This window comes from Serinus canaria, chromosome 9 (genome assembly GCF_022539315.1).
Source record: "Serinus canaria isolate serCan28SL12 chromosome 9, serCan2020, whole genome shotgun sequence".
Classification (NCBI taxonomy): Eukaryota; Metazoa; Chordata; class Aves; order Passeriformes; family Fringillidae; genus Serinus; species Serinus canaria.
This window is the reverse complement of record NC_066323.1, coordinates 266,601-373,178: the sequence shown is the minus strand read 5'-3', so window position 1 is coordinate 373,178 and position 106,578 is coordinate 266,601. Positions and strand designations below refer to the sequence as shown.

The following is a 106,578-nucleotide window of genomic DNA, read 5'->3' as shown; positions in this document are numbered from 1 at the left end:
GGACCCTTGGTGTGCCCGGGGCAGGGCCTGGTGCCACACGGCTCTGTGCCACCTGCCCCAGGGCTCCGTGTCCCTGACCCTGGCCTGCCCTGAACCTCTGCACCCTGTGATGCTCACCTGGGTCAGTCTGTCTGGGTCAGTCTGTCCGTCCTGGACTCGCTGGGGGTTCAGTCAGGTTTGTTTAGAGCAATACCTGACGGAGCTGGCAAAAGCAGCTGGCAGGAGCCCTGAGCAGGCTGTGCCCACTGCCAGCCCGGGTGCAGTGCAGCTGCACGGGCAGGAGATGGCAACGCCCCATCGGCCAGGGCCTGGCACACAGAACAGCTTCCCTTTTGATGCACACCAAAAAAAACCCCAACAAAATCCTTGACAAGAAAATCCTCAAAATGCAGCACTCAAATGACAAGATTAAGTCCTGCATGAGAACATCCTTCATAAAGCTTTCCACTGAAAGAGGTTTTCTTTTTTTTTTTTAACACTATTAGTTTAGGTTTAGACTTTGGTTTATGAATAATTAAGAAGCTGAAATGTAAGTATGATAACATTTGGATTAATGCAAGCATTATGAAACCACTTACACCATCAGGAGAGAACATTTCTGGAAAGGAAGACAGAATATTTTGGGTATTTATCCTACTTTAAATAAAAATACTTTAAATAGCTAAAATACCACAGATAAACCCTGTTTCCCAATCAGCTTTGTAGGAAACTGTTCACACACAGCAGACAAGTTCTGGGGCCAAATCTGCCTTCCTGCACCCTGAGCAGTCCCTGCACACACAAACCCAGACTGAGAGAGCCAGCTGGGGGCTGGGGTGCACAGCCCAAATCCTGGCGAGCAGCAGATGAAATGGAGGGATGTATTTAGGACTGGAAGATCAGCTCTGTGTGCAGGACTGACATTCCTCACCAAAGGCTGTCCTCTCAGCTCTTATATGGTTACAGCAAACCGAGGCTGAGTGCTTCTGGTCTCCCTTTCACAAGTGTGAATCACCAGGGCTCGTTAAATTGTGCCTGATAATTGCTGTGTTAAATTCACGATGGCCTTTCCGGGGGATGGTGGACTTCCCACAAAGCCCAAAGAGCCACCTCAGGGGCAATGTCCCTGCTGGTCCCGAGCCAGAGGGCACTAAAGGCAGGAGGGGGCAGCAGACCAAGGCCTGGGGTCGGCCCTGGCCCAGGGGGGAGCTGCGGGTGCAGTGCAGGGGGGGCTGCAAACACAACCAGAGGGGCACCTGCCCCCCAGTGTGCTGCGTGCCCTCTCGGCAGGATGCACACACACCTCCTTGCTCACCTCCCACGGGTCTGTCACAACTGCTGAGACACCCCTGCTGACCCCTCCTCAGAGCTTTCCACCAAAAATCTGCTACCCAGAGCAGCCACAGCCAGGTGATGGGATGGTGCCCTCAGAGCTCAGCATGAAGGTGCCCCCAGTGCAGGGAGCAAAGGGATGAAGCACTCAGCAGTTTCTGGGAAGGGTCCCAGAAGGGAAATCCATGTGAAATGTGGGAAGGGAATCCACAGCCACGCACCCCCAGCACACAGGGCAGGCAGGAGCAGCCCCAGCACTGCAGCCTGAGCCCCGCAGGCATGCAGCACTGCAGCCTGAGCCCTGCAGGCATGCAGCACTGCAGCCTGAGCCCCGCAGGCACGCAGCACTGTAGCCTGAGCATTGCAGGTATGCAGCACTGCAGCCTGAGCCCCGCAGGCATGCAGCACTGCAGACTGAGCCCCGCAGGCATGCAGCACTGCAGCCTGAGCCCCGCAGGCATGCAGCACTGCAGCCTGAGCCTTGCAGGCATGCAGCACTGCAGCCTGAGCCCTGCAGGCATGCAGCACTGCCCTGCAGCATCACCCCAGAGCAGCTGGCTCTCCTGGACAGGGTGTATCTGTGACAATCTGTCACTGCTTTGTGCACACTCACTTACATGACAGCTCTTTGAAGATGCTCTTTGTGAAGTATTTTCCCAGGGCTAAATATGAATTGTACACAATAAATCCCAATCCCCAAATACCAGATAACTATATTTAATTTATCCAGATCTGACACGGAATTTTGGTCTCTAAGAGTTCATCTTGAAAGAAAAAGCTACAAGGAAGTTGTATGGAAAGTCTCAGGCCCTGACCTGTGACTGCCCTTTCAGAGAGCCACATCAGGGCAGACAGGATATAAACCGTGGCTCTGCAGTCCCAGAGTCCCATTTTTAAGAGAAAACACCAGTTTTCTGGTGGAAGTACCACAGCAGATCTGACCCAAGAATGCAAGGAGCAATGCCTGAACAATTGAACAATTCTTTAACATTTGGGATTTTTTACATTCAGGAAGCTTTGCATTACATCTTATATATTCTGATTGGATAGCCAAGGCAGAACTCTCCATGCCAGGGCATCATTGTGGCAGAAATGTGATTTGAACCTGTACTCAGAGCCAGCTCCAGATCACTGCTGCTGCAGGACTTTTGTCATCACATTTATTTTGCGCTCTGCTTCTGTGGTTTTTCTACTAATGCCTTTTCCTGTGACTTTAGATCAGTGCAGCTTCACAAGAATCTTAAAAAAGGAAACTAAACCCACCCAAATTTCTCAAAATCTGTCTTTGCATTGCACCCACCACTCTCCAGGGGGATGAAGCAGTGGAAGGCAGAGTGGCCGTGACAGGTTCCCCCAGCTCAGTCAGGTCTGGAAGCAATGAGCAGTGAAGAAATGCAAAACTCAAGATGCCAAGGGGCCCGTGGTGCAGGCACCGAGCTGGAGGGAGGTCCCGTGGTCTGTGTTACCCAGAAATGCTCTGTGACCAAACCCACCCCCTGCCCACACACGGGTTCTGTCAAACGCACCCACAAACGGAAGGGCTGAGTGCCCACAGAGCCTCACACATCAGGGTTAGAAGGTATAAAAGTACCCCAGCTTTGCATCTAGCTGGGGGATGAGAATTCAGCACAAAACTGCAGGGACAGATGGGGGGGTTTGCCCTCCTCACCCTCCCCAGGAGAGACACGTTTGATAGCAGCTCTGCCCTGCTCCATGCCCAGTGCTGACCCAGATGTTAGGCTTGGGGTCAGGACACTTGTGACCAGATATTAACCCTGTGACCAGAAACAGTGGAAGGATGAGAAAAAGGCAGTAGAGAAAAAGGTAAAAAAAAAAAGGAAAGAAAAACGTGAAAATATAAAGGAGCTGTTTGTGCTGTTTTTGAGGAGAGTTTATCATGCACACAAAAGGAAATCAAAAGATCCCCAGTCCCTGAAAAGGCTACAGATGTAGAATGCATGATTCTGAAGTCAGAAAAGGAGGTTCCCTAAACACAATTGTCTTGGGAGAAATTACAAAAATTATGTCGACAGCCTTTGAAGTACAAATGTGTAACTATTGAAACTGCTGCCTGTGGCTGAAGGACAAGAGAACCATCTGCAGGAAAGCCTGCTTTGACTAAGTAAGGAAAATCACTCGATCAAATCCCACATGAAGGATTTTCTAGTTCAGCCCAGGAGAGTCCCCTCCCTCAGCACCCCTAAGGCCAAACATCAGCCTGGGAGCAGCAGTGGTGCCCCCTGAACGTGGGCATGATGGGGGAGCTCCAGATAAATCCTTGTAAGGGCTCAGAAGGCTGTTCCACGAGGATGCACAGGCACCCACCCATCACCCAAACAAAACTGAGCAGAAAACATTTGCTGGCAGATTTGACAGGGCAAAAACACAACTAGAAGTCCTGCAATACTTTTGTAATTAGCTGGCTTCTCGGGGGATTATCCTAGGAAAGTATTTGTTTTGTTCATCCTGCTTCTAGCAGTACCCAGAGTTGGCCGCTGGTGCCCCAGGGTCTGCATGGTTTTGTGCTCAGGAGGGCTGGAAGCAGTGGCAGCTCTGTCAGCAGGGCTGGAAGGGCACAGGGGAGACCCTGGTCACAGGTACCCCTCCACATGGCAAAGGCTTGGTGCTGTAAGGTGCTGCATTCAGAACTCCAGCCAGGAGCCATCAGCCCCACTCCAAGGACTGCAGAGCTGCCACCCCACCCTGCCCTGCTGGCACCAGCCAGGAGAACCAAACCAGCCCCAGTCCCTCTGTCACCAGACCTGCCGGGACACAAATCCATCAGCAGGATCAGGCAAAAGCATCCCCCTCTCAGGCCCTCAGCCCAGACAAAGTGTTAACAGCTGCTCTCAAAAAGACAACCAGCAGCTGGGAATTTTGGGGGAGGCAGCAGACTTGCATGGCTAAAGGTAAAATACATGATCAGTTTGTTCTTCAGTCGCCTAAAGGGCATGGCAAAGTGCAGGGCCTTCTAGTGACCATGCTCACTGCCTCCCTTCCAGCCCTTTACAAACAGCAGCCACATCCTGAGATCCTTAGACGCTGGGTTTGGCTGGCATGTTGGAAACCCCCGTGTTTGTACAACAGAGCAGCCCCAGGGCTGGCCCTGCTGGCCAGAGTCATTCCAACGGGGTGAAGCTGTGCACAGAGCTCAGGCACCCCACCCTCTCTGTAAGCCCTTAATCCTCTGCCCTGGACACTGCTTATTTCTCATTGCAAAAAATTATCTGTGCTGCAACATTTAATCCATCACAGGCTGGCATTTTACCCTGGAGAACACTGCAGTACCTCTCCTTTGGGGCTTCCTGTGCTCCTCTCCATCTCAGAGAGCCCACGGCTTCGAAACCAAAGCCTTACCTGATCCATCCCTCCCATCCCTGCTTCAACAAGCAACCACAGGGTGCACAGAAAGAGAGGAAAGCTTGGCTGCCTGGTGTCTTCTGGGGAGCACCTGAGAAGCCTCGTGCCCCATTTGTTCTGCCTGATCCATGGGCAAAGTACAAAATTGTCACTGAAGCCAAGGCCCAAACCCATCTCCCCAAAGCCTTGGGCTGACCACTACAGCTTTGGGCTGTGGGTCTCGGGATGGAGAGAGGGGCAAGAGTACTGGCAAGAATGTGCAGACAATTCTGCCTCTCAAGGTACCCCCTCATTGCACTGAGAGATGTTCAATGAAATTTGGGGCAAGGAAGGGACTGGAGCTTCAGGGTAGCTCACAGTGGCCTCATGTGAAGGATGTGGATACGGCAGCAACACGCAGGGAGAAGGTGCATGTGTTTTCCTGTGCCTTTGGCCCCCTCTTCTACAGAGATAAACCTTCACAGAAGCAAAGTCCATGAGGAATTGTGTATTTTCTGTAGGGTTTAGGTGACACACTGTCAAGCAGAGCTCAAGTCCTGCACTAAATGTTTAGTTGTTCTAAGGCACACAACGTACATATTTCACAGTTTTTAAATAAACATTTAAACCTCGATTTATCTCTCTCCCCAAACCTCAGCTCTTTCTCAGAATATACTCCTTTCCTACACCCACAGAGAAGCTATTAGCTCTTCTACTACCATACCTTTCCACTAATTCTGTGTTTGATTTCAAAGCCTCACAGAAAACTTTTGAGAGGAACAAGAAGGAAGGAAGCCAAGCAGGTGTTTAAAGTTACAAGAAAAGAAAAGCACAAAAAAGAAGAGAAAGGAAACAGCCGAACACCAGACCCATCCCGTATCCCCAGAGTCCATCACATCCCAGCCCGAGCCGGCACCACGCAAGCCCATGGCTCCCGTTCAAACCCTCCCAAGCACAGAGCCGCGGCTCTCGGGGCAGGATGCGTCACCGCAAAGGTCGCAGCCAGCCCTGGGAACAGTTTAGGAAAAGCAAACTCCAGCGCAGCAGTTCAGCCCTCTCGCTGCTGTGCCAGCTGCACTTGCGTCTGTCCCGAAAGCCGCTCAGCGCTGCTCCCCGGCGGGGCCAGCTGCAGGCTGAGAGCCGGGCCACCGCCGGGCACGGGCAGGGGAACAGCCGGGCACGGGCAGGGGCACAGCCGGGCACGGGCACAGCCGGGCAGGGGCACAGCCGGGCACAGGCACAGCCGGGCAGGGGCACGGGCACAGCCGGGCAGGGGCCACCGCCGGGCACGGGCACGGGCACAGCCGGGTAGGGGCACAGCCGGGCACGGGCAGGGGCACAGCCGGGCACAGCTGCAGCCGGGCACGGGCACAGCCGGGCAGGGGCACAGCCGGGCACGGGCACGGGCACAGCCGGGCAGAGGCACGGGCACAGCCGGGCACGGGCAGGGGCACCGCCGGGCAGGGGCAGGGGCACAGCCGGGCACAGCTGCAGCCGGGCACGGGCACAGCCGGGCAGGGGCACGGGCACAGCCGGGCACGGGCAGGGGCACAGCCGGGCAGGGGCACGGGCACAGCCGGGCACGGGCAGGGGCACAGCCGGGCACGGGCACAGCCGGGCAGGGTCACAGGCACGGGCACAGCCGGAGCCGGGCACGGGCACAGCCGGGTAGGGGCACGGCCCGGCTCGCCAGCCCTTCCCCTTTCTGCTCCGGAATCCTCGCAGGGCTGCGCTGGGGGCAGCGGCGGGGCGCGGGCACGGCGGGAGGGCAGGACCGGGACCGGCTCCCTGCGAGCGGCTCCCCGGCCGATTCCCCTGACCGATCCCTCTCGGAGCGGCTCCCCGGCCGATCCCCCGGCCGATCCCCCGCAGCCAGCCCCGGGCCCGAGCTCTCGGAGCGGCTCCCCGGCAGAAGAGGAACGGCGCACGCCATCCCGCACCGCTGCCCAGGTGAGACGCTGCCTCCATCGCTGCTCCTGTCCCCTGCAAACGCTCTCGAACACCCTCGGGTATTTTTAAGTAACTGCCAGCATAATCTTACTTCTTAAATTGGCAAATAAGGCGAGCATCCGCGCGTTCTGCAGACCACTAACAGCTAATAACACAAAGGAGCAGTTCTAACTAACTAACTAACTAACTAACTAACTAACTAACTAACTAACTAACTAACTAACTAACTAACTACAGAAACTACTGATTCAGCCATGGAGCAGGCTCCAGCTGTGCCAGCAGACAGAGAACTCACAGACAAGTATTCTTCTTGTCTGCCTGAAAAAGATATTTTTCTTAAGCAACTACTTTTGTTTAAATTTATGGCTGAGAAAATGTAACTATATGAAACTCATAGTTTAAAACATCAGAAAATAGAATTTAAAATAAAAAATTTGAATGACAAATACTACTGTTAAAATATAATATTAAAGGGAAAAATTTTCTTGAGCCACATTTTACTACTTTTAAAAACCCAGTTTTAGGACAATGCAACTAATAATCATTAAAATGTTTTATTGACCTAGGGCTCTGGTTTTAGCTGGGATAGAGTTAATTTTCTCCCAGTAACTGGTACAGAAATGTGTTTGGGTTTGGGAAGAGAACCATGGTTCTCTGATGAACCCTGATGGTTTAGCTGTTGATGAGTGGGGCTTGCACCAAGTCAGGTGCAGCTTCTCATGTCCTGCCAGTGCAGAAGGGCATGCCAGGAAAGCTGATCCACTTCTTTTTCTTGGGGTTTATCTCTCTCCTAGTTATTTTTCTTCATTACAATCTATTATTGTTATTGTTATTATTATTATTAACTTCTTAAGCTACTCTTACCTAACATTTCCTCTCACATCCACCACTCCCTAATTCCATTATGATAACTGATGTGAGATAGGAAGGGTTCAGTGGAGGAATTTTGAGACTTAATTTTAAAAACTGAGTATTTGAATTAGATCTGAAAATTATGCTGTGTGTGAAGAGCTCAAAGCATTGCCCAAGTTTCCATCTGAGTGTCAGGGTTTGTACAGATACGTCACAGTCTACAACCTTTTAAGGTTAAAAGCGTGCTCAGAATAACTCATACTCTTGTCTTAAAGTCAGAAATAAAATGAGTGAAAAATTTAGCTGATGAGGAAGACAAAGCTGCTAAATTTCAGATAAAAGAGCAGCAACTGCTGGACAGGAAGAAGAAATGAAACAGTTACTGGTGGTTTTTGCCAGACAGAAGTACAGTTCTGCCCTTGAGGTGTCCTGACACTGCAGCCAGAGGAGCCGTGGCTGTAATGGAAACACACAACCTTATCTGCTCTGCTCCCAGTCCCTGCTGGCTCCCTCCCCGTGCCCTCCAGCACCAGCAGCTCTGCAGGTGCCAGGAGAACACCCACGGCCCCTCCTCACCCCAGCATCCTGAGCTGGCCTTCTGGGGTCACAGGTGGGATGTCCCACCTGTCCTTCCCCTGTCTGCCTGCAGCGCAGACAGAGCACACCCAGTGTCACCAGGGGCCACACCACAGGACACACTCTGTTCCCAGCCACTGCCACAGGCAGCAGCTGAGGAGAGGCACGGCTCTCTGTGTCCCCTGTCCTTGCACAGCACCCCTGAGGGGTCCAGGCAGCAGGAGCTGGAGGGCACGGGCCAGACACAGCCGTGGTCACTGCTGCACTGAGCACTGCACTGCTGCTGCAGCCCTGCTGGAGGAGGGGCACTGCCCGACCCACGGCAGATCCTACTGCAGTGGAATGCCACAGGAATGCCACAGGAATGCCACCTATTCCTACTGCCATCCTAATTTAATATGCCATCTATTCCTTCTGCCATCCTAATTCACCCCATTCCCATCACAGCAGATCCTCCCTTACTGCCTGCTGCCACAGGAATGCCACCTCTTCCTTCTGCCATCCTAATTCATCCCACATTCACCACAGCACATCCTACTGCAGTGGAATGCCACCTATTCCTTCTGCCATCCTAATTCCAGCATTCCTCCACTACATTCTACACCAAACAAGAACAACTACCACCCAACATGCCATTTCCAGAGGCTAAAATATCCTATTATTTTGCATACTTTAATTCTCCTAAGTATTAAAGCCCAGACATTGCCCTATGACAAATGTCATAATAAGAACATTAAATAACAAAATTTCAGTCTCTTGGCAAACTCGCAGCAAGTCCAATGCCCCAAGACATCTCCAGAGTCACTGTGAGCAGAGCAGCCATTCCAGCTGGGACCCTGCGTGTCTCCACCTGGCACCCACCCTGGGCTCCTCTCTGGGGACCCGGGGGAGGGCCAGAGCAGCCCTGACCACACTCAGGATGAGCAGTGCCCGGTGTTTGGGGAGGGGGCTCCCCTCAGCCAGCCCCCCTGGCCCCTGGCAGTGCCCAGCCCAGCTCCCAGAGCCTCACCCCCTCCTGCCCCACAGGGACACCCACTGCAGCTTTCCCACTGCATTACACCAGCACGGGCAGCACTGCAAGTACCACCAGCACCAACATTCCTACCACATTAGAGAGAAAATCTTAAAATAAGGTTCTTCTTTTAGCACACTCAGCACAACTTGCAATGGCTGTGGTGTGTGTTGTGCTTCTTCCTTCTCCAGCTTCCTCCTAACATCAGAGGTACCATCCTGCAAGATTGCCTCCCCTGATTAACTCTGTTTTGCAGTTCAAAAAAGACTTCTGGCAACAGTGACCACTGCCACCAGTTCCTGACCCAGTAACTATTACACATTTATTAAACAGCTGCATTCGTTTCCATAAATAGCTAAAATGTGTACTTGGAACAGCACAACCTCTGGTAAAGTCAGGGTAAATAAATTTTAAAAACAACTTGTAAATATTATTCTTATGTTCAGTAAGGCAGGGTGAACTTTGAAACTTGACAGCCATGTCACAGAAGTCAAGAACTGCCTTAATGCTACTGTGTAAGAGCCACAGGGGACAGCACAGGACTGACCTCAGAAGGACAGAGCACTTCTGATGGTTTATGCAGCTTCCCTTTGGTGTGTCATGCCAAGACAAGATGATTTACACACTGAGAAAGTTCAGAACTTTTTTCATTTTACCCAATCAATCTTGGCCATCTGGTGAATCAAGTTTGCTGGTTCTGCACAACTTGCTGACAGCATTCACACAGAACCAATGGACTTTATGCTGGCCCAAGCATTCAAGCAAGAACAGCGGCTTGAGTATGAAAGGCTGTGTGCCCCCCTCCCAAAAGCTGGCACTGACACACCCCTCTGTGTGCCCCCCTCCCAAAAGCTGGCACTGACACACCCCCCTGTGTGCCACCCTCCCAAAAGCTGGCACTGACACACCCCTCTGTGTGCCCCCCTCCCAAATGGCACTGACACACCCCCTCGGCCACATCCCAAATGCTGGCACTAACTCCTAAATGCCAGCACATTCCCTCTGCCCCCCCAGCAGCCACTGACCGAGGGCACAGCCCAGGAAGGTGCCAGTGTTTGCTGTCAGTGCTGAACTAATGACAGCCTAGGACAAGACCCTCCAAAAGGGGCAGAGTGTGACCAGGTGGCACAAAGAACAGACAGAACTGGCCATGAGCACGGAGCTGTGATGCTCAGAGGGGACACAGGAGCCTCCAGCCCTGCCTGGGCAGTGACAGGCTTTAGCTGGAGCATGACTGCCCCATGTCTGTCCCCAGCCCCTCTGAGCTCTCCTGAGAGTCCTGCAGCCGTGTGTGGGCACTGCCCCGTGCTGTGGGAGCCCCTCAGCAGCACAGGTGTGCTCTGCCAGGACTCAGGGCTGTGTCTGTCCCTCCAAAGGGGTCCCAGCAAGGACAGAGCCCCGTGCCTGGGCATGGACAGCGCTCTAGATCCTGAGCAAAGTCCCACAGCAGGCAGCTGAGGGAAGGTAAGGACCTGCCAGTGGCAGGGAAATGTGGGCAGAGTCTGGCCTGGCCTGTGGCCCCCTCTCAGTGACAGACAGTTGGTCAATCTGCTGGTATCAGATGTAAAACTTGCCTGGGGTGTCCTCTGTGCTGCACAGACACAGCTGGCTTCACAAAGATTTGATGTCCACATCTGCAGCCACAGAGCTCTGAAATAATCCTTTGTTGGATGACGCCTCAGCACAAAACCTACTCCATGAACTTCTAGACCATTTAACACCTACCCCCAGTCCAAGCACAGAAAGACCCACCTGGGGCTCTTGGCTGGAGAAAACCCTGCAGAGAAGGAGCAAGTTCTTAACCCACCATGAGCAGAGAGAGGGTCCTGCTGAGGCAGCCTGGAGGGAGAAAGGGAACAGGGACACAGCAGGAGAGAACAGTTTCTAATACAGTGTGCTACTATTTAAATTAAAATGCCATTTGCTATTAGTGCCTTTCCAGAAGATTCTTCTGCTTTCAGCAGTATCACCCCAAGCTCTACCCTCAAATCCTCCCAGCTCTAACACACCTGCACATGTGGCAGTTTAATACCTACTCTCCAAACCATCTTTGCTTCTTAGAACCCCAGCCAAACAAAAACAAAAGCCTTGATGACAAAGGCAGGACAGCTGCTGCTGTGTCAGGATAATGAGCAGGATGAGGGCTTGTGCAGGCTTTGGGTGTGCTCAGGGTTACACCCAGCCCTGCTCCTCTCACCCATGCAGGCTCCAGAGCACCCCTAAGCTGATCAGCCTTCACACCATCTGCAAGAGCTACAGACAACTACACACCAAAGGAGACCTGTTTGAGAAAAAATGTCAATTTATAGCTATTGCAAGGTTGCATTCAGGCTCCAGCCCACTCCCCAGAGACATCAGCTACTGACTCAGAAAGGGAATAAAAGGAAATTCTTTACTTTTAAAAAGACAAGGTGGGCTTTTTCCCAGCTCCAAGGCACATATTTTCCAGTTGCCCAGGGTTTCACTTGCCAAATACAGCAGCGTTATATTTATATCTATATTTGTCCTGCCCTCCCCACAGAGGATAATCCACCCCCACAAACATTCTGGCAAAGAAAAGCAGACAGCAGATGTGATTTCTTCTTAGAGATTCTTTAAAATGTAAATCTGACTGACTTGAGAAGCCAGCTCAAGCTCCCACATTACAAGCTAAGGCAGACACACTGCTGTGTGCTGGGCTGCTGGAATTTTACAGTGAACTCTTCCAGCTGCACAGGCGAGTTCCTTGCAAGGGAACACTGGGATATATTGCCATACACTGGGTACCTCCACACTTGACTAACAGGAGTTCTTACAGAACATTTTGACCAGGAATATTCATATCCCTCATGTTTCACGGTTAATCGATATTAAAAATTCACATTTAACCTTTAAAAAGCACATCTCATTAACCCTGAGTCACCAGATCACCGTGGGTCAGTCCCAGCTCACAGCACGGGGGCTCATGCCTGCAGGAAAGGGGCAGCCCTGGGCTGGAAGGCAAGGGGTTAAAGTCAAACAGGGAAGCAAATGGATCCTCTGTTCAAAGCAACAACATGCCTTGGAACATCACCAGGAAGTGAGAGGGCACTGCTCAGAAAATCCCCTCCATTCCCTGCTGGGAATGCCGAGGTGTGGGACGCGGCTGTTTCTGAGAGGCACGCTGAGCTCGTTTGGAAGGGAGGGCAGAAAACTCAGAGCAGTTAGCAGAAAGCCCAGCACCGCCCCGTCCTACTCAGACACTCTTTTCTCTCTTCTAGGAATGAGGATACTGCAAGATGCTCAACTCTAGCAGCAGCTCCTGGGGCACCAACTGCAGCCACAGCACGGTGATCACCAGCACAGTCATCCCGCTGCTCTACTGCCTCATCTTCCTGGCAGGGCTCTCCCTCAACGCCCTGGCAGCCTGGGTCTTCCTCTACGTGTCCAGCACCAAGAGCTTTATTGTCTATCTCAAGAACATCGCTGTGGCTGACCTGCTGATGAGCCTGACGTTTCCTTTCAAGATCCTGGCTGACTCAGGACTCGGCCCTGCCGAGCTCAGCCTGTTCGTGTGCAGGTACTCGGCCGTGGTGTTCTACATGAACATGTACATCGGGATCACCTTCTTTGGCCTCATTGGCTTTGACAGGTACTACAAAATCGTAAAGCCTTTGTTCACCTCCTTTGTTCACACCGTCAACTACAGCAAGGTGGTCTCTGTAATCATATGGCTGTTACTAATGATTATGTCATTTCCAAATATGATTTTAACTAATGAAATCACTAAAGACAATTACTCCAAAAAATGTATAGGTCTTAAAAGCAAACTTGGCAGACAGTGGCACAAAGCAACAACTTATATTTGCACTGGGATTTTCTGGATTGTTTTTTTCCTGCTAATCGTATTTTACACTTCTATATCCAAAAAAATATACAGCTCTTACAAAAAATTCCAGAGGAGCTCAGACACGGCCAAGAGAAAAACCAGCCGGAACATATTCACCATCATGTTTGTGTTTGTCATTTGCTTTGTGCCCTACCACCTCTGCAGGACCCCATACACCTTGAGCCAGACCAGCTCCCAGTTCACCTGCCAGTCCCAAAAATCGCTGTTCTATGCCAAGGAGTTCACTCTGATGCTGTCTGCAGCAAACGTCTGCCTTGACCCCATTATTTATTTTTTCCTCTGCCTCCCCTTTAGAGAAAAGCTGTATCAAAAACTGCACCTCAAGCTGAAAGCTCCAAGTGAGGTTGAAATTTCTAAATCCAGAAGATCAAATACGCTTCGGGAAAGCACGAACATAGTGTAGGTTTGTGTTTCCACAATAATGCACATTTCAGGAAGTTATTCATTAACACAAATGTCCCAAAGAAACAGAGCACAGGACAACCAGCAACAAGCAGGAGAGGGGTTCAGCAAAACACCAGGTGCTACTTCTCTGCCTAAACCCAGTACTGCCAGTATATTCACTACGCGCCGTTCCAGCTGATGCCCTGACTGCAGTGGGGTGTGACACGGCCCCTCTGGACCTCAGAAACACAGAGGAGAACCTGGAACAGCACATTCTGGAGCTCCAGGCCATGGTCTCTGAAAGGACCATCCCACAGACCCAAAACCACCCAGTCTGCTTCTCTGGACTCGCATGAACAGAAACGGGTCCACACCAAACTGCAGCAGCTCCCTCACTGCTGGGGCAGCAAGAGGCACCACGGAGCTGTCTGGGAGCACACAAGTGCAGCTGTGTAAAAACTCTGGTACATTTAAATCTAGAAAGAATGGTTTGCTGGTTTTCCCTTTATTTTTATACAGCAGTAAAGCATTTTTGTCTGTAGCAAGGTAACAGCCAAAGGCGGCCGACATGCTCTATGCAAATATAATCTCTGTTATAACTTTATTTTTCAGAGCAGCTTTTTTAAATTGATTTTGTTATTGTACAGGAAAAACATACCAGGGCCTAAAGTATCCACTAAAGCTTTCAGAGAGTGGCTCTGGAGCTGAATGTCTTTATTTTACTTAATAATGAAGCTTTAGGAACATAAATACCTTTCTGCCACTGCTTTCTGTTTTAGTCCAAACAGATCTAAGGGTGAATTTTTTAAAAAAAATTTGGTGCTTTCCCAGCACATCAGGCTGGGCTCAGCCCAAGCCAGCTCCTCACACACGCAGGAACTACTCACCTTCCAAGACCTGCTCTCTTCCCATAACAGTTCTGCAGGAAGGGCAGACCATTACACAGCAGAGGTTCACCAAACCATCACTTTGTCCTTTTAGACCTGGAAAAGTTCCCTGGTCTGTAAACTGACTCGGCAGAAAAGGGGAGACTGACTGACAGAGACACACAGACAGAAACAGCTCCAGTGCTGCAGTTTGGGCTTTAAAAACCCCTACAAGCACAGGAAATCAGCTTTGCGTGAGCAGAGCACTACAAAATGAGTCGATGTTTGCTCACAACTGGACACGGGATCATTCCAGATTATTAAGCTTTGCAAACATTTTGACAAATATGGTCTGAACTTTCAGTTCATGACTAAACCTAGAACCAGACATTCTTCATCCGTTCCTCCACAAAGCTCTGGTGCAGGGTTTGTAAATTCCTGTCTATTCTCAATTACAACCCAGGGCCACCAGTTGGAGTTTCTGTATTGCTGTCAGTACCTCACCCCCAGCACGGGTCAGATCTTTTCTCATGGTTTCCCAAACCAACCAAACAAAAAATAAAGATTTCCCTGACTTCCCTAATGTATCATGTTATTTTTAATAGTCCTTGGAAAATATCCAAATATTTAGAATGTTCGTTGCAATCAGCAGAACCCCTAGGTGTCTTCAGATCTGCCAACTAAGGTGTAACTGTAAAACAAACACCATGAGATCCCCAGAGCCTGGAATTTCATGCAGGAGTATTAAAACAAATGAGGAACAGCTACATTGCAAAGTCCTGATTTCAGACGGATTTTAAATGTGAGATACACGCGGGGAAGGGGGGAAGCAGAGTTCCAGACTTACAAAATCAAAAGCAAAGGAACTGCTGCCACACAGTTACAGCCCCACACTCCTCTCCCCCAGAACAGGAAAGAGTGGGCTCTGGGCTGTCCCGCGGACACCTTTTTCTTTCTGTCACGGCTCTTCTGGGTAATTCCCACGTGATTCAGCTGTTTGAACGCCGGGTTTAACTGCGTCAATCAGCCCCTCTGGAAACCACAGCCGCGCTCGGCCGGCAGAGGCAGCCCGGACGGGAGGACACCCGCCAGCCCGGACAGGAGGACAGACACCCAGCCCGGACGGGAGGACACACACACACACACACCAGCCCGGACAGGAGGACACACACCCACCAGCCCGGACAGGAGGACACACACACCCACCAGCCCGGACAGGGAGGACACACACACACACACCAGCCCGGACAGGAGGACACACACACACACACCAGCCCGGACAGGAGGACACACACACCACACCAGCCCGGACAGGAGACACCCACACACCACCAGCCCGGACAGGAGGACACACACACACACACACCAGCCCGGACAGGAGGACACACACCCGCCAGCCCGGACGGGAGGACAGACACACACCAGCCCGGACAGGAGGACACACACCAGCCCGGACAGGAGGACACACACACACCAGCCCGGACAGGAGGACACACACCCGCCAGCCCGGACGGGAGGACACACACCCGCCAGCCCGGACAGGAGGACAGACACACACCAGCCCGGACAGGAGGACAGACACACACCAGCCCGGACAGGAGGACACACACACGCCAGCCCGGACGGGAGGACACACACCCGCCAGCCCGGACGGGAGGACACACACCCGCCAGCCCGGACAGGAGGACACACACCAGCCCGGACGGGACGACAGACACACACCAGCCCGGACGGGACGACAGACACACACCAGCCCGGACGGGAGGACAGACACACACCCGCCAGCCCGGACGGGAGGACAGACACACACCCGCCAGCCCGGACGGGAGGACACACACCCGCCAGCCCGGACAGGAGGACACACACCCTCCAGCCCGGACAGGAGGACAGACACACACCAGCCCGGACAGGAGGACAGACACACACCAGCCCGGACAGGAGGACAGACACACACCAGCCCGGACGGGAGGACACACACCCTCCAGCCCGGACGGGAGGACAGACACCCGCCAGCCCGGACAGGAGGACAGACACCCGCCAGCCCGGACAGGAGGACACACACCCGCCAGCCCGGACAGGAGGACACACACCCGCCAGCCCGGACAGGAGGACAGACACACACCAGCCCGGACAGGAGGACAGACACCCGCCAGCCCGGACAGGAGGACACACACCCGCCAGCCCGGACGGGAGGACACACACCCGCCAGCCCGGGAGAGCAGCCCCTCGGGGACATCAGACCTCTGCAGACAATGGTCAGGACAGCCCAGGCCACCAGGACAGGTAGGTGGCTTCAGTCCCTCTCTGAAGAGCCTTTTTGGGTCTCCATGAATGGACAGCCCAAAATCCAGCTGCCAGGGGCTCCAGAGGTCGGGCTCAGCTTTTGGCAGGGCCCTGGCTGTGGCAGCAGCCCCGGGGCTGGGTGTGCTGGGTACCCTGCCCACGAGGGACGGGGACAGGCTGGGCTGCCCTGTGCCCCAGCCCAGCAGCACTGCCTGCCCTCACCCAGACCACTTCAACCCCTTCTCAGCACAAGGGACACCTGCACAGAGCCAGCTGAGAGCACCAGACTGCTTTCTACAACATCTTCAACCACTGGGGTATCTGCAATCACTTTGCTTTACAAACTATGCAAATCTGGATACAATTTAACAGATTAAATTACACGTGCAGTAGTTCTCTTATGTTGTATAAAATATTCTGTACGATATATAGAAATAGAAGTGTTGCAGTCTGATGCTACTCAAGGCATAAATGTGTTGGTTCCAAGAAATTCAAAGGAACGGCCTTTCCCACAGCTGTTCTCCGCAGCAGGCTGACACAGTGTAGCAAACAAACAAAAACCCCTCAGTCTTTGAGTGGTTTTTAGTTAAATTAGGACCAAAATTTTCTACTTTCCTTTTCTACTGAAGCCTACAAAAGAAGTGAGCAAAATTATTTATCTGCTTCTTTCAAAAATGTGCTTTTCCTAAAGGCTTCATAAAAACATAAGTTCTCTGTTCAAGCTGGAATGGAGAGCAGTTTGCAAACCTAAGGGCTGATGAGGACCATCTGCTCACCCATCTGATATATCTGTATGTTGGTGGGCAGTGCATTCCCTCAGAACTCCCAACTCATCCTTACAGAAAGGCAATGCTACAAATACTACTTTTTCCAGGTGTAGCTTCAATCCTTCAAAGGTTATGATGTTTTAGTATGATCATTATTAACCAGATGCTTATACAGACTCAAATCTTTTTCTCTGGCGTTTGGGCTGGAGGAGGGTGTTGAACCAAACCCTGCCAGAATAGCTGCTGCGGTGGAAATGCTGATCAGAAGGCTCTGTGCTTTCAGAAACAAATCCTAATACATTCCTAATTCTTCCAGCATGACAACAAAGTTCTCCTGAATATTTGGGAAGCACCATGAAGGGAGAGATAATTATTTCTTCTTAACTGTATTTTTTTTTTTTAGAATCAATCAACATTCTAGGAGAATAACTACTGTTGCTGTGAAAAGGCTGATGGCATTGAGTCCTCCTGGTTCTTTAGTAGGTCTGTGATTCCTCCTGTCAGCAAAGCCAACTCACACAAGGAGTTCACAATGTCCAGCAACATTTCTGAATGTCATCTCTATGAAGAAATGGAACCTTTTACCTATTTTTACTACTTGATTTTTCTTATGGGAATGATTGGAAGCTGTTTTGCACTGTGGGCATTCACACAGAAGGACCAGAAACAGAAGTGCATGAGCATCTACCTAATCAACCTCCTCACTGCAGATTTCCTGCTGACTTTGACACTGCCAGTGAAGATTATTGTTGACCTAGGAATTGCGTCCTGGAGCCTGAGAATATTCCACTGCCAAGTCACAGCCTGCTTCATCTACCTGAACATGTACCTATCAATCATATTTCTGGGATTTGTGAGCGTGGATCGCTGCCTCCAGCTGACACACAGCTCCAGGATCTCCCGCATGCAGGAGCCCGGCTTTGCCAAGACCCTGTCGGCAGTGGTGTGGGCCATGGTTCTGCTGATAACCGTGCCCAACATGGCTATTCCCATACGGCACCTCGAGGAGCGACCGGGCCTCGGGTGCATCGACTTCAAAACAAAATTTGGGAGAGACTGGCACGTCTTCACCAACTTCGTCTGCACGGCAATTTTCCTGAACTCCTCGGCGGCGATTCTGATCTCCAACTGCCTCCTGGTGAGGCAGCTGTGCCGGCACGGGCGCGGGGAGCGCGGCGGGCGCGTGCGGAAGGCGCTGGCACACCTGCTGCTGGTGACGGCCGCCTACCTGCTGTGCTTCGTGCCCTACCACGCCGTGCGCATCCCCTACACGCTGAGCCAGGGCAGCCCCGGCGCCAGCTGCCCCCTCCGCCGGGCCCTCTTCAAGGCCAAGGAGGCCACCCTGCTCTTCGCCGTCTCAAACCTCTGCCTTGACCCCCTGCTCTACTACCACCTGTCCAAATCCTTCCGGCTGAAATTCACAGAGACCTTTGCAGCCCCAAGGAGACAAAGGCGCTCACGGCCGTGGAGACAGCGCAGCAGCCAAGGGCAGCCCTGCAGCCCAGCCCGTGACACAGCAGCACAGCCAAGGGGAGAGCTGCAGCCCTGCCTGTGACACAGCAGCACAGCCAAGGGCAGCCCTGCAGCCCTGCCTGTGACACAGCAGCACAGCCAAGGGCAGCCCTGCCTGTGACACAGCAGCACAGCCAAGGGCAGCCCTGCCTGTGACACAGCAGCACAGCCAAGGGCAGCCCTGCAGCCCTGCCTGTGACACAGCAGCACAGCCAAGGGGAGACCTGCAGCCCAGCCTGTGACACAGCAGCACAGCCAAGGGCAGCCCTGCAGCCCAGCCCGTGACACAGCAGCACAGCCAAGGGGAGAGCTGCAGCCCAGCCTGTGACACAGCAGCACAGCCAAGGGCAGCCCTGCAGCCCTGCCCGTGACACAGCAGCACAGCCAAGGGGAGACCTGCAGCCCTGCCTGTGACACAGCAGCACAGCCAAGGGGAGACCTGCAGCCCTGCCTGTGACACAGCAGCACAGCCAAGGGCAGCCCTGCAGCCCTGCCCGTGACACAGCAGCACATTGTGCCCACCTGCAGCACCAACAGCTCTGGGGACTGCAGCTGTGGCAGCACTGCTGACAGCACTCCTGATGAGCTGAGAGCCCAGGCAGGAGGAAAACACCACCAGGAACACCTCTGGCTGTGTGACCACTCACACTGTGCCCTGAGCACACACAACCTCCAGGGATGCCTCACCAACAGCCCAAAGAACACTGCTGACCCACCAGGCATCAGCAACGCGCCAGAATACACATTCAGACTCAAATACACCTTAGAATTATTTATGGCAGACACCTGGACTCCCCTTTAGTAAGTTAAATATTGTGCATTTACTATATTAAAAGACTTGGTGCTATTAAGTGAAAAACTTGGTAAACAGCAGTTCTTCAGCTGCAAATCTGATTTGACAAGATTAACCAAAAAGCATTTCAGAGGGCATTATTTACTCCAAAAAGGGATTTTAAATTGCACTGATTAAAAAATTATTGTATCTGCTTACACCACACCTGCAGGCTTCATAAATAAATTTCTTCTTGCCAAGTTCCACTGTCTCTCCCTGCTGCTGCCTCAATGAATACGAGAAAAGCTAACAGCATGTTATTGCAGAAATTCAAGTGAATTGTAAAAGGAAGATATAAAGTGTAAGCATACATCATTTCTTTCCATCCAGGACTTCAGATTCACCACATTTCTATACACAAATGCACACAATATCCCTAAGCATTTGCATCTGAGGCGACTTCACCTGTGACTCTCTTACCTCTGCATAAAGTCCAGACTCACTCTAGAGTGACAGGCCTTTCCTATTAACTAGCTTGGCGAGCTCTAAGGTGTTTTATTTAATCATTTTGGCTTCCTGATGGGAAAGCAATTTCCAGGACCACTGTGAATACAAAAGGAGAGTTCTCTTGTCTGTGTAAATTACAGATGGAACACAGCCATGGCCCTGTGCTTCCCAGAGCTCCTGCAGCTCACAGCCCACTCCCAGAGCAGCATCACCACGGCCTCATCGCCTGGGGCTCCCTGTGCAGGGCAGGACAGAGAAACCCCCTCACCCACACAGCCCACCAGTGATCTCTGACTCAACAGCCTGCAGCTCTGCAGGAGGAAAAGCCAAATGAGCTGTGGTTTGGGCTTCCAATGCACACGTTTGCTGTCACTTGCACACATTTGCTTTTTTACAGTGTTCCTCTATGAAATATAAGTTGAAAGCCAAAGAGAGAAAATTTTTATGTCCCCAGTTTTCATATTGCTGATACTCAAATCAAAATTTTACCTTATGATAAAGTTGCTTCACAAAGCCAGTGAAGGATGATGTGCTTTGTGAGCAAGAGGAGCGGGAGCAGTGCACCCACAAAGCCTCCAGCCCACTCACCACACAGCATTTACACACTCATTCTTCCAGCCCTCCTCCTGTTTCCAGGCTGTGACTTGCATCACACTGACACATTACAGCAAGCAAAACAAAACACCCCCAGCCTCTAAAGGTGTTATCTGTCAGATAGCCAAGGTTGAAAAACTCCCCAGAAGCTCCATTTTATTTCTGACATTTTAAAGAAACACCATGTGTCTTTAGAGCCCTGCCTTTACAGAGCAGTAGTGGGATGCATTGTGCTTATATCCTGTCCTTTTTCCTTGTGTGCTCTGCTGATCTCACTTGTACCTCCCAGGCTGGCCACCATCTCAGAAGACTTCCAAAATACCAACCTGCAAATTAAAGAGATGTGATTGTCCTTCTTTCCCCAAGATCAATGGAGGCTACACAGAGCAGTGACCATCACAAGGGCTGGAGCCAAGCACAGCACCCTCAGCAAGGGGACACTTCCCTCAGAGCAACTGGGAATTACAGATCCAAGGGCATGGAAGCTCCTGCTTCACAGGTGTCCCAGCTTCCCTCCTCAGAAAACAGAACACAAGTTTGTGCTGAACAAGGCTGCTGTGCACACACACACAGCTGGGACAGGGCGGGCGGAGGGGAAATGCTTTTCTCTCGCCCAAATAAAGCAAGATGATGGCATCACCACTGCTGTGGTGAGATGCAGGCAGCTACCAACAGAGCCAGGGATGCTACAGATTTCTGAAGACAATGCAGAACACCCAAAAGACTCTGCTCTCCACTGATGCAGACTTTTGTTGGACACGGCCAGAGCCATTCCCACTGGGTTCTTGGAACTCAGGGCCCTGGCAGCAGCTGGGACAAGAGAAGCTGAAGGGTCTGACCATCAAATACCTTATTTCACTTTTGACTGGAAATAACAAATGTGGAGCCACACAGCTTCCTGTCTCACAAAGGCTGCACCTCAGGGCTTCCTCCCTTCCAGCACCACATTTACTCACACACACTCAGAATGCATCAGCCTCTCAGAATAATCAGGCTCTGGATTTGTCTAATCTGGGGTCTTGCCCTGCAGCTGGTCTGGCCTGGACAAGCACAGACCCTGTGCCAGAGGGGCTCAAACTGTTGCCCCAGGGAGCAGCAGCAAGGTCACAAGGAAAAGCAGGCTTGAAGCTGTGTGCTCCTCTCAAGGTCACTGTCAGTTATTCTAGTCACAGAATAAATTTTTTCATTCCAGAGAGATTCTGTACTTTAACTCCTTTAGATGAGCAGGAACCTGGTGTTGGATTTGGTAAAACAGTTAAGGATGAAAACACCCAGACAGGTAACTAAGCAATTTGAGCAACCAAAGCAATGCTAACTGCGCTGTTAAAACTATTACAAGAGTGCTCAGAACATGCTCTACTTTCTCAGTGCTTGGGGAAACAGACTGATTCTGCAGATGTTATTTTGCTCATCTTGTCTCTCCTTCCTGTCAGGCAGCCCAACACACTCAGATTTGGGTCTCTCACAAATGTAGTTACAAATGTTAAATTGAAGCTCCGTGACTCCAAGACCCGTCAGAGCTCCTTTCCCACAGTGGGGTGGGGAGTTTTGTTTGTCTGTGTCATTTCCAGAAAAGTGATCTCAGAAAGACAAATATCAACTCTCTGCATTTGTCACAAGCCCCATTCCTGAGAACCACATTCAAAACAGGACTTTTTCACTCTGAAGTGAAAAACATCTCTTGGCATCATAAGAATTCAGATGGACTTCAAAGACAACATCAGAAACAAGACTAAATACAAGTGCAGAGCCCTAAGCCTTAGAAGCAAAGACTCAAATGCATAAGTATCCATGGAGTTCCAGGATTCTACATAGTGATTTCAAGAAATTCAACATCAATCCTTAAAAGCATCAATCACTCCCTTCTGTCACATCACATTCACTACTGCACACTGGCTAAAATCCTGCTACCAAGCTGCATTACCAGGTATCCCCCCTGCTGCTGAGGGGTATTTTAAGCTATACTTGACCAGGCTGTATTTTGCTACACAGGAGACTGACAAGTTCAAGAGTTCCACCAACCATTCTAAACATCTTAAAATGGATTAAAGAGGTGAAAAAGCCATTCATTCTCAGTTCCCTTCCATGGTGGTATCTGTGACAGACTATGACAGATAACAAAATACATATAGTTCAAATGTTAGGTGAAATTTGAGTGGGTTTAAGCCCTAGGAAAATTCCAGGTGAACTCACAGAGGAGTTGTTACAGACATGAGAAAGTCACTACTGTCTTCTCCAGATCGCCCCTCTGAGGACTCTGTTTCTGCCCAAATCAATTCCTGCCCTCACAGGGACTCCTTGCCCAGCTGGGGCTGCAGATGAGTCACACGTGTTCCAAGTCTGGAGTGGTATAATAAAATTTAGTCCAACTGAAAACTGTACAGTAGCAATACAGACTGTTTACTGATTTACACCTTGACAATAATCACCACTGTGAAAAACATTCTGGAGCTGTGTACAAGAGATTATTTGAGTCAAGGAAATGTCACATGGAAAATACTTGTGGCCAGCAATAAGGTCAGTAGTTTTCTCTGCAATCCCATCTAAAAAGAAAGTGAATTTACTGCTTTTTGACAAAGAATAGGTTTCTAAATTTTGAGTCCTTCTACTCAGGCAAATCTCCGGAGGAACCCACACAAGTCAAAGAGAACCAGGAGTGAGAGGTCCTTTCATGGCCCAGTGCACATGGCCACATTCTCCAGGCAGAGACCCTGCCCCTGTATTCACTGCGATGTTACATCTTTATGGGCCATCAGACCTTCCCCCCAAAGCGATTCAACAGCTGCTATCATTACTTGAAACTTCATGAACAAAGAGCTGAGCCTCTGTCAGCTGCACCGAGTGCTGGGTTTTGGGCTGCACGCAGCCTGCTGGGAGCCCCTAGCCAGTGTGGAAACCTGCCACACAAGAGCCAGCTGGCAGAGAATCACAGAATCATTCAGGTTGGAAAAGGCCTCTCAGAGCATCACGTCAAACCATTAGGACAGCACTGCCAAGCCCACCACCAAAACACGTGTGATCCACAGTAAAGGCTCAAACCAGGATACTAAAACTGGAAAAACAGACAGGAAATAGGTTCCAAACATGCTTCAGTTGGGCTTACATCAAACACAGGCAGCTGTCCTTCAAAGAACATTTTTAACAACATTAACAATGTCACTAGGCAGATGTCCTAGCTGTGGACATCCTATTTACAAAACAAAAATCCTTACAGGCTTACGTGAGCTGCCGGCTGAAAACAGTGTACACAACCTCGTGACTTACAGCCTCCTCTGCCAGCGAAAAGCAGAAGTTTGTGAAGGGGAAGGAAACGGGAGTCAAGAAGAAGACAAACAGCACCGCGCGTGGTGACATCCCCGCGGCTCCGGAGCGCGGGGAGCGCCCGACATCCAGCGGCCGTGGGGCGGCTGGGCGGCTCCGGCACCCCGCCCGGGGCCCCGGCACCCCGCCCGGGGCTCCGGCACCCCGCCCGGGGCTCCGGCACCCCGCCCGGGGCTCCGGCAATGCCCTCCCTTCATCCCCGGGGCCAGGGCAGGGCTGCCAGGTGCTCACCACAGCCCGCCCAGCAGGTGACACCTGAACCTGCACTGGTGAGGTGGATGTGTGGGTTCCCTGACCGTGGCAGGAGGATGGAGCTGGACGATATTTAAGGTCTCTTCCAACCTAAACCATATTCTGGGGCTTTGGAAGTTCAAATGTCAAAATGCACAGACACCATCCATCAAGCACTTTGCACCTCCTAGTCTAATTAACTAGACTCAGTCTTTAAGCCCAGATGATATCAAATTCTTGAACCACCTGCAGAGTGTGTGCATACAGTCAGTTGATCTGATTCAGAGAGAAGCCAAGCCCCGTGTTCGCTGAGGCACAGGCGGTGCTCCAGCGCTCGCCCTGGCCGCGCTCCAGGGGCCGCCGTGCGCGAGAGGAGGAAGGCAGGAGCAGCAGCCGGACAAGAGATGCAGGAGCCGTGAGTTCCTGGGCTCAGGGTGGGCTGGGTCTGCTGTCAAGTTGTAAGAGAAAACTTATTTGTGTATATTTGAAACCTGGACTGAACATTTTGCCTGAGCATCCTGCACTCTGCAGCATAAAGAACAGACACACTGCCCCTGCCAGAGAACACCCTGACACGGAAAGCAAGTGCAAGCAAGTGCCCAAATGCAACTGGATACTGAAATGGGGCCTCCCGGCTTGGTTTCTGTACAGTACCTAGGCATTACCTTAAAAAACACCAAAAAAAAAAAAAAAAATACACCCAGAGGGAAAAAAAGAAAAACCAAATCCCAAAACCAAGAAAACAAAACAACAACCAAAATACACAAAAGGGCAGCTCAGCATAACTGGCTTTAGAAGAAAACCTGCAAAAATAAACCCTCTGGAAACTTCCTCGATGGAGAGCAGATAACGAGATAGAGTAGCCAAGCTCGTCGTCTGAACCCCCAACTCATCCACTCCCCGGGGGCTGGGACGAGCAGAGCACTCATCAAATTACAGAGATCTGTCATCCTAAACCCTCGCTATCAAGTGACAGGGGATGCACTGAAACATCTGAAAGCTGTACAGAAGGGCACAGGGAAGAAGAGCCCTCGCAGCATCCTGCAGCCAGGGCTGGGGCTGGCCGGGCGCCGGGGCTCCCGGACGGGGCTGGCCGGGCGCCGGGGCTCCCGGACGGGGCTGGCCGGGCGCCGGGGCTCCCGGCATCCGCGCGGCTGCGGCGCTCGGGAGCTGGCAGCGCCGCACGGGCAGCCGCGTCGCGCAGCCCCAGCATGCCGGCGCAGCAGAAGAAGCTGCTGTTCTGCACAGCCGGGGTGCTGAGCCTGGCCTGCGCGCTGGGCACGGCGGCGGCCGTGGGCAGCCAGCTCTGGGTGAGGGGCTCCATCCTCTGCAGCACCGGAGCGCTGCTCGTCAACGCCAGCGGCCCGGAGCTGCACAAGTTCATCGGCGACATCCAGTACGGGCTCTTCTCCGGGCAGCGAGTGCGGCAGTGCGGGCTCGGGGGCAGACCCTTCCAGTTCTCATGTGAGTACCGGGGAAGTTCGAGCTGCCTACACCCCCCTGCTGCCGGCGGGACAGGGCTGCCCTCGCTCGGACACCGAGCCCCGCAGCCAAAGCAACGCTGCCCTTAGCTTGCGCTGATCTTCAGGGTCAATAACTTATTTTATGGTACTGATACAGCCTGCATAATGTCTTCAAGAATCTAGTAGATAGATTCTATCTATCTAGTAGATAGACAGATAGCCACATTCCAAGAGATGTATGCTATTTCTTTAAAAAGAATATTTGGGGGGTTCAATGAATCTGTGTCATCTTCCTCTTCGTGCCAGCATTACAGTATTACCTCTGTGCTGTCAAAAAGGATGAACTAAACCAGCCAGAACCTCAGGACAGAGCTGGGGCACTGGCTGCTGTTGAGAAACAAAGCAGCTCAGAAGTTTGCAATCTGTGGCACTAATTGGAAGAAGGGCTGGGGGAGGCTGTCTGGGGAATGCTGGCTGACTTGGTACCTGACACACAGAGTGTCAGAGTATTAGTAATGGCTTCACTTTACATTCATAGCCTATTAATATTCAAGGATAAGAAGATCAATAAGAAAATGATGAAGTGAGACAATTGTTTCCAGCAGCAGGCAGAACAGGCAGTAAAAGCAGCTGCTGTGTGTACAGTACCTCCCCTAAGTTACTACAGCACACAGATCACAATCATTCTGCTACAACAGCACATGCAAATTGCTCATACTCCTGATTTAATGCAAGGGAAGGTTGCCAGACTAGGTACCAGAAATTATTTACTATATAACGTCTTCCAAAAAAAGTAAACCAAGTTAATTTGATATAGTATTAGTATTTGCTCTCTCTTAATTCCATCACTAGTCTGTTTATGCCTCTGAAGTTCCCTGTTGATTACTTTGTGTGCCATCCCAGGGTGCAGTTCTTGCACCATGGCTGTATTTTCAGAGGGTCTGTGCAATCCCAAGGATTTGCTTTACTGCTGTAGGTGACACTTATGACCCAGGGCTGGTCCAGCTGCCAGCAGCTCTGGGACTGACACTCAGGTTCAGTCAGTGACAGCTGTGAGGGGTCAGGAGCATTCACCTCAGAGAGCAGAGGACAAGGTGCTGATCCTGCTCCCTGGGGCTGCAGCAGCCCTCTGCCATCACCCCAGTACCTTGGAAGCTCAGCAGGAGCATTCCAGAAAACAGGACAAACTTCTAAAATACACAGCCATAGCTTAATGCACTCGCTGCACTTCAGCATGTCTGAGGAGAACAGACTCGGAAAACAGGCTAAATGATTTAGTTCTATGCTTGTTCCCATTAAGTGCTCCCCTCTGACCACTGTATCTCTTTTAATTGTAATATGAATTTGCTCTGCCAGCAAACCCAGTTCAGCTGGGGAAAACTTCTGCTCCATTTGTTCCCACTCATTCCCATCAGTTTCTAGGTCAGTGGCTCATTTTCTAAAGGTCTCTGTCATGCACAGCACACATGGGTTCATTCAGGACCATGAAGGAATGTTTTACTTTCAAGACAATATTGCTTCTGGAATTAATTTTTCCCAATACATCACATATAAAATGCTAATAACAGAACCAGCTGTAGACACAGGTGCCCAGGGGAAGATTCAATACCATGCCATAACTTGTTTTTTTAAAACAAACCATACAAAATTGCATTATTAAATACACAGTTTTGCATGTTTTCCCAAAGTATCAGATAGTGTCGCAGGAACTAATGTTATTCCTTGTAGGAATCCTGCAGAGGCTGTCACTGAAAGGGGCTCTGAGGTCTCCCTGGAGCTTCTCTTCCTCAGGCTGAGCACCCCCAGCTCTCCCAGCCTGGCCCCCTCCGGGCTCGCTCAGCAGCTCTGTGTTGTTTGGACCCTGGGGGCCCCGGGGCTGGGGGCAGCTCTGAGCAGAGCCCCACCTGAGCAGGCAGAGGGGCAGAATCCCCCCTCCCTGCTGCTCACACTGTGGCTCAGCCCAGGGCAGGGGAGGTTCTGGGTGCCAGAGCCCGTGGCCAAAGCATGAGGAGCTTCTCACCCCCAGCATCCCTCGTCCTTCTCCTGGGGCAGCTCCCAGCACCATCCTGGGTTTGTGCTGGGATTGCCTGGCCCACATAGCACCACGCAGCACCTCGTATGGGCCTGGCTGAACTTCACGAGTTCTGCAGACGTTTGTTTTGTTGAGTTCCCTTTCATTTAGGGAGATAAATGGACTTGATACCCCCTTACCTGCTGCCCTGTGCTCCTGCATGGAGCTGCAGAGCAGTTTGCTGGTACAGACTTTACACAGAGGAGTAACTGATGTGAGGCTGTTTTGCTCTCCACACATAACAGCAAAACAGCACCAGACATTATTACCTCACTTTAGTCATGCCCCCGTAGATCAGGAGCAGTAAAGTCTATTTCACAGTTCCTTCCAAAACACTTATTTTTTGCCAAACCAACAGGAATTTTTAAAAATAATTCTCCCTTGCTCTCTGAATGTCTGTCTCTGTGTCCTAGACAAATACAACCACAATCTGAAACAGTACGTTAAAAGCTGCATAAAAACGTTGAGAATAAATTATTCCTGAATTTGTGCATCCACAATCACAGCATAATTTCCTTTCCCACATCACAAACCTTTGTGGGATCTCATGAACACAAATGAAAAAAGTCTAAAGAAAGATTTATTGTCCCACTCCCAGAGAAGAGGGGATGGTCAAGGCTTCAGCCAAGGGATCAGCCCTGTTACAGTGGCAGTGGAAGGGACCTCAGGGACATCTTGTGCCAGACCTGCCTTCTCAAACACAGTTTCCTGGTTTGTCCCCAAAAGAAGCTCTTCACTTTAAGGTCCAAATAGCACCCTCAGGAAGGGGAGGAGAGGCTTTCCCTGGAGCTAATCTCTCTCCCTTCTGGCCAGCCTATGCTTCTGAGTTCCACAGAATTTTTCTGCCTCCAAACATCCATGAAAAACCATTTCTAGTGAATTATTTCATCTAGTTGCATTTAGAAGAGCAGGATCAAAACAATTATCACAAACGAGCAGGAACCCCCTGGCCTGACATCAGAGGCAGCTTCGCCTAATGTGCATAATAATGTTGTGTTTGTTTTGTTTTCAGTTTTTCCAGATTTGCTCAGAATTATCCCTGCAAGTATCCACGTCAGTGTCATTCTCTTTTGTACAGTACTGATTGTCTTTGCCCTGGTGGGAGCAGGGTTCTTCATGTTCAACGCCTTTGGCAGCCCCTACGAGACGCTGCACGGCCCCGTGGGGCTCTACCTGTGGAGCTTCATCTCCTGTGAGTCCCCAGCCTGGGCACAGCCCAGCATCACCCACTGCTCAGCAGAGCAGGGCAGGCTAAACTGTGGCTGCTTTGGCTCTAAACTGGCAAAAGCAAGCCAGGCAGGAAGGCATGTGACTCTGCCACATCAAGACACCCGTTTTCCAAATTGAAGTTGGGAGATAAACTGGGGAAATCCCCCACCAGGGTGGGTGGCAGGGTGGGAATGGGCAAGCAGCTGCAGGAGCCATGGCAGAAGGCCCCAGGGACCCAGAGCTGGGGTGGCATCACTGACAGCCCACACACAGTCAGAACCAGGAGTCACCCCAGAGCAGGAAAAGGGGGAAGAAAACAACCTAAATATGCCAGTGATGCAGCTGGTTCTGCAACAGGAGGGTTCCAGACAATGTGAGCAAGGTCAGCACAGCCTTGCCAAGGTCAGGAGAGCTGAGCAGCCGGAGGCTGGCAGCAGCTCATGGTCTCTGAGAAGAAGCACTGCCATGCAGGGAAAACAGTCACACACCTGTTCCCCGGGCTGCTGGCTTGGCTGACAGGCAGATTTACCCTGACTTTACAAGGTATTACACATTACAACCACAATTTAACAAAGGACTTCAGTGCAAGTTTATGTTCAGGCACACAGAGAGCTCCACTGTGCTCAATGGGACAATGAGCAACTTAGAGCTGAACATGAACACAGACACTTCACTAGCTCAGGGCAGTAAAGCAGCCATGCTAAATATTCCTGGTCCTGAGCCAAACTCAATTAGAAAAGCTTAGCCATTGGCTTGGATTCCAAAAGTAATCCCTGTTAAAGCTGTGTGGCCATACAAACATTCTCCCTGTGGTGTTGGGCTGCAGCATACATCATGCAGCACAGCTGAGGGATTGCTGAGGTAATGAGCATCTCCCCCTCCCTTTCAGGTTCCTGTGGTTGCCTCATCATGATTCTCTTCTCCTCAGAGGTGAAGATCCACCACCTTTCAGAGAAAATTGCTAATTTCAAAGAGGGAACTTTTACATTCAAAACTCACAGTGAGCAGTTTGCAAATTCCTTCTGGACCATCCTGGTTTGCTCCCTGGTGCACTTCCTCAATGCCCTGCTAATCCGATTTGCTGGATTTGAATTTCCCTTTTCAAAATCAAAAGAGTCAGGGACAATCACAGGAGCGGTTGACTTGATGTATTAAAATAATGGGATTTAAGAACATTTCAAGCAAAGAAATTTGTCACTATTGCATCAACAACCACCAGATGTACCAACTTGTGAATGATTGCTGTAGAGGAGGTTAAAAAAGGGAAGTTTCAAATAAGTGTTAATGTGGTGTAAACAGTGTAATGTCTGTATGGAAAAGCCCTCTTTCTTGGGATAAGGTCTTATTAAGACATTTTTTCCTGTAAACTGTTTTAAAAGTGGCTGGTATGAAGAAAAATAGAAATCTCAGTAGGATTGCACTGAATCTGGCAAGTCCAATCAATGGGTTGCAGTAGAAGCACACACTCACCAGCAGCAGCTCTACCTTCAGCCCTGGAGAAGGCGAGGATGCAGCCGTGACCACAGCAGAGCAGCAGGGCCAAGGACACCCAGCAAGAGACAGGACAATGCCCAGGCTCTGCCCCAACACCCCTCAGACTTCAGCACAACGGCAGTGCTCAGAGGGCACAACCCAAACACCTGCACTTTGATCTGCCCTCACATGCATGGCAACAGCATCATTTCTCTCCATGAAACTCTCTGGGTTTTTTCCTTTTAACAAACCAAACTGTGCTCCAAATCCAAAGTCCTGGGAGCCCTCGTTTCCCCAGCAGTTGCTGCAGCTTGGTGACAAAGCTGACACAGCACAGCAGATGCAGGGGAGATGCCACGTGCTTCTGCTTGCCTGAGGGAGGCAGCCAGGCTTGGCAGTGCTGAGCAAACCCTCTGCAGCTCATCAGGCAAAGAGCATTTCCCAGGGCAGAGCCACAGGAGTGAGCCCAGGCACCTCCACCTTCCACTGCCCTCTCCAGAGACCAGCCCTGCAAATTCTCATCAAACAATACCAATAAACCCACCAGAACCCCTGGTGAAGGGCAGCAATAGCACAGCAGACAGGCTCCCCTGCAGGATGCAGCTCAGCAGGAACTGAGGAGCAAACACAGGAGGATTTGGCATGGGAAGCCAGAACAGTTGGACACATCAGTCCTCACCCCTGGACATCCCCAAGTCAGCTAAAGCACAAGATGCTTCCCGAGGCAGAGCATCACACCACCAAACACTGGCTCTGAGGGGTTACCTGCGTGCCTTGGAGACAAGCTGCTCCTCACAGGACACAGGAGCAGCTCTCAGAACAAACAGAGGCAGAGAGCCCCTGCCCCATTTATCTGCAGGGGCTGTGCCCAGCTGCGGGTGAGGAGCAATCCCTGCCAGCTGGAGCGAGGAGCAATCCCTGCCAGCATCCACCCAGTGCTTGGGTACAGATCAGACCCAGGTACCAGGTATCACAGCCCTCTGCTGCTCACAAGGCCTTACTGACTTTGATGCCATTTTTTGTATTTTTACTGAGAAAGGCAAAACACCGCCGGGTTGTTGCAAAGGTTTGTCAGCTGTGTCTTCCCAAGGTAGCTCTGCCTCCGCATTTCCCTGGATTTTATCAATGTGGAAGAGCTTCTGCAAGTCAGCACAACTCCCAGCTTTTTTTCATCATTTTCTTAATAAACTATCTGCATATTCCTCCTAATGTTAATACATGTTCTTAAAGCATAATTTGTGTTGCATCTCCTGATATTGTTTATTACACAGCAAACCCAAACACATTCCTTTACTGTGCAAACAAGAGCAGCCCCAAGCTGGGGTCTGGGAGTCCTCACAGGGGTCCCTGTGCCCAAAGCCCGGCCTGACCAGCCCCACATCCCACCCCGCATCTGGGCATCATCCCAGCTATTCCTAAGGCAAACAACAACTTCTTACCAGCAAAATAAAATTAAGACAATGTTTGTGGGTTTTATGGGCCGCAAGAACAGGTATGGTCTGCCCAGTGCAAACTGTGAGGGAGCCCCAGCACGGACCCTGAGGGAACCCCAGGAAGGACCCCGGGGGAGCCCCAGTATGGACCCTGGACCTCCTTGCATCCATGAAAATGCCCCTGTTCCTGCCCGGTGCTGGAAAATGCCCCCTCTCCTGCCCCCACTCCCGCAGCCGCAGGGCCCCCGAGCAGCCGCTCCTGCGGCATTAAACATTGATGCTGCCGGGCTCTCCTGTCACTGCACCGCGGGGCGGGAGGCGGTCGGTGCCTGCGAGCAGCGAGGGCAGAGCGGCTCCGCAGCGGCCCCGGAGCCGCGGCTGCCATGGGTGACCGGGGGGCCGGGCACGCTGCGCCCACCCCGCTGGAGGAGATCGCCAGCAGAATCTCTGAGCTGAGCAAATGGAGAGAAATCTTTAGCTTCCGTGGGTAGGATTTTTATTCTGCTTCTTTAACACCGTTTTAATTCCAAGTGGTTATTTAATGCAATTTTTCAAGTTATGTTTATTACAAAACTTACGTGACAATGACGTTAGGTCCTCGTATACCCAGTAACATAAATGCTACAGGTCTTACTCTTCCTTTGTTCTGGGGTTCTCGTCTGGCTGGACTCCAGTTTCCACACATGCTAGTAATACCTCTGTTGGGTGTTTTCATTTGTACTTTATTTTATGCTTTCAGCTTGGAAATCAACAGCACCACTCATCAGGTAACTCCTTTTCCAAAGGTAGTATTTTCTGTTTGTTTGGTGAGTTTTGGGCTGTCCTTAGATGGCACACTAAGGAGGAGATCACACGTCCATACCTGCAGCCCAGGCGTCTATGGAGATTCATTTCTCATGCTGCTTCTTTGAGAAACAGAGTTCAGATATTTTGAAGTCAAAGGGGCAGACCAGCCCTACACTTGATTAACCTTTCCATCAAAAACTAACGGTTTTCACAGAGAGTTTTAGAAAACAAACAAAGATCTCTAAAATGTAAGTATTTGGAAAGCCTGCTGTGCCCTTAGGTTGGGAGACACTGAAGGGTATTCCCTGTAATTCAGACAAACACAGCACTATTACCTGCTGCAGTCATCAGCTCGGAGGGATGCGTTGGGAATGTCTGAAAACAGCTGAAAGTCAAGGGCACCCCCGTTCTAGGGCAGCCCGTGTCAGCCAGCCCCCTGCCAGCCCAGGCGCTGGGTGGTGGAGCAGCAGCAGCCCGGGGGATGCCCGGGGGGCACGCTGGGGGGTGGAGCAGCAGCAGCCCGGGGGATGCCCGGGGGGCACGCTGGGGGGTGGAGCAGCTGCAGCCCCAGGGGATGTCCGGGGGGCACGCTGGGGGGTGGAGCAGCAGCAGCCCGGGGGATGCCCGGGGGGCACGCTGGGGGGTGGAGCAGCAGCAGCCCGGGGGATGCCCGGGGGGCACGCTGGGGGGTGGAGCAGCAGCCCGGGGGATGCCCGGGGGGCACGCTGGGGGGTGGAGCAGCAGCAGCCCGGGGGATGCCCGGGGGGCACGCTGGGGGGTGGAGCAGCAGCCCGGGGATGCCCGGGGGGCACGCTGGGGGGTGGAGCAGCAGTCCGGGGGATGCCCTGCCTGCTCCTCTCCCTGCAGCAAGGATGGAGCAGCGCTGGCCACGGACCGCCTGGAGCCGGGGAGCCCCCGGGGTCACAGCCCCCCTCCACCGTCCCCCAGCCCCTCCTGCTCCCTCAGGGCCTGGGCGGCCGCCCCATCTCCCCGGACACGGCCACGGTGAGCTTCCTGATGAATTAAGTATGAGCTGTAATTGAATCTCCTGAAGGGAAAGAGACTGGGGAGCCTTTCCAGGTGCTCTGACTGCAGGCTTCAGCCTGCAGTCAGCTGAACAGGGTGTGGAATGGGGATGGATTATATAGGAGACTCTTAACAAACATGGCTGGAATGCAACCTTAAAGCTGATACACAACAATTCTCAGGAGAGAACCACTCAAATGACAACAGGCAATGCTTCCCTGCACTTGGGGGCTACCCTGACAAACACCCTCAGGACAGGAGGCAGGATCATGGAATCTTAGAACTGTTTGGCTTGGAAAGGGCTTTAACACTATCAGTGAGGGATTTCAGCTCCTGCTGAGTGCCTGGCCCCAAAAGCACTGCTGCCAGGTGCTGCCATCCAGCAGCTTGGCAGATCTGCAGGCAATGGCAGGATAGGCCCCAGTACAATCTTCCCAAAATGTGCACCGTACCCAAATGTAAGTTGTTACACACTACAACCAAGCTTTACCAGAGTGGCTGAGTGCTGTGTGAAGTCCCTGCACCTAGCTCAAACATCACCTTTGCTCTGAAGCTGTGAGGCCTGGCTCTAGGTAGGTGCTGTGCTGCCGCTCTGGCTGAGGGCACGCAGGGCACCTGCTCCCCGGGAGCCCTGATGGGACAGACCCTTGTGCCAGGACGAGAGCTCTGACCCTGGCCCCTCTGCCTCCTCTTCCACAGAGGCTGCAGCAGCTGCTCTTCAGGAGCACGGCCCCCCTCTTCAGCTGCGAGTGGGCAGCAGCACACTTCAGGTTCCACCCGCCGCACTCCCACCTGGCCTACGCGCTGCAGGCAGGAAAGGTAAAAGTGTCACACGGCGCCTGCCACCAGCTGCCTGCTGCCACAGACACACTGGGAGCTGGCAGCGGGGCAGGGGCCTCAGCAGCACACACACCTGTACCCTGTACACCTGTCCTCCACAGACCCGCACCCCATAGACCTGCACCCCACACACCTGTACTCTGCACACCTGGACTTTGCACACCTGCACCCCACACATCTGCTCAGGAGAGATGCAGCAGGTTGCAAAAAGTCTGTATCTTTTCTGAGAATTAGACTTACCAGATTATTCCTGCTCCACCTAGACATCCAACAAGTGAAGTTACCTAGACTATCATTTTCTGAGATGGAGGTTTTGTTCTTCCTTATTTACCATAACAACGCTGCACCCAAGAAAGCAGAAGGCCAAGATACACACTGGAATTGTAAATCTCCCCACCTTGTCCGGAGGCTGGAATGCTGGCTACAGCCACGGGTGCCACTCCTTGCATTCCAGAGCTCGGTGTTCACAGAGGGGGCACAGCCCTGGTGGGTGCCAGCACAGTGGGGAGCTGGCACAGACACTCCTGTGAGCAGCCTCACATCAGCCCTGGGCTGCCCCAGCACCTCTGCCCCTTTGCTGTGAGGCCGGAGGGGACAAAAAACAAACCTTGGGCTTCCCAGCACAGAGGTCTCTGGAGCTGGGGGCTATTCCCTGGGACAAAGGAGGAAGGACACCCACCCACAGGATCCCTGCTGCCCCTGCACATGGCCAGGGCTACCCTGCAGCTTCCTCTCCATAAGGGCTTCTTGTTGTCCCCCTGGCCAGGGACTGCTGGGTGTAACAAGTGCTGGTTCAGACTCCTCAGATGGCAGGGGCTGTTCTTCTGTTCCTAGGGAGGAACAAGAGCCATTCTGGTGGCTGTACAAGCACACATCATCACATACTTGCTCTTCACAAGAGAGACAGAATGTACTCACCTGGATAGGTAAGTTGCTGGGCCTCATGGGACACATGAAAATAATTTCCATGCATTGCTTGGTCAGTGCCAGCCTCAGGCAAACCAAATCCAGGTTCAGGTGGGGATATGCACTGGGAGAGAAACCTTGGCTGACCCCCTGGCAAGGCTTCTTCCCACCAAATCCTCTGATTTTGGGACAGTGCATGTGTCCCCCTCCTCTGTGGTGTCACAGTCACAGTCTCTAGTTTCCCCTGGCACAGGCTGTGCCGGCTTGGGCGCTGGGAGCAGGGACAGGCACTGGCCATGGCCCTGGCAGAGACCCTGTGGGCAGCAGGAGGAGGTGGCAGAGCTGTCGTGTGCCTCGTCACTGCCCCTATCACCACGATGCCACGTGAAGGCTACAGAGCCAGCAGCTTCACAGAGAGAGTGAGTATGGAACTGTCTTGTGCCAGCGGGATTTTCCTAGAGATACCTTTGGCCTGAAACACAGAATCTCCTGCACCTGCTCCCCCACTTACGATGCCCTACAAACAGGGATCACCCCAGGCCCAGGTCTTGCTGTGGCCCATGATACATCCACCTCCCCTTCACCAAAGCCCATCTTCCTTCTCCTGCAGAAAGGACAGTCCTGTCAACCCAAAGCTGCTCCCCTGACTCCCTGCACAGCACCTGAGCCCACAGCTGGGGAAGGGGAAGAGCAAACCTTTACATTGTTCTTTCACTTGACTAACAGAACCATAAGATTCAAAAGCTCAGCTTTTTGGTATAATTCATGTCTCCTTTTCACCATCCTCATGGCGCCCATGCCCAACAGATCCGGATGTTCGAGTTCTCGGAGAAAGCTGCTGCTCAGGAGTTCATCTCTGATCATATAAACTGTGTAAGTGGGGATAACTGCTTTACCCAAGTTATTTTCTTGCTAAATTACATCTTATTTCCCATTCAAATTGGGCATTTTGGACACAGCAGTGTTAACATCATCAGGTCATTCACACAGTTAATGGACAGTTAGTTAATTTCCAGCCTTTCCTATGGGAAGAGATTCTGCTCCCATGTAAACCCCTGTGACTTTACCCATTATTCCAGCTCTTTCAGCCCACAAACACTGGGTAAACAGGGCAGCATTTTGTACATCATTCAAAGGTGTGATTCCTTGCAGCCTCAGCAAAAATATGGGAAAAATTGTACAAAACCCGTTTAGCCAGTAACTGGAAGTTTCTTCCTTCTTTTTTTATCTGATCCTATTAAACAAAATTAGTTACAAAATCTTCCAGGAATAACACCTTACTCATCTAACTCAACACATGCACCTAGGGCTGTATTGAAGCAGAGGAATTGTTTTAATTAAATGTGATTTACAGGCCATGATTCCTCCCCTGTGATGCCTTATTTCTTTTTTCAGTTCAAAGGTGAAGGAAGCCATGGAGTGATCCTATTTTTATACAGTTTACTTTTCTCTAGGACACTTGAAAGGTATATTTTGCTTTCTAAACATTTTCCTGTAGTTTGGTTACATCTCCTGAAAAGCCTTTTCCTTTTCTCCCATTTCTGTTGGCCAGGCAGGGAGGTACAGTGTTGCCTCTGGCACAGGCCCAGTGCTGCCCTGATGATCTCTGCTTGGCCACACAGGGTCCAAGAGGATTTGGGTGACACATCTCCTCTGTTGAACATCAGTTCTGGAAACATCACCTGTACAGAGGTAGGATCACATGTCTCAGGCGTTCTGGTTTTATTATTTCCACATCCAATTTAGGAAAAAATTATCAATTGGTAATTAATCCAAAGAAAAAAGAAGCCTAAGTTCATAAAAAAATATTTTGCTATATTTTAATCATGACTGTGAACTTTAAAAACAGGTGATGATGATGATGATGATGACAGTAGCGATAATTTCTAAAATGCCACTGGCAGCCTGGCATTCCCCTACTTGTGACAGATGCGACAAGGCTGGGAGCAGGCCATCGCCTGCACGGGGCGTTTGCCCGTGTCCCCAGTGTGACCGGGCTGTTTCCCGCAGGCCGTGCTCAGCCTGCTCCTGACGGGACGGGCGAGCCCGGGGCAGCTCGGCGGCCGCCGGGAGCCGGAGAGCGGCGCGGGGGACGGCGGTGGCGAGGCGCCGTGGCCGCGGGGCCCCGTGGGCTTCCTGCGCTGGGAGCGGGCACCGCTGGAGCGGCAGGTGAGCGCAGGGGCAGCCCACGGCCAGCGGGACCCCGGCACAGCCCAGGCTCCTGGCAAGCGTCCCCTGCCAGGTGAGCCCCGGGCTGAGGACGCCCCGGCTGCCCGTGTGGCTGTGCAGCCTCTCGGGCAGGCACAGCGTGCTCTTCGGCACCGACAGCCGGCTGCTCTCCGACTGGAAAGCCGAGAGAACTTTCCACCTCTACTTCTACAGTGGGCAGCAGGAGCAGACCCAAACTGCCCACCTGACGATAGGTACGGACCCAGATTTACCAGGGACTGAGGTATGGGCATCACAGACAACTCCTTCCTGTGGTAAATACTCAATACAAAGTTTAAACACACCAGGAAGCTGGAGTGTTTCATGATTAGTTCAAAATTTATAATAACATTCTCTTCAGCTGCCGGGTGTCACCCCGCCCAGCCCTCAAGCCCCATGCCGCTGCTCACTCACTCCCCCACCCGCAGCATCAGGGAGGGGATTGGAAGGGTAGAGGCTAAACAACTTGTGGGTTGAGATAGAGACAGGGTCATAAGAACAGCAAAAGCCACACACACAAGCCAAGGAAAATAAAGAATGAATTCACTTCCTCCTCGGCAGGCAGGTGTTGCAGGGCCCCATCACACACAGCAGTGACTTGGGAAGACAAACACCATACTCAAAAGTCCTTTCTCTTCCTTCCCCAAGGTCATACACTGAGCATGATGCCATAGGGTCTGGAATGCCCCTTTGATCATTTTGGGCCCTCTGTCCTGGCTGTGTCTTCTCCCAGCCTGCCATGCACTCCCAACTTCCTCACCAGCGTGGCAGCAGGTGGGAGCAAAAAGGCCTCGGCTATGGGGCACTGCCCAGGAGTTACAAAATCACCCCTGTAAAATCAACCCTGTGTTCAGCACAAAGCCAAAACACAGCTCCTTACCAGACACAGGGAAGGCAATGAATTCTGTCCAATACAAAACCTGCACACCAGCACAGGGAGGCTGGCACGCAGCAGGGGCACCTGCCTGGCTGACTGAGGCTGAGGTCTGTCTTCCTGCTCAGCACCAGGTGCCACCATGACCCTCGTGTTCCCCACCAAGTTTCATTTCCCCTCAGGAAGGATGAACTGCTCCTGTAGCAACGCTTGGGTTGTGAATCAGGTTTTGTGCTTGGGGTGCAAGGTTCTTGTGTCTCTGCTGCTGTGCATCACTTACCTTCCTCACTGGGTGCCTCCTTCCTTGCTCTCCTTTCACTGCAGCATTTAAAGCAAAGTCAGAATCTTGAAACTAAAGGGTAAATCTGCAGGGAAGCAGAGCAATTTGAGATCAACCGTCATGATACCTGGTGCGGCCACAGATATTATCAGAGCATCTGCCCAGAAAAGCAACATGCAAACACACCGTGCAAGGAGCCCAGAGCTGCACTCAGAGCACCGGAATTTCGCGGGGGGCCCACGGTGCAGGGGCAGTCCCCAGCCCGGCAGGCCCTGCTCACCCTCTCCCCGCTCCCTGGGGCAGGACAGCAGCACATCTACACCAATACAGCTGCAGAGGCTTCTGCTTTTAGCTCTGTCACTGAAGCCTTTTTGAGTGGGGTTGGGTTTTAAAGCTTTTTTTTAGACATTTATTTTTCACTTCCTCTTCAGACACTCATTCGCATCACTGGGAAGAGGCTCAGAGAGAAGGCCCCTGCAGCCCAGGGAGGAGGCGCCCAGCCCTGGAGATGGCAATCAGGACCAAGTGGGCAGGTGCGACCGTCAGCTGGAACGGGACAGACCCCTTCTTCTGAGGAGGGAGCAGCATGGAACCCTGCTCCTGAAGAGTACTGGCATCTCCCACACACTACCAGCTGCACTGGTCACTGCAGTCTGGAGGACAAAAAGCTCTCTCCCCAGTCAAACAGCCTTTGGTACATTGAAGGGACTTCTTGTCCATAAAGCATCACACCCACTGCAAAAGCGTGCACTGCAGGAACAGCGACTTGCAACCCTGTCGCACTGCACACCTCTTCCAGGTGGTAGGATGCAGGTTCTCCTGCTCCCCACGACAGCTGGCAGGAAAAGGAAAGAGTCAAGCCCTGGCACAGCTGCCATGGCAGTGGTGGAGTCTCCATCCCTGGAGGGACTTAAAAGCTGTGCAGATGTGGGATTTGGGAACGTGGTTTAGTGGTGGCCTTGGCAGTACTGAGGTAATGGTTGGACTCACTGGGTTTCAGAGGGCTTTGTCTACCCAAACTGCTCTGGGGTTTTGTGAGTCAGTGATTTTACTGCCTTTGCCAAATCCTGGCACCCTACATTCACCTGACAAGCATGGGCAGGGCACATTGCTTCTAGCTGACAGAAACCACTGTCCACTTCCTTTTTCATTGTCATTACTCAAAACGACCTGTAAGTCACACCCTTACTGTGTTGCTAACAACAATTGAGAACAATAAACCTTCTGCAAATGATCCAGAAACTTGGTTCCGATTTATTGAATTTTACGAAAAACAAAAAGAAGCCGCACCACGCGGCCAGAGATGATGCTGGGCCGGGATGGGGAGATGCTGGTTACAGCTGACGCGGGGTCTGCGACCGCACTGCGGGGCCGCGGCTCGGCCCCAGCGCTGCGGGCCCCGGGCACCACAGCCCCCGCCGCACCGGGACAGGGGCCAGGGCCGCTGAGGGGCACGGTCTCGGTGAAGAGACACAGTCCCTCTGAGGGGCTGACAGGACACGGTCCCGCTGACAGGACACAGCGCCGGTGAAGGGACACGGTCCCGCTGAGGGGACACAGTGCTGGTGAAGGGACACGGTCCCGCTGAGAGGACACGATCCCGCTGAGGGGACACAGTGCCGGTGAAGGGACACGGTCCCGCTGAGGGGACACAGTGCTGGTGAAGGGACACGGTCCCGCTGAGAGGACACGGTCCCGCTGAGGGGTAACGGCCCCGCTGAGGGGTAACGGTCCCGCTGAGGGGACACAGCGCCGGTGAAGGGACACGGTCCCAGTGAAGGGACACGGTCCCGCTGAGGGGAAACGGCCCCGCTGAGGGGACACGGTCCCGCTGAGGGGACACGGTCCCGCTGAGGGGACACGGTGCCGGTGAAGGGACACGGCGCCGCTGAGGGGTAACGGCCCCGCTGAGGGGACACGGTCCCGCTGAGGGGACACGGTCCCGCTGAGGGGACACGGTCCCGCTGAGGGGTAACGGCCCCGCTGAGGGGACACGGTGCCGGTGAAGGGACACGGCCCCGCTGAGGGGACACGGCCCCGCTGAGGGGACACGGTCCCGCTGAGGGGACACGGTTCCAGTGAAGGGACACGGTCCCGCTGAGGGGACACGGCCCCGCTGAGGGAACACGGTGCCGCTGAGCGGACGCTCCCGCGCAGCGTGGGCGGTGCCGGGCGGTCCCGCGCAGGGCACGCCGGGAGCGGGGCGGGGGCCGCGCGCAGCCGCCGCTCGCCCAGCCCGCCCCGTCCATCCTCCTCCTCCTCCTCCTCCTCCTCCTCTGCCGCCGCCTCCGCCCCCTCCCCAGCGCGGCCCGATGGTGGCGGCGGCGGCGAGGCGCGATGAGCCGCCCGTCCTCCGCCGGCCCCGGCCCTAGCAAGCCTTGCGGAAAGCAGCAGCAGCACGCCCCGTCCCCCGCCGCCGTCCTGCCGGGGACCGGCGGGGCTTCTCCGCCGCCTCCCCCTCCTCCTCCTCTTCCTCCCCCCCAGCAGCAGCAACAGCAGCAGCAGCAGGAGCTGACATCGCTCTTCGAGTGCCCCATCTGCTTCGACTATGTCCTGCCGCCCATCCTGCAGTGCCAGGCCGGGCACCTGGTGTGCAAGCAATGCCGGCAGCAGCTGAGCCTCTGTCCCACCTGCCGGGGCTCCCTCACCCCCAACATCAGGAACCTGGCCATGGAGAAGGTGGCCTCGGCTGTCCTCTTCCCGTGCAAGGTAAGGATGAGGGGCTGGGCAGGGGGACGAGCGGGCTGCCCGGACCACCCCCGATCCCTGCACCCCAGCAGAAAACCCCCAGCCATCACCCCCACATCCATATCCCCGGACCACCCACCCACCAGCCCAGTTGTTGAAACTAGAATCCTCTGTTCTTTTTAAAGAAAAGGAATATCCAAGCCAGGACCTCTCCAGCTGATCTGGATGGATCAGATCTAACTGCAACAGCAGATCTAAGTACAACTCAGCGATACAGCCCATTTTATCTAAGTGCTTGTGTTAGGAAAAACAACCAGAAAAGACAAGAAGAATCCATTTTAAATGGAAACAGAAACAAAGTAAAACTCAGCTTGAATCCAGGGCTCCATAGAAGTAATGCAGAATTTGCAATGAGCACGAGAGCTCTGGTTGATCACCTGTGTTTTCAGCGGACGGGTGGGAGCAGTGCATACTAGTGCTGGTGCCTTTCCTGATGGCTTGTGTTTGGTCTCTTTCCAGTATGCCACAACAGGCTGCTCCCTGACCCTCCACCACACAGAAAAGCCAAAACATGAAGCCATCTGTGAGTACCGTCCCTACTCCTGCCCGTGCCCCGGTACCTCCTGCGACTGGGAGGGATCCTTGGAAGCCGTGATGTCCCACCTCATGCATGCCCACAAAAGCATTACCACCCTTCAGGGAGAAGACATCATTTTCCTTGCCACAGACATTAACCTGCCAGGGGCAGTGGACTGGGTGATGATGCAGTCGTGCTTTGGTCACCACTTCATGCTGGTGCTGAAGAAACAGGAGAAGTGTGAGGGTCACCAGCAGTTTTTTGCCACCGTGCTGCTCATTGGCACCCGTAAGCAGGCAGAGAACTTTCAGTACAGACTGGAGCTGCATGGCAGCTGCCACCGGCTGACCTGGGAGGCGTCTCCCTGCTCCATCCACGACGGCGTGCACGTGGCCATCCGCAACAGCAACTGCCTCATTTTTGATACAGCCACTGCGCACCTCTTCGCTGACAACGGAAACCTCGGCATCAACGTGACAATTTCCATGTGTTGCCCGTGATGCATTGCTAGCAGACTCGAGCTGTCTGGATGTAGTGCTTCACTGGGGTTTGGTTTTGGTTCCTGTTTTTTACGCTGTTCAACTATGTCATCTTGTATGCTAAGGTTTCTGACTAGCCAGCAGCTGTCACTTTGGGCAGAAGAGGAACAAGAGTGTGCTGTAAGTAATGTGAGCAGGACAAGGTCTTTTAAAATTCTTGGTGCCTTAGGAAGATTACACACACAGAGTTACTTTTTATAATTTAATTATATTTTATGTAAAGAGTGCTTCCATTGGCTATATGGCTTAAGAGGCTGCTGTTTGGAGCACACCTATAAGCCCTTTCATCAGCAGTACAGACTCCCTCTTTTGCTGGTGAGCTTTAATAAAAGGCTTTAGTCACAAGAGGGTTTGCTTTGGAAGAGACTATCACCTGTTCCAATCCTCCTGCCATGGCAGGGACACCTCCCACTGTCCCAGGCTGCACCCAGCCCCAGTGTCCAGCCTGGCCTGGGGCACTGCCAGGGATCCAGGGGCAGCCACAGCTGCTCTGGGCACCCTGTGCCAGGGTCTGCCCACCCTTCTCAATATCCCATCTCACTGGCAGTGGGAAGTCAGTCCCCCTTGTCCTGTCACTCCAGGCCCTTGTCCAAAGTCCCTCTCCAGCTCTCTTGTAGCACCTTTAGGCGCTGGAAGGAGCTCAGAGTTCTCATGATTTGCCCTTAGTGAAGCCACGTTGGCTATCACCAATCACCTCCTTATTTTCCATGTGCCTTAGCATAACTTCCAGGAGGATCTGCTCCAAGCTCTTTCCAAGCATTGAGACCTGACCACCTGTAGCTCTCTGGATCTTCCTTATTCCTCTTTCTAAGAAAAGAAGGTTATGTTTCCCCTTTCAGAGTCAGTGGGAACTCCTCTGGACTGCCTCAACTTCTCAAACATGATGGATGATAGTGGCCAAGCCACTTCCTCCACCAGTCCCTCTGAACCTGCGGGTGCATCTCATCAGGTCCCATGGACTTGTGCATCTTCAGGTCCCTTCAACCTCCTTGACCCCAGTCCTCTCCTGCTGCAGGCACTTCTTTGTTCTCCCACTCTCTGCCTTTGCCTCCTGCAACTTGGGCAGGGCAGCTGGAGCAGTTTGCCACGAAGGCTGAGTCAGAAACATGGCTGAGCACCTCAGCCCTCGCCACGTCCCAGGGAACTGGGGCTCCCATTTCCTTCCTTAGAGGGTCCACATTCTCCCAAGTCTTCCTTTTATCACCAGTGTACCTATGGAGGTTGCTTTGCTTGTTGCCCTTGATGCCCCTGGCCAGATTTAATTCTTTCAGGCTTTAGCATTACTAACATGATCCCCGGCTGCTCACAATCCTCCCTGGCTGCATGTCCTTTCCTAGTAGGTGAGAAAGGAAGGAAATCCAAGGAACTTCTCACAGAAGCCGTCGGGGTGGGCAGTAGGTACTAAACCAATGTTTCTCCATTCCCTGCTACGTTATGGAAGGGAAGGGCACTGGGTCAGCTGTGGTGGTGGCTTCAACAGGAAAAAGGAGAGAAGGGGCTGGGCTATGGCATGGTACATTTCACGTGGAATTGCTGGCTCCTGTCTACTGTAGGGGAATCAGGCCAGGTACAGGTGCAAGCGAGAGGCACAAGTCCCACAGACTGCAGATGGCTGGAGCCAGAGACACAGGGCTGTCCATGTGCAGCTGCCCTGGGACACATTCTACTATTGATTATTGTAAAAGATTCATAATATAGCAAGAGCTTTATGGCCAGTGTCTTGTCATTTGGTATTTAAGTTTTGTTGCCATATTTCCTTTATTTTGCAATAAATATTTTGCAAAACCTACACTGAGGAGCTGTGCTAATACACGAGTGCACAGCAGCTGCTCCATGGTTACACCGCATGCACAGCTGTGCTGGATCAGCTGGGATCCCCTGGCGTGGGCTGGCTCTCCTGGAGGAGTCCTTGCCCCTGCCACCTCCCTGGCACCGTGTTGGTCACCACAACTGACTCTGCCTGCAGCTCCCACCTCTGCCATGGGAACGTTCTGCTTGAATCACTGACAGCAAACAGCAGCTCCCACAGGGCTGTGCCAGACCTTGTCCCTGTGCCGTTTGGAGGAGGCAGTGAGCCACGGGGTGACACTGCCAGGGGAAGCCTCACAGTGCTGGAAAATGGCAGGTAAAAGGACAGGTGAGACTTAGTGTGAATAAATACAATACCAAAGGAGGAAAACCAGTCCTGACTGTTCCTCCTGGGAGAGCTCTGAAGTTGTGTCCAAGCCCTAAGCAGCCGTCACCAGCACCTGGCAGCAGCCCTCAGAAAAATGCACAAGAACAAGTGTTGCCTCAGTGACTGGAAGCTCGGTCTGACTGCAAGAACTTGGAAGTAACCATGGAAAAAACCTCCCAAGGAATGCCTACTCTCTAGGCACTGAATACCAACAATGAAAGATTCTCATCTGGTCTCACTCACACTGCTCTGGCAGAATTCTGGCAGCATTAGCCTGGTGAACTAACTGCCTCCTGCTTAAGCAGGATCAAAGTCAAGCCATGGTTCCAACACCTGTTACCACCTGTGCTTTCATCAGGATTTATCAAGCAAGAATTCCTAAGGATTTGATTAAATTTTCTGTAATTCAGCAAAACTTGTAGTGGGAGGTAGTTTTCTTACTGACAGCTGGAACATAAGAGGATTTTTGCATAAAGCAAAACTCCAAAATGTGTCATTGAAAATAGCAGGATTAATTAATTTCTCCGGTGTTACCTATAATTCGCATTAGATCAGTTAACACACATTATCATTAGGTCTGTCCAGACCACTCAGTTCTGAAGAAATGGCAAGCTCTTGTTAGATTTCAATTCAAAAAAAAAAACCCAAACAAAATTGAACCCATCACCTTGTGTCTTTTCTGACTGAAACTGAGTTTAGGATAAGGAATACCTCAGCTGGCACTGCCAAGAAGGGAGGTGTTTCCAGTTCAGGTCATTGAGTAGACATGTGACATTCATTACAGGATTCCCTCAGGTTTCAGGTTTTCTTCCCAAGGCAGCTGATCCAACTTGCCAAGTAAAAGTGTGACAGTTCCTCAAGGCATTCAGAAGAGGTTATTGAGGCCTGCCTGGTTCTCTGAACAGAGCTGACCCCTCTCAAGCCCCCAGACTTGAAAGGATGGTGAAGCACATCCAGACAGAGCTCACAGCAGACAGACCTGCATGCTCAGCTTAGCCCCAGCCAGGCTACAGCACCTGGCAGGTGCCCTGCAGCCCCTTGGCTGCTCTCCAGCCCACCAGGAACATCTGCTGTGCTTCCAGAGTTCTCCCTAAAAACTATTTCCACTTCAGACACACATTAAAATGCACCTGTCTAGGAACTGATGAGTTGAGAGCGAGCACAGCTCACCTCGAGGCACCTGGCCGTGCCTGCCAGCCTCTGCTGTAGGGCCTGGCACTCCGAGCCAAGGGCTGCGGCCATCCCAGGAAGCCACGGCAGCGATCCCGCAGTGCTGTGGGGAGTTCTCGGCACCGACACCAGGTGAGCCACCGATACAGCTGGCTGCACCTCAACATGCTCTTTCCGCCTGAAAAATAAGCGAAACTGACTTCTCTGTTGTGAAACTCACGTGCTAGTAAGACACTGCAAATTCTTACCGACAGCACAGGCAAAGCAGCACGCACCTGCTCTCCCGAGGGGAATCCAAACCTGGCTGGGTTTGTGCAAGACGCTTTTCTCTCTTTTATTCTCCGAGCTGTATGTGCAGATTCCTTGGAGAGGTTCGACAGCGCCAAGTCCTACGGGAGAGAGCAGGAAGATGTGTGACAAGCGTGTGACACAGGCGTAAGGAATCCACTCGGGCAGGTGTTCCAGGTGCAGAGAGGTCGTGTCCGAGCAGGCAGACACGTCGGGTTTGGTAACGCGTGCCACCGCCAGTCCAGCTCCCAGCTGCTCACAGAAGCAGCAGCTCCGGGGCTCGGCAGGCGCGGAGCGCCGGGACGGCGGGACCGGGACCAAGCGCGGCGGCCCGCGCCCCCGCCAGGACCACGGGCTCCCGCAGCCCCGCGCAGCCCGGGCTCCTCCGGCTGCCCCGTGAGAGCCGCCCTGGCTCCGCTCCCCGTCGCGTGTATGGGGCACAGCGCTCGTAGCCCCGCCGGGGCGGACACAGGGAGCGGAGCAGCCGCAGCTTCCGCCCGGCAGAGCAGCGCCGCCGGGCAGCCGTGGCCGGGGCCGGGAACCGGGCGGAGCGGGCGGGCCGGGGCCGGGTACCGGGCGGAGCGGCCGGGCCGGGGCCGGGTACCGGGCTGAGCGGGGCGGGGCGGGGCGGGCCGGGGCGGGGAGGGGGCGGAGCGCCCCGCGCGGTCCCGGCGTGCCCCGCGCCCTCAGCGTCGCCTTGGAGACGGCGGCGCAGCGGGCCGGGCAAGGACGGGTCGGGCATGGACGGGTCGGGCATGGACGGGTCGGGCATGGACGGGTCGGGCATGGACGGGCCGGGCATGGACGGGCCGAGCATGGACGGGCCGAGCATGGACGGGCCGGCCCGGGCCGCGGAGCTCAGCGGAGGGCCGGATGATGCGGCGGGCGGGCACCGCTGGTCCCCGGCCCCCGAGGAGAGCGCAGACCATCCGGCAGAGCCGCGGTGCGGGACACCCTCGGCCGGCCCGCAGTCGACCCCCACGGGCCTGCCCACCCTCCTGGCCTACAGACCCGAGTCCTCACAGGCAAACGTACACCACGAGGTCAGTTAGGGTCGGCGCTCCCCGCTGCTTCATTCACACGGTTCATGTGGAAAACTGGGAACCAAAACCCTTTGTCGAGCCCGCAAAAGAGCCCCTTCATGACAGGTTTTCTTCTGCGAGGCTGTTGCAACAGCCTGGGCAGCAAGAGGCTCTGCAGCAACACCCCCCCCCCCGCATCCTCTGTTGAGAATTTCCTAGCAGAATATTTTGTCTAAATCAGACACAAAATGTATATAAATAGGTACAGCCACCGAATACAAGCAGGGCACATAGTTTCCCGTAACCCTTAGCAGAGCAAAGTCAGCAAAGAGTTAACTCGAGGCAGGAGGTGGGGAGCAAGGGAATTTTGTTTCAGGATATCCAGTACCCATCCTCAAAGCACACCCTGCTGTCAACCTGGTTTGCATCTGGTCAGATGTGACCAGCTCTGTATCCCTAAGTCTGCTGGTGCTTCCTCAGAAACTCCCACAACTGGAGTTTTTCTCTCTGTAATGCATCCAAATCCTCAGCTCCAGTGTTCTGTGCTCTCAGCTTCCCTGGGAAGGAGCAGAACTCACACATACTAGTCATTCCCTTTGTTTGGGGGCATTTATTGATTTACTTATAACACATCTGCCATTCTTTTTGGTGGTTTCCTGAACCTAATGTTTTGAGTTAAATCGTTCCAAGATATCCCAGACACGGATCTGTTGTGAGCGCCCTTAGGTGCTTTGCCATATCTGTTGCATTTTCTCCCTGCTAACTGGGGATCTGGGGGCTGGTGCCCCACGTCCTTCCTCCCTGCTCTCCCTGCAGGCAGAGGAGGATGTTGAGCCAACCTGCGAGTACTGTGGCAACCTGCTGAGGCCGTTCCCCTTCTCCGAGGATGTGCCTCTCTCTGAGGACCAGGAAGACGTAAGCTGGTGGGGAGGACAAACCGGGCTTTGCTGTGGAACGGCCACGCTCACGGTGCCACCCTCTTGCCTTCTAGAGATTCTGCTGCAAGCGCAGCCGGGAGCTCTATGAGTTCATCATGAAGGAGAGGAAGAGGCTTGAGGATGCCAGCAGCCTTCCCAGAGCTGTCAGCACTCAGGAATCCCTCAGCTCTGAAGCCAACCTGCTGCAGTCAAAGGAGCAAGACAGCCAGAGGTACTGGGAGAACCGGGGATCAGGTCTGTGTAATGAACAACAGGGAGCTTTGAGGGGAAAAGGAGCATTAAGAAACCACAGGGAGAAGAATGAAAGAAGAAAAACCTTTGCTTTAGGCACCAGTGCTGATTCTCTATGGTCCCTCCTGGCTCCTCTATTGCCAGGCTGCACAAGGAGGTGGCGAGGCATGTGCTGAGTGAAATGTTAATTCCAGTGCTGGCAGATGAACTATCTAGAGACAGGCAGAGCCAAAAAAACCCACAGCTGTGGGAAGGGACAGTATTTGGGTGTAGCTTCTACCTCTGGCACTGAAACAAAGCTGGCGTTTGTATTTCTGTTTTGATCTATAAACTGTGTTTGGATTACAGTTTCCAGAGACACACAAAACAACTCTGTAAGTTCTCAGGCTGTTTAGCTGGGGACCCAAAGTTTGTGCAAGAGTTTAAGCCAGGGAAAGTCTAAGCCGCAGGGAAAAGGAAAACTGAACCAGTACACCTGGAAGTAAACTGTTGGTCTCCTCAAAAATCCTTTGCAGTCTGAGGGTGCAAGAGCCTCCTACTATGGTACAGAGCACACACCAAACCACTACCAGATTCATAGGAAGCTACACAAGAATAGTGACAATATTCTCAGAGATGAGCTGTTTTCTCGATCTTGTCGGCATCTGTCCTTCTCTTTCACATAAAATCCTGCTCCAAACCCCATTACACTATTCAGCTCTCCTGTCAGCAGAGCTGATGCCACTGCAGTGGCACTCTGTTCACTGGACTCTGTGTGGGCACAATTCCTTTCTGCTGAGGTATGAGTATTTTGGTGACACTCTGCTGCCTATTACTTGGAATTGTGAGCACAAAGAAAAACAGATTCAGAAATTATGTTCCTAAAGCAGAGGTATCCACTACTTGCAGCTTTCTAAACATGATATGTGAGGTGTCAACAACACTTTTATTTTCCAGGCAGCAGAAGAGACACCTGGCTAGAGAGCTGGCTGACCAGTATTTAAGGCTGAGTGCCACTAAAGGTGAGCTGGTATTTCCTTATGGATTTGTCTATTTATCTCAACAGTGCATTCAGTGGAATTGCTGGTTTCTAACTGGAGGATTTTATAGAGCAACATGTTTATTCATTGTCAGATATGCAATCTCATTAAATTAGATACAGATACAGCCATATTAAATCATCCCTCACACATGAGCACAAGAGCAGGCACATCCCCTTTGCACAGAGTTTGTCATGGTTTCCAGTATGTATCTGGGATGTCTCCGGCTGAGATGCACAGAGCCTGACCTGAGAGGATAAGTTGGCAAAGCCGAGCCCTTAGGAAATAGGAACTGCCGAAATGAGGCTCGCCCATATTTTGCCTGATCAGGTGGATAGTCCACCAATTCCTAGCCTAGGCTGTGGATGACTGAGCAGGCTTTGGATAGAGGAGGAGTTTTGACAGGTGAAACAGATTTACAATATGGGCATGTTTTCAGAGAGGATGGCAGGGCAGTGAGGCTTCTGCAGCACTGGGATCTCAAATGGTCAGTTCCAGCACTTGGAGCCAGATGTTATCCCAAAAAGTTGCTCTTTATACAAATGTGTGTATATATGTAGCTGAAAAAAATGCTATCTTTTACCATAATCCTGTGCTTTGAAATAGCTGAGCACTTTGGACTGCCCTTGTTAGAAAATACCCTGAGATAAACTGTCAGGATGGAGTGTTTCAGCCAGGAACTCCCACTCCCCCAGTTACAGCAGAGGTGTCGGGCAGCCCCACGGTGGGCACTGCCAACCCTCTCTGCTGCACAGAAGCCCTCCCTGTGCTCTGCAGGGCCACAGAAAGCTGGATTCGCTTCCTACGAGACTTCCCAGGAACTCACATCTCCCGAAGGTGGGACACCAGTGGCTGTTGCAAGTGCAGCCAAGCCCGAGCCCTGGCCCAGGGAGAAGCCCAAGCTCGAACCTGAGCCCCAGCCCAAGGAGAAACCTGAGCCTGAACCCGAGTCCCAGCCCAAGGAGAAACCTGAGCCAGAATCCTGGCCCAAGAAACCTGAACTGGAACCCTGGCCCAAGGAGGAACCCGAAGAGGAGTCCCAGCCCGAGGAGGAGCCCGAGCTGGAGCTTTGGCATGAGGAGGAGCCCAAGCTGGAGAAGGAGCCCGAGTCCTGGCCTGAAGAGGAGCCCAAGCAGCCCAAGCGCGACAAGAAACCCGTGTCCCGCAGCGTCCACTGCTACGAATTCAGTCTGCTGGGGAAGAAGGCAGGTACCTGCGGCCGACAGCGACGGGAGCACCTTGGACGCGTCAGCGCTGCCAGAGCCTGGCAGTGCCCATTTTCACAGGGCAGCTGTGCCAGACTGCTCTCATCTGTTTTATCCTTCCAATCTTAGGTGGGGAAGGGTAAATTGGTGCAGAAGTACTACAAAAATGGAAAGAAATTCCTTACCATGCTCCCAGACGGAACATCGCAGTTATTGTATCCTTTACAAGGCTCACTTGTCTGCCTTAGGCCAGGGCTGTTACTAATTTTAAGTGTGTCCTAGTCCACTTTATTACAACCCAGCTCACTGCTCCCACTTGCTCTGAGGAGCAGCAGCAGTGAGACTTGACACAGCTTCTGGGCTGAGTTTCAAAGAACAGCCAGCTCCAATGAGCACTAGCTTCCAAGACCCAGCCCAAGGAAACAGCACACCTTTAACACAGTGCTCTGGGTAATATATCAGTTTTTACACCCCAAAGTAGTACCCAGAAGTATTTAGTGTGCAATAACAGATCAACCAAGCAAAGCAGGAGGTTACAAACACCTTACCTAGCAGCAGCTATCCATCTGGAAACCTGGCCATCATCATTACACAAGCCAGAGACCAGCTGATGTGCATAGTACAGGAAGACGAGCCAAGGACAGTCAAAATCCGAGCACTGTTTCAGTCTGATGGCAGGAGCACATGCTATTACCCTACCGGAGATGAGTGGTGCGTTCAGCAACTTTGCTGTCTCCTCTGTGCATCGACATTCCAAAGGCCATAAAAGCTATTTTTAATAGTATCCAAAAATAGACAAAATTCAGCAGCTCTGATTCAGGTGCCCCCCGAGCAGCAAGGCAACCCAGCTGTGCCTTGAGAGGTGGGGGACAGACCCTGCCCCTGCTGTGCCTCCGTCCCATCCCTCAGAGGAATAAGAGACCTTCTGCCACAGGAGCTTACAGGGTTCAGAGCTTCCATTTCCCTTTCTTTAGGATAAATATGAGTATCCAGGGTGGGCAGTATTTGGACCAAGCAGGCAGCAGGGTAAGAAGGTGGATGTGGCCGAACTTGTTACCAGAACCCCAGGTTCCACTGAGCCCCATTTTCATCTCACTGAACCGCCACGTGGGGGTCAGGATCCTGGCCCAGGACAAGATCTTCATCTCCTTCCTCGCCATGGGGCGACAAGCAAAACTCAACATGGGAACCAAAGTGCAGGTAATTGTTCCTGTGCTGAGCCACTCCCCACAGCGGGAGTGGGGCAGCCAGGGAAACTGCCCTCTGTGCTTATCCTGTGGTGGATGCTCCCTCCCTATGTTGTCCCATGCTCTGTCCCCAAAAAGAAAGCTGTGGAGATGCACTCATTCCTGCCGCTCCTACGCAGATGGGGCACTTGCCAGCCCCAGCTCTCTGCAAGGGTCCACAATGTGGGACTCTACTCCCAGGCAGGTCCCTGGCAACATCCCCAAGGTCACCCTGGCTCTGCCACAGGGAGAAGAGCTATGATCCATGTGGGCAGGGTGCACGGCAGCTCCTTTCCTCCGCAGGCTCCTGTCACAGGGGCAGGTTTGTCTGCTGGAGACGGAAGGCCCGTGCCCAGCTCGGGTGGCTCTGCTGACACGTGTCCTCTGTTCTGCAGGTCAGCACCGACAGCCAGCTGCCGCCTCCGACCCCGCTGGGTGAGGATGAGCTCCTGCTGCTCGCCTTCCGTGTGAAGATCCTGCAGCTCTTCGACAGGATGCGGGGAGGCCTCAACTTTCCTTCCAGTGAGCAGTGGAACAAAATGCAGCCTCCCATGTACCTCATCAGCCAGGCTGTGAAGATCCTGGAGCTCTGCATGGCTGCTGACATAAGTGATGAGCTGCGCAGCTCCATCAAGGAAATAGTAAACGCCCAGCAGCACTGACCAGTGTGTGTGTGTGGTGTAAGGCAAAATGAGCCAGAGACAGTCCCTGACGCTGTGGCACCTGCATGTGCTCAGCAAGGTTTCTCCTCCAGCCCTGCCTGCCTGCCCTGGTGCAAAGGGCAGTCCATGGCGGATCCGCACAGCCCCAAATGGGTCTTGCTCAGGGCAGGCGATACCAGCCTGCAGTGACACCACCTTGGTAATGGAGGCACAAGAGGGCTTTGCTCAGGCAGAGTGATCCCGTGCTCCACAGCAGTGCACTGCTCCTGAGCAGGCTCCCTTCTGTCTAGAGCCCCATCTGAGTAGTCACTTCAGCCCTTGGGAAGGCACAAGGTACAAAGGCACAGCTGAGCCAGGGCTTGGGACAGCTACACAGGCAGGTGTTTGCTCAAGTCACCCATACAGGCACAGCTCTGCCACTCCTGACAAGAAGGTGGCATCAGCAGGAAGCCCCAGGTGTTCCTGGTGCCCATGCCCACAGCAGCTCAGCCACCTACAGGTATAAGACAAGGTGGTTCCCTGCACAGAGAGCGACAAATGCCCTCAGAGTGCCCAAAGCAATCACCTATGCTTGGCTCCAGGGAGCACCAGCTGCAGCCTGGGATGGGCTCTGGTTCAAGCACTGCATACACCGAGCTATCAGTGGGTGTTTAGAGGCTCATGGTGCTGCAGTCAGCGTTGAGGAACCTCCCAGCCTCTCAAAGCTGCCTTTGAAACTAGGGGTTTACCTGGCCAGCTTCCCCCAGGGAGGCCACACCTGAACTGTGGCAGGTGCCTGAAGGATAAGACCATGCCCCATCTGCCCTTCCCCACACTGGAGGTTCTTAGGGGCTTACACATGACAAATACAAGGTCAGTAACTTTGGAAAGTTGGCTTTTTATGCAGTTTTTCAATTGCAGTTCCAAGAATGTCCATCGGTGACAAACAAGGTACTTCACACAGGAAATGGGAACTCTTTATTTCAATTAATGTTCTTGGGTTCTGTTCAGGACAGCAGGAAGGCCCAGCTCATCTCTCAAATGGCCAAGGAAGAACTGCTGGAGCTGGTCCACATGATAAAAGAGCAGCTGATCTTAATTTTCACTGAAGTTACCAAGTGATGTAACAATTCCGCATATACTTTTGCTTATATAATTCAGTATATAATGCACTGTTTGACTCTGCCATAGATTTTGAAAAATATACAAACCTGTTTTAACCACATTAAAGAGATTTGATAGACAGCTATCAATTACTCAACAGTTTAGGACAATATCAGACACTCCTATAACTTCATTTTAAACTACAAAAAGAACATAAATTCATATAAAATACAACAGATTAAACAAACTTCTTTTTCCAAGGAAAAATTAGGTATCAACTCAATCTGCCATAGTGTGAAACATGAATATAAAATAAGTTACCATTAGTAATGCCTGCATTGCTGATCTATGAACTGGTCGAATGAAGTCTTAAAAAAACTATACAGTATTATTGCACTCGTGGCTGTGCAGTGTGGACTGGCCAGCACTGAAACAGGGCTCATTGAGTGTTTGTCCAGGAGGCACAACGTGGCTGCAAGAGAGACATCCAGCCTGCACCGACAGCAGCTGTCTTCAGTGCAGGCCTTCATGGGTCTGCACCACGTGGCCCGGGAACCACCACCCAATGCCTGCGGAGAGACACCTGGGTTACAGTCAGCAACACCCCTGCACCACAGCAGCACACCTGCACTGAGCCTGGGCCACACCTGCATCGAGCCTGCCCCAAGATGGGGAATCACACATAGGGATGTGCAAGTGCTTTCTCATAAAATACCTACAGGCTGCGAACCCCATCCTACCAAAAGCCGTGGAGCTTTTGCAGAGGAACAGAGCAGTACACCAGAGCATGACAGTGTTCTGCTCTCCAGGGTTAAGTAAGGAAGAGACAGCATCCTGTTCCCCAAGGCTCTGGAATTCAACTGGGTTAAAAGCCAGGGAGACCTTAAGCCCCTGGGCAGAGGCTATTCTAATGCACAGTGCAGTGTTTCCGATCTCTGCACCACACTTCATTGACATTAGGCCTTCTGCTGCAGTAACACACATTCTCCTGCCTCATGGAATGCCAGCTTTCTGCTCTGAGACAGGCAGAATGAGCCACATCCCAAAACCTCCCACTCAAACAGCCTCAGTGACACCACATGTGGCAGTTTAACATCATGGGAGCTGGTTCTCCAGAAAAACATTTAACTGAACAAACACACAATCCTAAAATCCAGTCTCCAGTGTGCCCGTCCTACCTGGGCAAATGCACTGGTGACTGGAGGAGACTTACGAGAAGTTTCAGTGCTGATCGATGGGGCTATGATCGATGATGGGGCATTGACTCCATGTGCACATTGAGCTTCATCTCGTTATCAAGGATCTGTACAAGCTGCTGCATGGAAGGGAGGTGGCCAGACTCCAGCTTAGACCACACTGGGACATCTAGTGCAGAACACACACGGGAGAGAAGCACTGTTACACTGGGAGCATCAGAAAACAGGCAGAGCTGGTATAAACATGGGATTGAGAAGCTCTAGGAAACTGAGCTGGCACTGATCTATGTTGAGGCAAGCATCTGAATCAACAATGCTTCCAACCTCTGGCTACGCTGACTTCCAGCCCAACTGGGAGAGCACAGTGTCTAATGCTTCCATTTAGAAATGTATCATATTGATGGAGAGGTGCAAAGTATCCACTGACATTCCCCTCTACCTGAAAAACCAGTACTGTTGCCCATCAGTACTGATAATCTGGTAATAGTAATGGATTCTTTGGGATTCCAAAGCTAAAGCATGCCGCAGAACAGACAGGGAAAGCATCTAATTGGAAAGTACGTGTCTCTAGGTGATGGTTTCTTATTTAATGTACGTAACACACAAAGAAAGAATATGACACAGTTACTCCAAGGCATCAAATATCCCTCTGAGAGAGTTTTTACAGAACTGTTCTAGAATATCTGATATCTGTATAAATTGATTTGTAAGACTTCTATGATTTTCATCATTTATTCTGATAGGCAACATCTGAAGATCCAAATGGATGGCAATTTCCACATATCACATTTGGGACATAAATGTCCTGACACCACCCCTCATTCTCCACACCCCACAGCCCTCACATGTGTATATGTGACACCCCTCAAACAAAGTCTCAACTCACCATTCAAAGTGATTTCAAAAGCCCCAGTGGACATACACTGGTTCTCAATCATGTTGCTCAGGAAGAAGACCATCATGCAGGCGTACACCTGGAAGGGAACAAAGATCCACACAGACCTCAGCCACGTCAGGCAAACCTGCAGTTCACAGGTGCCTCTGAACTCCCTCTGTTTGCCCAAGGAATGTTCTCACCTACAGACACCTTCCCTTCCTCCTTTTACAGACTGTGCCTTCCCCAGAAAAGCACCAAACCAGCTCCAAGCCCACCCAACTTGCAGCCCTCCACACAGCTCTGGACCAAGCACAGCCAGCTGCAGTGGGGCTGGCAGTCTGACATGGGAACTCAACCGTTCCCAGACACAGCCTGTCACAGTCACAGCAATCTCCTGATCACTGAGCCAAGGGCCCGGCCACAAACAGCAGAGCAAGGCAAGTCACATGCATAGGAACCACTGACCCTCCTGCACACCTCCAACCTCTTCATCTGGAATTTTCTCTGTGCATGGGTGACTAAGGAGGAAAGGACAGCATCCTCATCAGTGCAGCTCCTCCCTCACCGCCAGCACCTCTCTAATTTCCATTTCCTGTTCACAGGCACACTCACACAAGTCACTGCAACACCACAGAACCTGGCACAGGGACAGGAGCCACACACTGCAGCCAGCCCAGCCAGGCATGGAGTTGGCCCATTTAATTCAAATGGAAATATTACAGCTTCTGGGAATGCAAACTGGCCAGCAAAAGACCCAGGGCACTGGGCAGCTCAGCATGAAGGTCTGTAAATTACTTGTGTTTAGTGGAATAGATCTGGAACAAGGTTACTCTAAATCAGAGTACAACACCCTGAATCTACTGGCATCATCAGTACTGACTCATGGGAATATTCTCCCACAATGTCATGCCAGTCTGCTCTCCAAAAACACCCACAACATTTCAATTTCATTTTTCTAATGCCCTTCTAATTGCTGCCTAATCTATCAGGAGTCTGATGGAAGCATCAACTGCAAAACTGTTATGAGACAACAGAGAATGGAAACTGTAATTTTAACATCAACAACACTGGCTTCTTGAGCCCTAAAAAATAAAGAACTCTTTTATCATCTTTGTCAGCACATTAACCTCAGCGGCCCCTCTGTAGTAGCAGCAGCTTGGAAAGAGATCCCAGAAGCACACCTGGCTTTGTCAGAAGCCTAAAGCACAACTGGTAAGAATTATTCTAGCATAAGGCTGCACCATATGAAAGGTAAATCAGTCAGAACTGAGGGACTCATCGAGCACCCTCATGAAGTAACTCTGAAGCTGCTTTTTCAGACTAAAAGAAGCACATTCTTTACCTTGTTTTCCTGGCCCCACTGCCAGATGCTTGGAGCTTGCATGCCAAAGAAAGCGAACGGGTCCTTGCCAACGATGATTAAGCCAATTAATACTAGTTTGAAGACAGACAGAAAGGATGCTATGTGCCTGTTGGAGACAACACAAACCAGTGACTGAAAGGTTCAGTTCCTACTTTACCATACACAAATGTTATTCACATCACTAGGAGACAGTACAATCAAATGTTTCAGGGGAAGTACAAAACTTTCCAAGGTTTATCTCACCGTAAAAAAAAAAAAACCCAAACCAAGTCAAACCAACAAAACAAAAAAAACCACACATAACAACACCTCCAATAAGGCCCTGCTTTTGCACAGCACCCCAGAATGCCACCTTCCAGTAAACCACAGACAGATTCTTTTGCTCTTCAGCAGACTTCAAATGGGACTCTGCTTTTAACTTCTATATGCCTGAACTGGATAACAGAGTCAGTTTCTAAAGCTGTTCCATAGGCATGTTTGACTGACGGGCAGCACTTCCTGTGGAGCATTTCCCAGTGATGCACAACTCCCCTCAGCCAGCCCACACTGAGGCAGGCACTGCACCCCGCAGCCTCCCACCACCACAACCCTGCCAGAAATCGGGCCAACGAGCATTCCAGGAGCCACCCAGTAACTATGGCATCACTCTCCAGCGTGGGCACACTGCTTTAAGTAGCAGGAATAACACTGTTTTGCCTTCTTCTGAATTTCTTTGGGCTTTCCCCCCACAGCTGCAGCAAAGGCCACTCCAGCAGCCCCTAACCTGAGGTGAGCTCTCCCCGATTCAGATGTTAACACTGAACTTTCCCTTCCTCTGTGTCCTTAACCCATTACAGGCATTTGTCACTAAGTGCATAAGCCTGAGCAACAAACTGAATTTACGTCCAGATACAGCATGAAGAGAAGCTAGGAAAATTAACTATTTAAAAAAAAGTTACGTAATTTATTTTAGGTTGGATATGACAGGCCTCATCATACAGATATCCAGACAGTGATACTTGTATGGAAAACTAAGGCAGCTACCTGGAAGGCAGAAAACCACATACAAGAAAACCATACAAGCGTCTTGTATGCAACTGCAGTAGAAAATCCCCTCAAGATGACATTTTCAGTATGATTTCAGTGTAAATGCATGTGTTTAGCACTGGAAAGCAGACAGCACACAGCACGAGGCACAGGCTCACCTATAGATAGGTTGAGGAAGGTAGTTCTCCCCTTCGATTCGGATGTCTGGGTACCGCTGGCTGATGACCCGCATGTACTCCTCAAACACCCGCCTGTAGCCTCAGGAGACACTGAACACAGACAGCATTGTCACCACAGCTCGAGGGCTGTGCTGCTCAGCAGCATTCACCCTCTTCACAACCCCGTCCAGTTAGAATTGAACTCACATTTTTTTACGGCACAGAGAAAACCTCATCTGCAGTGAAATTACACATCACAAATCCCAACAGGCAAGCCCTGGGTGTGACACTGCTTTGCTCCACATCCCAGCACAGACATAGAGCTCTGGAAATACCCACTAAGCTTTCACTCAAATCAAATCACTCGCTTTCCCTGCAAAAATCTGTTAAGTTATGATGAATTTAGGCAGTCAATGTAAGCAATCCCTTGCTGTGTGCCGAAAAAAAAATCTTCACACAGAGCCGTCTGAATCCCTCTCTGGGACTGTCCAGACAGGCAATGTCGCTCAGCACGACACGGGAACTGCAGGAGTTAAATATTCTCGAGCTGTCCTCTGCCTCGCCTTTCAGCAGCCGCCTCTATAACACTGCGGTAAACCGCCGAAGACCCCGAAGGCAGCACTTTCCGCTGAGCGCTTCCGCGGTGCCTCGAGGACCCGCAGGGCTCGCCCAGGCTCCGCTCCGGCCTCCACCTGGCCCTGCCCACCCCGAGGGCCGGGAACCGTACTGACGAATGCTCCAGGCCCGTGGCGTTTATTTTTCTCCCCAGCAGGCTCCGTGCTGCTCCGGGGCTGCCTGAACCCTGCTCGGAGCTGCTGACACCATCGGCAACACCGCCGGAATGGTGCAAAGGTGCCCGAGCGCACCGACTGCAACACGGGCTCTGCACCAAAACACAAAATTACAGCCATCACTAAGACATCGGTTCCTCCCAAACGTTAGTCCCGCACCAGCACAACGCACACGGCATTAAAAGGCCCGAAAAGTGCAATTTTATGGCGGGTGGCCGTAGAGCGGGACCCACTGAAAGAGCCGCCGCCCGCGGCCCGGTGCCGCCTCCCACGCTCCAACAAGGCCGGGCGCCCCGACAGGTCACCTGAGGCGAGGCGGCCCCTGGCCCGGGGGGAGGCCCCTCCACGGACAAGAGCGAGCGAGGCGGCCGCAGCGCTGAGGGAAAAGAAGGGAAGAAAAAGGAACGAGGGAGAGAGAGGAGACGGCCCGGCGGACGCCGCCATTTTGGCCGTCGCCATCTTGGCGGGGGCCCCTCACCAGATCTGAAACTTGAGCAGCGGCCCGGTGGCGTAAGCCATGCGCAGCTTCTTCGCCGGCAGCCCGCCCTGCTCCGCCGCCGCGGCGCCGCCGCCGCCGGGTGCCGCCGCCAGCCCCGCCAGCAGCAGTAGCAGCAGCCGCCGCAGCCCCGCCGCTCGCATCTCGCCGCCGCAGCCGCCGCCGAGGCACCGCGCGCGCGCGCCGCCTCGCCAAGGTCACGCGCGCGGCGGGGCGGGGCCACGGCCGGAGCCCCGCCCCGCGCGCCCCCTGGCGGTCACACAGCGCACGGACAGCTGGCTGTTATTAAACGCTCTTTATTCTTATCTACAGCCCGTCATCGCATAAAGATCCCATCTCTTTTAAATATCATAAAGCTATCAAATGTCTTCGTCGCCTTCCCTTCTCCCACCCAAATAAGGAAAAACAATCTGGTTTAGGCAGTATGTTCTCAGAAAAGGAGCACATTTCTCGATGGAACAGCAGCACAACTGGCTGATGGATACTCGTCATTTGCTCACAGCTTCATGTGCACGAATCCTTAGGAAAACTCTTTTAAAGGCAAATGAGCAGCAAATCTGTGGACTGTCGAACCCTTGGTCATTTGCTGAAATGTTTAACAAAACTACATTTTGCATGAACTTTGTGTTAGCACCACACTGGAGCTAGAGGAAGATTTAAACACCTAGTTCTAGGTCTTCCAGTTCCTTAAGGAGAGCAGCTTCTTTCTGAATCTTCTCCACCTAGAGCAGAAAATGTCATAGATGTAGCTTTTTATAAAATGAACCTGGAATAAACTGTACAGATCTCAATTGTACCTGATTCTTCTCCAGCTGTTTGCCAGCAGCTGCCTGTTCTTTCAGCTGCTCAATTGCCTTTAGTTTCTGAAAAAAAACCCAAACAAACAAACAAAAAATATTGGTGAAACAAGAACAGAAAATAAGTCTTAGAAGTTGCTAATGTGTCTGGAGGCAGGTCTCTATAGAAAGCACAATCCCTTGAGCATCTCCAGATGCTTCACCCAGAATTTCCCACCCACAACAAACATTTCTTTCAAGAACAGAACCTAGGAACAGCAGTACTTCATCTCAGAAACAAACACCAGGCCTTGTCTCACTGAAGGGCTAGATCCAAAACTGGAAATTACTCCATCACCATCCCTCTTCACCACACATTTTCCTCAAAAAGCCTGGAAAGTTAATCCAGAGACTATGAGAGCAGGAGGCAGCAAAATAAATGGGAAAGATTCTCCAGCCAGAACTTGACAATTTCTATTCTGGAATTATCTAATGCAAGAATTCTCAAGACTGGCAGTAAACTTTGCACTGATGGCACAAGGCAAAGCACAGGGCACTGCTCCCTTGGCAGATGCAGGTCCCAACACCCACAGAATGCACAGAGCTCCTGTCTGAGCACCAACAGCTGCCAGGGCGCCCTGACCCTCAGCTGGGACTGGCTGCACCTCCACAGCATTCCTGGCCAGAGCCTGAGGGTCAGTTTTAAAAACTCCTCCCAGTACTGCCACCTCTGATGGGACCTTCAGGAACCCTGGCACACGATGCTGCAGAGGTGGGAGGGCAAAGGGAGGTGGGACAATTCCGTGGAGGTTCCTGCATCCTCCTGAACCAAGCTCAGCTTACACTAGGTCTGACACACCAGCCCTTGGAGGAATACTGCCTGTTAGAAATCTAAGAATCTCTTCACACCTTTTTCAAATTCTTGATCTTCTTGTCCACTTCAGGATCTCCCGTGGTCATGGCTGGCACAGTGTTCTGCAGGATATTCTGTGGGGCTCTGACCTGGGCAGGGCCTTGGTGTGCATCAGCTTTGGCCTCCTGTAGACACATAAACACAATCTAGAAAATACGTTTGATGACAAAGAGAATGAAAAATGTCTTTAATCACTTTAGAGGATCCATATTCCTTCTTTCCCCAGTTTGCTGGTGTATTCCAAAATCTGAGCATGACTTGCACTGAGGTATTATCCATATTATCCATTGATCTGCCTTCCATGGACAAAGGCTTATGTGGAACAGCTCACATGTTGTTTCTTGTTTAATTTCTACTTCCTCAAGATCCCAACCACACACAGCACAGGGAAACATCAGTTTAAGTGTGATATGACAAACAAATACACAAATATTTTATAAAGCAGACTGGGTCATTGTCTCTGAAGCGAAAAAAAGGACTCAAAACCAGTGCTAGAAACTTTTTAAAATAGCATTTAAAGAAATTACTGCTTCAGAGGTTTGTAGTAGTTGGAAGGCTAATACCAAAAACTGACTTTTATCTTCCTGGTCAATGAATAAATCCAGATTTGACAGACAGGCTGTCATTGGTCTGCCCTAAAAGCACACCTCAGCCTTGGCCTGCAGGGAGCACACAGCACCCACCTGCTCCTCCCTCCCACCTAGAACCAAACTGCATTCTGCAGGATGTGAGAAGCCAGAATCACCTTGTCTCCACACTAATTTCAGCTAACATTCCAGCAAAGATGTTACTATTGAATCACCCTTCTGTAGCTGCTCTTCTCTGGTTAAACTCTGCTGCCCTTCCCACATGGCTGCACAAGCCACTGCTTCGAGACTAACTGCTGCCCTTTGGGGAAGCTAATTAACTAATTAACTAATTAACGTGATCCTTGTAACGACGACTTTTGCAGTACCTGTTTAGCAGCTTTCTTAGCTTCATGTTTCCTCTGATTTTTGAGAGCTGTTTTAGACACTGGCTTATCAATGCCTCCCAGCTGGGGTTTCATGTTCTGGGGTGGCTCATCTTCATGCTGCAGGATATGTAAAATGGTTAAAAACCCACATTCCTTGTTGGCACAGAAACCCTAAAATTTACCTAAGACAACATCACATGCAAAGATGAACACAAAGGAAAAAGAAAGAAAGGAAGTGGGGGGAAAAGTATGCACTCCTTGGAACAGCCAGATCAGGGTGAAAAGGGTTTCAAACTCGAGTTTGTATGGGACTACCCTGTGTGCCCCAATGATTTCATAGGTTTCCGTAAGAAAACAAAATCATTGTGTTTTCTATCTCAGGAAGGAAATAAAATACAAGAAGAATAACCTAGCATAAAATGACTGAAGCCTGGCATTTTGCTGTTGCTGACAGCTTTGTAACTCAAACTCCTGATGACCAGAGAGGAAGGCTGAGTGCTGGGATGGGAAATGGGGGGTTCCTGGGAGCCACTGGAGGTTGAGAAAGGGGGTGTTTGGTGTTTTTAAGATAACTCTCAACTGTGGCACTCTATTTTTTTAATGCATGTGACCAGTAAGCAGAATTATTTTACTGACTGTATCTTTTCCCTACTCCCTCTGCTCAGGGATGGTTTGTGAGAGCAGCCCTCAGCAAGGCTAACAGACTGCTCGCAGGCTGAGTCTCCAGCAAAAGCACCAGGCTCAAAATCAAAGCTCTCCAGGACCCAAACACTAAGGGTGCAGCTGTTACGTGGAATTAGTTGCTACTCAGCCCACTCTGGAAACTTACAGAAAGAAACTAATTATACAAGCAGATCATTGTACTGAAATGTGTTTAAGCTGCAGCTGACTTGCTAATGATCCAATCTCTCTAATAAGTACATTTTCCTTATTAAAAAACCAAAAAAAAAAAAAAACCCAAGAAAGAATAGCTGGTGGGAGGCTGCTCATGGCAAGTCAAGTCACCCAGATCAGAGGCTTCTGTCCTAACCAGGGCACTCAATTTCACCACAAGCCACACCTGGAGTTTAGTGTTTCAGTGCATGTTGTAAAGAGTACTACAGAAGTTTGCAAATGCTTTGTGAAAGGACAGTATTCGGGCCAAAGAGATGAGAGCTTTGTAGCATATATTACTGCAAACTGTGATCAAAGTGCCAAAGAAGGTCACCAAAACCCCTGCAAAGCCCCACAGTGCTGTCAACCTGGTTACTCTTCTCACGCTCCACCTGAAAACCACACAGACAGCTGAAGCCAAGCTCCAAGAGACAGGAGGCAGCGTGCCAGCTCCCCCAGGACAGTGCCACTCACCAGCTTGGAGCTCGAGACGGGTCTGTTGCGCAGGGCGGGCGGGCGGTACGCCTGCGCGGGGCTGGGCTGGGCGCGCGGCAGCTCGCCGGGGACCGCCTGGTACCTCACGGCCCTCTCCGGGAACACGCCGTCCTGGAAGGGCTGCCAGAACACCTGCCACATCTCCTCGTCGGCCGGCACCTCGTACGAGTGCAGCACGGAGCCCGTGTAGTGCCAGATCTTGTAGCCGTTGCCGACGCGCAGCCGGGGGGCGCAGGTGGCCGTCACGATGTGCTCCCCGTCGGGACACCAAGCGAAGTACGTGGAGTCCGAGGCCACCGGCTTGGAAATCAGCTTGTAGTTCTTAACGTCCCACACTTCCATCTGTCCCCTGAGGTTCCCAAACCCTGCCAGCACCAGGATGTGTCCGTGGGGGCTATAGTAGGCAGCATTGCGAGGCCCGGTGCCAAAATCAAACACGGGGTCACATTTCAGGTTAAAAACCGTGGCTTTGGCAGGCATGAAACCGTACACGGCACAGAACTCGACAGAATTGGGGCTCCAGGCAACATCGTAAATAGGGCCATTTTTGGCTAAAGGAAAAGGAAGAACATGCAGCTGTTGGGAGACTGCGTTTTTTCAGAGCAAGCCAAAATAAAATCCACAGTGACTCTTCATGCTCTGCTAAAATGCTGTATTCTAATTAATGAGAGTGAAAATCATTTCTGTTAACAACAAAGGGAAAAACAACCTTGTATCTTCTGATAACTTTAGTTACAGTTTGCAACAATAACTGCAGTCATTCCAAATTACCTCTGTAGGGCCAGCACCAACACTTTAACAGTAAGCATAGCTTGACATGTAAAAAAATTCCGTTTTTTTTTTTTCCTCAAGTATGACCTCAGGACTTCTCAAATTGCCCCACTGGAAACCTGCGAAAACAGGAGTTTTATACCAGCTGGATAGTTTCTCCTCTTTTAATCTAAGAAATATTATGTAGTTCAGCTTTGTAGAGGTAAGCAATTGTGACCTAAGTTATCTCTGGACCATGCTCATGCACAATATTTTATAACTCAGATTTTAATGTGGGTGAGCACTCAAAAATGGCTTCACAAGTAATGATCAAAACTTGCTACTGTTAGAAGTTATTCTGGGGGTTGGAACATTAGGATATACTGAAGAATAATGAATTAGTGATGAAAACTCAGGTAAAATACCCAGAGGTAAATACAAACCACAGGCCATTATAGCTTTTCATCATCTGGGTATATTCACCCATAGTTCAGATAAATGCCAAGTGCATTACTGAATCCTTAAATCCAGAGTTGACCCAAGATGTTCAAACTGATTTAAATGGCTCATGCCTGTTGTCACTCTGAAGTCTCATTATCTTTAGAAACAAGGATGTGTAATCACACTGTGTGTTCCCCTTCAAAACCTTTTCAGTGACATTAACCCAATGCAGCTCAGCTGCAGAGGTGATAGAAAATGACATTTGATGACAGCAGCAGCTGGAGCGATGAGGGCAGCTCCATGTAGGCTTCAGAGCTCTGCCAGAGCCTGCAGCAGCACCACATCTTAGCCAAAAATGAAAAGCCCTCTGCAAATGGCAGAGTGGAAAAAAGCTTCAGAACTGCACTTCAAAAAAAGATCCAACTCCACAGGGAATGAGGCACCTCTTAGTCCAAGTGCCCACCACTTGCTTTTATCAGTTTGGGCTTTTTCTTGAAAAGGAACAGCTAAATTAAATTAAAAGATTTCCTGTTAAATACAGATGCAGTAGAAATAAAGAACATTTTAGTAGGTATGTAGTTAAACAAGTAGTGCTCTTAAGCTGGGTTAAACTACTCCCAAAGAGATTCTATATACTGAGCCATGACCCCAATTCTCCTTCCCCAGGGGAGTTACTGTCAAGGGGAAACGGAGCACGGTACTCATGCACAAGTTTTGCAGCAGAAGGGGAACTGGAAATGTTCCCAGCCAGCACTGTTATGGAAGTTACATTCACAGTACCTCCAGCAAAGGTAGTCCGTGTCACCCCATTCCCAGTGTTCCCAAGCACTCCCAACAAACCAGCCTCTACAATCCTAAACAGGCCAGATGTTTGCACACAACAGCAAGAGCTTGAGAGAAGGAAAAAAGACCCCCACAGGGGAAATTAGAACACGGACTTCCAGCTCAAGCTAGACACTGGAATTAAGAAAATTCATCTGCTGTTCCTCAATATGTCATTATTATGTTTTAAAACACTTTCAATATTACAATACCAAATAAAGGAGTTTTATTTTCCAACAGACTTCGAAACATTGCTCTCACTCTGTCCTGGCTCACTGAGGGCAGTATCTTGCCTATGTTCACATGCAGGTAGGACTATTCTGTTCTATTTCTGCCCGTTATGGATTCTCAGACACTAACCTGGCTCCACTGTCCAGGTGTTTTCTCAGAAAACAAATTTAGTTCCCTCCCTGTCCACCTGAACACCTTCCCAATGAAACTATCAGTATGCATTAACTGGAAGCGTTTGCTTTCTGTCACTGACATTAAGATGGTAAATCTATCAAAGGTAAGAAAATTCAGCTACTGAAAAAAAACCCACACCAATCCAGAAAAATTCAACATTCCCCTGCAGAGATAAAAAACCAACCAAACAAACAAACAAAAAAAAAAACAAGGTGAAGGATTTTTTGTTTAGAGGATTTTGTTCTAAAGGTCAGTTCATGTAACTAAGAAGCCCAGCAGAGGCAGGAGCTGCAGGGCAGCCTGGCTCAGCCCAGCCCGGCCCAGCCCAGCCCAGCCCAGCCCGGCCCGGCCCAGCCCAACCCGGCCCGGCCCGGCCCAGCTCTGCCCAACCCGGCCCAGCTCTGCCCAACCCGGCCCAGCTCTGCCCAACCCGGCCCAGTTCTGTCCAGCCCGGCCCAGCCCAGCTCAGCTCTGCCTAGCCCGGCCCAGCTCTGCCCAGCCCGGCCTGGCCCGGCCCAGCTCTGCCCAGCCTGGCTCAGCTCTGCCCAGCCCAGCCCAGCTCAGCTCTGCCCAGCCCGGCCCAGGCCCAGCTCAGCTCTGCCCAGCCCGGCCCAGCTCTGCCCAGCCCGGCCCGGCCCAGCTCAGCTCTGCCCGGCCGGCCCAGCCCGGCCCAGCTCAGCTCTGCCCAGCCCGGCCCGGCCCAGCTCAGCTCTGCCCGCCCGGCCCGGCCCGGCCCAGCTCTGCTCAGCCTGGCTCAGCTCAGCTCTGCTCAGCTCTGCCCAGCCCGGCCCAGCTCAGCTCAGCTCTGCCCAGCCCGGCCCGGCCCAGCCCAGCTCAGCTCTGCCCAGCCCGGCCCGGCCCGGCCCAGCTCAGCTCTGCCCAGCCCGGCTCAGCTCAGCTCTGCCCAGCCCGGCCCGGCCCAGCTCAGCTCAGCTCTGCCCAGCCCGGCCCAGCTCAGCTCTGCCCAGCCCGGCCCGGCCCAGCTCAGCTCTGCCCAGCCCAGCTCAGCTCAGCTCAGCTCTGCCCGGCCCGGCCCGGCCCAGCTCAGCTCAGCTCAGCTCTGCCCAGCCCGGCCCAGCCCGGCCCGGCCCGGCCCGGCAGGCACTCACGCAGCTGCACCACGGCGCTCTCCCCGCTGGCTGCCACGTAGTGCAGCGTCTGCTCGCCGTAGTAGGAGGCGCCGCTCTTGTCCACCTCGGTGCTGGCAACCACCAGCACGGCCGTGGCTGTGAACACACACAGTTACTGCAGCACAGCTTCTGAAAACCACAGCACGCCCTGCACTAAACACCTGACAGAGCACAACCGGCTCTGCTACGAGCTCCTAACGGCTGCTTGTGTGGTAGGGCTGGCATCGCTCTCTTTGGAATTGAGTTCTTCCTAAATGCTAACAAAAAAGCACTGAATACCTTCCTTTTTTCAGGTGGAAAACATCAGCTCAGCCTACTCATTTACTGTTAGATCACAAGCAAGTGAACATCCTTTGCAGCTATTAAAAAAAAAAATTAAACTATGGCAGACACCAAATATCCTGATCAATCTTTGACTGATACATTTCTTCAACAACTTCTGTATGTTTCTTATGAAATGTTCCTTCAACATTTCTTCAATATCCTCTGCTATTGAAAGCTGTGGGGGGTGCAGAGCAGGGCACTGTCTCATCAGGGCAAGGCCCAGCCTGCCCCTCCCCACAGACACAGGCACCCCAAAATGTCTTGAGCAACAATCTTTGCTGTCTCTCACAGTCCCCAAGCATGGTTTTTTTTTTCATGTGAGAAACACCTTCCTTATATTCCAAACTATGTGGGTTGAAGTAAAACGATTTGTACAAAATCATCTGAAACTGCTCATTGCTAATAAACAACAAAGCACAGAGGCCTCTCAGCTCACCCGTTATCATATGTATGCCTACAGATAACTCTACAGATTAAGATCATATCATCACCTGAACTGTTATGTTTACAATCCAATTACATTATTGACACCGAATGCAAAATTATAAAGCAATTTGTCATTCAACTGAAAAATTTACCAGCATATATAGAATATTTTCAAGCACAACACAAAAAATGAGTAAAGTCACGGGATAAGTGCTGAGCACTCCAGGGTGTGCAGAAATGCAAAGCATTAATGGCTGCCTCAGGATTTATCAACCCATGCAAATTAAACACAAACCCCACACAGCAAGCAAAGTAAGTCAATCCAAAATGAGCACAATATAAAAGTCTCAGTACAGAGCTGCTATACCTTTTTTGTTCCATAGCATTGTCACCTTGTCAGCTTTAAAGAAGCTTTTGTTGGCTAGTGCTGACTGCGGGCCCCCGAAGTTGGGGTACTGGTAGAGCCTGACAAAGGATGGAGCACCTTTGCTGCCTGGGACATAAACAGCAACCTGAAACAGCCACGAGATTTCACTGCAGGTTAAAGCCTGGGTAGCACAGGGCATCGTTACTAAAATAGTTACACTGTTCTAAAATCACAGTGTTTTTTCGGTTCTTTTTAAGAAAAACAAAAAAAAAAGATTGGAAGCTGGATCAGAAGTACCTTGGTTGGCTGTGCTCCTGGGGACAACACGAAATCACTGACCTTCTGCAAATGCAGCTTGTTTGCAATGGTATCTGCCAAGAAAAAGGCCACAGATGTCTGATGTTAATGACAAACCTTGTTACCTGGATGTCCTAAGCACAACCTTCAATGGGGCTATACCCTGGAAAACTGGATATACAATCACAAAGACAATCACAATGAATCTCTTTTTTCTAGGCAAACAACCATTATTTTCCTATTTCACCTACAAAACCAACTTGAAGCAAGCCTATGCCTGAAACCCAGCCCTTAGTATTTGGAAGTTCAAAGAGCAAAGGAAGCCTCTGAACCCAAGGTGAATGCAGCCTGTGTTTGAAGCAGATATTCTTCACCTTATCTGCGCTGGCTTCAGTCTCATTCAGGTGCCATCACACAGAGGCAGAGGCTCTTCCCTCACAACTCCATGGGACAACTCTTCCCAACAGGCCTGCTCTGGGCTCAGCACTGCCCCTTCCCACCAAAAACTGATGGGAACAGTTTTTGAACAAAAACTGATCACCCCACAGATGTGATCACAGTTTTTGTTCTGATCATCTGTGGGGTGATCAGAACAAAAACTGATCACCCCACAGCCCCACTGCAGCCAGGAATGTGCACTGCCAGCAGGCGTCCTGCTGAGGCTGACATTCCATGCTTCCCACAGCTCGGTTAACATCAGCAGGGCTAATTCTCAGGAAACTGATCCTCTCGTAGCCCTAATTCTTCTATCAACTTTATATTTAAAACAAAACAAAGAATACAAAACTAAAACCGCATGCTGCTGTTGTCCCCCCAGTTTTCTTTCACTCCTCTACATTTTTGTTCTAATTAATTTTTATCTTTCTGCTTTTTTCTTCCCCTTTCCCTTTCCAACACCTATTGACTCCAGATATTCCATCACCAACAGTAAATCTCTGCAGTAAAAATCTTCAGGCTTCACTGTTTCATTTTTGCCACCAGTTTTTTAATGAGCCATTTTTAGCAGTCTATTGACAGAATATGCACAACCCAAGGAAGTGATGGCAGATCACATTTTCTGCAAAACAATTTCCTGGATCTCATTAAATGAGTAAGGATATAGAATCAAGCCTTTTTAACTGAGGATCAGATGTATTTCATATCATGTCAGTCAGTGAAAACATAAATAAGAAAGTGAAAACACACTTCATTAAAGCATAATGATTTTGAATTCCAAACTGAAATAGAATGTATGCAGTATTAAAATAAAAGGCAAGCAAATGAAGAAATAAAGAAAAGCCTGAAAACAAAAACCACCCCTGAAAAGAAGCAGAATTTATAGAAGGAATGAAATATAGAGAAATACTCGCATACTGAAGTTGTTGTTTTCAAAGAAGTGCACTTCATTGTTCACATTTCTGGCACAAATGCTTTCATCATCTGCCCAGCAAGGACACCTGCACATTAAGGGAAAAGTCAGAAACACAAAATGATGCTCATCATTAGCACTCCAGGATTGTTTTTCCCCTCTATTGTGAACCCAGTATATCCAAACACGATACATTTAATGTGGATAAATGACACCTGCATAGCAAAAATAAACAAGTGGACTTAGCTATTGTCTGCTCAGCTTTTCTCTGTGGTGCAAAGTGAGAGTGAATTTACAATGAACTACACACAGACACTCACAGGCACAGACTCTGGCTTTCAGTTAGCAGCAGGCACTGCTTTGAAAGCCAACACCACACTAACAGCTCCATTTACCTGGATCAGATTTTGAAAACCACATTTCTTTGCAAACAATTAGCATCTGGAAGGCTTATTTACCAGTTCTGCATCTTTTTCTGCACAAAAGACTTTAAGCATTTTCCAGTTCTCAGATCATGGAGCTGCAGGTTGGGCACTCCTGCTGTGCCATCCTTAGCAGCTGCAAAAAAACATAGTGGTATTTGAGGCTTAAATCTGCTTCACACCAACAACCCACCTCATGGTTCTGCATAACTTCTCGCAAGCATGCAACTTCTGCCCCGTGGGACCAAACCCATGAATGCTGATTGCTTTACCTATTAACCTCATCTGTATGCAGAAAGAACTCACATTCAGAGCTGCAGGGTTTCTACTCCCCACGGCAACACCTGCACAGCTTTTTAATCCAAACCCAAAACCATCCTCAGGGCAAACAATGGAGGCGTGTTCTCCACTCCAGTGTTTTGCTCTCACAGGAATGAGATGATTTTGTCTTTTCCACTGCAGTCACAGCTCTGTCTGCAAGCTATGCAAAATGGTTCTGCTGCTTTTAAGCTCTCTGTACTCTCCTCCTTACTCTGGCTAGCACAGCCTGCCTGCTGCTGTCAGTGATTCACAGCAGCCCCAGAACAGCTCAAATTGTGCTGCCTTCTCTGCCTTCTCCTATCCTACAGCCTGTCCTGGTTCCCAGTCTCCCAGCCTGGCCAGTTCCCAAGGCCCAGCCTTGCCCAGCTCTTCCCTCCCAAGGCAGCATTTAACTGTCTGTGCCTCAGACAGGACTGCAGCTCTCAGAACCAGGACCTCAAACCCCCCAGAGAGGCAGAGGAGGGAAGAAAGCTCAGGGCATGGAGAACCCCCCAGCCATGGGCCCCCAGGCAGGACACAACTCTCCAGGTCAGCACACCATCTCCCCTGCCTACCCAGGAACACGAGCTGCCTGCAGGGCACAGTGCTGCCCCAGGACCACTTCCCAAGGCTTAGGAAGCACGAGCGCTGTGACAGAGCCTGGGTGAGCATGGCCAGCACCAGCTGCTCTGACAATGGCATCCCTCCCTCTGCTCTGTGCTCCGCACTGCCCACACAACCTCCTGCACCTTTCTGCACTGCTCACTCAGCCAACAAACATGCTACAGAGGCCTCAGAATTGGGTTAAGACCTGCACAAAGCCTCCCAGCTGGCACAAAGCTTCCCCAGCTGGTACAACACTCACTTGCATAGGCCTGCCACGTTGCCAGAACGTTATTCTTTGGCGAGAATTCAAGGCAAACAGTCTTTGGGAGATCAAAGGAATGCAGTAACTCAGCTCTGGTGACATTAACAACATTGACTCTGGAACCAAAAGATGCTATTTCAATAAAGCATGCTTACAATAATTAATTAATGCTGAGAGAATTGTTCAAGTATTTGACTCTTCTAGATCTGCACCAAATTTGGCCAATGTAACAAAATTGAAAGAGCTTTTCCCCTCCCCGTTTTTACCAAATTTTTCCAAGAGCACATTTTAAAACCAGGCACCCAAGCATGACAGAAGCCACTGGTCAAAACATAACATGTATTTTTGTATGCAACACATAAGCTCTAAATATGGGAGTAAACTCTATAATGCACCTGATCTATAAAACAGGAAATTTGTAATGTTCACAAGGTGAACAGACTCAATATTTTTCTGTAGACTCTACTAATAGGTTAATCCCAGAATCCCAAAGACCAGGTACTGGGAGCCATGAATAAAAAAACAACCAAAGAGAGCATATCCAGAGTGCATGGGAATGGGTGCATCATGGGTGCCCCAAGAACAAAAAATATTTCATCTGATAAACTCAATTTAAAGTGTACATGCAAACACTTGCATTAACAGCAATCACCTTTACACAAACAAGATCAAAGAGGCAACTGCTTACGTTTATTTCATACAAGCTAAACATTAAGGTAATAAAATGCACCCACTTTTCTCCATTGCACCAGGCAAAGAGGGAGCCGTCCTTGCTAAAAGCAACAGCTTTGCAATTTTTTCCAGAATCCCTAAAGAAATAAGAAATGCACGTGAGTACCCAATAGTAAGGTTTTCCCAACAAAAAGCAACACAAGAACTTTCGGGCTGTGCTCCTGAGGAGTCCTGTGTCACAGGGCAGTCCCTGCTACCCCTGACCAGGGACTGTCACCTGGCAGTGAGAGCTCAGGCAAGTGCAAAGCCTTCCAAACCATCAATGTTCTGAACTCATTTATATTCACACATTTTCCAATTCCACAGTCCACCCTTACTTTGCAAAAAGCAATTTCTTTAGTGCCAGTGCAGGCAGTACCTTTGGAATGCCACGCTCTCGGTGAAGCTGGGGGGCCCATTCACCATGTACAGCCCCTCGGAGCCTCTCACTGCAAGAGGAAACAAACAACTCATTTCAAATGCAGGAAACTGCCAAAGCAGATGATCTTCTAACTTGTGAAACCCTGAGACACGCACAGTGCTTCCCATACTTGCTGAATGGAAATTCCAAGGCACAAGCAGGACAGGCCCCTGGAGCTGCCATCCCTCTGCAGGACCGTGCCCCTGGGGTGGGCAGCCACAGCCTCAGAGGAGAACAGCTCTTCTCATGCCTAAGTACAATTGTACAGGGTTCAGGCACAGCCCCGGAGACCCTAAGGGAACCCCTAACGCACCTGAGGTGTGACCCAGGACCTGAGCAGCCCTGCTGGACCGTGCTCTCCAGCTCTCCTGTCACGCTCCCCTTTAGAACCCAAACTCACAACAGACGGGAGCGAGCAGCCCAAAAGGCACCCGAGCAACTGCAGCCCCCACGGGCCCGAGTGAGGGGAAAAGGGCTCGCGTTCAAAGCTTACAAATACAGAAAAGGCCAATACGCATCCCTCACGTTAGGGGCAGTTTGAACAGCGAGACACTGAAAGGGAACACGACTTTCGAGAGGAGCTTGCCAAGCGGCAGCCAAAGCCCGCGGAGAGCAGCGGACACGCCAGCGGACTGCGGCCGGCAGCTGCTGCCCGTGCGCCCCGGTACCCCGCGAGTAAATCACCCGCGGCTGGGGAACGAATCCGCGACACGGGGTCTCGAGGGCCCCGCGGGACGGGGGGAGGCGGCGGCGGGGCGGCTGCTCGGGCGTAGGGCCGGGGCAGGACCGGGCCCGCCTCTGGGGCACAGCTGCTCGCCCCAGCTCCGGCAAAGGGAGCACCGGCCCCGACCAGCGCCGGAGCCGGCACTGCCAGAACTCCACGACCGGGCCCGGACTTGGCCACGCCGCGGCAGCGCACGCTGGGGAGGAGACGCGCGGTAGACGCCGACGGGCACCGGAGGAGCACCGGAGGGGCCCCGAACCACCCCACCCCAACTTGGCTGTCATCTCCCGCGCACCGGCCTCGGGCCCGGGCCCGACGCACCTGCGAGCAGCGGCGTGGGCGGCGCCATCTTGGGGCGCGGGCGGAGAGAAGTTTCCGGTTCCGGGGCGGCGGCGGCGCAGCGGCCGCAGCGCGCGCCACGTTCCCGGGCGGGGCGGGGCCGGGGTCGCGTGCGCGGGTTGGCGCGCGCGGGCCCCACCCCCGGCGCGCTCCCGGCGTGCGGAGCGCGCGGTGCTGACGCGGCAGCGGCGGCCGGGCCGGACCGGACCGGGCCGAGCGCGGACATGGTGGCCAAGCAGCGCATCCGCATGGCCAACGAGAAGCACAGCAAGAACATCACCCAGCGAGGGAACGTCGCCAAGACCTCGGTGCGCGGGGCCGGGCCGAGCCGGGCGGGCACGGGCGGGGGTGGCGGGGCCGGGCCGCGCTGCGCTGACGGCGGTGCTGTGCTCGCAGAGAACGGCCCCGGAGGAGAAGGCGTCGGTCGGGCCCTGGCTGTTGGCTCTCTTCATCTTCGTGGTCTGCGGATCAGGTGAGCGGCCGCGCGCGGGCGGCCGGGTCCGGCGGCGGCTGCGGGCCCGGCGCTGCCCCTCGGGGCCCCCGAGCTCGCTGCTGGCGCTGCCCAGCGAGCGCTCCCCTCTCCGCTCTCTTACAGCTATCTTCCAGATCATCCAGAGCATCCGGATGGGCATGTGAGGGGCCGGTGTCGGGCCATGGCCCGCCGGCCCCGGCCGCCGCGGCAGCTGCCGAGGAGCGGCGCGCGGCTCCGGCCGTGTCGCATTCCAGGTCCCTTCACGAGTCATTCCGAGTTTTCTAGCCCGTGCCACAGTGCCTTGAACAGCACCTCATGTATAAAGCAATAAAAGTCTGTTGTTGATCTACAATCGTGGACCTGCTTATTCGCTGAAGATCCAGCCTGGTCTCTGTAATACGTGGAGCTATACGCGACGTAGGTCCGTAGGAACTGGCATCTGTTTAAACACCGGTCCCAGATCAGTGCCACCCTCGCTGTATAGCTGGAAACGGCTTTATTTGACGCTGGAAGCCAGGATTCCTGTAGAGGCTGGAGCCCGACTGTGCAGCATGTTCCCGAGGAGCCTGTCTTGCTCCGAGCCCCGCCGTGCATCCTCCCGTGTGCGCCGGACGGGCACTGCAGCATGGGCAGTGCTCCCCGTCCCCACGCCGCGGCACCGCCTGTAGCTTTGTCCTAACCCACGCAAAACGCTTGTCTGTCCAGGGGTGGTGGGGTGTAAGGAGCTGGCACGGCCGGGCAGCAGCTGCTCTGGCAGGACCCACTGCTGGAGCTCCGTGGACTGCGGGAGCACCCTGGCCAGACCTGCGGCTCCCCAAGCCTCTCCCGGCCCTGCCTGTGCTGTAATTACTTCTTGGACAACTTTCAACAAGTGGTGATAGTTTTAAATTTGACAATGTTGTGTGGGAATATTGGGTGCGGGGGGGGGACACACGCTGCCTCCCTGCCCACAGTTCTGCTTCTGTATGTGCAGCCCCTGCAGAGTGTGGTGTGTCTTGCAATATATATTTAATCCTATTTAAGGTAAAACCTGCCTTCAACTCGATTTCTTTTAACAATGGATTCAGTACTTAACTGCTTCCCTACTGGTGATCACAGTTCCTTCTTCTGTAGATGACTGTAACTTGAGATCACGTGGAAAATGCTGCTATTGATCATATTTCCCTGCTGATGGCCCTGACTCCTGCTGGCTCTGCTGTCTGCGTGGTGGCAAAGGTGGTGGGAATTGCTCTGCTGGTGCACACTGTTGCTAAAGGAAGATTTCTCCAGGTTTCAAATTTTAAGTCTGGTTACACTAGAAATAATAGAAAACAAAATGGTTTGAGGTTACTGAATTGCCTGTTAGCCGTGAAGGAGCGGATCTGTACGTGTTGTATTTCCATATGGAATCACTGGGACCTCTGTGAGCCGGGGCCGCCCAGGGCACGGGGACCTTGTGCTGGGACACCTTGTGCTGTGACAGCGGGGGCAGTCTGTATCATCGCTGATTTTAAATAAAGTTCTTTTCAAACGCAAGCTGTGTTCACTCTGATGTGGGCAAGGCAGGGCTCTGCTGGCTGTTGAGGCTCGGCCCTTCACACAATCAGGGATTGATTGGCTTTTCCCTGAGAGGAGCCGCCGTGCCGGGGCCAGGCTGGCACCAAGGGGCCTGAGCTGGGGCTGCCAAGGCTCTGGATACACTCAGCTGCTGCTCCCCTTCCCTCTGGGACCAGCCACAGAGGCTCAGCAGGTGCCTTCCTCTCAGCTCCCGCCTCTGCTCCCTGGGAACGCCACAGCGGCCCCAGGCTCTGGCTGTGCCAGCAGGGCAGCTGCTCACGGGCGTGTAGGACTTGGTTCTTTGTAGATCAGTAGATCCTTGCTTTGGTGCAGGCTGTGCCTGCAGTGTGCGGGGTCACGGGCGGCTGCAGTGCCAGGGCTGGGGGCAGCTCTGCAGGGCCCTTCTGGCTCTAGCTGCGCTCTGGCTCCACACATCCAAGAGCAAATGCTGCAAAACACCACACTTGTTTCTTTCCCAAAGCTAACAGAGCAATACCCGTTTATTTCCCCTGGTGCGATGCTGCCCGTCGTGCCCAGGCCCCGAGAGCCGAGGCCTTCCGAGGCGCTGGCCGTGACCCCGTGGCGCTCGGGCTCTTCCCGGAGCTGAGCTTGCTCAGGTGACGTCATTAACCACCTGCAACACACTTGTCTCTCAATTCATTCTTTTCTTTTCTCCTGTGAAGCCTTCGCAAGGCTGGCTGCAGGACTGCGCTTCAGCAACGCATCAGGAGGGTGTCACGGTCTGCTTCCCAGGCGAGAGCTCCCTGCTGTCCTGCCAGGCCTCTCACAGCTGCGGGCACCGCACAAAGCGCCGCAGCCACGTCCCCGTGCCCGTGTCCCGCCCATCTGCGCACACGCAGCTCAGCGGGGACCCGGCAGCGACAGGAGCCACGTTCTCCAAGAACAGCCTCGCGGAGCGGGGACAGCCCCTGCGCCGAGGCGGGAGCCCGGGACAGGCGGCGGCAGGGACGGCGCGAGGGCCCGAGGGACGGGGAACGGGGCGGAGGCAGCGGATCCTGGGCTGCGGAGACGGCCCGGGACCGGGACCGGGACCGAGAACGGGAACAGGAATGGGAACGGGAATGGGAATGGGAACGGGAATGGGAACGGGAATGGGAAAAGGATCGGGAATGGGAACGGGACCGGGCGGGGGCGGTGCGGGGACAGCCCCGCCCCGCTCCACAGCGCCGCCCCGTGGCCGCCACGGCCCCCGCAGGTCCCGCTGCGCCACCGGCGGACCCGCCCGCAGCCGGAGAAGGGTCGGGGGAAGGGAAGGGAAGGGAAGGGAAGGGAAGGGAAGGGAAGGGAAGGGAAGGGAAGGGAAGGGAAGGGAAGGGAAGGGAAGGGAAGGGAAGGAAGGGAAGGAAGGGAAGGGAAGGGAAGGGAAGGGAAGGGAAGGGAAGGGAAGGGAAGGGAAGGGAAGGGAAGGGAAGGGAAGGGAAGGGAAGGGAAGGGAAGGGAAGGGAAGGGAAGGGAAGGGAAGGAAGGGAAGGGAAGGGAAGGGAAGGGAAGGGAAGGGAAGGGAAGGGAAGGGAAGGGAAGGGAAGGGAAGGGAAGGGTCTGCGCCGCAGCTGGGGAAGGGTCGGGGGAAGGAAACGGTCTGTGCCGCTCCGTGCCCACCTCACCCGGCACCTGCTCCAGAGCCGCCTCACTGCTGTGCCAGCCTGCTCCTATTCACGCTCCCCTCTGAGCCAGGGCCGCGTCCTTGAAGCTCTCCTCAGTAAGCATTTCCTCCGCATTCTCCACTGTTTCGTAGCTTTTTCCCGCATCTTCTGTCACGTCCTGTCTGAGACGCAGGGCCTAATTCGGAGCCCCCTCTGCCCAGCTTCAGTGCATTCAGACTGTTCTGTGACACCACGACTGCAGCCCGCTCCCCACCCGTGCTAAAGCACACGCTGCCGTGAACGCAGCAGCCGAATCCTGTCTATACCAAAGCCAAGGAACAAGGTCGAACACACGTGTTAGAGTACCCGCATCCCTCCCCAGCCGGCTCGGCCCCGGGCAGACCCGAGCGTGCCGGGCCAGCGGCAGAGCCGGGACCAGGACGGGTCACGGCAGCGCACGGGCAGCGCCGAGCCGGGCTGGCAGCAGCCGCTGGCCACCGAGGCTCCCTGCCATCGGCAGCCGCACACCTACTGAGAGCACGGCGGTGTCCCTGCGAGAACTGCTGCTCCTTTTCCTCAGGCAGCCTCCCGAGAAGAGCGCGCAATATTCCCAGACCCTTTCCTACAGGTCACAGGGCTCTCACAAGCCGAGCCGCTGTCCAGAGCTGAATACAGCTTATCTCTACACGAAAACTAAACACAAACCCCCAAAGCAAACCTGACAGGAGCTGAGCAAAGCAAAGACTTTGTAACAGGATCAGTTCAATCTTTGTTCCATCCCCTTTTACAGATTTACTAAATGCTTCCCGCTTTCGGAGAAAGCGCCTCTGCAGCTGCCGCTGTGAAGGATGTGCCCATCGCCGCCTGACAGCTCTCACACGGAGGAACGGGCATTCCGAGGGCAGCAGAGCTGCTCCCTCTGCTCCCAGCAGAAAAACAATCACCACCTGAGGCAGGCTCAGAAAGTTGTCTCTGTCCTGTTTCACTCAAAAGCGAACTGACAGGTACAGAGTATCCTCCAAGAAGTTTTAATCAACTACTCACCTGAGGGACTCTTGTTCCCAGACATCCCCGATTTGTCCCTTTTTTCTTACTATACCAGCATTATCCTCACTGTACAGCTGCAGTGAACCACTGATCACACTGCAGAGAAACACACACAGCTACTGGACTATTCTGCTTTCTAATCTGTGCAGTAAAGTCTCCCAGCAGTGCTCACAGCACAGGGGCGCAGCAGGCAGAAAACACCAATCCACAGCTAATGGAAAGGTCATTTTGCTGTTACTTTAGCGAGAACTTCTCCATAAGCACACAACACAGGGCTTGCTTGAACTGTGCTGAACTGGTGCTTACCAGGAGGAGATGCTTCTTGGTTTCCAGGACATGGACACTTCTCTGCGATCTGAAGACACCGTAACTTACATGTTCCAATGCTTCCTCTGTTTGACCTTAGACATAAACCTGAGCAGAGTTAGACCCGCTCGGGTACTGAAGCAGATATTCACAGTAGTGACTGAGCAGGCCCAGATGTTTATTCAGAGCTATCAGCACAAACCCAAACCCCTGGCAGCCACTGACAGCATCAGAAGATGCCTCTCCTAGAAGAGAAGAAACCAGTCTGTTGCATGAAAAGTGGTAACCCTGGCATTGGTCTGTCACTGCCTCACTGACACTGCATTGCTCTATTTTGTTCAGAAAAGAGCTACTGAATTTAATCACACTGCAACAACATCTACAGCCAAAAAATTCAACAAAACTGGTTTAATTTCAGAAAATGTGTTAAAATATATATATATATTTGTACATCAATTTGACACACTGCATTAGTTTACACAAATGATGGTCTTTTTTGAAACTGTATTTATGAAATGTACATTTTTAATTTAAATACTCAGTATACACTGCATTTAATCTGCATGTTGCATTTATTAAATACATTAAATCTGCAATGTAACAAAACGTTTTCTGCATACGAAATTCAAAACACCATTTTAAATGAACAAAAGATGGCTCACTTCATTTATTTGTTTTAACAACTAGTGCCTAGCACACTAGCTTAGCTCCACCAACACCAGCTGTTCTTTCTCTTTATTGACATTGTTCACAGACTAGTACATATTACACTAAGAGTGCTGGATAAAAACATGAGGTACGGAAGTGGTTCAAAGATTACAGGTCATGCAGATCATGCGAGACAGCAAAGAAAGTTGTGAATGAGAAAACACTAAATAAAAAAATACATAAAGAATGTGCATTATAAAATAAAAAAAAAAAAACCAAAACAACAAAACAAAAAACCAACAACCAACTCAATTATACAGCTTTGCTTCTTTGGTTACAAAGTAGGTTGAACAATTTCACAGCTTTTTATTCCCACCCAAAAAACCAAACCAAAAACGAAATGTCAAAAAGCAGAGGAATCATGGCCCCCTTCTCTCTATTAAAAAGTACAAACAGAAATGAGCAAAGTTTTCTTCATCAAAATAGCCCATCGCTTATTTATTATATCACAAGGACTGGTGACTACCTGTACAGATGCACTATGGTCTTCATACTTACACTCTATACAAAATTTACATTCAAGCTGGATCTTTACTACCGTAAATAAATACCAAAGGTCAATTGCCATTAGTGTTAGAAATATGCCAGGATTCTTTGTTCAATTATTGCCTAGACATTGTATCTATTAACGCAATCCCATCTATCATTTTACCCATACAGACGTTTATTAAAAAAAAATTCAAAAGTTCTGTGACATTGTTCATGTACATTATGAAAATAGCAGCCCTGTAATAAATAAAACAAATAAATGAAACTAACATAGGCAAATGTTACTTATATGAAAAGAACAGTGGCTCTGAAGAGGAATTGCTGCTCCTTACCAGACAGCAAGGCTCAAAGCAACCCAGGAGCAATGGGAGCCTCGGAGAGCCACCCAAGCTCTGTCAGAGCTCCCTCCCGGAGCCAGGGCCGAGCCCGGGCCGCAGGGACCGCGCGGCCTCCCGTGCGCAGCGGGCTGTGCGGGCAGCCCCGCGGCGGGCGGCTCCGAGGGTGATTGTCTAATACTGAAAAGGCCAAACACACAACAGAAGCAGGCTGCTCGCTCTGGGGCTGAGCCAGCGGTGGCACAGGACGGGCCGGCTCACGCGGAGGAGACGTTGGGCTGCGGCGGCTGCGCGGGCGGCGGCTGCGCCTGCGAGGTGCTGCTGGGGGCGGCCTGTTGGCTTGAGAGCTGGGATAACTGATCGTTGTTGGAAAGGGATTTTAACAGTGCATTTTCTCGTTCAAGTAAAGAGTTTCTTTCAACTAATTCTTTTATTTGTTCCTTCAGAACTTCCACTTCTTCTCTCACTGCATACATCAAATGGCTTTTCACTAGATCCTGCAAAGAACAAGCGGACAGTTACACCAGAACTCAGCCCCAGAACTTACTGTTACTGATTTCACTGCAGTAAGACTGGGAAAAAAAGCACTCATCACCAAAAATTTATGAATAAATCAGCCTCTGAGCACAAACAACCCAGCCCTTATGTGAAGTGGGCCTGATATGAAAAGCTTTGTCTCCAGCACTCCAGTCACTTCAGTTCCGTGGAAGCCAAGGAGAAGAACGATGCCCCAGCTCCTCAGGAAAGCACCAGCTCTGATGCTGTGACCTGGGGGTATGTGTCTGTGGTACACAGGCCCAGTCACTGAAGCGTGTGAGAACCAAATCAACAAGAAAGCTTTTACTCCATCAGAAGCAAAAATCCAACAGCTCTAACTGAAGCTGAGCAATCTGTTAAGGATGGCATACCTGAGCCTTCAGAAAAACTAGTAATGAACTTGGCTAGAGTAACAGTCTGAAGTATGCACTCTATTTTTCAGCACTCCTTCAAGTTCAATCAGCTTGTTCACAGCAATTTGTAAGAAAATTAACTGAAAAACACTTCTGCCAACAGTAGAAGCTTTTACTGCCAACAGTAAAAGCAATAATGGTTTGTGGTCGTTCATAGATGACACAGAAAATCCTTTATTGATGCTCTCAGTCTGGCCCACCTGGAGGGATATCACAGCCTCGCAGAAACACAATACAGCAGGAAACTTTTGTTCAGTGATGAACCACATTAATCCTATTAGAAATAACAACTTATATTTTACTTACCATTGCCTGTTCTATTTTGTTGTCAATGGCAACAACACTTGCACCAGACGCACTGTAAATATAATGAGAAAACTCCGTGAGTGTTATTGTATCATCAGGTAGAACTGTGCACCTGCAGGACTCCTGGATCATGCTGTCACTGGAAGGCTGAAGCTTAGAGTCAAGAATCCAGTATACACTCACAGAGGGGTGTCCCGTGTCCCTCCCACCCCCCCACCCAGCTGCCCAGTACAGTTGTGACTCACAAGAAACACTGCTCCTTCAGTTTGTACCTTGTCATACTGGGCTTATGACACCCATAACCATAAAAATGCATTAGAATAAACACTAAATCAACTGCTTTGATTCCTGGCCTCATTTACCTGCTTTCTTCACTGAGGGAAACGAGAATTCATGGGATTCTTACCACTAGCATTATTTCTTCCAAACTGTTTTTACAAAGCAATGAAGAAAAAAATCCTGTTTTAGTACCTATTCTCTGGACTCACTTGAGTCCACCTTCCAGGTAAGGAGCTCCTGGAGCAGCACTGCCCCCACAGCCTGTGGCAACAACCAGCAGGAGGAAGAGACAGGACCAGAGCCCTGAGCCAGCAGCCACTCCTGGCTCCCAGTGAATTCTCCCTGGATCCTGTCTGACAACTGACAAACATACGGCTGTGGGTCACAGCTAGGGCCAGGCTTGTTCCCCAGACACACTGGTGCAGGACACCTACCACAACACCGCAGTACACTGTGAGGGTGTTATTTACTGTGCCAACAGGATCCCAGACTGGGATCTCTGAATCCTGTGTGACAGAAATCCAGCCCTTAATAGCCAGGATCTGTTTCCAAGTCACACCACAGGTACACAAGCTAGTCCCTCCCTGGCAGCTCTGGAGTTGGGATTTTGGCAGGCCAGGGGTGTCCTGCTCCCCCCCAGACTCTGGTTTCTCCGTTCAGAGAGGAGCCGTGGCTCTCCCCAGGGCACGCAGGGCTGCAGCCCGCAGCAGCCACCTGCCCACCCTCCACATCAGCCTCCCACCCCAGGTCTCAGGGTCCCATCTTCCACCCAGCCCTGGTCTGACACAGACAGTAGTTCCTGGGCTGTGACAGCCCCACCAGTGAGAGCTGCTGATAACACTCCCAGCCATGGACGTGGCTATCAGCAGTGTGCAGCCACGTTTAGCAGAGTTAACATGGGGAAAATGCAAGGGTTGCAGTCATGCTGGAAAACTTGCCTCTCTGGGGTTGTGCAACTCACCAAAACCAAGTGTTAAGGAAAAAAGAAATCACTCAATGCTTTTTACAAAGAGTATGGCAATGTGCTCAGCAGTACTAGTCGCAGATGTGAAACATGGCTCAGCTCCTGAAAAGTGATACTGGTCAGAGAAGTTAATTTTAAGGGCTCCCACAGAACTGTCAGCACTAGAATTGGGCTTTTACAAGCAGAGGGCATCAGGTCTGCAGACTAGGGGAGTAACAGCCTCTATTTCTATTGAACCAATCTTGAAACCCAAACCAAAAGCACTGAATACCCATTTCAGAAGAAAATTGTTCCAATTTCTTACTGTCTTCTAAGCCTCTTCCAAACCCTATCTATGGTAAACCTCCTCAGAATAAATGCTATTTATAACTCATGCCAAGGAAAGTATGCCTTTCCATGCTGAGTTAACACATATCGGACTCATCTGACACTGTCAGAAGTATCTGTGTTCATGAAGCACAAAAAACTCCATGTCCTCTCACAGTCCTTCATGAACACCACTCTACAGGTCAGATGAGGCAGCTCTGAAGAGGTAACAACAAGAGGAGGACAATTAAAACAAATGGCACACTTGGCAGTGGGATCTACTTCTCCATCTCTGCACCACAATCGTACAACTTTTGTCAATACCCATCTAGTCAAACTTGAGACTGAAACTTTGTTCTTCTATCCCTGTTTCAGCTACTTTGTAGTGTGATTATTTAAAACAATAAACCCCACTACATGACTGAGTAAAGGCCCCACGAGAAAGACAGGCAGCCTTCCCCCAGCCTCCCACAGAGCTGTACCTGTGTGGCAGACTGCAGAGGCACCCTTCCTGCGTGTACCTGGTGCTCTGAGCTCCCCTCTGGCTGTGGGCTGGGTGTAGGAGCTGTCCCTCTCCCTGCACTGTGACTGGAATGAGCCAGAGAAACCCCTGCTTTACCACAGCCCACACCTGACATGACACCAGTAGTGCTGAAAGCTCTAAGCAGCTTTACAGACTCCTTCGGAATGCTCCTGCTGCCCTCATCCCCAGAGCAGCTGTGCTAAGACTGAGGTGCTGACTCTGGATTCCAGCCCTGCTCCCTGTACGGATCCTAGCTCCCAACTTCAGCAGGCAGAGACCCCTACTCACCCACTCAGGAGAAGCTCCACACTGACACAGGGTGCACCCCCAGTTTGTCATTAGGATAAAACCAGCTGACTATACTTCATGTCACTTTCTCAAGGCAGATGAGAATTAGATGTTACGGTAGCACAATTCCCACATGATTTTGTTCTTTATTCATCTGACAGTACTCCCAACACCAAGTAGCTCCTGAGGGACATTCATGAGCAGAGCCCTCCACTGACACCTGCTCTCAAAGGAAACTCAAAACGTGCTGCCAAATCTTAAAATTTTGTGTATTTTTCCCAAATCCTAAACTCCTGACATAAAAATCCAGTTTGCATAAAAATATTTTACCCCATGGCTGCAGAATGACATTTATAAATACAATCCAGTCCTTATGAAAAGGCCAGAAGAAACCCAAAATATCCCTTAAACAAGTCTTTTTGGATGTTTGAATGGAGAGAGAGTCTGACACATTCTGTGAGTGCACCATCCACTGTAGAGCCAATGCCTCAACTTGCAAATCCTGGAATTAGAAGAGGAAAGACATCATTTAGCTCTTGTAAAAAAAGACCAATTGCTGATTGCTCCAAGAGCTACAGAAGTCTGACAATTATTGTCAAAATTGCAAAAATCCACATCAAGTACCACAGGGCAGATGAAGGGGTGCATTAGGCATGTAATACTTGTTTTTAACAGCAAAACCCCCATCCCACACTGAGCTTCTGCAGCCCACAAAGTGTCAAACAGATACACTGAACACAGCACATTTCACTTGACTTGGACCTCCCAGTCAAGGTCATGTCCATGAAGGCTCTACCCAAAAAGATGTCATATTGGTACACCAAGTTCACACTGAAGCCCACAAGGAACAGGGCAAGATTTACAGTCAGCAAAAACATCAAAGATGCCCCAAACACAGTTTGTCATTCCCAGAGATGGACAGTAATCCCAGTGTTTTCCTACCTTCAACACCAGGTAGACAAAACCCCATTTTGGCAGAGAAGTCCTCATTTTGATGGTTTAAAAAAATCTCAGCAGCTTTTGCTTTACCTATTAAATTGTCTTTATCTCAACTGACAAGTTCTCTCACTTTTGCCATTCTGGAGGAGGGGGAGCTGAGCAAGTGGCTGCATGGGGCTTAGTGCCAGCAGGATTAAACCAAGACAGCCCTTTTTGGCACCCAACATGGGCTTGGAAGGGTTTGAGGTAAGGACAGATTTGACTGGGATTGAATGGACAGCTGTTCCTTCTGTGCAGCTATTGCCTGAAAGCTCCTGTGCTTGCTTGCCTGAGGCTGTTGGAGCCCATTGCTTGCTAGTGGCACTCTTTGCTCTCACTGCTGCCACACTGCTCTTATCACCTCACTGCTGTGCCTGGAACACTTGATAACAGCCACTAACTACCATGTGCCTGGGCTGGCAGGTGCCCAGGGCAGTGCTACCACACTGGGCAGGCTGGAGCTCCAGCCCTTTGGTCATTTACTCCTTCCCCTCATTGCTTACTCATTTATGAGCTACTGTCTTAGCACTGGTTGCGCTATTCAGTCTATCCAGAGAAATCTTTTCTATTCTTGAAAGAGTTAAGGTCTATTTAATTAGCCTCCACTCTAAAAAGAGATTTTATAATGATAGCATCCCAAGCAACCCAATCACCTATCCAGCCTGGAAAGAGGATCTGTGTATTGCAGACTTCCATTATTGTTCTTTGTCAAAGCCACGTGAGAATGTGTGACAACCTGAGGCAGTGAATTCAGCGCCTCAGGAGTTCCCACAAATACTTTGAGTTAATTTATATTGCAAAGGCTTGATGCGTCACACATAAATGCAATGGAAACATAAATCCTACTACTTAAATTCAAGATTCCCAATAATGTCTGTGCTTTAGGCACACCCACCTAAAGCTGTGCACCTTTACTGGGCAAGGACAACGCAGGCCCAGAGGAGCAATCACCCAGACTCACGTGAATATGCCAAGAAGCCACTATTCCCCTTCTTAAATCACATCAGCTGAAAAAACCAACAGATGAGACTTGTGCCTTCAGCTACACCTATGTGAGCACTGCATGAAAACATCCCTGCTAATGTGTCAGTAACAGGATCTCCCTAACACTTACTGGTCCCAGTGCCACCAGCACTCCTCCTGCCACAGCGTGTTGGTGAAAAATAAAGTAGTTTCTATTCACTGGAGCAATTCAGCAATCTCTTGTTCTCTATTGCAGTATCACGTGTCCACCTCTGCTGACTTCAGCAGGTCCCCAGAAACAGTTACTCATAGCGGAATAATCCGTATTTGTTAGAAAAAATACTAGAATTACACAAAGATTTTCTGTTTACCCTGAAGTCTCCTAAGTCAAGCCCCTCAGGTTCACAAAGTACTTCTGAAAGAACTGCAAAATGTAATTAAGAGTTCACTGCCAGCAGACTCATGGTCCTGGTGCTCTGTAGTGCATCAACCCCTACGTTTTGTGATAGGCCAACAAAGGGATTCTAAGGAAGTCACACAAGTTTATTGTTTTCACGGCAGCAATTTTTCTTTCTCAAACCAGGGATGACAAAGAGAAGCCCCACACCATGCTCTTGTTAGAGCCCCTGCTGTGTCCTGCCCAGCTCCATCCTGCAAGGGCTCCCACCACTGCCTGCACTGCTCACTCATGGCCCTGGTGTTCCCTCCACCAGCTTTTACTGAAGTTTATAGCTGACAGTTTCTCAGTTTCAGTCATCCAGTGAAGGAAAGCTGCCTAATGTGACCGTAAAATCCAATAACTGGGGTATAAATGCAAAACCTGCAAAATCCTGTCAAAGACTTTGGAATTTGAATGGATTATAAGTTTAAAACATGCATCAATCCTAATGAATTGCATTCTATGTTCTCACAAACGCTTGTTTTTACCACAAAGAGTTCACTGGCAAAGAGGCAAGGTTATTTTAAAGGCAACCAGCTACATTCTTCTACCTGAATTTAATGTTCTATATCCCATATTTCCAACATTTGCTTCAGGCATTGTATATAAAAGTCCAATTTGTGAAGCTTCCATCTTAATAATTAATTATTTGATTTTGGTTTGGGTTTTTTTTTTTAATTAGCTTCCTCATCTTAAGACTTATTTTGAGGCATGAAAATTGAGAAACAGCTAAAGGCTAGACCACAAAGTGACCTTTTGGTCTACAAACCAAATGTGTATTCTAAGCCCTGAAATTCGTTCCAGTGAAATAACAAAGTCCTTGAAACCTAAATACCAACTCTGTTCCATAAATACAGGGAAGTGGCATCATCCAGAGCTTGAAGCAAAAACATAAATTCATCCAACTTACTGCTGAAAAAGGAAGATGTGCTTTGAAACTGAGCTTAATGCCAGCACCCCAGCAATACAAAATTTTTTAAAAAATAGCAGAACACTTAGCATTACTTATAACCTTCATCATTGTGCAGTATACAAACTGTTGCCAAGCAAACTTTAAAGGATTCAGTTGAGCTGTGCAAGTTGAGAAGCCTTTCAAGTCAAATACAGCCAGGACAGTGACGAAATGGTTATCAATACTTCAGCAGCCAAACAAAATTTACATTCTACACAGCTTGTTAAGCAGAAGTTTTGACAAGCCAGAGCAGCACAAGGCATTAAATCACATCATCACTAGGACTTTGACTTAATGCTGACAAAAAAAAAAAAAAAAAATCCCTCAAAATCATTAAAGCATGGGAGAGAAACAGTTTGCAGCTACTGATGAATTAGTAATGCACCTCTCTCAAGTCCTATCCATGCCGGATAAGACTCTGTTGCACTTCACTGCAGTTTCTCACCATGAGTTCAATGCTAACCTTGGAGATTTACTTTGTCCTTGTCACAGTTCACCTATGTTCCCCAACCAGCTTTACTTGAGCAGAATGAAAGTAAACCAGAAAGCTTTTTTTTCCTGGTTTAAAGATATTTATATCTTAACTTTGCCGAAATTGTGTTCAGACATAATACTTTCACGATGCATTTTCTGATACAGGACTCAATGCCAAAAAGTTTCCTGTTTTGGAAAAGGAAACTGAATATTCAGGCGAAGGTCGCCTAGGAGCTGACTAGCATTAAACTCTGAGCTCACACATCATGTATGATACATGCATAATGGAAGGAGGAAGAAAAAAAGTCATGTCATATTTTAGAGTTTAGTTCCATGTTTCAGAACAAACACTTCCATGACCACTTTCACCTCTTCAAACTGCAGAAGCCCAGTATGGAGCTCTGAACACAGGCAGCAGTTGTGTGCAAACAAAAACAATGAGAAACTTGCACAGAGCAAAGCAGTTCATGCATACCTCAGCATGTATGCATTCCATACTCAAGCATCCATACCTATCCCAGGTGCTCTTTGACTCGTGTAACTTGTTGAAATGGAACGCTTGGTAGAATGCAGTTGACGGATTCCTATGAGATCCAAGAATCAGACAGACATATTGAAAATGGGTACGCAATAAAACCACCAACTCTCTTAATTCACCCTGCATTACAAAGTGAATTAGCTGTCCAGACAGGTTAAACTAATGTTTGTAAGGCCCTACTGTTTCTATGGGTTTGCATTAAGGACACAAGGATCCAAAACAAAATAGTAATTCTCCAGCCCCATGGATTTTCAGGCTATATCAAGCTGCTCCTGTACAAAGATGAGACTGTAAGGCCAACAATAAGACACCTCCCAGTCCTGCTGGCAACACTGTATAGTTTAGCTGATCACCACCCTAATGCCAAACATACCTAAACCCAAGAGACACCTTTCCCATTTTCGGTATGTCCCAGACTACCTCTGCACACAGTACCCAGTGTTTCCATCCTACTTAACCCCCTGCTTTATACTCAAAAGAGATGATTCCTCCAAGGGGACCTGGAAGTCAGAGCTCAACACGCCACATTCAAACTAGAACAGATCAAGTTACAACAGAAAAGCAGATCCAGCTAGAAATGAAAAATGGAACGCCAACTACCCTAGTAAGCACGTCTCAGCCACCTTCCCCTTCCCGAGGTGCAAGAGGGCAAGGGCTGATGGAGGCCCCTGCCCTGCGCTCCCCAGAGCGCTCCACAGCCACAAGCCCAGAGCACAGTCCCCTTGCTCTGCGGATAACCCTACACTGTGGCCCCGTTCCAGTGCCAGAGCCCTGAGGCAGCCTGACCCTCAGCCCCAACATGGCAACTACACTGACAGTGCAATTAGAAAATTTTTCTTCTCCAAAGTCTCATCTGAACGTTTGTTGTAAAGTGGATACTGGATGAAGCACACAGTTCTCTGCTGCCAGTGGCTGCAGCAGCATTATACTGAAGCTTAGAAACTCCCTTCCTCAACTGCTCACCCTCATGTGGACAGAGCTACACCAGCCCTAGAGACAAATGCAACAGCCTTGCTGAAAGATCTTCAGAAATGCAAGCATGAGTTCAAATTCCTTTTAGAATCTGTTTTAAAATGAGAAGTTTATATCACATTGGAAGCACAGGTATCAATCCCTTTTTTAAGTTTATGGCAAGAATATTTTTAAAAACAACTGTCTTCAAGTTACTTAATTATTTAAACTGAAATACAATTACTGCATAATAAATATCACATAAAATAAAACAAAAACATCACAGAAGCAGCACCATAACAAAACACTATCAGAAGTAATTAGATTCTCATGGCCGGTATATACCAAAAATCTTGGAAAGATAGTGGTATTTGTGTATCAGCAATGATCAGGAAGTGTCTGAGTTTAAAGTGTCTGTCACTCCTCTTCCCACCTTCAGCACTGTACCCTTCAAAAGAAAAAAAAAAATCACGCAAGTCTGGAATTTAGCTTAAAACCTGTTACAGAAGCTGCTTGATTGAAACTGATAAACACCATCCTCCTATGCTGGTAATATCCACATTTTCCTAAGAAGCACTGCATACAACACAACAAATAATTACAGGAAGAGCAACACAATAGCTAAAGGACATTTGTGTAATAGGACTTGACATGTGGAAAACAATTGGCATCTGCAGATCAGGAGAACACTCCTTTGCTGAAAGCAAGGCCCAGGATCTTCTTTCTAATGCAGCTGTCAGAAGCATGTACAGTCCCTTCCTCGGAATGAGGCTGTAAATAGAAAGTCATCTAACTTCCAAGATAAATTTACTTGTAGCATATAAAGCTGTGTTGCTATTGTTAGGTATAAAAAGTGATTTATAACCACACAGCATGTATTCCATATAGTCTATTTTTATAGTCTATGTACTGATACAATCTATGCTCTGTATTTGTGTATTGTTTTTAAGCAAGCATCTGAAGGGATATGGAAAAATTTTCCTTATTAGATTCTCATTTGTAACCCTTACTGTTGAAATTGCTTTTGCATTACTTCAGACAAGTAAGTATCTTTTCCACTCCACAGCTATAAATTTTAAAAATAATTAATGGGGGTGTGTGTACATAAACAGGAAAAGTAAATCCACAGAGGCATAATGAATGATGCCTCACATGCAGATCTGAACTAATATGACTGAGTTTCAGACTGCTGAGAATGACTAAAATGCCTTTCTGTTTGCAGAAACAACTGAGAAAACAGCTTACAGGAGCACTAAAGCCAAGCCTGCTGCTGCTGTGCCACAGTTGGAGCCCCACAAGTCCCCCTGACACTGCCCTAAGTGAATGCAGGGACAGCCTGGACCAAAAAAGCACATTGCCTATGACTCTTCCCTGGCAGAATGCCAGGTCTGAGGTCAGGACTCAGTCCCAGTCCTTGGCGGATTGATCCAGAGGAACTGCGAGCCACACAGGACAGAAATGTCCCAGATTCTGACCCAGAGAAATACCAAGCACCTTCCACAGAAGGTACTCTTCCTCCATCTCTGGTGAGAGAGACCAGGTATCCCCAAGGGTACATGTGCTGAATTTCATTCCCAGCTTAGTACACTTAAACACTTGAAGTGTATCTCAAGTGGCCAAAAATGCCTCCATGTCTCTCTAAACAAGTCCTACGACACATACTGCATTTATGTCCTTTAAAAGCTCATGAATGCCAATATTCACAACTCACTCCCACGCTCTTGTTTCTAAGTACAGTTTTCATGCAACAGAAAATCTGACCCAAATTTAAAGAAGGAGAACTTACTCGGTTCTCTGAGGGCCCAGGATGTCAAGCTGTCCCTTTAAAAGGGAAGCCTGGACCTCATCCCAAGTCTCACATAACAGTTTGAAGTGTATCCTCCCACTGCCATTCATCAGGACAATATGCCAAATACAAACTTCATCCTTGAAGGCTCTGTTTGCTAGAAACCATGGCTGTGAAAGCTGGCAAATCATCAAGTACACAGATAAATGCCTTTTGGTTCAAGTAATGATACTGGCTTTGGACTGGGTATCAGCCCAACCACAGATGCCTTGTTACCAGCTACTTCCTTTGAAAGAAATAGTACCGTCATTGTTCATGAACAAGTCCCAGTCTTCAAACTACTGAACAACCTCAGGAATTGAGGGCAATAACAAGAACACATGTAAAATAGCCCTTTTTCCCCAATAAAAAATTAATATCACCTCAGACAGTTCTCTCTCAACCTGAGTTATTTTCTTTATGTTTGAGAATAGGAATGATGCAAAACATTCAAAAGGCCCAACCACCTGTCTTGAGACAACAGGTTAGACAATCCATGCCCAATACCTCTCAGGAAAACCAAAGAAGAACAGAAGCAAGCACACAGGGGTGACCTTTACAGAAGCTCACTTCAGCCATAATTTCCTCTGAGAACAATTAACAGGTCTCATATAGAAAGCCACAGGACATGTGACCATGTCATAAAATGAGCTGAGCTTTTAATACCACCTTGCATGACATTTTTCTTGGTAACAAAAGGCTGTTTACTGGGGTACTGACTATGACCTGCAGTGGGCACTGATTACAGCTGCTCTCAAAATTACACCACTTGGCAGGGTTCATCTGAGATCTGGATGAGGGATTTGATGATCACTTGATCACAATTTATCAAGAAACTAGCAGCATAGTTTATGGCATTTTGAGATTATGTTTACACTAGTAACATAATTCCTTCTCTATCCTTCTCCTTTTAAAAGATATTTCACTTTATTTTTAGCACCTTCTATTTAAAGCAGCTGCAATTTGAATTAGCTTTCTTTCATAAGACTCCATCTACAGAACAGTAACTGGAGCACAAAGCTTTGCAGGAGAAAACTAACAGGGACTAAATGGGGGGGAGTCAATGCAAAATTAAGCAAAATAATCTCAAGTTGTGAAGCGATGTGTTTAACTGCATATTCTGTTCACGCAGTTCCTTAAAGCCATTATACTTGCTATACACACCCTAGAAGACCAGCAAGAATTCAGAGCTGTAACACTCAGTTTTAGGTGCGTTCTAGCTACAGATAACAGGAAAGGCTGACTCAGTGACCAACCCACATGACAATTTTTGGGACAGCGGCTCTCAAACATAACAATGGATTTAAAGGGGTTTCACATGCTACTACAAAACAAAAATATTTTAAGAGCATAGAGGAAGCAGGCTGCAGGGAACTGATCTTCACTGGATAAACCAAAAGCAGTAGCCCAAACTTCTTCACCTTGTTCTCAAAAGAAGATTTTGGCAAATAATTTCCTGCAGTGATCAGAAGTCTCTAAGGAGAAGGAAATACAGACAACTGTCTCAAATACAGAGTATGAAGTCTGGCAGAGGTGTTTCACTGATCACTTGCCCACTCTGTTGAAACACTGGCATCAACCTTTCCCTGCTCTGGGTGGGCTTGAGTATTTAAAAACAAGACCAGGAGTATCTTCCAAGCCCCACCAAGGTTATTACTTATTTGATGTAATTATGTGATTTTAAAAAATTTAAAAAGAAATAAATGTTTCATTATTACCTATACTGGGTCATAACCATACATGAATTCTGAAGGAGCTTTGCTGAAGAGTTCAAATAGTGAATTCCAGTATGACTATTTAATACTAATCATAGAAAAAACACAACAATCTTCTAAGTATCTTCTTATTCCTGATTTCAACAGCTGCAGCTCAAAACTCTGGAGTCCAGCTCCCTTGGGTCCCACAGGTTGGTCCCCAAGGCTCAGGAGTGCTGCACACAACCGTAATCATAACAGCTTTATGATTTCCAGATCCAGTGATGACCCTTTCCATCCTCAGCACCCTTTCCTTCCCAGGCTCGGTGCACTCCTGTCCCAGCCAGGCACCCAAGGCTCTCCTGCTCCTCCTGTCCCAGACAGCACTGCCATGGACGTGGTAATTAACACAGCACCTGCTAATGAAGCACGGCTCTTCTGTCAGTCAGGCTGAACATTAATTACTTCACCTCACAAACTGTGTGAGGACTAATCTGAGAGCTTCTGTTCTTAAAACAAAATATGTAACAAGTGTAAGGTTTTTTGTACTAGTGATTTGTCTTTTCGCTGGATATAATCAACCTTCAGTTCTTGGAGGGAGGATACAGAACAAAGTAGTTGACATGAAGCACAGCTTCGCTTAGAGGCAAAAAAAATATACAGCAGATCACATTTTCAGAGAGAAACTAATAGATTACAAGCTGAGAACAGCAATGCAGAAAGTCTGCCTGATCTAGTCAGGGATTCTTGCCTCTATCAAGTAGCTTTCAAGAAAAGCCAATATTATCCACATTTGAATGAACTGAGAAAAGTTAAAAAAAAACCAAACAAAGTCTTATTATCAATAACACCCACAGTCTCAACAAACACCTTGAACTCCATTTCACATGGAGTGGAGCCCTTCAGCATCTACTGATATCTGCCAAAGAATATCACTATGCCATCATACTCTCCTGCAAATTACTCCATCCACTGAAGAGGGCAAGCTCTGAGTGCTCCTACCTAGCATACCCTGGTACGCTGGTATAAAGGAGGGAGAAAAACAATAAATTCAGCATTTCTGAAATAAAAATATCCACATTTGCTAGTATTGCATTATAGATCCAAAAATCTGCAAAACCCCTCAAAATTATTGACTTTTATACAACATGGCTGGTAAAGAAAAGGCATGTATTTGTATGTATGAACATGTTATTGAAGATGATCAGGCTCCTGCTGCCTGTGATACCCACAAAACCCGATCTTCTCAAACAGTGATGAAGGGAAAGCTGCCTGCAATTTCTGGTGAAAGTGGGCCTGCAGAGTGGAACAGGGCTTGAATGCTCACCCTCAAATAAAATTGCACTAAAATGAGATTTTTTTTTCTCCCACTAAGTTGCAGTAACAACACTTTCAGCTATTTCAGTCATCTATAAATACAAATGGCTACTGTTTTTTTAACAACAAAATATTTCAGTATCTGGGGGGGGGGAATGAGTGGCTAAAACAGCTTCAAGCAGACTCAGATGAATCCCACCTGTCCTACTCATGATAATGGTCAGGAATGCATGTGTGAGCAAATGTATCAAATTACACATTTGGCTTTAAAAAAAAGATATTAGATCCTAGGCCATGGATGGCACTTTTTTTTTACACAGTATATTATAAATCTGTCTGCCTTCCCACACCATTTACAAAGTCTCTACTACTCAAGTTTCAGGCCAGCCTGTGCTGTCAGTGAGTGCTCACCACTTGATTTACAGAAAAAGTATTTTTAAAAATGCATTTGTAGGGTTGGTCAAGGTATTTACAGGCCTTGCACCCACCAAAGAGTGTTCTACAACAGGAGACATTCCCAGGAGCTATCATCCACACCCCTACAAAAACAGCCAAAGTAACTTGATGCAGGAGCAAGCAGGGTTTTTCAACCCTCATTTCTGACCACCCCATCCTCTATTGGATATTAAATCTGTGTGAGATGGATGCAAAAGCTTCAGATACTTCACTGAAAGCAGGATCTCATCTCCAATCCAATCTACACTCCTCCCTTGCAAGCTCACACACCTGCCACACTCATCCCCCCCCAGACAAACGGGTCAGGACTCTGCCCTCCCTGCAGAGGGGGTGAATGCTACCCTGGGCTGCACTGGGCAAAGTCCAGCAGGTGGAGGGAGAGGATCCCTCCCTCCCCTCAGCACTGCTGAGGCTGCACCTGCAGGGCTGGGCCAGATCCCCACTCCAGTTTGCAACCTTCCATGTGTACCAGACAAACCCACCAGCTGTCAGTGCGACTGACAGCTGACACCTCTCCAGGGCACTAATTAATATTTCTACCTTCTCTCTGCACTGACAAAAGCACACAAGCAGGCTGTCACAATCCAAATGCATCTTTCATAGCTTCAAAGGGAGAACAGATATACACACTCTTGGACTAATTTTGCCTTGATTGACAAAGAAAATTAAGACAAGCATATAGCTGTCCTTCATGTGGCCAAGTAATTCACCTGCCCTGCCTGAGTGAAAATAGACTATCCCATAAGGCAAAGATTTCCTGACACTTAATACACATTCATATTTATGAAGTGTGAAGTTTAACGATGGAGTAATTTTCAAGAGGAATGAAGGTACAACCTTACTCTGCACTTCAAGTGACCTCTTATGTCTGCAGAATCTTCTCAGAAGACAGGGGCTTTAGCAGTTACTATAAATACTTCTATCTTTATACTCTGTCAAATATAGGGATAAAAGCAGACACCTGTGCCTGACAATCTAGATTTACTGAACAGAACCATCCAGATGTACTTTAGCAGGAGGAGTCTCACAAAAGTTTAAGGAATCGTTGCTGACACATAAAACACAAACAAGGTTTGCACTTCTCCTGAGCAAGAGAAACTGCAAATTGTCAGCTTTTAAGCAGGAAAAGTAATACGCAGCCTCAACACGCAACAGGCTGATAACTCAAATATCCAGTAGAGTACCAGGGAGCAACTCCTCTTTGCTATAGTGTCACCTGAAGTCATAAAAATTATCAGCAGCTCCCATAAAAATGCAGCCCAGAAAACTTTCAGCCCTTCTAGTGTCTGAGAGCAGTTTGGTAGTCCTGCCTTTTCAAAACATCCAAATACTACAATATTCAGCTTTTAACAAGTTTAAAATAGCTTCCATAAAACATATGCTGATTTTTCTGTCATACAGACAGCACTCAGAAATCAGCTATGGAATATCTTCTGTAGGAGATGAGGAAAAAACTAACCCCCAGCAGCTGAGCAGAACACTTGTGAGTCTGAGGTACAGGGAACCTCTCCTGTCTGGGCTGCTCACTACAGTCTTTGTAACAACCAGAGCAGTATCACTGTGAATTTCTTTCAACTACTTTCCCCATTTCCTCCTTATAATAACTCTCTCATCTGAAACACTTCTACCTCATAAATCTTAAGAGTTGACTATATTGACTCCTCCTTAACAAAGGCATTTGAATGTTTAAACTGGGAAACAGTACTGTCAAACAAGTAACCACAGTTTTGTTTAGCTATCTTGCACCGCTCTAAAACTGACTGCAAGCACAATAGGCTTTCTACCACGCAGAAGCCCATGCAGTGCTGCAGTTACCTTTGGTAATTTTTGTTACAGAAAGTATAGCAAGCAGTGAACACAACCAACTGGAGTTTCTTTGCATTAACCATCATTTGCTGCCATGAGCTGCAGAGGCCACCCCAGAAGTCCCAGCTCAGTTTTCAAACTGTTCATTAAACCAAAGGCTCTCCAGGCCCTGGAGCATGTCTGTCCAGGCTACATTCCCACCTGCTTCCACACACACTCACAAAAACAGGCCTTCAGCAGGAGAGCTGAGAACAAGTCTGCAGCTGTAGGAGAGCTCAAACCTCTATCAAGTACATGAGCAAGGTGAAGGAAGGGGAAACACTGTGAACTAAAGCAATTGAAGTATCATGTACAGGTAGGTACTTGCAGAAAACTTACTTTTTTTCTTTGGGAGTACAATAAAATAAGCATCTAGGGCAATACTGAAGTGATCCCATGCCCAGTTTTGTCCTTATGTGATGAACATGGTCTCAACAGCACAGCTCTCCCAGCAGTAAGTGCTCCATACAAGCCCGTGTTTTAGCTGAGCTCGCAGCCACGCTGCGGAGAGCCCTGCACAATCGGGTTCTCAACAGCTCAGCTGCCATAGCTGACAGTTCACAATTGCAGCCATTCATTAGTGTTCCTGGAATACAGCCGGAACAGTTCAAGCCGGTCAGTTATCTCTGGAAAATGATCTATACTCTGCGCCTTTTCCAACAGCCCCAGTAATATTTTGCCCCAAAAGTCTGCCAAACATGTAGGAGGTTTGAACAAGCTTTCACAGTAACATTTTTTTAACAGAAGCCACATATTTCTTTTTCCCCAAGAGCCAAAATAAAGTTATTAAGCCAGATGAAATATTCTGCTTGTCAATTACAAATTTGTGTATACATGGGCATAAGGGCAAGCAGGAAAACCAGACACACACTGATACCAAAATCCTCTCAGGTGCTCTAACTGCCCTCCCTTCAAAATAATTTAGTACTAGTGCTGAAGTACAACAAAAGAAGAGTCAGAGCAATTTTGAGATCTCGTTCTAATAATGTTTTTACACAATTAGTATTTTTCAGGCTCCCTGTTTGAGGCAGCAATACCCACATCTGCCTCAGTACCAGTACTAGTTCCTTCATCCTTTAATACTGCTGCAGTTTTTATTTGCAGCCACATTTAAAGAAGAAAATGTGTTATGCTGTAAAAATTTCATAACTTTCACACAACAATTTTTTCTTTTTAAGAGCTTAGCAATTTGGAAACATCAACTGAAATACTGGCTTTGCTTTTCAAGGAAGGTGTGACACACTGAAGGCTTTTTTCTTTTTCATTCTTTTGGGCCACCTATCCAGCCATTCTTCCCCCCAAGACAAGATTTTCCAATTAATTGATTCTTCACTATTCATCAGGTCAGTGCAAGAAACCACAGGTTTTTATAGACTACTGTCAAAGTGCACTAGACTAGGGGAACAGGAAATTTAAAGTCTTTGGGCAACAGCTTGGAAGAAAGCAATCTATAAACATAGTTTTCTTTATATATCAGGCTAGATCACCTCCACCCCTAATAACCTTACATGCTGTTCGATTTAAAACAGCAGACTATCAGACAGGAGTAATAAAAAAAATTCAGAAATACATGAACTGATCAAATTTTTATATCATGTTTACTGTGTTACCAACATGCTGCTTTCAAAGAATTTCCATCTTAACTATTTTACCTTTAAAACAGTTCCTCTTCGTATTCAGAATGGTGACTTTCCAGGCAAATCCAGGGTACTGAGAGCTATACACTACTCCTTGATGAGTCACTGGTTTAGAAGATGACTACAGGAGAACGATCTACACAAGTCTGTGAAGCTTCAAGTGCATGTAAATACTGAAGTATAACTGAAGGTGCCAGAAGAAACATGGATACCTGCCTCCACACTGAGCCCCCTTTCTGGGAATGTTACACATTAATAGTATGACGGACAAAGAGAAAAATGCTTTCCACAGATTTATAGCTTCTATGACCACCAAGTAACCTCTCTGAACTGAGCTGAGCACTAACTTCCTGGACCTGCCAGCACAAACCATGACTCATGATGTATCAGCTCCCTTTGTGCTTTAATAGCTTTATCAGTGTCAACCCCCAGCCTATTAATGACACTTGAAGGTCTTCATTAACTATTTCACCACCGATTTCAGTAGATAAGGCAGCTGGGCAAAGCCCATGGGAGTGGCAGCACAATTTAAATGGCTGGAAAGAGGAAAAACGCAGGAGCAAGAATAGAACAGCAGACAATCAGGAGACAGTTTTACAATAAAGCCTTCTCAGAGAGTAAACCAAATAAAAACCAAAAGGTAAAACAGCCTTAACAAGTTGCTAGGTTTTCATTCTCGCCTTTCTCTGCCTGAAGTCAGTGGAAATCAGGCTACAGTTTGAGGGGAGCAAAGAACAAACTTTCATCTACTGTCTCTGTATCTATCTCCTACGTTATGTATGAGGTCTAGGTCTGTTTAAGGAGAGCTTTCATAGCTTACCAGAATCACCTTCCCAGCTGGGAAAGACTCTCACACCATACGTGTGCTCCTGGCTTTCTGACAACCCAGCACACAGCACAGTTTTATCACCCAGTGCAGAAGCTGACAAACAACACATAGGCACTCCTTCACTGATAACCAGACATTCATTTCTCTACTGAACACCACAGCATGGCCTACCAAATTGCATTCAGATCCCACTTCCATTTCTTACTCATAGTTCTCATGACAAAGTGTCTGAAAGAGTCTCTTTAGACATGAACACCATGTAAAGCACCAGTACAAGGTGGCAAGTTCAAGGATTAAACTAGAAAATTAACTTTAAGAATCACTGTTCTGGTAGGAGCACCAAGAACTGACCCACTGGAGTGCCACACAAAGTTAGATGCCCCTAATTTGAATAAGGAGGATAAGTTTCTCTCTATCTTTACACAGAAGTTATTCAGTTGTCACAGATAATCACGTTCATTGCCACAATTTATATTAAGTATTAGAAGCTACGGAAAACAAATGCAAAATGCATTCCTTTATTTCTGATTCCTGAATCAAGAGAATGACTCAACACCAGACAAATTGTCTTCTCCAAAAACACTGAGCTATGAGAAGAACCCACCAGCTTGAAATCGAACCTCATTTGCAGAAAGCAGTTTGTCAGCCTGATTAGCAGTCCTCTTAAGGTAGGCAAACTGCAAGTAAATTTTAAACTTTTAGTCAGTCCTTTACCACTTTATTCAAAACCAGCACAGGTTTCCAAACCACCGCTTTTCCTTGCAGAAAAGCACAGCAGTTTCTTTCTCAGACACAGCGTCAGCCAATGCTCCAAGGACCACAGGCCTGCATTAAACCTGCAGCCTGAACTCCCCCAACACCCACTTTGAGGTGCTCTCTCCATCCACTGCACCCCAACTCCACAGACACAGCTGCTTCACTCAAACACGCTCAAAGCAACACTGACTATATTATCATAATGACTAGTGCTGTCTCAAGGTGAGAGAAGACTTAGAGAGAAATTCACCACAAGCTCTGCTCCTAATGGCCTAATGCTTGTTTTTAAAAACAAATAACACACATGTATTCCCTTCCTCCAAACTGCAGCAATTCTGACAGTAAATATTGAGACTTAAATTCAGTGCTCAAACACTGCTTAATTCTTTCCCTCAAAGAAGTCAATCAAGTGGTTTGGCCTTCAGAGCAGTCTGACGCGTCCATGGGAACAGCAGCCACACACCCACTCCCTCTCTCAGGCCCTCTTAGGAGTCTGCTCACACCACACCCCTCTGTTACAAGTCATGGCTCCAAATTACTTTCCAACTTAAAAAAACTCACTGTAAGGCTGTACTTCCCACCATGTCCACATCTTTGCCCAAGTAGTGTGTTTTCTCAGCACAAAGGACCATTCTCTGCAGAGCTTTCCCTGTATATGGATTTGCCCACAAATCCACACTCAAGTGCAAGTACTTTCCTTACTAACTGACACTATAAAGCGTTAACTCCACAGCAGGGTACAAATCAAGAGTCTGTGTTAAAAGCCCTGAGAGAGCACCACACAGATTTAACATTGCAATACAGTGTCATTTAAACCCAGCTGTCATTGAAGTGCTTTATAATGCATTCAGGAAAAATGAGAGAACAACCCTTCTCACATCCTGAGCCACTGGCTACAGGAAGACAGCTTTCAGTCTTCTGATTTGGAAGAGGTAATATTTCATGCATTAAGCAGCTTCCAGGATACTTCGTACTGCATTTTGAGAGAAAAGTAATCACTCACACCCTGCAAAAAACAAGTGCAATTCACTACCGGCCTAAATACTTTGGTAAGGTTTGCGTCTTAAAATAAAAATATAGTCCAGGTGAACCTTGGCATGACTTTCCGAAAATATGAATTTACAAAAAACACTTGGCAATAACTTGAAAGCTGACTTTTTTCCTCCTAAAAACACAGTTCTTTTTTATGGCGTTATAAAATAATTCATACCTGTCTTCATCACCATCAACAGGAATGGATATGCCAAAAACAGAGCTGGCAAGACTGTTCATTGGAGTACTTGCAGGTAACTGAAGAGGATTTGCTAGAGTGTCTGGAATGGGAGGCTTCACAAGAGGTTTATTTTCAGCTATAAGAGAAAGTGGTGGCTGAGGTAGGGGTTCCGATTTTCTTCTAGTATCATCAATCTGGCCTACTAAGGACTGGGCCTGGGTCTGAAACTGTCCGAGGCTTGCCTGAGGCAGACTGGCGGGTGCGTTGGGCGCACCTTGCATCATCGAGTGTCCAACGTGCTGGGACTGGACCGCGCCAGTGCTTCTGCTGGCAGAAGGGTGGCTCGTCAGCTGGGACTGGACCAGCGTAACAGGGACGTTTGGCATAGCAGCAGAGGCGGTGGTGGACGCACTAGGCACACTTGTACCGGGCACAACCGCAGGCACGCTCTGAACTCCAGGGACCACAGCATGGGGAGCACCAGGCATTCCTGACACTTGACTGCTTCCCCCCATTGGATGCTGAGTCACAGATTTCTGTTGCACAACCCCCGTATGTCCAAGGCCTGGCTGCACCACACCTCCCGGCTGCGGGAGGGCAGGCTGGCTCGCTGGTGCCTGGCCACTCTGCAACAGCCCCGATCCCTGTCCGACTGCTTCGCTGGGCTGCGCTGACGCCCCCATCACTGGCGCTCCCACAGCTGAGGGGTTTTGGCCCGTCACCTGCCCCATAGGAAGGCTGGAGGCCACAGTACTTGGAGCAGAGCTTGTAGTAGCCTGCTGAATAGCTCCTTGAGACTGCATAATTGTCATGTGCTGCATGTATTCAGCCTGCCCAGGAGGCTGCGTCGGCAGTAGATGCACTGGTGGAATCTGGGACTGAGAATAAGCAAATTGTTGAGGCTGAGTCACTGGTATGCTTGCCTGCTGCACCTGCTGCTGGGCCACAGGAATGCTTGACTGCCCTACTGTCACATTTGGAGGTGCCATGCCTTTCCCGTTGGGTCCAGCCTGTGAAACACCCTGTGGATTTACCTGTGGCTGTGGTTGCTGTGGTACTATCATTTGCTGACTTGCTCCCGAAGCCCCAGAAAACACAGGCTGAGCAGTACTCTGAGGCACGGCCCCACCCACAGGCTGTTGCTGTTGCCCAATGACAAAATTAGGTTGCTGTAGAGAGGACTGGTTCATTTTCTCTGTCTGAAGCAGCTGTGACACTGCAGCCAGGGAGCTGTCAGCTATAGAATCGGGGCCATGGGCTGACGCTGGCACAGCCGAGATCACAACAGAACCTCCTGTGGCACCGAGGCCACTATCTCTCTCTTGAGCAGCCTGTTCGAAGGTGCTGCTGTGCCTAATGCAATCCCCCGTCCTGCTCAGAACACCACCACCATCTGAGTCCCGGTCATAGTACTCCATACACGTCCATCGGCCTCGCCTGTAGGGCTCCCCAGTACCGTGGTCCAGCTTGATCACCCTGAAGCGTGAGCTGCACACAGCAGCCGCCGTCTGAGACATGGCCCCGGAGGCAGTTGGTGCAGAAGGCCCTGTGGAGGGCAAGGCAGCCTGAGCACTGCTGCCTCCCCCCACAGCAGTGCCAGGAGCAACAGCTGGCAGGGGCACAGCCGAACTTTTGGGCACAGCCCCCCCGTTGGGGCCTGCAGGCACCCCAGAAGCAGCCACAGCCAGCTGCCCGTCCAAAAGGAGATTGGGTGAGACGCTGCTGGGAGTTTCGGCCTCGCCCACGTTGTTGAGAGTCTCTTCCGAGGAGCTCCGCTCGCAGACGTCCTCGGGGCCATAGTCGGTGGCTCGGGAAACATCAAAGATTTCAGAAGACACGTCCTCGGTGCGGGACTCATCCGGGTCATCCAGGCTCTCGGTGTCCTCGGTGATGCTGCTGGCCACCTGCGCCGTGGTCACGCTGGTGATCTGGAAGCAGCTCTTCTTCTTGGCCGGCATCTTGGACATGTTTCCTCCGCAGGAAGGAGTTCGGCCGGCCGTGGCGAGGCGAGCGGTGTGCTGCGGCGGGCTGTCACGGCGTGCCGGCCGGGCCCCCGGCACTACCGTACATCCTCCGGCGGCTTCCTGCGGCGGGCGGGGGGCGGCGGGGCTCCTCCTCTTCCTCCCTATCCGCAGCCCTCTTCCCGCGGCCGGGCCTCCTTCTCCTCCCTGCCGCCGCTCCGAGCGCCCCGCGGCTTCCTGCGGGCCGCAGCAGCGGGCCCGCGGCGCGGCCCGCCCCGCGCGAGGGGCCCGCGCTGGCCGGGCGAGGCCCGGGCGGCCCCGTGTCCCACCCCCCCCCCCCCGCTGTCTCCGCGCTCTACCTGGAGACCAGCGCCAGGCGCATCCTGCTCGCAACCGGCCCGCGGGCTCGCCCCACGGGCAAACCCCCGCCCCGGGCGGGGTGCCGGCGCCGCGGCGGCCCGGGGAGCGGCGCTCAGCAGCCGCGGGCGGGCGGACCCGCTGCGCTGCACCGGCCCCGGAGCTCCCGGAGCGCGGTAGGGCCGCGGCTCCTCTCGCCCAAGATGGGGCTCAACTTGTGCGCTGCACCCTGGGAGCGACGTGGCCACGCCCCCTGCGGGTGACGTCACGCCACGGCGCAAAGTAGCGTATCGCGGCGCGGGGGTGGTGGGGGAGCGCGGCCTGCGGGGGACAGTTGGGATATGGAGGTGCGCGCTGAGTTCCCCCCTCCCCCCCGAGGGTTGGTCGCGCCCGGCCGCACGCAGCCCCGGCCGGCGGCGAGTGCGCGGCCCCGCCGGAGCGCCGGCGAACGCCAGAGAGCGCCCTCGGGCGGGGGCGGGCAGCGCTCTCGCTGCGGTTGGACCAACGCCAGACCCGGAGCTGCGCGGAGGCCCCGGCCCGGGCCCTGACCCGCGGCACCGCGGCCGCGTTCCGGCTGGAACGGACCGCTGAGACCGAACTGTGCCCCATGCCCACCTTGTCCCCAACCCAGAGCACTGGTTGCCACGTCCAGCCCTTCCTGGGACACCTGCAGTGATGGGCACTCCAGCCCTCCCTGGGCAGGTCCAGTGCCTGAGCCCCCTTTCCATGGGGAAATTCCTGCTGTGCCCACCCTGAGCTGCCCTGGCCCAGCCTGAGGCCGTTCCCTCTCCTCCTGTCCCTGTTCCCTGGAGCACAGCCCGACCCCCCCGGCTGTCCCCTCCTGGCAGGAGCTGTGCAGAGCCACAGGGGCCCCCTGAGCCTCCTTTGCTCCAGGCTCAGCCCCTGCCCAGCTCCCTCAGCCTCTCCTGGGGCTCAGCCCCTTCCCAGCTCCGTTCCCCTCCCGGGACACGCTCCAGTCCCTCCGTGTCCCTCCTGCGCTGCGGGCCCGGGGCGGACCCCGGCGGTGCCAGGGCAGGGGACGGGCCCCGCTCTCCGCCGCGGCCGGGCCGCCGCCCTCAGGAGTGCCGCAAGGAGCGGCCATGGCGGCCTTCAGTGTGGGCTGGAGAAAGGGAGATTAATAAAAGGTAAAAGAGTCCAAGGATAAGGAACAAGAATGAATAGGGTGAACTGATTCACTAGCAAACCAGAAAGGTTTCTGAAAAGTCAGAATGAAAATTGCTACAGTCCACAGCCAGATTAGTCAAGATCCACACAGTAAACCACACAATGGCCTTGTCAGCGTTACACTGATAATGTTTTTGCGACGTTGAATTGGTGCTGAACAATATTGCAGTATGCTGGGCACAAGTACACTCGTATTTTTATTAAGTGTCAAGCATGTACATATTCCCTTTTTTCCTTCAAGAAAAACATTGGCCACAGTTAGTTAAAAGGCATTCCGACGTGCCCTCGGTTTGGGCGTGCGAGCGCCGTGGCACCCTCCTGGTTGTCCAGACCTGGGCAGGACAGTGCAGCAGGCCGGCAAGGGCAGCAGGCTCCTCCTCAGCGCTGCTGTGTCCCCCGGCAGAGGTTTGGGTGATTCTCCCCCGCTCCCTCCGTCACCTTCACCATTACACTCTTCACCAGGAGCGTCCCCATACAGGATTCAGTGGCTTTCCTTGTGGTTCTCCTGTTCTCACTGCGGGTGGTTTTACATATTTTACATATTTCGCCATTTAAAGATCATGCACCAGTCATGTGAAAGAAGTGTCTCTCACACAGCCTCTGGACTGAGGGCAGACATGCTCCCACAAGTGATAGAAGACAAAAAAAAGCTCTTCTGAAGTGTGATAGTTGTAGGTATCCAGTGAAAATGGCACTACAATGTTCTGTTTCTAGAAATTTAAATGGTCAAAAGTGGGTGCTTCCCACTGATGGTGGCTGAAATCTGTGTGTCACTAGCACACACTAAACCCCTGAATGCTTATGGAGTGCACAGAGCCACACACGTGCTCACACCCAGAAATGAATGCATGGCTGGATAAAGATGTATATTAATATATATATATTATAGATTATTAGACATGCATTAACATTATAAAATTTAAAATAAACAATAGTATCAGAAATTCCTTGCTGTAAACTGTACATTTTCCTTTTTATGAAACTTGTGTTTCTACACGGTAAGACATTGACTCAAATTATTCTTGTTTTTAAGACTCCTCTAAATTACACCAAATCATTTCAAACCTGACTGAGAAGCAATTGTAATTTGAATGTCAAGTTCTTTTGAATTTCAAACTGTAAGACACAAGACCTGGAAGACCAGGTTACAAACTGCTGGAGGGAAGAAAGGCACAGAAAATAGCAAATTAGTTATTTGAATGTCTAAGTGGGATTTTTGCATTTATAAAGGCCACTAACTATCCAGAGAACCATGAATAGTACTGCAGTATTTAGCTTCAGGCTTTTAAAGTTTCATGTGACAAAGAGCACAGAATTTTCCTCTCCCCTGACTCTAAAAAAAATTGCTCTTTTTGTCTTTGTAGTGTCCATAGTCTTCTACATGGGAAATAATAGGCACTAAGTCCAACAACTAATGAAAAAAATCATTGGAATGACAAGTGAGAAAAATGGACACTGTTTCACACATGGAAACACATTGCAATGGCAAGTAGAAATGAATAAATATTATGAAATACCATCAGCTGTTGTTAGCCTGATCCTGACCCCTTCCAAGTCAATGGCAAACCCATCAAATGGCAGTTGCAGGTGTGTCTTTCTTTACTGAGAGATGTTAAAATCTAGGATGTACATTTGTACAGATCAACAGACAGGCCTTTAGCATATTTGGCTCTTCTTCCTGATGGGCACCTTTGCTTTTTCTGTAGATCTTGTGCTGCACACAGTTGTGGTGTTTGAATAGGAGCAGCTCCTCTAGCCAGAATGATGTGTCAAACACCACTGTTCTGTAAATTATACTGTAAATAACAGGGAAATGGCAGCACTCTGTGGAGACTGCCATTCCACTGGGGGGTCTGAGGTGGTCTCTTGGTGGATGGGTACTGCCAATACCTCCTGGGCTGCATTAGCCCCTGTATGGTTTTCATCTGTGGGATTTGGCTGTTCTTATTTACCAGAGTTGTTCTCAGCCTTGCTGTCTGCTGTATTTTCAACCATTTGTGGTTAGGGGCAGAGGGAAGAGAAGCATGGACAAAATCTGAGCTGCAAATCTAGTTTGGGATTGTTCTTGATGCTAAAAAAGAACTCTGGATTTGGAAGTCATCATAAGGCAAGTACCGTGTTTTGGCACTAATGATGAATTACTGCTGCAAGAACAAGGCTTTTAGGGAAGGCGCAGAGCAGACCTGGGTTTGGGCCATAGCTTTAAAGCCAGGAAATAAATCCTGGCTTTAGGATAAATAAGTCAGGTTGGTCTGTCTTTTCTTTCTCAGTTTGAACGTGAAACAGTTTGTAAACTGTTGCTATTTAGCTAATGCACTGGAATGCAGTGAAATTTAAAGACATGCAATGTTTCTTCAATTTGATGTATAAATAGATTACAGCATTTCCAGCATTCCAGTCTTATGATCAAGTGGAATCCAGATCAGGTTTCATTTAACCTAGTAAAGAGAGAAATGTGAACGGTTTCAGAGCACTCATGTAGCGTTCAGCACCTTATTATCTCATATATTTCAAACTCTTATTAAGTAAAGTGTGATATCAAT

The 106,578-nt window shown here is 50.4% G+C and overlaps 10 protein-coding genes and 1 long non-coding RNA gene across 20 annotated transcripts; 7 read left to right on the top strand and 4 right to left on the bottom strand.

The window, feature by feature from the left end:
* Window positions 1-12,287: 12,287 nt before the first annotated feature.
* On the top strand, window positions 12,288-15,268 carry P2RY14 (purinergic receptor P2Y14). The gene has a single exon (XM_018912657.3). The coding sequence runs from the start codon at window positions 12,298-12,300 to the stop codon at window positions 13,309-13,311; it is 1,014 nt and encodes a 337-aa protein (XP_018768202.1). The 5' UTR covers window positions 12,288-12,297; the 3' UTR covers window positions 13,312-15,268.
* Window positions 15,269-15,961: 693 nt separating this feature from the next.
* On the top strand, window positions 15,962-18,778 carry GPR171 (G protein-coupled receptor 171). Its single transcript, XM_018913362.3, has 2 exons — window positions 15,962-16,441; window positions 17,612-18,778. Exon 2 carries the CDS (start codon window positions 17,741-17,743, stop codon window positions 18,761-18,763), a length of 1,023 nt encoding a protein of 340 aa, XP_018768907.3. The 5' UTR covers window positions 15,962-16,441; window positions 17,612-17,740; the 3' UTR covers window positions 18,764-18,778.
* Window positions 18,779-25,356: 6,578 nt separating this feature from the next.
* CLRN1 (clarin 1) lies at window positions 25,357-31,102 on the top strand. 2 transcript variants are annotated; one of them, XM_009089381.4, is made up of 3 exons: window positions 25,357-25,609; window positions 28,692-28,871; window positions 29,778-31,102. In XM_009089381.4, exons 1-3 carry the CDS (start codon window positions 25,357-25,359, stop codon window positions 30,041-30,043), a joined length of 699 nt encoding a protein of 232 aa, XP_009087629.2. In that variant the 3' UTR covers window positions 30,044-31,102. The 2 variants fall into 2 exon arrangements, with proteins under 2 accessions (XP_009087629.2, XP_050834020.1); XM_050978063.1 differs by having other exon boundaries at window positions 29,739-31,102.
* Window positions 31,103-32,177: 1,075 nt separating this feature from the next.
* MINDY4B (MINDY family member 4B) lies at window positions 32,178-39,410 on the top strand. The gene is made up of 11 exons (XM_050978111.1): window positions 32,178-32,281; window positions 33,448-33,500; window positions 34,208-34,425; window positions 35,281-35,372; window positions 35,606-35,771; window positions 36,160-36,225; window positions 36,748-36,818; window positions 36,975-37,044; window positions 37,363-37,521; window positions 37,595-37,775; window positions 39,146-39,410. Exons 1-11 carry the CDS (start codon window positions 32,178-32,180, stop codon window positions 39,286-39,288), a joined length of 1,323 nt encoding a protein of 440 aa, XP_050834068.1. The 3' UTR covers window positions 39,289-39,410.
* A 1,588-nt stretch (window positions 39,411-40,998) lies between these two features.
* On the top strand, window positions 40,999-44,233 carry SIAH2 (siah E3 ubiquitin protein ligase 2). The gene is made up of 2 exons (XM_030227166.2): window positions 40,999-41,423; window positions 41,922-44,233. Exons 1-2 carry the CDS (start codon window positions 41,052-41,054, stop codon window positions 42,477-42,479), a joined length of 930 nt encoding a protein of 309 aa, XP_030083026.2. The 5' UTR covers window positions 40,999-41,051; the 3' UTR covers window positions 42,480-44,233.
* Window positions 44,234-44,236: 3 nt separating this feature from the next.
* Window positions 44,237-46,743, bottom strand: LOC127059910 (uncharacterized). The gene is made up of 2 exons (XR_007778261.1): window positions 46,140-46,743; window positions 44,237-46,059 (listed from the first exon to the last, which is right to left on the bottom strand). It is a non-coding gene; the product is annotated as an uncharacterized LOC127059910 (long non-coding RNA).
* Window positions 46,744-46,892: 149 nt separating this feature from the next.
* ERICH6 (glutamate rich 6) lies at window positions 46,893-53,840 on the top strand. Its single transcript, XM_050978110.1, has 9 exons — window positions 46,893-47,183; window positions 47,901-48,089; window positions 48,166-48,323; window positions 49,280-49,344; window positions 50,140-50,567; window positions 50,697-50,782; window positions 51,126-51,278; window positions 51,542-51,767; window positions 52,189-53,840. The coding sequence occupies exons 1-9, from the start codon at window positions 46,893-46,895 to the stop codon at window positions 52,453-52,455; spliced, it is 1,863 nt and encodes a 620-aa protein (XP_050834067.1). The 3' UTR covers window positions 52,456-53,840.
* On the bottom strand, window positions 53,387-59,631 carry SELENOT (selenoprotein T). Of its 2 annotated transcripts, none has more exons than XM_050977841.1 (6): window positions 59,428-59,631; window positions 58,159-58,269; window positions 56,954-57,080; window positions 55,621-55,708; window positions 54,752-54,903; window positions 53,387-54,121 (listed from the first exon to the last, which is right to left on the bottom strand). In XM_050977841.1, exons 1-5 carry the CDS (start codon window positions 59,586-59,588, stop codon window positions 54,779-54,781), a joined length of 612 nt encoding a protein of 203 aa, XP_050833798.1. In that variant the 5' UTR covers window positions 59,589-59,631; the 3' UTR covers window positions 53,387-54,121; window positions 54,752-54,778. The 2 variants fall into 2 exon arrangements, with proteins under 2 accessions (XP_050833798.1, XP_030082994.1); XM_030227134.2 differs by having other exon boundaries at window positions 53,387-54,107; window positions 59,428-59,629.
* A 94-nt stretch (window positions 59,632-59,725) lies between these two features.
* Window positions 59,726-73,798, bottom strand: EIF2A (eukaryotic translation initiation factor 2A). 3 transcript variants are annotated; one of them, XM_030227163.2, is made up of 14 exons: window positions 73,535-73,798; window positions 72,448-72,517; window positions 72,092-72,166; window positions 71,355-71,473; window positions 70,226-70,325; window positions 69,773-69,855; window positions 68,420-68,493; window positions 68,123-68,267; window positions 66,985-67,101; window positions 63,437-64,008; window positions 62,090-62,206; window positions 61,131-61,259; window positions 60,243-60,308; window positions 59,726-60,167 (listed from the first exon to the last, which is right to left on the bottom strand). In XM_030227163.2, the coding sequence occupies exons 1-14, from the start codon at window positions 73,794-73,796 to the stop codon at window positions 60,102-60,104; spliced, it is 1,995 nt and encodes a 664-aa protein (XP_030083023.2). In that variant the 5' UTR covers window positions 73,797-73,798; the 3' UTR covers window positions 59,726-60,101. The 3 variants fall into 3 exon arrangements, with proteins under 3 accessions (XP_030083023.2, XP_030083022.1, XP_030083024.1); XM_030227162.2 differs by lacking the exon at window positions 73,535-73,798 and adding an exon at window positions 72,606-73,169; XM_030227164.2 differs by lacking the exons at window positions 66,985-67,101; window positions 73,535-73,798 and adding an exon at window positions 72,606-73,182.
* Window positions 73,718-75,539, top strand: SERP1 (stress associated endoplasmic reticulum protein 1). Its single transcript, XM_030227403.2, has 3 exons — window positions 73,718-73,860; window positions 73,949-74,024; window positions 74,148-75,539. The coding sequence occupies exons 1-3, from the start codon at window positions 73,777-73,779 to the stop codon at window positions 74,186-74,188; spliced, it is 201 nt and encodes a 66-aa protein (XP_030083263.1). The 5' UTR covers window positions 73,718-73,776; the 3' UTR covers window positions 74,189-75,539.
* Window positions 75,540-78,910: 3,371 nt separating this feature from the next.
* On the bottom strand, window positions 78,911-102,843 carry TSC22D2 (TSC22 domain family member 2). Of its 6 annotated transcripts, none has more exons than XM_050977926.1 (5): window positions 100,530-102,843; window positions 87,947-88,055; window positions 83,996-84,167; window positions 81,306-81,357; window positions 80,398-80,546 (listed from the first exon to the last, which is right to left on the bottom strand). In XM_050977926.1, exons 1-4 carry the CDS (start codon window positions 102,497-102,499, stop codon window positions 81,317-81,319), a joined length of 2,292 nt encoding a protein of 763 aa, XP_050833883.1. In that variant the 5' UTR covers window positions 102,500-102,843; the 3' UTR covers window positions 80,398-80,546; window positions 81,306-81,316. The 6 variants fall into 6 exon arrangements, 4 of the variants coding, with proteins under 4 accessions (XP_018768199.2, XP_030082913.1, XP_050833883.1 ...); XR_007778222.1 differs by having other exon boundaries at window positions 80,475-80,546; window positions 87,984-88,055; XM_018912654.3 differs by lacking the exon at window positions 83,996-84,167 and having other exon boundaries at window positions 78,911-80,546; window positions 87,984-88,055.
* Window positions 102,844-106,578: the final 3,735 nt, after the last annotated feature.

Coding starts and splice junctions, on each gene's coding strand:
- SIAH2 (XM_030227166.2), top strand. CDS start 41,052: ATGAGCCGCCCGTCCTCCGCCGGCCCCGGCCCTAGCAAGCCTTGCGGA. Junction 41,424..41,921: donor CTGTCCTCTTCCCGTGCAAG/GTAAGGATGAGG, acceptor GTCTCTTTCCAG/TATGCCACAACAGGCTGCTC.
- MINDY4B (XM_050978111.1), top strand. CDS start 32,178: ATGGGTGACCGGGGGGCCGGGCACGCTGCGCCCACCCCGCTGGAGGAG. Junction 32,282..33,447: donor GAAATCTTTAGCTTCCGTGG/GTAGGATTTTTA, acceptor CTCTCCCTGCAG/CAAGGATGGAGCAGCGCTGG. Junction 37,776..39,145: donor AACTGCCCACCTGACGATAG/GTACGGACCCAG, acceptor CTTCCTCTTCAG/ACACTCATTCGCATCACTGG.
- P2RY14 (XM_018912657.3), top strand. CDS start 12,298: ATGCTCAACTCTAGCAGCAGCTCCTGGGGCACCAACTGCAGCCACAGC.
- SERP1 (XM_030227403.2), top strand. CDS start 73,777: ATGGTGGCCAAGCAGCGCATCCGCATGGCCAACGAGAAGCACAGCAAG. Junction 73,861..73,948: donor GGAACGTCGCCAAGACCTCG/GTGCGCGGGGCC, acceptor CTGTGCTCGCAG/AGAACGGCCCCGGAGGAGAA. Junction 74,025..74,147: donor CTTCGTGGTCTGCGGATCAG/GTGAGCGGCCGC, acceptor GCTCTCTTACAG/CTATCTTCCAGATCATCCAG.
- ERICH6 (XM_050978110.1), top strand. CDS start 46,893: ATGGACGGGTCGGGCATGGACGGGTCGGGCATGGACGGGTCGGGCATG. Junction 50,783..51,125: donor GACGGAACATCGCAGTTATT/GTATCCTTTACA, acceptor ACCTAGCAGCAG/CTATCCATCTGGAAACCTGG. Junction 51,768..52,188: donor ACATGGGAACCAAAGTGCAG/GTAATTGTTCCT, acceptor TCTGTTCTGCAG/GTCAGCACCGACAGCCAGCT.
- CLRN1 (XM_050978063.1), top strand. CDS start 25,357: ATGCCGGCGCAGCAGAAGAAGCTGCTGTTCTGCACAGCCGGGGTGCTG. Junction 25,610..28,691: donor CAGACCCTTCCAGTTCTCAT/GTGAGTACCGGG, acceptor TTTTGTTTTCAG/TTTTTCCAGATTTGCTCAGA. Junction 28,872..29,738: donor CCTGTGGAGCTTCATCTCCT/GTGAGTCCCCAG, acceptor AGCACAGCTGAG/GGATTGCTGAGGTAATGAGC.
- EIF2A (XM_030227163.2), bottom strand. CDS start 73,796: ATGCGCTGCTTGGCCACCATGTCCGCGCTCGGCCCGGTCCGGTCCGGC. Junction 68,268..68,419: donor CAGGAGCACAGCCAACCAAG/GTACTTCTGATC, acceptor TGGCTGTTTCAG/GTTGCTGTTTATGTCCCAGG. Junction 61,260..62,089: donor CTAAGAAAGCTGCTAAACAG/GTACTGCAAAAG, acceptor ATGTGTCTACAG/GAGGCCAAAGCTGATGCACA.
- TSC22D2 (XM_018912654.3), bottom strand. CDS start 102,499: ATGTCCAAGATGCCGGCCAAGAAGAAGAGCTGCTTCCAGATCACCAGC. Junction 81,358..87,983: donor TCAAAGAGCACCTGGGATAG/GTATGGATGCTT, acceptor TTATATTTACAG/TGCGTCTGGTGCAAGTGTTG. Junction 80,547..81,305: donor ACAAAATAGAACAGGCAATG/GTAAGTAAAATA, acceptor TGTTCTTTGCAG/GATCTAGTGAAAAGCCATTT.
- GPR171 (XM_018913362.3), top strand. CDS start 17,741: ATGTCCAGCAACATTTCTGAATGTCATCTCTATGAAGAAATGGAACCT.